General features: G+C 39.2%; 8 protein-coding genes and 1 non-coding gene across 13 annotated transcripts; 3 read left to right on the top strand and 6 right to left on the bottom strand.

Annotated features, from left to right (window-relative positions):
• The first annotated feature begins 14,756 nt into the window (after positions 1–14,756).
• Positions 14,757–19,791, top strand: LOC130717879 (receptor-like protein EIX1). Of its 3 annotated transcripts, none has more exons than XM_057568269.1 (3): positions 14,757–16,949; positions 17,751–18,313; positions 19,486–19,791. In XM_057568269.1, exons 1-2 carry the CDS (start codon positions 14,978–14,980, stop codon positions 18,308–18,310), a joined length of 2,532 nt encoding a protein of 843 aa, XP_057424252.1. In that variant the 5' UTR covers positions 14,757–14,977; the 3' UTR covers positions 18,311–18,313; positions 19,486–19,791. The 3 variants fall into 3 exon arrangements, with proteins under 3 accessions (XP_057424252.1, XP_057424251.1, XP_057424253.1); XM_057568270.1 differs by having other exon boundaries at positions 15,597–15,722; positions 15,859–18,313; XM_057568268.1 differs by having other exon boundaries at positions 14,759–18,313.
• Positions 19,792–22,158: 2,367 nt separating this feature from the next.
• Positions 22,159–25,176, bottom strand: LOC130720129 (probable NADH dehydrogenase [ubiquinone] 1 alpha subcomplex subunit 5, mitochondrial). Its single transcript, XM_057570747.1, has 2 exons — positions 24,800–25,176; positions 22,159–22,524 (listed from the first exon to the last, which is right to left on the bottom strand). The coding sequence occupies exons 1-2, from the start codon at positions 25,110–25,112 to the stop codon at positions 22,328–22,330; spliced, it is 510 nt and encodes a 169-aa protein (XP_057426730.1). The 5' UTR covers positions 25,113–25,176; the 3' UTR covers positions 22,159–22,327.
• Positions 25,177–39,216: 14,040 nt separating this feature from the next.
• On the bottom strand, positions 39,217–39,323 carry LOC130721644 (small nucleolar RNA R71). The gene has a single exon (XR_009013566.1). It is a non-coding gene; the product is annotated as a small nucleolar RNA R71 (small nucleolar RNA).
• Positions 39,324–48,306: 8,983 nt separating this feature from the next.
• Positions 48,307–65,198, bottom strand: LOC130716635 (uncharacterized). 2 transcript variants are annotated; one of them, XM_057566615.1, is made up of 8 exons: positions 64,685–65,194; positions 63,946–64,040; positions 62,932–63,011; positions 62,698–62,739; positions 62,490–62,617; positions 61,759–61,939; positions 61,237–61,415; positions 48,307–49,142 (listed from the first exon to the last, which is right to left on the bottom strand). In XM_057566615.1, the coding sequence occupies exons 1-8, from the start codon at positions 65,080–65,082 to the stop codon at positions 48,626–48,628; spliced, it is 1,620 nt and encodes a 539-aa protein (XP_057422598.1). In that variant the 5' UTR covers positions 65,083–65,194; the 3' UTR covers positions 48,307–48,625. The 2 variants fall into 2 exon arrangements, with proteins under 2 accessions (XP_057422598.1, XP_057422599.1); XM_057566616.1 differs by lacking the exon at positions 48,307–49,142 and adding an exon at positions 51,568–52,127 and having other exon boundaries at positions 64,685–65,198.
• Positions 65,199–67,238: 2,040 nt separating this feature from the next.
• On the top strand, positions 67,239–68,863 carry LOC130719348 (protein MAIN-LIKE 1-like). Its single transcript, XM_057569974.1, has 2 exons — positions 67,239–68,207; positions 68,291–68,863. Exons 1-2 carry the CDS (start codon positions 67,293–67,295, stop codon positions 68,861–68,863), a joined length of 1,488 nt encoding a protein of 495 aa, XP_057425957.1. The 5' UTR covers positions 67,239–67,292.
• A 615-nt stretch (positions 68,864–69,478) lies between these two features.
• On the bottom strand, positions 69,479–71,977 carry LOC130719349 (uncharacterized). The gene is made up of 4 exons (XM_057569975.1): positions 71,751–71,977; positions 70,855–71,653; positions 70,348–70,779; positions 69,479–70,266 (listed from the first exon to the last, which is right to left on the bottom strand). Exons 1-4 carry the CDS (start codon positions 71,975–71,977, stop codon positions 70,087–70,089), a joined length of 1,638 nt encoding a protein of 545 aa, XP_057425958.1. The 3' UTR covers positions 69,479–70,086.
• A 1,497-nt stretch (positions 71,978–73,474) lies between these two features.
• LOC130717397 (pentatricopeptide repeat-containing protein At4g21190) lies at positions 73,475–77,631 on the bottom strand. Of its 2 annotated transcripts, XM_057567617.1 has the most exons (7): positions 77,472–77,616; positions 76,893–77,051; positions 75,614–75,708; positions 75,380–75,478; positions 75,072–75,215; positions 74,724–74,936; positions 73,475–73,992 (listed from the first exon to the last, which is right to left on the bottom strand). In XM_057567617.1, exons 3-7 carry the CDS (start codon positions 75,695–75,697, stop codon positions 73,591–73,593), a joined length of 942 nt encoding a protein of 313 aa, XP_057423600.1. In that variant the 5' UTR covers positions 75,698–75,708; positions 76,893–77,051; positions 77,472–77,616; the 3' UTR covers positions 73,475–73,590. The 2 variants fall into 2 exon arrangements, with proteins under 2 accessions (XP_057423600.1, XP_057423599.1); XM_057567616.1 differs by lacking the exon at positions 76,893–77,051 and having other exon boundaries at positions 77,472–77,631.
• A 560-nt stretch (positions 77,632–78,191) lies between these two features.
• On the top strand, positions 78,192–85,301 carry LOC130717396 (uncharacterized protein At3g49140). The gene is made up of 11 exons (XM_057567615.1): positions 78,192–78,483; positions 78,697–78,799; positions 79,799–80,012; positions 81,137–81,239; positions 81,324–81,391; positions 81,951–82,142; positions 82,261–82,386; positions 82,520–82,855; positions 83,511–83,663; positions 84,468–84,563; positions 85,028–85,301. Exons 1-11 carry the CDS (start codon positions 78,198–78,200, stop codon positions 85,130–85,132), a joined length of 1,782 nt encoding a protein of 593 aa, XP_057423598.1. The 5' UTR covers positions 78,192–78,197; the 3' UTR covers positions 85,133–85,301.
• A 2,118-nt stretch (positions 85,302–87,419) lies between these two features.
• LOC130720319 (uncharacterized) lies at positions 87,420–100,252 on the bottom strand. Its single transcript, XM_057570948.1, has 14 exons — positions 99,877–100,252; positions 99,528–99,691; positions 97,890–98,053; positions 97,638–97,784; positions 97,478–97,529; positions 97,182–97,356; positions 95,342–95,424; positions 94,798–95,010; positions 94,180–94,296; positions 92,866–93,022; positions 91,874–91,981; positions 91,535–91,600; positions 91,181–91,446; positions 87,420–87,872 (listed from the first exon to the last, which is right to left on the bottom strand). The coding sequence occupies exons 1-14, from the start codon at positions 100,235–100,237 to the stop codon at positions 87,789–87,791; spliced, it is 2,157 nt and encodes a 718-aa protein (XP_057426931.1). The 5' UTR covers positions 100,238–100,252; the 3' UTR covers positions 87,420–87,788.
• Between the last annotated feature and the right edge of the window lie 43,927 nt (positions 100,253–144,179).

Raw genomic sequence — 144,179 nt, forward strand, 5'->3', positions numbered from 1 at the left:
TAACAAAAGGAAAACAATGTTAACGAAAAAGAAGAAAAAGAAGAGATCCTAAAACTAAGGTTTGTCAGTGCGTCGCAGAAGTTCCATCATCATGTGCTTCATCTCAATCAGCATGGATTCATGAGTGTCAAGACGTTGTTCCATGATGTCGAGTCTGGATGAGCTTGGCTGAGTAGAACTGGAAGGAACATTCTGAGCAGCTTGAGGATTTGAATGTGCTGATGATCGAGTCACTCTGGCAGGAGGTTCAGTCCTTCTGACCACTTCAGCAGCTGGTTCCACCCGAGTAGGCTTCACCACGATTCTGACTTTCTTCTTCTTCTTCTTGGGAGGACCATCCTCACTATCACTATCATCACCATCATCAGGCTTTCTCTTCGTCTTCTTGACCAGAGGGACATCAGATTCCTCAGAAGATTCGTCCAGAACCATCTTCCTCTGAGCTTTCCTCTTGGGAGGAGAAGGAAACTCTGGAGCTGGCGGCAGTCTGCTGACGAAATCATCAAGGTCAATTTCGAAACCTTGAGCCCTGAGGTCTTCAACATAGCATCTGATGGCGTCAGGATTGTCCGCTTGTGTCCACAGAGGGTAGTCATTCAGAGGCATTCTTCTTCCTCTGATTTCAGAAGATGTGTCTTCATGAGCAGGAGCAATCTTCTTCTGGACCAAACCCATCTTCTTCAGGGAGTTTGCAGTGAAGACATCACTGACAATTGTGCTCAAATCCTCTGTGCAACCAGCATTGATCAGATCTTGAATGAGGCCACTCTCAATCAAGAGATCAGACAACAGTCTCCCAAAAGGGATATACTTGATTGCTGACTTGATGGAGGCAGTTGTCCTAGACTTCCGGATACATTCCTTCAAGTAGGAGAACAGGAAGTAGGGAAGGCAGATCTTCTCCTGATTTTGGATGAAGAACAACATCGCCTTCTGGTTGAAGTTGATGTAGTCTGGGGAACTGCCCTTCGGTCTCTGGTTTATGCAGTTGAGCAGGATCTTGTGCCAGATCCTTAGTTTGGGATGAAGATCCATCACCTTGTAACTCGTCTTGCCCGGTTTGAAGGTGGTGTACAGAGCCTGGTTGACTGTGTCCTTGGTGCTGGGTTTCAGCTTCGATTCCGTCAGTTGGAACCGATACCCATAAGCAGTTTCTGCACCTAGCAGATTCACGAATGACTTCTCAGTGATGATGATCTTCCTTCCAAGAATGTGAGAGACCACCTGAGTATCATCGCAGTCGGCGTGCTTCCAGAATTCCTTTACCAATCTATCATACACCGGTCCTCGAAGTCTGTCGAAGTAATTTCCCCAACCTTGAGCTTGGACTTCAGGACGAAGATCAAACCCATTTGCAGCCAAGTTGTCGAGGTTGAATCTCCATTCTGCCAGGACTTGGAGTTCCTCAGGAGGATAAACACAGTGAACGGCACAGCCCCGTTCTGCAATTGGAACACTCTGTTCTTGAGCTTGAACTTGTTCTTGAGTTGGATTCTCAGAGCCCCTCTGACCCGTTGCTAGACCAACTACCATGTGAGGGAACTGAGGTGCATCTGCAGTAGATCTTCTGGTTTGTCTCACCATTTTGAAGAGGTTGAAGGTTTGAGGTAGAAGATGAAGGTTGAAAGATGAAGAGAGATCGAGAGAGAAATCGAGAAAAAGGCGGTTTTGAAAAGCAGAGAGAGCGAGAGTGAAAACCGGAAGTGAAAGAGAACGTGTGTGTATAATGGGTTTTATCAAATAACCGTTGTTGATTCAAAAAGCACTTTAAGATCAACGGCTGAAAATTAAAGATAGATAGTAACAGTAAAATACACAATCACACACAGGAGATAAGCATATCTACACGCAATCATAACAGACTGTCACAAGGGCACAAGGAACTATGCATCAGAAATTCTGACGCACGTGTTGTTGTCTCAGCTTCAGAGTCAGTACCAGTGGGCACACACACTCTGATTGAGTTACCTTCTGGACTAGACATCTTCTGATCAAGAAGTATCATAGTCAGAGGTTCTGATCCATCTTCACTCTGAACAAAAGTCCATGTTTAGATTTTTCAGAATAAAATTAAATCTATCCTCTGCTAAGGGCTTTGTAAAGATATCTGCCCATTGATGGTCAGTATCAACAAACTTCAGAAGAAGTATGCCCTTCTGTACATAATCTCTAATAAAGTGATACTTTACCTCAATGTGCTTTGCCCTTGAATGTAGGATAGGATTCTTACTCAATGAGATTGCAGCAGTGTTATCACAATAGATTGGGATATTGCTCTCAAGGATCTGATAATCCTCCAGCTGATGTTTCATCCAGAGCATCTGAGTGCTGCATATTGCTGCTGAGATATATTCTGCCTCTGCAGTTGATAGTGCAATGGTTGATTGCCTCTTGCTTGCCCATGAGACTAGATTGCTTCCCAGAAATTGACAATTTCCGGAAGTACTTTTTCTCTCTGTTCTATCTCCAGCATAATCAGCATCACAATAACCTGAAAGCTTATACTCTGATGTTTTCTTATACATCAAGCCAAGGTTAGTGGTGCCTTTCAGATACCTTAGGATCCTCTTAACAGCAGTTAAGTGGGTTTCCCTTGGATCTGATTGGAATCGAGCACATAAATGAACACTAAATAATATGTCTGGCCTAGATGCAGTTAAGTATAGAAGTGAACCTATCATGCCACGATAGAGCTTCTGACATACTTTACCACTTTTATCTTCTTTCTCCAGAATGCATGTAGGATGCATTGGAGTCTTGGCCACTGTAGATTCCAGCATATTGAACTTCTTCAGAAGTTCTTTAGTGTACTTGCTCTGATGGATATATGTTCCTTCTGGTGTTTGATCAACTTGTATTCCCAGAAAGTACTTTAATTCTCCCATCATACTCATCTCAAATTCAGCCTGCATCATCTCAGAAAATTCTTTGCATAGAGATTGATTAGCAGAACCAAATATAATATCATCAACATAAATTTGCACAATTAAGATATCATCTTTATAAGTCTTGCAAAAAAGAGTTGTATCTACTTTACCCCTTACAAACTCATTCTCCAGAAGGAATGAGCTAAGTCTCTCATACCATGCTCTGGGAGCTTGCTTCAGACCGTAGAGTGATTTCTTCAATTTGAACACATGGTCTGGTTTCTTTTCATCTTCAAAACCTGGGGGTTGATGAAAATAGACTTCCTCTGAGATATAACCATTTAGGAAGGCACTCTTTACGTCCATCTGATGTAGAACTATGTTGTGATTTACTGAGAAAGAGATCAACAGTCTGATTGCTTCCAGTCTTGCTACTGGAGCAAATGTTTCAGTGTAGTCTATTCCTTCCTGCTGGCTGTAGCCTTGAGCAACTAGCCTTGCCTTGTTTCTGACTACATCTCCTTTCTCATTCAGCTTGTTTCTGAATACCCATTTCGTTCCAATAACATGGACACTCTCAGGCTTCTTCACTAAGCTCCAAACATCGTTCTTGGAAAATTGATTCAATTCTTCTTCCATGGCCAGAATCCAATCCTTGTCCTGAAGAGCTTCATCTATGGACTTGGGTTCAATTAAGGACACCAATCCTTTCAGACTGAGCAAGGTCTCTTCAGAGGGTCTGAAGGCAGATCTGGTTCTGACTGGTTCGTCTTTGTTGCCCAGAATCAATTCCTTAGGGTGAGCTGCAGTGATTCTGCTCTTCTTCAGAGTTTGTGAGTTAGAGGGACCAGCTTCTTCCTCTGGTTCATCTTCCTCTTGCTCATCTTCCTCTGGAGCTTTGCCTTTGTCAGAAACATTAATGCTTAAATCTGCAAACTTTTCAACTAGCTTTGACTGGTCAGAGTCAAGCTTATCATCAAATCTAACATGAATAGATTCTTCAATAGTCTTAGCATCAGTATTATAAAATCTAAAACCTTTAGATCTCTCAGAGTAACCGAGTAATAGACACTTAGAAGACTTAGCATCAAATTTATGCAATCTATCCTTAGTATTGAGAACAGAACAAACACAGCCAAAAGGATGAAAATAAGAAATGTTGGGTTTTATGTTCTTCCACAATTCATAAGGAGTCTTATTCAGAATTGGTCTCACAGAGATTCTGTTCTGAATGTAACATGCTGTATTTACTGCCTCTGCCCAAAAATGCTTAGCCATGCCAGTTTCTTGGAGCATGGTTCTAGCCATCTCCTGAAGAGTTCTGTTCTTCCTCTCAACAACACCATTTTGTTGAGGAGTTCTGGGACAAGAGAAATCATGTGCAATTCCATAGGAATCAAACAGACTCTCAAACTTGTCATTCTCAAACTCTCCACCATGGTCACTTCTGACACGCACAATCCTACAAGCCTTCTCGTTTTGCACTTGAGCAATGAAGGTAGAGAACACAGCATGAGACTCATCCTTGCGGGTTAGAAACTTTACCCATGTCCAGCGGCTATAGTCATCAACGATAACCATCCCATATCTCTTGCCACCTATAGACTCAGTTTTCACTGGTCCAAAAAGGTCGATATGCAGAAGTTCCAACGGCCTTGAGGTTGAGACAACATTCTTTGCCTTGAAAGGGACTTTTGTGAATTTGCCTTTCTGACATGCTTCACAAAGAGCGTCTGAAGCGAACTTCAGATTGGGTAAGCCCCTGACAAGGTTTAGCTTGCTCAGCTGAGAAATCTTTCTCATACTGGCATGCCCTAACCGTCTATGCCATACCCACTGCTCTTCATTAACAGACAGAAGGCACTTCACATTCTGAGCCTCCAACTCAGATAATCTGATCTTATAGATGTTGTTCTTCCTCTTGCTGTTAAATAGAACAGAGCCATCGATCTGACTTACAGCCCGGCAGGACTTTTGATTGAATATAACATCATAACCCTTGTCAGCTAATTGACTTATAGACAATAAGTTATGTGTTAAGCCGTCTACCAATAAAACATTATCAATGCATGGGCTACTATCTACACAAATAGTACCAGTACCAACAATTTTACCCTTTTCATTTCCTCCGAAGCCAACTTCGCCTCCAGGCTTAAGTTTCAGCTCTCGGAACATACGCTTTTCTCCCGTCATGTGACGCGAGCATCCACTGTCCAGATACCATGATTGGTGTTTCAGTGGAGCTATCAAGGATATCTGCAACATAGATAATCTTGTCCTTAGGTACCCACTTTCTGGGTCCTCTTTTGTTAGTTACCCCAGAGGTTCTGATCACCTTGGGTGTCTCAACATAATATTTTAAAGGAATATTTGCATGATATTTAGTCATAGAGAAAGATCCCTTTTTAAGAGGATGTTTAGCAACTTTAGCAGGTACAGGATCAGGCAATATGGTACCAGAGGGAACAAAGCATTCATACAAGGATTTAGCTTTAGACACAGAAGGCTCATTTCTAATTGGTTTAGAATAGCCAATGCCATGCATTCCATTTCTGCTTACGCCATAGATCATTGAAGCCATTAAGCTTCTATCCACGCTTTTAGCTAGGAATCTTTGAAAAGACTTTTCATACTTAGATTCATTCCTACAATCAGAGGCATCACAGGCAACAATTTCTTCTAACTTAGCAATCTGGTTCTTAAGCACAGAGTTAGAATTTACCAAAGCATGATTTTCATTTTTCAAATCAGAAATAATTTTCTCATGTTCAGAAGGAGTCTTGGAGACAGCAGATAAGTTCTTTTTCAACTTTTTATGCTTAGACAATAAAGAGTTATACTTATCCATGATATCAGACAAAGCATGTTTCAGTTCAGAGGTAGAGAAAGAAGCAAATACCTCATTTTCATCGTCTGAGTTAGGATCTCCTTCTGATTCTGAGTCAGAGTCAACAGCTTCCTTTGACTCTGCTCCTTTGTCTTTGACAATGGCCATGAGTCCTTGGACTTCACCATCAGAGTCAACATCCTCTAACTCTGATTCATCGAATGTCACCATCAGACTCTTCTTGGTCTTGAAGTGCTTCTTTGGCTTCTTGTCTTTCTTCAACTTTGGACAATCACTTTTGTAGTGCCCAGATTCTTTGCACTCAAAACATGTGACTTCCTTGATTGAAGACTTCTTCTGGCCTGAGGACTCATACTTTCCTTTTGCCTTTCCAGAGCCTTTGAACTTGCTCTGCCTGTGCTTCCAGATGCGGTTGAGTCTCTTGGAGATCAGAGTCAGCTCATCTTCATCAGAATCTTCTGATGCTTCTTCAGATTCTTCTTCTTCAGCTTGAAGAGCCTTTGACTTCTCAACCTTAGCCTTTTCAGATTTGGATTCCAAGGCTATGGACTTTTTCCTCAGATCTTGCATCTCTGAGCGCTTCAGCTCATGGCATTTCAAAATGCTGATGAGTTCTTCTAAACTCATATTCTCAACGTCTCTCGTGAGCTCTATTGAAGTCACCAAGGGCATCCAACTTTCAGGAAGACACCTGATGACCCTTATGACATGATCTTTTGTTGTGTAGCTCTTGTTGAGAGGTCGTATGCCAGCTACAAGCAATTGAAATCTGGAGAACATTTCTTCAATGGATTCATTTGGCTCCATGATGAAGGATTCATACTTTTGGATCAAAGACAATGCCTTTGATTCTTTGACTTTCTTGTTTCCTTCATGAGACATCTTCAGAGATTCAAAAATGCCTTTAGCAAACTCACGATCTGTAATCTTCTGGTACTCTTCATAGGAAATAGCACTTAGAAGAATTGCTCTTGCTTTGTGATGTTGTGAGTACAGCTTCTTTTGATCTGCAGTCATCTCTGACCTTGGGATCTTCTTGCCATCTGCATCAACTGGACGCTCGTAGCCATCCACAATAATATCCCAGAGATCTGCATCGAAACCCAGAAAGAAACTTTCCAGTCTATCTTTCCAATATTCGAACCTTTGACCGTCGAACATAGGAGGCTTTGCATTGTAACCATCTCTTTGAGTTTCACTGGTGGTGACAGCCATTGTTTTTCACACCGGCCCGGATCACTGAACACTGTTAGGTGTGGTAATCAGAACTTGCGCTCTGATACCAATTGAAGGTATGAAAAACGGTAGAAAGGGGGGGGTTTGAATAACGTTTTCAGTACAAAACTTCCACCTTAAAGATTTTGACAAATCTTTCGAGAACTTAAGTGCTAAAGATAAGAGATAGAGAAGCACACAAGGATTTTATCCTGGTTCACTTGATAAATCACTCAAGCTACTCCAGTCCACCCGTTAAGGTGATTTCTTCCTTCTTAGAATGAAGGCAATCCACTAATCAGGTAAGAGTTACAACTGCACTTGAAACCTACAAGTGACTAACAATTACACTGACTTAGCTCACACTAAGATTCACTCTCTTAGTCTTCTCTAGGATCCGATCAACCTTGATCTCCTAAAGGAACTAAACAAACTGTTTATCAAAGAAATGTTTACAAGAGATTTGCTTCTAAAAAGCTAATAGTAAACTCAATGAATTTCAGATGAAAGAAAGCTTAGAATATTTTGAATATGTCTTGCGTATGTGAATGCTTCTTCTAGCCGCTTCTTTCAATCTTCAGCCTCTATATATACTCCAAGGATTAGGGTTGAGCGTTGCATGGGAAATGCTACCGTTGGAGGGCAGTTCTGGAAAATCCAGCTTCTGCTGTGGCTGAGAACGTTAGGTAGGTCGTCAGGAAGGTACACTTGCTTTTGTACTTGGATAGCGACTTGACCTTTTAACCTAGGAGACTTCTGATCAGGGGAATACTTCATATTGGAACTTGTGAAGCCGGTTGATCAGAGTCAGAAGGAAAGCACAGATCCTCTGACCATTGTATCTTCTGATTCTGAATTCAGAGGGAAGAACATGGCCTTCAGAGTTTCTTGCTTCTGGACTTCAGAGTTTCCACTATTCAGCTTCTGGATCTTCAGAGTCTTCTACACCATCAGAACATCTGAACCTTCAGTGTTTCTTGGTTATCAGAACTTCTGGATCTTCAGAGCTTCTAGCGACTGAGTCCACATCAGAGTTTGTATAGCTTCAGAACTTCTGAAGCTTTTCCACTGTTCATACTGAACATGGTGAATGCGAAAGCGTTGCTTGGGTTACTCTTTATACACAGTGCTTCTGATTTGTGTGAGATTGAGTTGAGGTCAGAGCCTGTAAATAGCACACTCAGAAAAACACGTTAGAGTACCACAATTGTTCATATCAAAAGGTTAACTTGTAATCATCAAAACATAGAGTTGTACTACTAGATCAAAACTTGATCTTACAATATATATATATATATATATATATATATATATATATTAACAGTAGACAAAGAACATTATTTATGTTGGCTTACAAATAAATTAGACTAAATAATCGTATGAGTCGACCGAGAGAAATTAACATGATAATTCAATAATTAAGTGATTATTTAAGAAAGAGATTCTATTTCGCAATGCAAGTTCCTAAGACATTATACTCTTCATTTAAGTATGTGGTCCATAGTTCCATGTTTGGTCCTAATATGATTATTTTCATGGTTCATGGTTCATGGTTCATGGTTTCATGGAACCATGAAATATAAGGAGGGATATATTGACTCCAGGAGTCAATTAGAAAACCCACTCCCAATCTTAACCCTTGTTTTTATTATAATTTGGCTTAATTTCACTTTTGCTCCCTCATCTTTCACCGTTGTGCGAAGTTCCTCCCCCATATTTAAAAGGAGCAGATTCTCTCCCTCATGTATTAAAATGTGAAGATTCGCCCATTCCGTTAGTTAGTTGTCTGAAAACTAACAGATGTTTCTATTTTCACCCCCGTTTTATACTATCTCCACCACCTACATGATTTCTGGGAAAAAAAATTAATAAAAAACCCAAAACCAAGAAATCTATCATCTTCATCTCTTCCCTCATGATCTTCATCTTCTCCATGATATACAACAAAAAAATCAGAAAAAAAATCCAGTAGATTTTTTTTACCCCAAATTTAATCTCATACACACTTAGCCACACTCATTAACAAAAGATACTAATAAAATATGCCTAGCAAATTAACAATGTGCGTCCTCTCCCTGTAATCTTCTTCCTCCCTTCAACTTCTAAAAAATTAATAACCATTTAAACTTACCCATAATCATAGACCATCTTGAGCCATCCTTACCCGAATGCCCGTAAAACACAATCCTCAACAATCTCTTCCTTCTTGTTCTTCATTCTGACCATCTTGATTCAGAAAATAAACAAGCAAAATGAAGCCCTAAAACCAAAATCATAAAAAAATAAGAACCCATTTAATTTCAAAAAAATAAAAATAAAGAAGAACCTATTTACCAGATAGAACCAAATGCAGCAAAAAGGAAGAACAAGACCTCTGAACAGATCACCACCCAAAAACCACTCCTCCCTCTTTCCTTCAACCCACCTCACCACACCACCGTTGTTCTTCCTCTCTCATTCCACGCTCACGTCTCAATCTCAAATCTCTTTATCATCTTAAATCTGGATTTTCTGAGACCTCCATGGCCATCTTCAACCTCCATCTCCCATCTTCAACCAAACCCAGATCTCCAACAAGAGGAAAAGGTCGCACCTTGGGAAGGAGATGTTGGCCGGCAGCGAAGAGCAGATGACAGGCGTTCTCACGTAGGCCACCCCCATTACCGCACTACCAGATCTGGGCGAGAAACAAACCCAAAGGTCGCACCTTTTCAGCAAGGGCTCTGTTGGTTCAGTGGTTTTTGCTGCCAAATAGTTTGTGGGTAACGGGTAGAGGTTTTTAATGGTTTAGGATGAAGATGAAGATTATGGTTGATGTTAGATTTATTATTCACTCTGGATTTTTGGTTGTTTTCATGTTTTTTTTGTTGTTGTTGATGCGTATTGGAGATTAGGGATTTTTATTTCTACAAAGAGGGAGATTCGATGACAGTGGGCTTTATGGTTACCTGGGTTTTTTTTCAGTGACAGTGAGATTTATGGTGAGATTCAAATTCGATTTTCTAGTGGTTGGATGAGAGAAGAAGAAGAATGGAGTGGTAGTGGTGATGCTGTGGTGGAGGGTTGCTGGGTTGGTGCTGTTTAATGGAGAGACATGAATGAGTTTTTTTTTCTTTTATAATTTTTTTTTTCTGTTTTAAACTTATTTCATTTATTTTTTCCTTTATTTTATATTTCTGATTGAAGGGTGTGGTTAGTAAAAGGAGGAGGTGAAAATAGCAGTCCCGTTAGCAATTGGATGGAAAGTTAACGATAGCACAAATTGAAACATGAGGAAGTGAATCTGCTCCTTTTAAACATGGGAGAGAGACTTCGCACATCGATGAAAGATGAGGGAGCATATGTGCAATTAAGCCTTATAATTTAACGATTGAGATTAATTTTTAAAATGTCTCAGGTGACCCCTCTAACTCCCTGTTTCTTCCTTGTTTTCCATTTTCCTAAAACACTTCGTAAACAAATTTGGAGGTGTCTTGATAAAACGAAAACAGCAGCTGTCCTTCAATGATGTCTCGAAAGAATGCAAAGGCTTCCACTTCTACGAGACTACGAGTAATCTAAGTACTGATCTGGTATGCCAAAGAAAATACCACTTTTCCATATTAATTAATCACAAGGTCTCAAGTTAATAGAATTGCAGAAATTCAGTTCTGCTATCAGATCTCCTTCTCCTTCTATGCATGTCATGCATGTTCTTCAAGGATGCTACCAAATTGCCAAGCGCTCACGTTCCATAAGTATCTGGTCTTCTATTTGTGAAAAAAAAGGGAACATGTCATTAGGGGAGATAGAAAGTGGTGTCTATACACCACATCAGAAAAAAAGTGTCCCAAAGTTGCCATTGCTGCCGCTCCTGGACGACACAGTGGAGGGTTGATTGTGTGGCTTAAGTTGCGTCGTTTCCTGTTTTAGGTTTAAGTGTTTGGGAAAAAGGAAAACAAGGAAGAAACAAAGAGTTAGAGGTAGGGGTGGGAATATAACAGACCGTTCGTAGGGGCCTATGGCCTAGCCTACCACAGGTCCAGGCCAGGTCAGACCAAATCGATAAATAGGCAAGGCTTAGACTTTTTGAAAAGTCTATTTAGTTAAAAAGGTCAGGCTCAAGCCATTCAAAAAGCTTTTTAAGCCTTATAGGCTAGCTTATTTAAGTAAAAATGATTAGTATTTTGTGGTACATTGTAAATATGATTAGTATAAATATATTTTACCATTGATGATATCTATATATTAGAAATTTATTATAATATCTTAATATTATATACTTATTGACATTTTTATATATTTAAGCAAATTGACTTATATAATGACTTAAAGTTATAAGTCTATTTATAAATATATCATATAACACATTTAAATACCTTAATATGAAGTGTGATTTTAAATTGGCTCTCCGACTCTAAGAAACCAACATAATCTCGTTTAGTTTCATCTATACCTAGTAGCTTATAATATTATGAGTCTGATTGTTGAAAAAAATTATTTTAGTATAATTTAACTCGTAAGCTTATAAGTTTGATAGCTTTTGTACAAATAAGTTTGTTAGTAAACGTAAAACTCTTGTTGTGAAACGGGCATTCAAATAGGCTATCAGGCAAAGTCAGACTTTCGAGAATGCCAGGCCAGACCTGAAAAAAAGCTTTTGACAGGCCACAGGTCAGACTTAGGCCTTAAGATTTTTAAACAGGTCAGACCTATTTACGCAAAGCCTACCTAGGCCCAGACTATTCCCACCCCTAGTTAGAGGGATCACGTGAGACATTGTAAAAATTAATCTCAATCGTTAAATTATAATAAAAATAAGGGTCAAGATTGGGAGTGAGTTTTTTATTTGACTCCTAGAGTCAGTGTTATTAAACTCAGACCGGACCGGCCGGTTTAACCGGTCAGACCGGGACCCGGCCATGTAGCCGGTTCGAATCAATGATTGGATCGGGGGTGCAATTGAACCGGAAGAAACCGTTAGACTCGGCCGATTTTCTGTAAAAATCGGCGACTCGGCCGGTAATGATTAGACCGGTTGTGTTTGAAAGGTGAAAAATCTCAGATCTGTAGAGCAAAACTCATCTTTTACTGAGCATCCGTCGCTCACTACCTTTATAGAAGCTTTGAATCTCACTATTTCTCACCTCCTACGCAGTTACACAAAGAGAAGAAGTAGGAATTTATGAAAAAAAAAATGAAGATTCTAGCATTGCATGAAGGCCAGCGCAGTAAATGAAGAAGAAAGAAACTGTAAAGTCAGTGTGCGGCGCACTATAAGAACCTATAAGAAAGAAGATGAGAAAATAGGGTTTATGATGATGGGTCATTTTATGCTAGGCCCATGTAAAGTTGGGTTCATTATGGTGGCTTTTTTTTTTTACTCTTTCTCTACTTAATGCTTTGCTGCTACGTAGGCCACCAGCTTTTTTTTTATAGGCTTAATTCCAGTTTGGGTCCCTGATGTTTCACAAATGTGCGGTCTGCACCCCCTGTGTTTAAAATGTGCGGTCAAGGTCCCTCATCTATCTAAAACGTGATAACGAAGCCCTTCCGTTAACTTTCTACTAGTTCCGTCTGTTGACCAAACGGAAGTGTCACTTATTTAATTGGTGACGGAAATAATCCGTCACAAAACCCGTCAACCAACTCATTCGTTCACTCACATCTCTCCCTCTCAATCTCGTGTTTTTCTCCTCTCCCTCACAATATCATCTTCTTCATTATATTTTACCCTTTCCTATGCAACCCAACACACCATGGCAGCACCCTTCTCCTCTATTCATCACCCTCATCATACTACTTCTCCTTCCTTCATTGGCTGAACCACGACCTCCACGCACGCAACAACCACTGTTGGCCACAACCATGAAGCTCTGCCCCTGCAAATGGTCCAACGACCACCACCGGAGCCGCGACCACCACCTGTCAATCGCGTGCTCCTCCCCCTGTCCCAGCGAACACCGACCTCCAACACCACCTCCCGATTCGAAGAAAATCGACACAAAACAGAGGAGATGAAACCCTAGCCGCCGCCACCTTCTCGTCCCAATTCCGGCGCCGTCCGACCTTCAATGGCAAAATCAACACCACGGTTAGACTCCCTTTGAAGCCAGCTTCAAAACCCCTCAACCAATTTGATGATCTGCCGCCGTCACTCCAACGACCGTCGTCGGCGCCGCCACCGGCGTCTTCTCCGGCGACCATCATTATGAAAATCAAGGGCAGGTTCTGGAAGCTTTCGACCTCCTCTTCCTAAATCCAAAGTCAGATCATTGTTTAGAGGTGATTCTCTTTGTCAATTTTGAATTCCCCTTTCAAAACCCTAAATTTCTCCTCTTGTCCACCTCCAAATTTCATACTCGTTATGTGCTTGTAATGAAGAAGATGGCATTGTGAAGTAGAGGAGAAAAACACGAGAGTGAGAGGGAGATTTCTGTGCTTAAATGAAGAAACAAACTAGTCTATGACACAAGCAGGGAGATGACACTGAATATGAAATAGTCAAAAGATGAATAGAAGAAGTTGAAGGAGCTGTTGGGAAATTAGTTGATACCAACGATCAACTGACAAAGGATGTCAATGAGATTGCCCCATGTTGAACAGACTTCAGTTGAGATGTAAAAGAGTATACACTTCCAAAGAAAAAGAGTGACGGAGCAGGTGTCAAAAGGTTTCGAACATATAGGAAGATTGTAGTTTAAAGTGCAGTGCATCCAATATGTTATGTTGAAATTGGCTGACGAAAAGAAGACTGCTGAAGTTGGCTGACGAAATAGGGGAAAAGTAGAATGTTTGGACACTGAGAGGTGTTGCTGAGGGACTTCATTCACCATGGTAGGAGAAGTGGGAAAAAGCACAGTAAAAGGTGTTTTTGTGGATGCTCAAGGCCTTCAACTAAGAAAGTCTAGAGTCTTCTTGGAAAAAAATAATCTAGAGTCAGTATGTTGTAAGTACTCTCTTGGGATGTTTCTGATCTAGCATATCAATTTTCTATTTTAGTTGTTAAGAGGTTAGGCTTTATGGGTCATAGTAAACTTATTTCAGATCTATATGCATTAGTTTTCAAAAGACTTTGTACTGTGCCATTTTAGCTTATGAGGGTTTTGTGACGGATTATGTGCTTGTAGTAATGAAGAAGAAGGGTTTTGTGAAGGATTATTTATGTCACCAATTAGTAGCCTATATTTTATGAATTAAATAAGTGACACGTCAACATTTCCGTTTGGTCAACTGACAGAGATGGACGGAAGGGCTTCAATCGCCCGTTTTAGATAGATGAGGGACCTTGACCGCTCGTTTTAAACACAGGGGGTGCATACCGCACATTTGTGAAACATCAGGGGCCCAAACTGGAATTAAGCCTTTTTTATAAATTCTGTTTCTTAACATGCTAACAGCTGCTATTGTTTTTTAACTTTTTTTTTAATAATCTTAATTTTTCCATTCTAATCCTAACGTATAAATATATACAAATATAAAAGAAATTAATATAGAATTATTCTTTCAAAAAAAATATAATTATTAATAAATAGAAGTAATTGACAAGATAAAATATTAAAGGTATTTTTATTTCGTTGTTATTTAAATAATTGTGATATTAATTTTAATTTTATGTTATATTATACTTAGTATTATTAATTTTTTAATGTAAACCGAGTCAAGCAATTCAACCAGTGACTCAGTTGTCAGACCAGTAACCCATTGACCCAGTGCCCTGACCGAGTCGATCAACGGGCCGAGTATAATAACACTGCCTAGAGTCAATATATCCCTCCTCATAATTCTAATGAAAACAGCCGTGGAATTCACGTTAGAAATCTAGCTTCTCACTTATGCTTCTTTTCAGCAGATACTACTTTTAAATAATTAATTAATAAGACAAAATACATACTAACATTTTATATTATAATCAGCTGGAATGGAAAATTGAAAAGATAAGTAATATGTGGATCACAGTTCTCAGTAGAGACTAGAGACTTTTCCAAGTCGTTGTTCCTTGTCTTCTTTGTAAGTTTTTCCCCCCAATTTCTGTTTGTATAGCTATAAATATTGCTAGCAGTAGGAAATGCAAATTCATACCACAATCAGTCATAGTGTGTTCACCACAATGTCAGTGATGAATCCAATCTCTTTGAAACTGATTAAAGCCATATTAATGGTGTGTTTGGTGTTGCAGGTTGAACTTGTTTATGCACAAGAGGCTATTAGGTGCATACAAAAGGAGAGGCAAGCACTCCTTCTCTTTAAGGCTGACCTCATTGATTCCTTTGGCATGCTCTCATCTTGGACCACTGCAGATTGTTGCCAATGGAAGGGAATTCGCTGCAGCAACCTCACTGGCCATATCCTGATGCTCGACCTTCACGGTCATGTGGGGGAATCTGAATTTGATGACTCAAGATCTTATCTCAGTGGTAAGATTCACAAGTCACTGACGGAGTTGCAGCAATTGCAGTATTTGAACCTCAGTCAGAATGAGTTTGATGGCAGCCACATTCCAGATTTCTTTGGTTCTCTCAATAACTTGAGATACCTTGATCTGCCTTGCTCTGATTTTGGCGGAAAAATTCCATGTGAATTTGGTGCTCTTTCACATTTGAAATACTTAAATCTTAAGAGGAATTTTCAAATGGAGGGGTCAATCCCTTCTCAACTTGGAAATCTCTCCAACTTGCAGTTTCTTAATCTCAGGTACAATTCTTTTGAAGGAACTATTCCATCTCAACTTGGAAAACTTTCAAAGTTGCAAGAGCTTTATCTTAGTGGATATAGTGATAGTCTGAAAATTAAAGATGGGAATCATGACGGAGGTCAGTGGTTATCTAATCTCACTTCTTTAACCCATCTTTACTTGGACTCAATATCTGATCTTAACACTTCTCGTAACTGGTTGCAAATGATTGGTAAGCTTCCAAAACTAAAAGAACTAAGTTTGTCTGATTGTAGCCTTTCCGATCAGTTCATCCTTCCATTGCACCATTCCAACTTCAAATTTCCATCTACTTCCCTTTTGCTCCTTGATCTCTCTGGAAATAGCTTCTCATCCATGATATTCCAATTGGTCTCAAACATCAGCTCCAACCTTGTTGAGCTTTACCTCGATGAGAACAACTTGGACGCTCCCCCACCAAATGACTTTGGCAGGGTGATGAATTCTCTGGAGCGACTTTACCTCTCTGATAATAGACTCAAGGGTGAGGTTATGAAATCCTTCAAGAATATATGCACCTTACGTACTTTATACATGGAAGAAAACAATTTGACTGAAGACCTTCCATCAATTCTTCATAATTTATCTGGTGGTTGTGTTCGATACTCTTTACAAGAGTTGAGTCTGAGTGCTAATCAAATCACTGGCTCCTTACCCGACCTTTCAATATTCTCATCATTGAAAACATTGGACATTACAATGAATCGGTTAAGTGGAAAGATACCTGAAGGTAGCAGATTGCCATCTCAGTTGGAGGTTTTGTCAATCAAATCAAACTCTTTAGAAGGGAGGATTCCGAAATCATTTTGGAATGCATGTACACTGCGCTATTTGGACCTAGGAAATAATAGTCTGAGTGGAGAGCTTTCGGTTCTAATCCATCACTTGTCTGGATGTGCTAGATACTCATTACAAGAATTATATCTAGTGATGAATCAAATAAATGGCACACTTCCTATTCTCTCACTATTCTCCTCATTAAGAAGCTTAAATCTTTTTAGAAATAGGCTTAGTGGGAGGGTTTCTGACTCTCATTTTGCTAATATGTCTAAGTTAGTGAGATTGCAGTTGTCGGACAACTCATTGGCTCTAACATTTACCAAAAATTGGGTCCCACCTTTTCAATTGCAACAAATACATTTGAGATCTAATAAGCTAGGTCCTACATTTCCCAAATGGTTGCGAACACAAACTGACATTCATACTCTTGATATTTCTAATGTTGGAGTATCAGGTATTGTTCCTAAGTGGTTTTGGGAGAAGCTACGGGGCTTTTCACAAATGTCACCATATCAGAAGATTGATATTTCAAACAACAATCTGAAAGGTATAATTCCAAATTTTCCAGTGATGAAGTATTATCGTCCTTTTCTATCTCTAGCTTCAAATCAATTTGAAGGTTCTATTCCACAGTTTCTACGGGGCTTTTCATATCTTGATGTGTCTCATAATAAATTTTCGGAGTCTCGATCATTTTTTTGTGCTTCTGGTACAGCTGAAAGTTTGTACCAGTTGGACCTTTCAGATAATAAGTTATTTGGACCAATTCCCAATTGTTGGTATAATTTCAAGTCAATAGCTTATTTAAACTTAAGTCACAACACTTTTTCTGGAAAGATTCCTTCATCAATGGGATCTCTTCTTGGACTTCAAGTATTGTCGTTAAGAAACAATAGCTTAACAGAGGAGATCCCTTCCTCCTTGAGGAATTGCACAAAATTGGTAATGCTAGATGTCGGAGAGAATAGATTATCAGGAACCATCCCTTCTTGGATTGGGAGCCACTTACAAGAGTTGCAAGTTTTAAGCTTAGGAAGGAATCACTTGTTTGGAAGTTTACCGTTAAAACTGTGTAATCTAAAAGAAATTCAAGTCTTGGATCTTTCATTGAATAACCTATCTGGGTCAATTCCTAAATGCTTCATAAAATTTACTTTGATGGCTCAAAAGATTTCTTCAAGAGATTATCCACTTCATGCGTACAATGCCAAATCTATTTTTGGATACTTGGTGGCAACACCATACGATTTAAATGCATTCTTAATGTGGAAAGGTGTTGAGCAAAATTTCCAGAAAGATCAGTTATTTCTTTTGAAAAGCATTGATCTTTCAAGTAATCACTTGTCAGGAGAAATTCCAACAGAAATCGGGGATCTATTTGAGTTGGTTTCATTAAATTTATCAAGAAACAACTTGACAGGGAAAATTCCTTCAAATATTGGAAAGCTTGCATCACTTGATTCTCTTGACCTGTCAAGAAACCAATTGCTTGGTTCAATTCCTTCTAGTCTTTCTCAAATTGACCGACTTGCTGCCTTAGATGTGTCACACAACCATCTATCTGGACAAATTCCTACTGGCACTCAATTACAGAGTTTCAATGCCTCAAATTATGAAGATAATCTTGATCTTTGTGGGCCACCACTTCAAAAGTTGTGCATTAAAGAGGAGCCAGCACAAGAGCCAATAAATAAACATCACAAGGATGAAGATTTGTTTTTCACTCATGGGTTTTACATCAGTATGGCATTTGGATTTGTTATTGGCTTCTGGGGGATCTTTGGCTCAATCATTATCAAGCGGTCCTGGCGACATGCTTATTTCAGGTTCTTGAACAACTTATCAGACAAAATTTATGTTGTGGCAACCTTGAATTTCGCAAAATGCAAGAGATGTCTCTCAAGCTAGCAGGTAATAAAACTTTACCACTCTTGTATTTACATGCTTTTTCTTTTCGAAGTGAATAATGATCACAACACTTAGCTTATGTATACAAGAAATAACTAATACTGAAAAAAACTTATCACTTCACATAAAACTTGCTTTTATAATTCCTTGATAATGAAAGACTTGTTTATAAATTACTAATTTGTAGAAAAATATTTAATAAATATTAAGATTGCATTACAAATTAGCATTTTGTGAACATGTTTTTAAATATTTTAAGAGTTACAAAATAAATTGAAAGAATTCAACTATTATGTGCGTATCGACTTAGGTGCGGTGAAGGCTACAGGTCTTCTCACGAGTGCGGCCCGTACGAATTAAACTTTCGATCTATGGGTTCAAACAATTAGTTTTTACCATTGCAATGACATCCGTTAACTAATACTGAGTTATTAGACATGTGTGTAAATTTTTTTAGACAATCAATATATGATTATTAAACTCTATTTGTTTTAAAGTAAAATAAAACTAATAAGTGTTGAAATGATTGTAAAATTTTTGGTAAATGTAATACTAAAATTTATTCTAACTGTTATTTCATATCGAATATTTTTTTTTACATTAGAAAGATAAATTACACCCTTCAGGGATTGAACCTTGGATCTTCCCCTCCTCAACCCATATATATGTCACTCAACTCTTACCACTTGAGTTATCTTTCGGGGACATTCCACATCAATTATGTGAGCATGCTTTACTTAATTTTTTATTGTAAAATGATAACTCTATAGCAACAAATATTTTATTTTATTTTTCCGTTTTTTTTTTATTTCCCCGGCCCCTCGTTGTTGGGTTAGCCTTTCCATTTCACTACCTTTCATGATTATTACTCAACCTCCAAATTAAGTGTTAAGTTTTACTTTTTCCACTTTCCGTAAACAACAAGGTTTTTTCCTTCATCAATATCACAATCTTCAATAAGTAAAACGAATTACTAAATAAGGGTTTTTGTTACGTCAAATACCTACTATGCTCGTTTAATTTGGTCTATTGAGTTGATTTTTGTAAGCTCAATTGTCAAGGCCTACAGTTGCCCTTGATGATGTTGTAAGTTTCTCTTTTACTACATGGTCTAGTATATTTTCGTAATCCATCCATGGTAATAATAAGCCTTTCTTTTGTTTTTCATATTGCAGCAATCTTCTGATTATGGTGGCACTTCTACTTAGTTCAGCACTGCTCAATCATAGCAACATTGTGAATGTGCTAATGTACTTCATATTTTAAGTAGTTAACTAGCTTTTGAAAACTATATTTAGCTTACTCTAGTGGACATTTTGTTTGGATTTTCTCGGTTTGTTTTATGTAATTTGCTACATTTGGTATGAATTAATTTTAAGACTACAGTTGGGTCCTATTTGTTGGTTTTTTGTAATTAACTACATTTCGATGGTATTTGTGAGTACTATGGAGCATGGTAATAAGCATACATGACTTTTTTTTTTTTTTAATTTAGAGGCTATGTTACTAAGGTGAGTACGATTACTTGTTCAGTTGTTCTAGTTGTCAAGGTAACTCACTCTCTCGAATCTTTTTGATCCTTTATTATCTTTCAAATTACAGCATTTGACTTGTTCCTATTCCTGTAGTTAATGATGCAAGTTTCATATCACATGGATGATTAATTGTTCGTGAATTGCTCTATAAAGAAAGAACCAAGAAGATTGGGGAGGAACTACCACCTTTTCTTTTGTATAGGCTTTCTTCTAATAAATAGTCTCATTATAAATATGAACTGGATACAGGGTTTTGGTGAGGTCTCTTTGTGTGCTGGATTTCAACTTCTTAGATATAACCTGGATACTTCCCAAAGATCAAGTGAAAAGTAAATTAACTCCTGCACTGAAGAGGAGACTATTACATTGAAAACTTCAAAGACTAAGACTATACAAGAACAAGGTGAGCTTCTGATTAATTAAGTTATTCAGAAATGTTAGTATATTGGCTAAGTTGAATTTTTTTTTGTTGCCAACCTAACTTGATATCACTCGAAATCTGGAATTGTCAAGTTTAGAGACATTGAACTGCAAGGAGCTTCTCCACCTCACCTCCTTCCAAGATTTTCCACATCCCCAATATTCAGGTCAATTGGAGATAGATTTCATGACTTGAGATTACAGGTAATTGTCATGATCATTACATCAATTTCATTCATCTGTTCATATCATGTGCTTGCTTTTAATGTCATTAGCTTCTTCTCACCAGTTCCAAGGGAAACTCAAAACGTATAAGCTGCAGACCAAGAGTTTTATTTTGGTGTATACAATTTGGGTTGGACAATTATTAAAATGTGCATGGGGAAGCCTCTTTGGTTGGCTCATGAACAAGTAAGCATCATTACAAAAACAAATTGTATCTTTTGTCATTGGATTTGTGCTCTGTTGATATGGATTACCTAAGATTAAATGATTTGATTAATATTAGGAACAGGAAGAATCCTTGAACATCAAGAGGCAATGCACAAGGTTTCAACTTGAGTGTTCTTAGAAAACTTTCTGATGTAAAAGGCACAGATGGGATAACCAATTTGCTTCACTAGAGGAATGGGATAACAAATTGTAAAAGGAGCAGAGAAGGATCGTGGAGAATCCAAATACAACACGCCGAACACCTTTCAACTGTTTGTTATTGAGGAAGATCTGGTTTTTTGGCAGAAGAGTGGTACAGCAAAAACGCTCATTTTTAGCTGATTTTTCAGTACGTGAATCATGTCACTGAGCTGGTCATTTCAGTACGTGAATTTGTTACGTTTATCTCTTTGTTATTCGAGAAGGACTTGTGGGGTGTTACCCATTAATTTCATTTGTGGAGAATTTTACTAGTTTGGTCCCGTGGATTTTTTCTCTTTAGAGTTTTTCCCCATGTAATTTTTTTTTGATGTCTCCGATTCTGTGTATATTATTATTGTCTAAGTTGTTTATCCAAAACCTATTTTAATTCAATATTAGGTTTATGAATTATTTTTAGGGGTGTCCCTAATATGCACCACTTTTAGAGTGGTGCAATTTGACACCACTTACTTTGACCGATTATAATAAGTCAACACATTATTTTTTTTAAGAAAAAATATCATTAAAAATTGGTTATATATTAAATTTCTTTAAAAAAAGATGTGTTGATCTGTTATAGCAGGTTAAAAAAAGTGGTGTAAAATTACACCACTCTAAAAGTGGTGCATAGTGGAGGTCACCTATTTTTGGGTTTTAGATAGAAAAATGAAAATTCTTAATTTTTTAACTTTGAGACTAATTTTTGTTTTATTTATTGTTATTCTATTTTTTTTTATCTCATTTACAATGTGACAGTAAAATAATAGTGTTGATAAATCCTGTAAATTAAACTCTTACTATATTTCGAATGTGTCAGATTTATAAGAAAAATGTGATGGAAAAATAATTGTGTTGATAAACCTCACTTATGAGTTGATACCAATTACTGTATGTATTTTTTTTAAATTATTTTTTATAACATTTTAAACATTTTCTAATCTAATTTATCAATTTTTTAGATTTTTTTATATTTATTTCACTAGCTGGCCAACTCGCGAGCTCGTAGCGAGCCGGGTTGAGTTCATAATTTCCTGACTCGTCAAGACCCAGGTTTGACATAACCTAACCCGTTTTCAACCCAACCCGTGATGGGCTGACCCGTATTGATAGCTCTACTTAGGGTTATGATCTAACAATGCAATTTTAACACACTATTGGAAAGATAGTTAATTTGGGAGTCATGTTAACCCAACTAGATAAATACACTAAAAACTCTTGTTATTGATCTATCAACCAAGTCATTTCATGCATAGTATAAAGTGAAACAAAAAATTCTTGTTATTTCATACAGTTCAAGTTATTTAGAAGCCAAGGTTTTACTCCCAGAAAGATTTTTGAGTCTGAAACTACTAAACACAAACAACTTACTGTGGAGAAAGGAAAAATACATTCAAATTGAGAAACAACAAAGCTCTAATGTGGCTGAAGATCATGCCTTTGAGGGAGAATCACTGGAGCTGACAGCAGGGGTATCTTTTCCTGATTTGGATATTAGTGCCTCAAGTGTATCATGGAATTCTTTAGGGAGAGGATGAGGTCGGTGGAGAGGGACATGCTTGGGAACTGGTGCATCATTTTCAATCACTTCACATTCATAATCGTCTGGTACACCCCATGGATCCCATTCTGCAACAAATAGATATCTATATATAAGTACAATGCATAATTGTTTGTAATCAGAATATGCAAAAACATTATAAGAGATGCATATAACAGCCTTTCATAAACATTAATATAAATTGGAGATGATAACAAAATTTTATATTAACACCAAAGTATGAAGAAAAATCAAAGTCACAAATTATTGTCATGAAATAACAAAAACAGGCTTGAGCAGTATTGCAGTAAGCTGCTCCAATAACAAATATGAAACCAATAGCAACCAAAATCATAAAGTGAAAAAAGCCAACACTGTAATCCAAAATTTCAAAATACCATTACCATAGCTGAAGAAAAATCCACATTCAAGCATATGCATGTAGACAAACAACCACAGATGTTAGACACCATCTGCTCCAAATTTAAGTGGTGATTCCAAGATCTAAACTACCATTTACAAAGACAGAAGTTACCTATCCTAACAACCACATGCAGGTAGTGGCTCATAATGAATGGATTGAAAGGGCAACGGGAACGTGTGTCATTCCCTCATTAGCCCATTAATTTCGGGGGATAAAACCTGGATGCTTTGAGTGGCAAGGAGTCCTTCCATTACCATTCTGATTCTTCCTTTTAAGTTTACCCATTCTATTCCTTCCCAGTACCTCCTCAGCCATCCTTCAAAACATAGCCTTACCGAAGTTGGCATTTCAACATAAAAAACTCAGGACATTTGAGCTTCAGGAAATTTTAAGTTTGGAGCTTCTAAAATTTGAAAATGTCTAATGAAGTGTAACATCTAAACTGAACTAGATTTCGGACCACCAACATATATGAGTCAATGCTCTGTGAACCACGTAATCAATTGGAACCAACATCTAAAACTGCTTCAAAATATGCAAAAGAAACAGCAATCAGGAGTCTGCAATGGAATGATTTCTTCATTTTTAAGTTTACCCATGTGTTGTAGAAAATCTTCGCAAAAAGTAACTAAGTATTTATTTGTTAAGCAGTAATGAAACTCAATGCAAATTCTAAGAAAATCATCTGCCAGAAGGTAAATGAGTTTCCTTCCCCACTTGCAACTGCCTCACCAATTCAGCAATGATATAAGGACCTCTTTCCCATCAATCTTTCAGTTACCATCACATGACAGATAAGACATTTATACTTGAAAAACACACTAATACTTAAACCTTATAATACAACTTTACTCCGTCGGTATTATGCAGTTAAGAACTATTCATGAATTTGCTAGTCTCCCCAAGGAGTAACTCTAGAATGGACTACAAATATGCTCCAGAAAGTCTAGAATCAGAAACCTCACAGATAGATTTACCAGTAATTCTAAAATGAACCCCACAGAAACATTTGGAAGGAGAAATCTCGCAATCAATGAGGGTTTCTCTACAGTGCGTACAATTCCATTGATTTCACAATCTTATGACCCCAATAGAATGAGTTCTGCACTGGGATCAGGCCTGTTCAACTTAAATATGGTCATTGAATCAAGCAATATTGTGGTTCAACTTCTGATCTTGACAATACAGGGTGTAGTAAATAAATAAATAGCTATTCCACTTAAACTGCTCTAGCTCTAAGAGAACTACACTATCGTGGCAGAATATTGGATCCGCTTTGATTAATACCAACATAAAGACTCATCACACATACCTTTAGTTGTTATACAAAGGAAGGCTGGAACTAACTTAACTTATGCTACAATTTAATGAGAAACAAATTGTTAAATTTCTAGACTTTGGAATTTTCCAACCATACAAAACCTTTTCAATTTTTACTAGAATAACACCACATAAGGCCTGAAAGGAGTCTGACTAGAAACTCGAACAATGATGAAATTTTAAAGTAGAAAGACAGGGGGAAAATTACATGCTTAAATCCTAAATCAAAAGGATTTCAGAAGTGAAGGCTTCCAACTCACATGCTAACATGTTCATAAGCTAATTTTGATCCTATTTCCATCATTGTGATTTTATGATGCTTTGCATTGTAGCCTATCATTCAAGTACCCCCAATTTTCCCCCATGTAAATTTGCCAACTTCCAAAACCCCTAGATACTCTAAAAAAGCAAAAAAAAGACACACAAACAAGTAACAAACATGCAAATTCACAACACCCTACAAAACAATCACATCCCTTTTCTTCTACTTTCACTCTCTGAATTCCTGAAACCCTTCAAATAACAAACAACAAAAACACAGACAACAAAGTAGAAAAGTAAAAAAGGAGAAATATAAAAAAAATAAAAATCCCCAATTTTCTCAGAATGATTGAAATTACCGATCATGTGGGAAATGAGTTTGAGCTCATCTTGAGCCTCCTCGATGAGCTCCTCGACCTGGCCACACCCAAGACGATTCTCGATTGCCTCCCAGTCCTCTTCCTCCTGGCACGCCTTCAGCCTGTGCCTCGTGAAACTCTCCACCGCCTTCCGGTACCCTTCGTCCTCCGGAACCTTCTGGATCTCGGTCAGCGTCTTGTTGTACAGCCCAATCAGCACCTCCCTCGCGTTCGGCACCACGTCCAGCCCCACTATCCCCGTCGTCTCCTTCATCTTCGCCATCAATGGCCGCGCCACCGCACGCAGAAACATCTTCGATCGACCCACAAACACACTCTCTCTCAGTGAAATGAAATGCGATGCTCTCAGAGTGATCGAAGATCGATATAGACATTTCAGTTTTTTGTTTTTGTGGGTAACTAGCAATGGGACTCATTGGGCTTCTGTTGCCTGGGCCTTCAATGTCTCGATGAGTAGTACTAGTACCGTTTTTTTATAAATGAAAAAATGTAGTATTTTATTTTTGGTTTAATTGCACATTTTGTTCCCTACCTATAATATTTTAACAATTTCGGTCCCCAATAAAAATCAATTCCATTTTGGATACCAACATTAGCCTTTGTTTCCAACTTTGTTTTCCGTACATCTTCTGTTAAAAAACTTAGTTTCTCTCTCCTAATGGCGACTCTTTCATGACTTGACACTCACGTGACCAATTCAACCCCCAACTTTCATCAAAATCCTTGAATGAAACCTTAGGGTCCAAATTAGCAACACTTGAAGAAACCAGAAGAAAGTGCGAGGGAGAGAGAAAGAGAGAGAGCTTGGTCGCGCCGACGAAGTGCAAATCGACGGCGAACGTGAGTGTTGTAAGATCAAGTTTTGATCGAGTAGTACAACTCTATGTTTTGATGATTACAAGTTAACATTTTAGTATGAACAATTTTGATACTCTAACGTGTTTTTCTGAGTGTGCTTTTTACAGGCTTTGACCTTAATCAAATCTCACACTAATCAGAAGCACTGTGCTTAAAAGAGTGTCCCAAGCAACGCTTTCGCAATCTCTATGTTCAGTCTGAACAGTAGAAAAGCTTCAGAAGATCTGAAGTCAATCAAGCTCTGATAAGGACTCAGCTCACTTGAAGTTCTGAAGGTCCAGACGTTCTAACAACCCAGACACTCTGAAGGTTCAGATGTTCTGATGGTGTAGAAGACTCTGAAGATCTAGAAGCTGAAAAGTGGTGACTCTGAAGTCCAGAAGCAAAATGGCTCTGAAGACCAAGTACTTCGCTCTGAGTTCAGAATCAGAAGATACAACGGTCAGAGGATCCATGCTTCCCTCTGACTCTGATCAACAAGCTTCACAAGTTCCAACTTGAAGTTTTCCTCTGATCAGAAGTCTACGAGGTTAAAGGTCAAGTCACTATCCAAAGTACAAAAGCAGATGTACTATCCTGACGACCTAACCTAACATTCTCAGCCACAGCAGAAGCTGGAAATTCCAGACCTGCCCTCCAACGATAGCATTTGTAAGACCCGGAGATTTATTTATGTTTTGTATTATTGAAGAATAATATAAAGTACGATGTTTTATTCAGTAAGGAGAAATTACTGATTAAATGTTACTATATCGGTTGTATAGTAATTTATTGCGTAATTAATTATTACGTAAGGCGCGGGTAGTCGATGTGCATGCATGCACATGCATGAAATTCGAGTAGTGCATAGAATATGCATAAAAGGGAATTTTCGAGACTTATATCTATTATATTGGAGGAGGAGATTTATTTATTTATTTGTTAAATAAATATAAAGTGTTTTGGAATTTTATTTAAATAAAATTTTAATTGGATTTAATGTTATTTGGGAAATAAGAAAAAAAAAGTTGAAGATATATTTTCTTCTATGGAGTGGCCGAAACTTTTGTTAGGATAATGGTTTTGTTTTTTTTTTTTTCAAATTTGAAAATTATTTCCATGTGTTTAGTGTTTTAATTAAAAGAAGAAAAAAAACAAATATCCTAACAAACTAGAGGGGGGGGGGGGCGGCCAAGATGTTGTTAGAGGGAATCTAGGGAAGTTGGTTACTTGCTTAGTGGAAAAGAAAGTAATTTGAATCAAAATTAATTAAAATTATATTTTTGCCCTTGGGCTTGGGCTAAAATTAAGGGTTTTATCGTATTTTTACCTCCACATCCTCCACTATAAATAGGAGTCTCAGGTGATGGGAAATCACAACTCAGAGCTCTCTAAATTTTCGTGAGTCTCTCTCTCCCTCTCTAGAGTTCTTCTTGACCTCTATAGGAAATAATTCCTATAGTAACTAAGCTCTGCTTCCTTCGGGAAGTAGTGAACTCAAGTACTCTTCTTCTTGTTTACAAGAAGAAGATGTAATATTGGTTGATTTTAGGGGATGGGGTTCGAATATTTGAAGGGGGGAAATGATGCTCCTTTTTCCTTCAAATTCTAACCCTAGTTTGTTGGTCCGTGCAGGTTCGCGCACGGAAAGGTTAGATCGAACGTACTCGATCTCGCGTGGAAAGCTTAGCAAAGGTGAGGGCACTTCCGTCTAGAGAAGTCTTACTGCTTTCCTGCATGTGAAAAGTTGTATGCGAGTGTGGTTGATAACATGCTTAGTATTAGTATTCAATATTATGCTAAGTGATGATATGATGTATGATTTATTATTAAGTTAGTATGATAAATTCATAGTATGCTATAGGACTAGTTAGTTGATGTATGCTAGTTCAAGTATGCCTTATTTGCTAAATGAAATTATGCATGATGTTATTTAATTTCAATAGCATGAGATAAAATGCCTGTCTATTTACTTGAAGTAGTAACATGAGACTAGGATTTTATGATGTTTACTCGCATGCAAGTAGAGATTATGATTAGTGGAACATAGGTCTGGTTAGGACTATGGACCATGAGAACAGTGGTTCCGTTAGAGACAAAACGGATAACTTGCACGCGAGGGTGAATGCGGTTTGAACCATGATGTTATGACTTGTGGGTGTCTGACCCATGGTGTGCTGTGGTCGTTCCAAGGAACGCCATGATGTTGTGAGCTTTGCTCATGGTGTTGTTCGTCTGCTGGACGAATGGTGTTGGATCCAAGGTGAAAGGTGGTAGTGTGAAAAGTGAGGACGCATAGACTGACTGAAACTTAGGCTATGTGATTAACCCTATCGATATAATTCCGTTGAATATATTTTTGGAATATCTAGTTGTTCATAACATGCTTAGACAGGAACTACTTGAGAGTCAGAAGTTGACCCTCGCTATTTGTTATTTGTTGTTTGGGCGCTTAACGCCAACAGATGGTGATTCTGGACGAGCTGGTCGATCAGGACTGGGAGATTTACCGCCAGGTGAGGAACATTTATGTCGGCGGCGCTATCATCTTCAAGCGTGACCCGAGTGGACAGGTTGTGGTGACTCAGCCCCTTAGAGGAAGGATTCGGTTTCCTCATGAACCTTCCCGATTTGGACTTCCTGTGGAGATCGCTAGCAGTACGGAGTCCGACCCAGAGGAGATTCCGATTAATGAACCAGGCGAGGGAAGCGAGCCTTCGGTGAACTCGGAGTATCGTAACCCTGCGGAGGGACTTCAGATACCAAAGGAGGAGCCTATGAGCCCAGTGGAACCACCTGAGTATGGACTCGATGAGGGACTCAAGGATCTTGCACCCGAGGTACCAGATGTACCGCCAGGTTTCAAATGGACCATAGAGGAGTTAAAGCAGTGGAATCTGGAAATGCAAGCGAAGATTCAACGGGGAGCAGAAACGCCAGATCCTTCGAATATGTGGGCTGGACACTATGCAGACTGTAATCAGGACCATGGGTGGAAATGAGAGCGTTGATTTATCTTTAAAGTTTAGTTTGCAAGTACTTTATTTGAATTCTTGATGTAATCAAATCGACGAGTATTACAATGTGGTTTATTTACACACCTGGGTGTGGCCACGGGTTTTATTTATTTATGAAGTTTTAATTTTGGACATGTCGATTATCTTTGTTACATGATTCCGCGCGTTTTGAAACTAATGGTTATTGAAGAGTTTTACGTAAAACGAACTTTTACCACTAAGTAAAGATTAACAAATTAATCGGCGAAAATTCTTTACGAAAATTATGTTATTTGGCTTTTCGTGACTTTCGAGAAATCGTGGCGTTACATTGTGGTATCAGAGCTCCGGTTGAGAAAACCAGAGCACTAGGGTTTTGGGCACACGAGTTGGTACTCGTTACTTCTTGTTTTAAGATGTTTTGAAAGTTTTCCGCAGTGAGGATGGGTAGAATTTTGTGTGCTAAGATGTTTGAAGTGTGATCTTATTTGGAGAGGAGTATCATTGCCATGATGCTTTAGTTGAAAGTTTTTACTGTTAGATGATCTCTCTGACTGAGGAACTGACGTTTGGTCGTGGTTTTATCAACAAGCAGGTTTGACATCATGCCTCCTAGACAGGACCCAACCAACGCTCAGCTCGCTCAGGCCATGGCTCAATTGGCCCAAGTGGTGGCTCAGCATGCCAATGCTAGTGTTACGATGGCTGCTGCACAAGCTCAGAGAGAGGCTGAAGAACATGCCAGGAGGGCGCAGAGGTTGGAACGGGAGCTGAACCAGGATCAGGTCAGGATGAGAACTGATTTCAATCGGCAGAACCCGCCAAAGTTTGAAGGGGAAGCTGAACCCGAGAAAGTGGATCTTTGGATCCAAGAGCTGGAAAAGATTTTTGAGGCTTTGCACACAACTGATGGAGAGAAGGTGAATCTTGCTACCTTCATGCTGAAAGGGGATGCAGAGTACTGGTGGAGGAGCACCAGGCTGTTGATGACGACTAACCAGGTGGCTATTACCTGGGATTCATTCAAAACAGCTTTTCTGAACAAGTACTTTCCAGAGACTGCAAGAGATGATATGGAGAACCGTTTCCTCAGACTAAAACAAGGAAGCATGACTGTTGGGGAATATGCAGCCAAGCTGGAGAGTCTGTCGAAGTACTTTCGCTTCTTCCGAGTACAAGTTGATGAAGGGTATCTCTGCAACCGTTTCATGATTGGTTTGAGGGATGAAATTGAGGAGTCCGTCAGACCTTTGGGAGTCAGAGTCTTTCAACAGCTGGTTGAGAAGTCTCGCGAGGTTGAGGTCATGAAGAATCGTCGGGGAAACCGACAGGAAAGTGGAGGGCCGATCAGGTCTGGTCAGAAACAAGCTGGGAAGACTGAAAAGGGTAGGGCTGGTCAGAAGAAGCCTTATCATAATGCTACTGGCAGGACATCATCTACCAAAGTCGGAGCAAAAACTCCGAGAGAAGATGTTACTTGTTTCAAGTGTAATGAGAAAGGGCACTATGCCAATGAATGTGGGAAAGAGGTTACTTGCTGGAAGTGCCAGAAGACGGGGCACATCTCGACAAACTGTCCTGATGCGCCAAAAGCTGAACCTGTGTTGAATACGGCAAGGGGGAGACATCCAGTTGCTAAGGGACGTGTCTTTGCTGTTACTAGCAAGCAAGCTGAGGGTTTTGAAGATCTTATTCAGGGTACGTGTACTATTGCTGGTATCTCCTTGATGGTTTTGTTTGATTCGGGTGCTACGCACTTCCTCAACTGCGACACGTGAAAGACATCGTGAATGTTGGAAAGAAACGGTGGTAACGCAATCTGATACGCAACTGGCCCAACACGACGAGTGATCTGGTAAGGTCCAATGAACTTTGGCGTGAGCTTCCTTGACTTAATAGCCCGGCCAACTCCGGTAGTCTGAGTAACTCGTAGAAACACATGGTCGCCCTCTTCAAACTCTAGGGTTATGCGCTGCTGATCGGCATAACTCTTCTGTCTGCTCTGCGAAGCTCTCATCTTTTCCCTGATTTGTTTAACCTTCTCAGTCGTTTGTTGCAGAAGTTCTGGCCCAATCAACAAACTCTCCCCATCTTAATACCAACACAACGGTGTCCTACACTTTTGACCATACAAAGCTTCATACGGTGCCATCCCGATGCTCGCATGAAAGCTGTTGTTGTATGTGAATTCGATCAATGGCAGGAGATCATCCCAGCTTCCTCTGTTGTCTAATACACAAGCACGCAGGAGATCCTCTAGCGACTGAATAGTTCTCTCTGTTTGCCCGTCAGTTTGTGGATGATATGCCGAACTCAATCTCAGCTTGGTTCCTAACGCCTCATAAAGAGCTCCCCAAAAGTGCGATGTAAACTTCGGATCACAGTCGGACACAATACTCGTCGGAACTCTGTGTAGTCGCACAATCTCAGCCACATAAATCTCAGCCAACTTCTCCACGTTGTAAGTAGTTCTCACTGGTAGAAAATGTGCTGACTTGGTCAAACGGTCCACGATTACCCAAATCGAATCGTGTCTCTTCTGTCTTCTTGGCAAGGCCACCACAAAATCCATGGAGATGCTATCCCATTTCCATTCTGGCACGTCTAAACTCTGTAACATACCGGCAGGTCTCTGATGCCTTCTGGCAAGTCAAGCATGCAGCTACATACTCGGCCACTTGTTTCTTCATTCCCGGCCACCAGAAGTTCAGTTTCAAGTCTTGATACATCTTTGTCATTCCAGGATGAATGCTCCACTTGCTCTTGTGTCCTTCATCCATGATCAGCCTTCTCAATTCTGGGTTGTTGGGTACACAAACTCTGTCCTTGCATCGTAGGATGTTGTCAGTCCCTATCCCTTGAATCACTAAGTTTCTCTTCTCTAGCATAAACGCATCTTGCAACTGTTGCTCTCTAATCTCTTCCATCAGTCCACTGGCGATTCTGATCATACCAAACTTCAACATTCCCTCAGACGGTGTCACACCCAAACTCATATCTCGAAATTGTTCCAGCAACTCCAGCTCTTTAACCATCATTGACGAGACATGCATCTTCCTACTCAAAGCATCAGCAACTACATTTGCCTTCCCAGGGTGATATTGCAGCGTAAACTCATAGTCCTTGATGAACTCCATCCATCTTCGTTGTCTCATGTTCAGCTCCTTCTGATCGAACAAGTATTTAAGACTCTTGTGATCGCTAAATATCGTGAAAGTACAACCATAGAGGTAATGCCTCCAGATTTTGAGCGAAAACACAATGGCAGCTAACTCCAAATCGTGCGTCGGGTAGTTCTTCTCGTGAGTCTTCAACTGTCTCGAAGCATAAGCCACCACTTTCCGATGTTGCATCCGTACACATCCCAAGCCTTGATATGAAGCATCACAGTAGACCTCATAAGGTTCCTCCGGTTGTGGCAAAATAAGCACATGTGACGTCGTCAAACGTTCCTTCATGGTCTGAAAACTTGTCTCACACGCTTTAGTCCATGCAAAAGGTTGATCCTTCCTCGTAAGTTGAGTCAAAGGTCCAACAATCTTGGCAAATCCCTCAATGAAGCATCTATAATATCCAGCTAAACCCACGAAACTTCTGATTTCTGTCACTGTCTTCGGTTGTTCCCAAGCCAAAACAGTCTCCACCTTCGCTGGATCCACAGCTATGCCTTCCTTTGAGATAACATGGCCTAAGAAGTTGACTTCCTCAAGCCAGAATTCACACTTGGAAGGGTTCGCATACAACTTTTTCTCTCGCAGCACTTGTAAAACTTGGCGCAGATGTTCTTCGTGTTCCTTAGCGTCCTTCGAATAGATCAGAATGTCGTCAATAAACACCACTACAAACCGATCCAAGAACTCATGAAAGATGCGGTTCATGTAGTCCATGAAAACAGCAGGTGCATTCGTCACCCCAAACGGCATCACTAGGTACTCGTAATGTCCGTAGCGAGTTCTGAAAGCAGTCTTCTGTATATGCTCAGTCTTCACTCTGATCTGATGATAGCCCGACTTCAAGTCTATCTTGGAGAATACGGCAGCCCCTCGTAGTTGGTCCATCAAATCATTTATCCTCGGTAACGGGTATCTGTTCTTGACCGTCGCCTTGTTGAGTTGTCGATAGTCCACACACAATCTAGACTTTCCGTTTTTCTTCTTGACTAAAAGCACTGGCGCTCCTCACGGTGAGACACTTGGTCGAATGAATCCTTTTGCCGAAAGATCCTCTAACTGAGACTTCAACTCCACTAGCTCTGCAGGTGCCATACGGTAAGGTGCGATCGAAATCGGTCCGGTTCCGGGTACAATGTCGGTCACGAACTCTACGTCGCGTACTGGAGGTAGTCTAGGTACGTCTCTAGGAAAAATATCAGCGAAATCTCGAACCACTGGAATGCCATGAACATCTGAGTCCTTCCTTCCCTCCAAGCTTAGCAATGAAGAGTACTTCTGAGTGCCCTCGCTCAACGATGCACTAATGTGGTTAGTAGAAAAGTACTCGAAAAGATCAGAGTCGGGGAACACCACTTTCTTTCGACTACAGTCCAAAAGACAATGGTAGTGGGATAACCAATCCATCCCTAGGATTACATCTAGGTTTTTAAGGGGTAAGCATACTAGGTTGGCATGAAAAGTTCTATCTCGATATACTACTGAACAGTGCATGCATGCAGCATTAGCAAGTAGGGTCTTAGCAGGTGTAGTCACCATAAGATCAAAACTCAAAGCAGTAATAGGCAGATTCAGTCTTGATACGCAATCCTTAGAGACAAAAGAATGAGTTGCACCAGAATCAAAGAGTACAGTTAGAAGGTTACCGTCGATTTCACACTCTCCTCTGATCAAGCCATCCACTCCTTCAGCATCTTCGCCATCCATTGTGTAAACTCTCCTCCTAGCAGCTGGGCGCTTTCCTCTAGCAGTATTCATACACGGTTCAGCCTTAGGTGCCTTGCAGTCCACAGCCAGATGCCCCGGTCGATTGCAGTTGAAGCATCTTGGTGGTGTTATGCAACTGCTTGCATAGTGCCCAACAGCTCCACACCTGTAGCAGGTCACGTCATTGTTTGGGGTACGGTTTCCTGACCCTCCAGAAGCAGCAGCAACAGCCATCGGCTTGTAACGTCCCGGGGTAAACCCTCTCCCCGCAGGACGTTGATAAGGTTTCTTCGCCTGAAGTCTTCCTCTTCCCTGAAAGCTCTGGGGTGCCGACCTCATTGGTCCTCCAACTCCAGCCTTGTTCAATCTCTTGTTCTTCATCAGCTCTACCTCTGTAGCCTTCTCAACCAATGCCTGAAACCGCACAATCCCTAACGGTCTCACTGGGTCCTCAATATCAGCCCGCAGCCCATTCACAAAGCGCTTGCAAATGTAGGGTTCGTCAACCTGATCACGGAAAAATCGGAAGTGTTTGGCCAAGGATTCCAGCTTAGCATCATATTCCGGAATAGACATGCTCCCTTGATGAAGAGTCATAAACTGTGCCTCACGCTCGTCACGAGCACTAGCAGGAAAGTACTTTTCCAGAAAAGCAGCACGAAACGAAACCCAGTTCACCACCACATGGTTAGCCTCCATAATCCCTCTGGCGCCCCTCCACCAGTACTCAGTATCACCCAACAACAGAAAGGTTGCCATGCCCACCTTGGCTCCTCAGCAGTCTGCAGCACACCGAAGATCTTCTCTATTTCCTCGATCCAAAGATCCGCTTTGTCCGGGTCAGTACCACCCGAGAACTTAGGTGGATCCTGTCTCCTGAAGTCATTCAGCCCCTTGTTCTGATCCAAAGTCACCTCCCTCTGACGTTGGTATTGATCACGCGCTTCCTCTGTAGCACGCCTCTGAGCGTTGTCGTTCGCCTGATTAGTCATTGCCTGAGCCATAGTGGCCATCATCTCAGCTAGTTGATTCGTGTTCACCATCGTCTGTTACCCCATGGAAACTGTTAGTCCTAATCGTATGATAGCACTAAAAGTCTATCCCACATGATCAAGTAACAATGCAATCAATTAGAGCGAAGATCGCTCTGCAGACAATCAATTTTTCACTCTTTGCAGAGTCACACAACCTAGCACAGAAGACCTATTCCCCAAAGACTCCCAAAAGACTCGACTAAGCTCTGATACCACAATGTAACACCCCGATTTCCGGGTGTCACTTTAGAAACTCAAAATAAACTTTAAGCGGAAAAGCAGGTATTTTTTTTTCATTTGATTCTTTTTCTCTTTTTGATTAGAGTGATAGAAAATAAAGACATAAACCCAGCAAACTAAAACTAACCGATGTACATCATATAAACAGGTACAGCCTCAGCTGCACTCCAGCGTCACGCGCACTCGTAGTGACTCCCAAGTAGTGTGCCCGTATGCAAATATATACAGATCCAGAAATGTGAGTGAGAAAGTTATAATTACAATCCACTAGGAGAAAGTCGGCCTCAAAATGGCCTAAGAAAAGACCCCTACAGTCCGACTGACTCTCTGTGATCCTCCAGCAAGAGAACCATACAAAAAGCCATGCGTCGGGAACCTACCCTGTCCCAAAACAAACGAATTAGAGCTCTACACAAAATATGGTGCCCACCTAACCTACCCTCCAGAACTGCTCACATATCCTCCTCCTCCCCCTCGTCGCTCGGCGAGTAGCTGTCAACGTCGGTGTCGGAGTCAGAGTCCGAGTCCACAGCGAACTGAAGGCGGCAAGTTGAAGCTCAGCTCCATGCGTCGTAGAACTCCCTTCGTTAGACGTCCACGCTCGTCAGTACGGTCCTCCATGACCCTTCCCCGGTACGTCGCCCGATGATCCACAGGATCGATCACCTAAGAGTGGGGGTACGTCGGTCAACCAGCTCAAACCTGATCCCCCCCGAGGGAGAGACCATCGAAAACCAATCTGCCATCGACATCTGGCAGTAGGCCGACCGCCCAAATACAAACATGAAACCAAAGCCAAGGCGCTAGGGTCAACTCACGGAATAGAATAATTATACAAACAACATGTGATTGGGGGTATAGATATATATATATATGTTTATATATATATAAATATATTCCTAGCATGTTATCGGCTCTAACAATAATTCTATAATGCAACCAGCATACAATTCCAGTCAGGGTGAATGTATGCGTGAAATGCAATTCAAAATGATCCGGATAGTTGTTTGGGATGGGCACCATCGAGTCTGCCCTACACCGGCCTAGTGTCGACAACTCTGCTCGGGTGTCGCTTACAAACCCATGCATAGTCAGATCAGTCACAACCACCCTAGGTTGTACCACTCTGCCCGCTATGCCGAAGATACACCCAGGTGTTCTTCGATGAAGGCCGTCCCAACCTTCGTGAAGTCGTCCCAACTTCACCGAGGCCCAATCTTTCGACCGTCCCAACCTCGAATGTATGCATGATGCAGTATGGTTAGCCAAACATCGAATCGTCCTCACAACGCACGTGTTTAGCTTAAATCTCAATTTCAAAACTCAAGGGTTTAATGTCGACCCTACGACATAAACTCCAACAAAAAGTACCAATGTACTCGGTGACCTCCTCTCGTCACCGTGGCTCACCCCCGTGGTGCCCACCAATTCCCAGTAACTTCAAGACTTGTCGACATTTCCCCGTCTTTCGCAATCATTTTCCCCTTTAGGTTCCCTATGGTTTATTCGTTAATGAAAATGTTTCAAGTTGAATTATTCAAGTTATGGGTTTTATTCTTGAAGACTAAGTTCCCTAAGGTCTCTAGTTCCAAGATTCTATTCATTCTAAGCTTGCCAAAAATCCCACCAAATGTAACCCCGTGGAAAGTCTAAGTATACAAACGATGGCTAGGTCTCAAACCTCGGGTTTGGACTTGCCTAGGGTTGTTCATCCAACCCGAAAGATCAAATGGAATCAGTTCAGTGATTCTTCGCTCCGAAATCGCGTCAAGGCGCAGAATTTAATACAACATCAACATCATAAGTTATGAAAACAACATAGCAATAATTCATCATCATATCCAATATCAAAGTAATATACAAGTCGAATTTATCGACGCCTATCATGCAATCTTAGCTAATAGGTAAGTTGCCCTAACCTCGAGTTGCTCCAGCCTCGCAGCGTAGGTTTTCCTCACCTGTTAGCTCGGTACCACCCCAAGTTCCTTCAACTGAACCTTGGAGTAAACAAAGCGAAAATCAAATCAAACACAATCAATTCGAACATAACGAAGTTAACTAACGATAGACAAAGCGTATGAAGCTTCGGAGTACAACAAACGAGCACGAGAGGACGAGTTATCACGAAAACGAAATTCTCCTCCCTCCTAAACATGCTCTCGGCCACTCTCTAGAAATAGGGGTTCCAGCGCTTTTTCTTCGATCTAATTTAATTGCTAGGTAGTTTTAGGGTAAAACTAGGGTAAAGAAACTGTCGGAAAAATTTTAGAACGAACGGTTGGAATTACGACTAGTTAGGGGCACTAATGACCCTATTTTAGTAGTGTTTTTAGGGTCATTTCTGTGATAGTTTTGAGTCTTTTTGTTGAGTCTCATGTAGTGTTTCATGCATTATAATGCATTTTTATCTTTTCTTTGAGTCTTTACTTGGTTTTGGTAATTTTGTAGTTTTATAGGGACTTTTCTTGCATTTTAAGTAAGTTTAGGACTTGCATGATTTTCTTTTGTTTTATGAAGGACCTCTTGTGCTAATAAGCTCTTTGAGCTTCTGGAATTTTCCTTGTCTTGTTGGTTAAGGTTGCAAATCAGAAACTAAAGGAAAAAGAAAGCCAAAAAGCATGGAATTGAAGGAGGACTTAAAGAGGACTTAAAGAGGCTTGAAAGGGGAGTTACAAGAAGCTGAAAAGGCTGTTCTAGCGAAGCTTGAGCGCCTAGGCGCTGGGAATTGGCGCCTAGGCGCTAGTGCATTTTCCTGAGGGTCAAGGAATTGGCGCCCAGGCGCTGGGAATTGGCGCCTCGGCGCCAATTAGCTCCATAGAGCATGTTTTGGGCATGCAATTGGCGCTCAGGCGCTCTGAATTGGCGCCTGAGCGCCCAAACTCGTATTTTGTGGCTATAAATAAGGCTTAGGCCAATTTCTTTTGGACACTTAGTCATTTTACTCATTTTAGATCAAGTTTGAGAGCTGAGGAGAATTTTGGGGCTGTAGGAAGGCTTCCAACTTGTATTTTTCTCAGGTTTTCATTACATTTTCTGCATGAATTCACTAGCCATGAGTGGCTAGTTTCCTTTTTTGCTTTGGGTTAAGATATTCTATGAAGTTTTAGTTTGTTAAATCCTATCTCTATGCATGAGTTTTTGATTTAATCTTGTATTTCAATTCCTTTATGCATGTTTAGCTTTGGTGCACCTTTGCTATAGGCTAGATTATAATCAAATGGAAGTTTGTTATGATTTAGGGACATGAATTGAAATAGATCCTTCTATACTTGCTTCAAGGCATAGAGTGAGGGGAGGGTTTTGTTGGCCTGAATATACATGCTTTTAAACCTCTTATGAATGTTTAAGTACACAAGAAATTGGGCTTAACTTTCAGTTTGAGAGAATTACTTTTGTGAGGAATCAACTAGTAAGTACATAGGCTATAGCAACAAGAGATAAATCAAGGTGTCACATGCATAGGATAGGTGGACTAAAGTGGATTAGATGATCAACAACCCAAGGCAATTTTCTATCAATTGTTATTTACAACATTATCAACATTGCTCTTGTGCAAAACTTTTGTCACAAACAACCAAAACCAATTTCTGAATTTTATTGCTTTAGAAACTTGCAAACTTTAGGCTTAAATCAACAATTCTCACTCACAATCACTGTGGTTCGATATTTTAAAACTCGGAGGTATTCGTACACTTGCGAATTGACCAACAAGTTTTTGGCGCCGTTACCGGGGATTGTTTGTGGTTTTTGGTTTAAGTTGAAAAATTTGTTTGTTTGTGTTACTAAGCATTGCATTGAATAGGTGTTACTAACCTTTTCTCTGGTTTTTGTGATTTCAGTTTATGCAAGGTAGACTTGGCACGGATCCATTGTTGTTTGATCCGGAGCCAGAACGCACTCTCCATCGTCGTCGAGCTCAGCAAAGAGCTGCATAGATAGCCGCCATGGCTGCCCATATGACGGAGGAGGAATTGCAAGCCCACATTGAAGAAAGAGTGAATGAGGCTATTGCTCAAAGACTTCAAGAGCAAGAAACGGAGAATGCCAATCGTTCTCTTAGAGACCTCACCTCAGCTGCCATGAGCTACGATTATCCGGGCAGCATAGTTTCCCCTGATGGCACGGGAAATTTTGAGCTGAGGCCGGCATTCATTAATTTGGTGAGCCAAAATCAGTATGGTGGAGGTGCTCTTGAAGATCCTCATGCACACATGGAGCGGTTTATCCGCAATTGCAACACTTATCGAGTTCAGAATGTTTCAGCGGACACCATCCGCTTGAGTTTGTTCCCTTTTTCTTTGAGGGACACTGCTGAAGAATGGTTGAATTCACAGCCCCAAGGTAGCATCACATCTTGGGAAGACTTGGCTGAGAAATTCACCACAAGGTTTGTTCCAAGAGCCCTCTTGAGAAAGCTCAAGAACGACATCATGACTTTTGCTCAATCCACCGATGAAAATCTCTATGAAGCTTGGGAGAGGTTCAAAAAGCTCTTGAGGAGGTGTCCTCAACACAACCTCACCCAAGCTGAACAAGTAGCAAAGTTCTATGATGGTCTCCAATATTCTTCGAGGTTTGGCTTGGATGCGGCTTCAAACGGTGAGTTCGATGCCTTACTTCCACAAGTGGGGTACGAGTTGATTGAAAAAATGGCTATAAGAGCTATGAACTCAAGTAATGAACGCCTAGCCCGAAGAGGAGTCCTAGAGGTTGAGGCTTATGATCAGCTCATGGCCTCCAACAAGCAACTCTCCAAGCAAATGAATGAGATTCAAAATCAAATGAAGACTACCAAGATTGGTGGTCGAGTTGCCAAATTGGAGTGTGTGACTTGTGGAGGGCCACATGACAGCGAAGAATGCACAGAGACTAGACCGGAGGAGGAAGTGAAGGCCATGGGTCAAGCTTGGAATGACCCATTTTCAAATACTTACAATCCAGGATGGAGGAATCACCCTAATTTTTCTTGGAGGCAAGGTAATAGTGGGCAAGGAAATGGCTTTCAAAGGCAATTTCCTAGCCAAGGATTCCAAGGCCAGGCGGGATAACCTTCGTACCAGGGAAAGATCTGTCAACGGGATCACCTCGGGCGTTGGGCGAAGAAACTAAAGTCACCTTGGGGTGATTCGACAGTAACGAGGTGCGGTTTCTTGGGGGAAGGGCGAGGGGTCTCCTCGCCGGGAAGCCGTTTCCCACTCGCCTGGACCTTCGACAAGGACGTCTTGTCGCCCTTCAGATTAACCTGAGGAGGAAATGAGACTTTTCTTTTCTTCCCAAAGGCGTCCCGAAGACCTTCACTGGCGTGGCGCATTTTTCCTGAAGCAAAGAACAGCAAGGGTGAGTTAGCAGAGAATATGAAATACGAAGTAAACAAGGGAAACATTTACCAATCACATGAGCGCAGTCTAAAACCCGGAGTCTAGCCAGGAAGCTGATGACAACTTTGTCCTCGGGGGTTAGGGAATCCTCAGGTGGGTCAACTACCTGGAGCACTTCTTGGGTCCAGTAGAAGGAGAATCGGGCGGTGCCGTCCCTCTGGGTAAAAACCTCGGGGTACTTATGGGACACCACGACCCTGAAGTACTTTCGGGCCAGATCAACGGTGATGTTGGACCAAAAAGGGTTGAAGCGCTGACGTCCGGGTCTAGCATCCAGGGAAACCCAGCTGCGTGGCGGCGATAGCTGGGCAGACACGCGATAGAAATAGAAGAAGTGGGAGGGTTCAGGCTCTTGTTGGATCGCGTCGCAGATGATTTCGAAGCATCGCAGAAAGGCCCAACTGTTGGGGTGAAGTTGACTGGGAGCGACATTGATACTATGGAGCACGGAGCAAACAAAGGGAGAAAAGGGAAACCTGATTCCCAAACTTGTGAACATGTACCCATACACATAGAAGAAGTGGGAATCATCCACGTGATTGTCTTGAGGACGGAGCCAAGGGCGCTCAAAGGCTGAGCAAACTCCGTAGTACATAAGGTTGTCAAGGGGTTTCTCGTGACAAAACCCACCGGATTCCGAAGAAATTTCACAAATGGATGACCACTCCTCCAAACTAGACGGTTGGTTAGGCATCGTCCCGGCAGGAAGGGCTCTTACTGCGGGAACTGGCAAGGACTCCCAGGTCCTCGTTCGGAAGGGAACAATGTCTTTTTCCTCGAGCGGAGCTCCCCCGGGGGGGGCGGGTCAACAGGAGGAACACACCGTAAAGAGGTGGCGACGGTGACGTTGCGATTGGAGGTTTTGGTTTGGCGTCTCGATGTCATTTCGAAAAGGGGATAGGAAGTAGAGGTTATTTTGACGCTGGGAAAGCTCATCGAAAAAGAGGGCGGCGCGTGGGAAGCTGTGAAGGCAGAGGCAATGATCTATGAAAGGGGGCTCGCGCGTGAAAAAGGAGGCAAGAGGTCGTGGTCATGAAAGGATTAAAGGGTGAGGGGAGCAGCGTCTTTATAAGCAGGAAGTGATGATTGAGAGGAAACGTGTGAAGGGAAGCTGGGGCAGTTGTTGGGAAATGCGGAGGAAAGGTGGGAGATCGTGTCCCATAACGGAGGAAAATGATTGCAGTTGCGAGATTTCGGGAAGTGGGAATGACACAGTAAGTAGAAATTGCAGCGGTTGAAGATAATTGGTCCAGTATCCAAACTGACAGGCTTTATGGGGATTCGAGGGGACGCTTTGGTAGGACAGTTGAGATTTTGCAGACCTCAACTACTACGTGTCATAGGCCCTATGCGCATCAGAATATCACAAGTCAGGGTGCGCACGTAACTGTGACAAGGCAGGCAAACCAAGCGCCATCGCCACAAGCCCACTTGTGGACTCGAGCCGCCAGGGGAACATAGCAAGAAGTTCAAAGTGTTAATTTTTAAAGCTTTAATTACCAAGCCATGTTGGCAGTTGTTCTCTATTGTTAGACCTTAATTTTTAGCATTAATTAGCTTCTCATGGCCGTCGCCTTAGTTTTTCTACTTAAAGACACACTTAGCTCTCATGCTTCGAGCTCGGTGTCTTGTGGACTTGTGGACTGGGCGAGGCCCCAGGGTCCCTCGCCCAGGAGCGCCAGCTTAGGGCGACGAGCAGACCAGGGATTTGGGCCTCCTCCCAGAGGCCCAACCGGCCCATTAGAAAGGGTTAGAGGCGCCAAGCCCAACTCCACATCTATAAATAGGGGATGAATACCAATTGTAAAGGACTCTGAGCTCATTTGAGAAATAATAAGACTGAAATTCAGTTACTTTCTCTCTCTAAAGCGGTTACGCTCTCATTCTCTCTAGGAATCTCACATCACGTTCCTTACACTCTAGGTACTATACCTCATCTCAATGTTCTTGGATAGAACACTTCCAAACACCAACAATTTTCTGTGATAACCTGAGCACCGTAGTCTTGACTCTTAATCCGGTCCTTCACACTAGAACTAAGCATATGGAAATGGATCTTTTCTTTGTGAGAGAGAAGGTTCTCAATAAGACTCTTATTGTTCAGCATGTTCCTTCTCTTCTGCAGAAAGCAGATATCTTTACTAAAGCCCTCTCTTCAGAAAGGTTTCATGAGCTTAAGGACAAACTCAATGTGGTTGACAAATTTTCATTTGTCAAACCACCTTGAGTTTGAGGGGGTATGTTAGAGTATATTGTGTTTGTAATTACTATGCTGTTGCATCAGCCTTTGAGTAGTTATGACAGCTAACATATGCAGCTGTTTGTATTCTCCTATTTATGTCAGTTGTTGGTATTCTCCTATTTATTTCAGCTGTATGTTACAGATGTTGACATTCTCCTATTCTTCTATATAAGGATATCACATCTTCTGTAATCACTCAGATTATCAATAATACATTTTCTGTTACATTTCTCTTTCTCTCTTCTCTCTCTCATTGCTTCTCTTATTTTAACACTAAGGTTCGTCTTGAGTTGCTGGCCTCTCGTTGGATCGGTTGGAACGATGAAAGATATTTCGGTTGTGTTTCAATCGTCATCTTCTTAGGTCTTCGAGTTCTCCTTTTATACCACTTAATCTTCAGTGAGAGTGAGTATAGTCGTTGGAGCTTGCTCTTCATGTTGATTGTAGCTGTTGGATCCACTGATGCTCTTGAGTACCCTTGTCAGGTGCATTAAATGCATTGTACTGTTTGATGAAGACTTTTTGCTCAAAAATGTGTATGACAGTCGGTAGGTAGCTTTGAGTCTTGGTTTCTATCCGTTGGAGATCAAAAATAGCAGCTTGATATTGACAACGTTGTACTTGAGCTTTGGTTGTTGAGCTTTGTCAGATCACGTGCTCTCCTTTTCTTGAGACTTCTTCTCCAAGCTTATTTGCGATCTTTTTTAGCTTTACAGCTGTTGCACGCGATCTTCAAACGGTCTCCTCTTCATGGACGATCAAAGTCTTCTGCCTTGAGTAGATCGTTTATGCTTGACCAGCGCTTCCTTAGACGATAGTGATGAGTGTACCTGAAGTATGAAGATTTTTAGTGTAGCACTTATATCCTTCAAATTGTTATCGTACAAAACATGACAGACGATATGATTAAGCGTTTGAACTTAACAGGGTGAACTTTTTGTTTCAACAATTTTGGTGAAGGATAAACAGAAAGTGTGTGTTTTTGTTTTCTGGAAAGGAAAATTTGGAGTGGGAATCACAAAAATATTTCATCTAGCAAATGGGTTCATGAAGATTTTGACAGTGTGATTGAAGTTTGAATTTTTAGCATCATTTCCAAATTATGTCCTTTCTAATTTCAGTGGAGAATTGTATATAGATCCCCATCTCCTCTTGGTAGAACAGCAATACGAATACAGATCAGAGTAGAGAGAAACACACAAAAACTTTGTTCAAGCAGTTCGGTCAAATTGTCTACCTCTGCGACTATAGAGCAGCTATACTTCCGTTTATTGACTCACTTCTGAATACAATCACTCAGCAATTGCAATTTCTCTCAATTGCACTAGTGCCTCTTGTGTCTCTTGTGTTTTAGGGTTACATTGTTATCCTATGAAGATTTGCTGCCTTAGTTTCCTGATTCTGATTTCTGGAATTGTGAGCCTCCTATGCTTAACATTGGAGAACATGCAACAAGTTCAAGCAATGCTTAAACTTGTCATTGGTGACTGGCTTGGTCAACATGTCCGCTGCATTCTCTGATGTGTGAACCTTCTGAAGTAATATCTGTATGGACGCCAACAACTCCCTGATCTTGTGGAACCTCACATCAATATGCTTGGTTCTAGCATGATACACATGATTGTTCGCCAAATAGATAGCACTCTGACTATCACAATGCAACTGAATTCCACCTTGCTCAACACCCAGCTCTTTCACTAACCCTGTAAGCCACAATGCTTCCTTGGCAGCTTCAGCTACTGCCATGTATTCTGCCCCAGTTGTAGACATAGCTACTATGGATAGAACTGATGACTTCCAACATATAGGTCCCCCTGCAAGATTAAAGACATATCCTGTTGTAGACCTTCTAAAATTCAAATCACCTGCATAGTCAGAGTCCACATATCCCACAACTGATGGAACAACACCTTGCTCCCTGCTGAACATGATACCGCGATCCGTTGTACCCTTCAAGTACCTTAGGATCCACTTGACTGCTTCCCAATGATGCTTCCCTGGCTTGGACATGAACTTGCACACTTGACTAACTGCTTGTGCCAAATCCAATCTAGTGCAAATCATAGCATACATCAAACAACCAACTGCACTAGCATAAGGAATCTTTGACATACCTTCAATCTCTGAGTCTGTCTTCGGACATTGTTCCAAAGAAAGCTTAAAATGATTCGCCAATGGAGTACTCACAGGATTTGCCTTGCTCATGTCAAATCTGCTCAAAACACCTTCAACATAGTTCTTCTGAGACAACCATAATTTCTTAGCTCCTCTGTCCCTGTGAATTTCCATCCCAAGAATCTTCTTTGCAGCACCTAGATCCTTCATGTCAAACTCCTTACCCAACTTGGTCTTCAACGCATTTACATCATGTAAATGGTTGGCAGCAATCAGCATATCATCAACATAAAGTAACACAAAAATAAAAGAGTCCTCATCAAGGCTCCTCACATAAACACAACAATCATAGTCACACCTTTTATAGCCAATTCGGAACATGTATGAATCAAAGCGCTTGTACCACTACCTTGGAGACTGCTTCAAGCCATACAAAGACCTCTTCAATTTGCAAACAAGTCTGTCATCTCCAGTTTCACTGAATCTCTCTGGCTACTCCATGTAGATTTGCTCCTCTAGATTACATGGAGGAAAGCTGTTTTCACATCCATCTGCTCTAAGTGCATATCCCTGCTGGCTACCAAAGCTAATACTGCCCTGATAGAAGTGTGTCTAACCACCGGACTGAAAATCTCATCATAATCAATCCCCTTCTGCTGTGAGTACCCCTTTGCAACTAGGCGAGCCTTGAACTTTTCCCCTTCTTTTTCTGTTACTGCTGGCTTTTTCTTGTACACGAACTTGCAACCAATAGCTCTCTTTCCATGTGGCAATTGAACAAGATCCCATGTCTCATTCTTTTTCAAGGACTCCATCTCCTCCACCATTGCACCCATCCACTTATCTTTCTCCTGGCTAGCCATAGCCTCATGATAAGTAGAGGGGTCTCCTGAGCTGGTAAGAAGGGCATATGCTGCTAAGTCTTCAAACCCATATCTCACTGGAGGTGTAATACGACGGGGCTCTCTATCACGCACAAATGTATAGTCTTGTACTCCACCTGAATATGAGCCTGGTTCACTCTGTTGTTGGGCTACAATCTGCCTAGGACTCACTGGTGTCTCCTCAATGTCCACCTGAATCTTTTCCTGACTTGAATTTTCTACCTCCGTATCGGGCACAAATGTCACATCTGACTGTTTCAACATTGACTGCTCATCAAATACAACATCTCTGCTGACAACCACTTTCTTCTTGACTGGATCCCACAACTTGTACCCCTTCACACCTTTATTATAGCCAATAAAGGTGCATTGTTTTGACTTTGGGTCAAGTTTAGACCGATCCTCACTGGAAATATGCACATATGCTGGACACCAAAAAATCCTCAAATTACTGAGATCAATGGGGTTACCTGTCCACGCCTCCTTTGCAACTTTTCCATCTAAAGAAGCTCGTGGTGACCTGTTGACTAGATAGCACGCCATATTAATTGATGTTGCCCAGAAACCTTTTGAAAGACCAGCATTCAACCGAAGGCACCTTGCCTTCTCTGTCAGAGTCTTGTTCATCCTCTCTGCAACACCATTCTGCTGTGGTGTTTTCCTCACAGAAAAGTGCCTTTGAATTCCATTCTCCTCACATAAATGCATGAAGTTCTTGTCAGTGTATTAAGTTCCATTATCAGACCTCAAATACTTTAATTTTCTCCCTATCTGGTTCTCAACCTTTGCCTTCCACAATTTGAACTTGGCAAAGACCTCAGATTTAAATTTCATAAAATAAACTCAGACCTTACGAGAAAAATCATCAGTAAATGTCACAAAGTACCTGAAACCTCCAACGGAGGGCTCTTTTGTAGGCCCCCAGACATCAGAATGGACATAGTCTAAGATTCCCTTGGTCTTGTGCTGCCCGGTCTTGGAACGAACTCTACACTGTTTCCCAAGAACACAATACTTGCACAATCCAATTGTGCAACTGCGAACACCCTTCAGCAGATTCCTCTTGTGTAGTTCCATCATCCCACGTTCACTGAGATGACCCAAGCGCATGTGCCACAATTTGGTTGCATCATCATCAGTTTCAACAGATGCCACATCACCCATAACTGTGCCCCCCAACAACTTATAAATGTTGCATGCAGTCCTCTTTGCTCTCATCACTGTCATTGCACCCTTGCTAACCCTTAAGATGTCTCTATTTTCCTCAGACTTGAATGAATACCCATTTTCATGAAGAGTTCCTAGAGAAATCAAGTTCTTCGTCACCTAAATAGACATAACCAAAATCACCTGATTTAAATGAGTTGAACCACTCCCGGTGCGGCATCATATGATAGGAGCATCCAGAATCAAGAACCCATGCATCAGTGCACTTTACAGATGAAACACAAAGCAAATCCTCCTCACTGCAAGAACCATCAGACTGGACTACATTTGCTGAACTACTGATGTTGCCCGACTTGCCTGACCTGTTTGGACAGTCCCTCTTCCAATGCCCAATTTTCTTGCAACTATAACATTCTGCTGTTTTTCTGTCCTCGGACTTGGATCTCTTCTTCTTTCCAGAATCCACTGCTTTACCCTTGCCTCTTCCGCGATCTTGACCTCCCTTCACAAACAGACCTTCACCTGAACTTCCTCCACCTTCTTCGACACTCTGGCGACGTTGGGTGTGTTGCAAAAGTGTAGAAGAAATAGAATCCAACGTGACTGAGTTCTTCCCGTAGGTGAGAGTGGTCACCAAGTGATCATAAGAGCCTGGTAAAGAGCACATCAAAATATTAGCCTTATCCTCATCTTCTACCTTCACACCAAGCCGTGTCAGATTGGCGAGGATGTTGTTGAAAGCGTAGACATGAGCCTGCAAATCGCCTCCTTCCTGCATCTTCAGGCTATAGAGACGCTGCTTCGTAAACAACTTGTTCATGAGTGTCTTGGACATGTACAAACTTTCCAATTTATCTCAGACATCCTTCGGAGTTGTGAGATCCAGGATATGATTCATCACGTCATCAGAAACGCAAAGTCTTATCAAACCAACAGCCTTTTCCTTCATCTCGTTCCAATCAAGAGTTGTGATGTCCGCCGGTTTCTCATCGTGCAACGCTTTCTGTAAACTTTGTCAGGGGAGGGGGATTGGTGGTTTTTCCAGCGACGGGTTTCGAACCCGGGACTTGCAAGACTTGCAAGTGTCTTCTCCATGTTTTTTATTGCTAAAGTTTGATTGTTGGAACTCTGTTGTTGTTTTGGGCCTTAGGCTCCCAAGCTTCATGCTTGGCTTTTTAATGATAACAGACATTCATGAGAGCTGGATTTGGCACCCCAACCCTTAGATTTCACACCCCCAATTTTTGGATTTTCAGGTTCCGAATTATTTCGAAATCTTATATTCCGAAATTAATTCATGATTTGTAGTACAAAATACATGTAACACCCTACTTTTGAGTGAAAAATACTTCGGAAACCTTATTTCCGAAATATTTCGGAAACTAAGTTTCCGAAAGTGGGGTGACATTTCTAATGAGTGGGGTGTCAAATCTAGCTCTCGACATTCATTGACCAAGAAAAAAGATTAGACCATATATATCATAGACATAGAACCTATATTTAAAAAAAATCAGGACCAAAAGCTATTCAAACATTAGTCTGATCCCTTGTAATAGAAAACTAAATTCAGATTCTTTGAATGGCTTAATTTAAAATTTATACTCATTTTTAAGTACTTTACCTGGCTTGGGATCGCAACAGCTTTTTTTTAAATAATTTATATTCATGTCAATATATAATATGCCTCAAGTGATAATCCAAAATTCTAGAGTAGTATGTGTAATTCAGTTTTATTTATCACAGCCTAGTATATATACATAGCTCCCAGTTTTTATGTAACAAGTTTTATTCAACTTCCCAGAAGTCAACAAAATGGTCAACAAAGATGAATTACATAATCATTTACAAAACTGATCAGACATATTCTCAAGCTAGCTGCATCCACTTACCACTTTCTATAGTATACACCCCAAATGAGGTTATTTCCAGTTTCCAACATTTTAACATATTAATGTTAACACGGTCTTCTCAATCTTATTTGGAGACCAATGTCCACAACTACCTGGAAATGAAATATTGTTGGGAAAAAAAGGTTTCAGTTGGATCCTCCTCGAATCCAACGAGCTGATCCTGTTCTTCCCACACTAGAATAGTAATCACCGACATTTGCTACAAATAGTGGATCCCTATCTTCTACTTTGCACTCATTACTACCAACACCAGCCACATTATATTGCTCTGTCTTCTCCAACTCTTTTGTCAAATCCTCCATTGTTTTTTTCAAACTAGCTTTACTCATCTGGCCTGTTTCCTCTGTTGACAGACCAACCATTGTAATTTTTGGAAGAAAGGGATCCGGCTTTGAATCTTCTTTATTTGGACCATTAGCTGATAAGCCTTCTTTTTCATGCTTTTGTTGTGGCCTTAGGTGATGAAACCAATCACCAAAAGGTAGCCTTAATTTGGGACGGGGGTCTTTGATTCCTTCAGTATTATCACCCAAATTGTAATCAGAGCTATCTTTGGCTTCAGATTGTCGCCCATCATCTACAACTTTAGGGTTATTAAGGCAGCTGCTTGACTCCGTAAGTCTCAGAAAAGAAGCTTCACTTCTGCAGGATGATGGAAACAATGTTAAACATAGAAACAATCCGAAGAAAAATAGCATATCTATCTTTATCGATATATAATTGTTTGCATAATTCATCATCACTGGAAATATGGATATACGAAAATCATGCTTTGCAGTTGACACACGAAATATATTCAGACATGGTGCCCAACAACACAAAGATAGAAGTTTATCAAAATTTGAACCCATGTACACCTTTCAAAGTGCAGTGATAATGTGGATTTAAGTTGTTGCCAGAGAGAGAAAAGGGAGGCATGTCCTGAAAACTGTCTCAATATTATAACTGAATGTTATCTCAATTTGACATTTGACAATGAATACATAAGTCCTAATTTCCGTAATTAACATATATACAATGAACCTAGACGGCTAGACCTAACTAATCATAGGTGAAATCAAGGTAGGTGTATAAATGAAATTCTACCTAAAATTGGAGAGGAGAGCTAGAATCATAGATTGTTAAATTGTAACACGAACTCTGAAGATTATATACACAATCATTTATGTGTGTGCGCGCTCACATATATCCATCTATATAGCATAAATGAGAAGAATAAAACTTTGAAACACAACAAACAATTAATTAAAGGCTTAAATACTCTCTTGGTCCCTGAAATTGTAAAGGGAATCAAATCTGATCCTTGTAAAATTTTCGCATCAAATTGGGTCCCTAAAATTATTTTTTTAATCTAATTAGGTCCAAAGTGTGTCAAGGTCTGATGTGGCTTGATTTTAATCTCACTCAGCTTTTCCACGTGGCTTTTTCTTTTTTTTAAATATTATTAATTCCAACTCAGATTTAATCTAAACCTAAAAATCTAAAATCCTTGATTCCTCACATTCCAGAAATCCAAATCTCAGTTCAAGTAAATGGCAGATTGAAACCCGTTGAGCTTCCATGGCAAACCCGTTGAGATTCCTCAAAACCCTTGATTCCTCCACTCCCCATCTCCAATTCCCTCCCCCCTCCAAGACTCCAAATTTCACTACCCAAAGGCCAAAACCCCACTCAAATTGAAACTCCCAATCCCAAATCTCAATGGCGGAGTTTCTTCTGCTTCACCTCTGAACAGTGTGAAGGACATGTCGTCGGAGGTGAAGCAGCTGGAGGAGCAGGCGAACGCGATGTTGAAGACGGCGCATGCGGAGATATCGGCGGCGCTGAGTAAGGTTTTTGTGTGGGTCTCACGATTTGGGAATCTCCGCCTGTTACCACCGTGTGTTCGCCCACTTCAGTAACCACCACCATCCAAACTCAATCCCATAACCACTGATCTGCTGCACAAGATAGGCTTCATGGTTCTGTGGGCTTTTCTTCTGGGCATTTTCCATAACTGGGTATCTGTGTTTTCAGGGTGTGTTTTGATAATTAATCAAATGAAATTGAAAAGAAATAAAAGAAGGAAGGAAGGAAGGAAAGTAGTCTAGCAAGCAATACGATCGATTTTTTTTTTGTTTACACAATAGGATTGATTTAGATCTTTCGGTTTTTTTCTTTGAAATTTGTTGCTAGTTTTGAAACTCTATCTGGTAGTTGTTGTTGTTCTTGTTGGAGATGAAGATTAATGATTTAAATAAGATTAAAGTTTTTTTTAACATTAATCATTAAATAAATTAAGATTTTTTATTTTCTGAATTTTAATTTTTTTAGTTTTTATTTTTTAGGTTTAGATTAAATCTGGGTTGGAATTAAAAAAAAAACTTTTTTTTTAATGTTATGAGTTGGAATTAAAAAGGAATTAATTATTTTTAAAAAAGTCATGTGGAAAAGCTGAATGGGATTAAAATCAAGCCACATCAGACCCAAACACACTTTGAACCCAATTAGATTAAAAAAATAATTTTAGGGACCCAATTTGATGCGAAAATTTTACAAGGATCAGGTTTGATTCCCTTTACAATTTCAGGGACCAAGAGAGTATTTAAGCCTTAATTAAATTCATAGTCCATAATAAGGTCATACATAACTCATATGTCACAAATGAACAACATAAGCTAAAGCAGTAACAAAAAAATACTTCTAATTCAAAAGAGAAGAGATGAGGCTAGAAATATAGGGGTTTAGGGGGCAAGACTGAAGAACAGTGCAGAATACGACAGCAGAATAGAGTACAGAACAGAGAAGCAGAGGGACTTGGGGTTCTGACACTCACCACTCATAATTGCAGAAGAGCAAGGAAAGTAATGGTGTCGTTTCAGTTGTCGAATGAATGGAAGGGATTGATAGCAAGGTAGTCAAAAGCGGGACTTAGAAGTTAGAAGTAAAGCGGAGAGGGGTTGTAAAGCGTAAAGCACTAAAGCGGAACCTAAAGCGGAAGCTTTAATAGCCTTTGATATTTATGGATATATTAATTCTTATATGCACATAAAATAGTATAAATGAACGAAAATTCTTAGGAATGTCATACATAAATCATAAAGTTTCATAAAACATAAGTACATAAATCATAATTCCTAGGAATGTCTTACATAAGTCATAATGTACTAATCCAAAACACCAAAACATAATTCATAATTCATAGGAATGTCATACACTAGGGGTGAGCATCGGTCGGATTTGGTCAGTTTCGGGCCCAAAATGTCAAAATTGATCAAAACCGAACATGTCATATTGTGAACCTCTTCCATCCGCACAAGACCTCGGGTTGGGCGGTCGCGGGTTGAGCAGGTATATGGGTTAGTAGGGTGGTTCGTTCAGATCTTATGTCCGATATTTAACCATAAAATTCCAAAAACTAAAAAGAAGAAAGGGAGGAGATAATGGCAGATTGGACAACACCGTTGTGCAATGGTGCAAGATCTCGAACGTTTCAGCCCTTTCTAGTGCCTACTTTGGCGGCGAAGCCATGGTTTGTCTCTGTTGAACGGAGGAACGACGCAGCTGAACAAAGGTTTGTTCATGGAGGGATGGTGAAGATGCATATAGCTACTGGCAGCGGAGTAGACGAGACGGTGACTTTCTTGGCTAAAAATATGAGAAGAAATAAGATGAACTACCAAAAATATTAGTTTCATGCTTTCAGCACAGGTGAAGTTCGTATAGATAACCATTTGAAATTTTCTAATTATTTTTGGTATTAATATATTGACAAGACAAAGTACTGAAGCCTTGCCTATGCTGCAAAATCTGCCATGCCTATTGTGTAAGCTAATAAGCAACATCTGTAACAAAAATAAAAGCTACAATGCAACGTGGAAGAAAAGTCACACTTTCAATATTTGAATTTTCTACAATACAAACTTCGGTCAGTTTCGGACACCGCTGGAAGAAAAATTCACAAACCGCACCCGCCCGTGTTTAACCGTCCCTAACTTTTTTTTTTGTAACTGTGCAGCCTGAAGCTCGTTTCTACTCGACCGAAAGCCTTCAATTGACTTCGGTTTTCAGGTTGCGGTCGGTCTGGCTCTTATGCTCACCCCTATCATACACTGTCTTCGGGCAGTAGACGCACCTTTTTCACTCTCTTCTCTCTCCTTCTACTTCTCTCACACACAGACACCATGGCGTTGCTGCCTATGTTGATGGCATCGCAACCTTCATGCAAATGACCAGAGAAACTGAGTTCGTCGCTGCTGGGCAGTAGATGACGGCACACAGGGACAGTGCCTAAACGGGTCAAATTAACGGTTCCATTAAAGATCTCCCTAGAGCGCTGAAGCTCCTAAATCACTTGAAGTGGCTATGGTACCTGAATTACTAACGCTTTAAAGCTAGCTTTTGACTACCATGATTGAAAGTCTCAATCCTTTTCATTAGGGTTCAAAGGAGTGTTTGACATAGAGGCATGGTGATTCATTTAGGGTTAAGCAACCGTGGGTGTCAGGTTAAAACAATTGGATCACGGGTTCAGTTTTGGAAATCTGGATTTTTCCCGGCACGGTGAACTCGTACGATTCCACAAATTTAAAGATCTGCCAAGTCGATTTATGCAATTTATGCAATTTTAGCAGATCATAAATCCAGCTGTGATCTAAATCAGTCAGACCAGCAAAACCCGCAAAATCGTGCAATTGTAAGCTGAAGCACAATTTTAACTTTCATGGGTAAAATGAACCTGCACACTAAACTTGGATATAATTTATACGAGGATCTCTCCAGTGTTTTCATGAAGAGATTTGCTAGTAGATCACTGCTTTCCAGAACCAAGATAGAGTGTCCTTTCTAGAGATGGTTGGAGAACCCAAAATCTGATCAAACTTTGGTTTAATGCTTCAGAGGCAAACCATACAAGGCCAACAGCATAAAAAATTATAATGCATTATTTAAGTTCCTTCGTGAGAGTCTTTGGAGTTCATTTAAATCATGCAAAGCTCTTGAAACTTTGCCAAATAAGCAGGCATATAGGGCCATCAAACTTTTGACGGACAATGAAACTCATAAGCTCATGTTAGGATGGAAGGAAGGGGGAGAACTAGAAAAGTTAGTTTAGATAAATTAATAAGTTAGAATACATGGCAGTTAGGAAAAGTTAGAGAAGTTAGGCAGTTATAAGGGACATCAGCTTAGATAAATAAGGAAAATAAGGATGAAATGATCATTCAAAGAATCTGACACTCAAAGGGGAACCCTTCATGAGGAGGCGACCCTATGAGAAGAATTCTCTCTTTTATGATTAGATTTCATTTACCAGTAAGAAGTTCATTCTTGTCCATTCTATATTGCATTCTACTCCCCAACTCTCAATTGTGGGTTTATGACAATTGGTCTGACCTGTGAAGCACGGGCATCTCAGAGATATGGAGTGTCCCGGTATCGAAGAAGAAAATATAGACTTCTTCGAAATTCACAGGTATCCCACTGTACTACAGTAGAACAGCAAAAAAAAATGCAACAAATAAGTAGCCAAGAGCCTCAAATACCAAATGATAGAAATGCAAAATTTGTTAAGAGTCCGTTGCTTGACCAAGGGCCAGAGTGGCCCACTGTCTGGAAGGTACATTCTAGGAAGAAAAAGAAATCTGCCAGCATGGCAATTAGTAAGAAAAGGAGAAGATTCTATTAGCAGGAGAGTATATAGAGGAGAGTGAGGAGAGAGGAAGGTGTGAAGTATCATAGCAAGAGTTGAGGTTTTTCTGCAGACGAGGAAGGTCTATAGTAGGAGCTGAGGCTCCGGGGAGGTGCAAATCATATTTCCCTCCAATTAGCTCATGCCAGCTGGCCTGGCTGTTACTAAGGGAGTATATAGGCGAAAGTGAGGAGAGAGGAAGGTGTGAAGTATCATAGCAAGAGTTGAGGTTTTTCTGCAGACGAGGAACATCTGTAGTAGGAGCTGAGGCTCCGGGGAGGAGCAAATCATATTTCCCTCCAATTAGCTCATGCCAGCTGGCCTGGCTGTTACTAACCTCAAAGCCTTTTCCTTTGTCTCTTAATATCCTGTGTCTCATCATCTATTAGGATGTTATTTGATGTTCAATGTTAATGGGCCTGATTTGGCCTGGTAGTTAGGGCTGCTTTAGTTAGTAGTAAGCAGTGTTTATAAATAGGGGATGCAGGGAGTATAAGGGGTCATTCAGTATCATTGTTAGTTTGAGAATGAAACCAGAAACCCTTTGTAAAGGCGAAACCCTTGGGGAGAATTCATTCTCTATTTTCTTGTTCAATTTTCAGTAATATAATTCCATGCATTTAGTTCTTTCCCTCAATATGTCGTCATTATTTTCTAGTTCCTAACAATTTGATCTAACCAGCTGGACCCGAATCGAAACCAGCGTGAAATCGTTGGAAGACAAGAGTTACACGAATTGAGAGAACAATGAGGGAGCATGGAGCTGATTTACCAAAGCTAAAAAGTGCCATGGGGCGAATGGAGGCTATTCGTCTTACCACTCTGACACAGAATCAAGACAGGGGAAAGAGAACGACACGTCAGACCAACAAAGAAGATCATGCGGAGGATGGAAGAACAGTGGAGCCCCATTTCTGAGTCCAAAACTATGAAGCACGGCCACCTCTAACCAGATAGCCAGAAAGGGAACAAAACTCATGCTGACGTATGGTGGGTCAGCACTGATAGCAACTAGAACCCCAAAAACAAAGATACGAACAAAAAATGAGTACCTTGAAAAACCAAATCGACATAATTTCCTGTTAGGGACAAAATGGAAATATTATAGAAGAGTTTCAAACTTTGGGGAACTCAGCCCTGGAAAACTGATAGGACAAGTCACTAAGAAAAGTAAGCAATGACAGGAAAGGGAGGCCCGAGAACCGCAGTGAAAACATGGTTGGCCAGGGGAAAAACAGCGTAGTGAGTTAGCCAGGTATGCCGGTTTTAGGTTATCTCTCTTTAGGCTTTAGAATTAGATACTATGATGACATAAAAAGAAACAAAGAAGCATATGCTGAAAACCGTGCGACAACTAGAACTACGAAAAAACTAAGGTACGTTTGCAAGAGCTTATAGCATAAGCACTTGGAGGTGTTTGGTTAAGCTTATGAAAATATCTTACAGCTTACCGATAAGCTCCTTTGAGCTTGTTTTGATAAGCTTTTCATATTAGCTTATGATTAAGCTCCTATACCTATCAATGACCTTCTCAAACAAGCTTATGAATAAGTGGTTATGTAATAAACACTTAATTAGGCTGTTTTCCAAATGCACCTTAAATAGATATTAATCTAATAATGAATACGCAGGTACTGATTTCAATAATTAATATGTACAGAAATGAACCTGGACCTAACGAACCATACTACAAGGAACCTGGACATTAAACTAGCTAAGATTAATTAAATATCCAACACCACTAATGTGAATTAGTATAAATGTTATGTAATCTGGGGCAACACCGCAACAATAGTGAATACTTGTTCGTTTATTATTGGAAATGTTGAACTGAATTTTATTGATTGTAAAACTTAAGAGTACAATTGATGATCTCTCTATTTATAGAGAGTTACAAGCTTGCATAAGAAGCTAACTAATTCTGTTATGCCAGCTCAGCTTTGACAGCTAAGATAACTAACTACTAGAGTAACTAACTCCATAGCATATACTCTAATATACCCCCTCAAACTCAAGGTGGGTGAGAAACAAGTTTCTCAGCCACATTGAGTTTGGTTCTAAGTGCTTCAAACCGAGTAGGAGAGAGGGCTTTGGTGAATATATCTGCAAGCTGATCAACAGAAGGTACATGATGGACAAAAAGAGACTGATTCAGAACCTTTTCCCTAACAAAGAAAATGTCTAGTTCCATGTGCTTTGTCCTAGTGTGAAGCACTGGATTATGGGTCAAAGCAACTGCCCCCATATTATCACATAAGATTCTTGGAGTCATGAATGGAACATGAAGCTCATGAAGCAGTGATTGAATCCATAGCAACTCAGCAGAAGTATTGGCCAGACTTCTGTACTCAGCTTCAGTACTGGATCTGGCAACCAGTGTTTGCTTTTTAGATGACCAGGAGACAAGATTTGGGCCAAAGAAAACACAGGAACCTGAGGTTGACCTTCTGTCATCAGGGTCAGAGCCCCAATCTGCATCACAATATGCAGTCAATGGCACTGGAGTATGCAAAGAACAAGGCTTAATTAGCAGGCCATAATGAATAGTTCCCTTTAGATACCTAAGTATCCTTTTGACAGCCTTCCAATGATCTTGTAGAGGTTGGCTAAGAAATTGGCACACTTTATTGACAGCAAAACTAATTTCAGGTCTAGTGAGAGTTGCATATTGCAAAGTCCCCACAATGGACCTGTAGAGTGTAGGATCTTCAAAGTAGTCTCCCCCATGTTTGCTCAATTTTGAATTACTAACCATAGGTGTAGAAATTCCCTTAGCCTCAGCCATATCAGCCCTCTCAAGTAGATCTCCTATGTATTTGGACTGAGTTAAGAGGAGTGATCTGTCTTGCAAGTGGTGTACTTGAACCCCTAGAAAGTAGTCCAATTGTCCCAACTGCTTCAAAGCAAACTCGGAATTAAGTTTCTGAACTACCTCTTGAATAAAGGGTAAGAAATTTCCTGTGATGATTATGTCATCAACATAGACAAGAATATAGATCACATTGGACTTGTTGTGAAAGGTAAATAAGGAAGGATCACAGCAACTAGCCTTAAAACCATACTTAACCAAAGCTGCCTTCAATCTATCAAACCAAGCTCGAGGAGCCTGCTTGAGTCCATATAAAGCTTTATTAAGCTTGCACACAAGAGACTTGTCTGAATTCTGAAAACCAGTGGGCTGTTGCATGTACACCTCTTCTTGCAAAGCACCATGAAGAAATGCATTGTTCACATCTAGCTGATGTATATGCCACTGTTTAGAGACAGCCAAACTAAGGATCAACCTAATAGTGATTGGTTTTACCACAGGGGAAAAAGTTTCAGCATAATCAAACCCCTTTACTTGATGATATCCTTTAGCCACAAGACGAGCTTTGTATCTATTGACTGATCCATCAGGATTTTCCTTAATCCTAAACACCCATTTACACCCTATAGGATGTCTCCCTTTTGGAAGAGAAACTAGAGTCCAAGTATTGTTGGCCATGAGTGCTTCATATTCTGACTTCATTGCTGCTAACCACTTAGGATCCTTTAAAGCATTCCTTGTAGTTGTAGGCTCAGTTTGTGCAAGTAATAGAGTTGGAAAAAGTCTTGGCATAACAATACCAGACTTAGACCTAGTCTGCATTGGATGAGCATTAATTACTGGAGGCACAGCAGAGGAATCAGATGCTGGAGGAGAAGCATTAGGTGTAACTGCTTCATTAGGAGAATGAGGAACTGAAGATCCTTCATGCTCAAGAGAAGATCCAGTAGCTGCAACTGCTTCTGCAGAAGCCTCTTGTAGAGGGTGAGAAGAACCAGTAGCTGCAGGAGATGCAGGAGCTGCTGCAAAGAGGGGTTGCTGCTCAAGAGGAACTGAAGCAATAACAGGAATAGTAGAAGAGATTCCTGAACAGCTAGACATCACAGCATCAGAACTAAACAAAGTGGAATATGGAAATTTAAACTCATTAAACCTCACATCTTTGGAGATGTAGATTTTACCATCACTAGATAGACACTTGTAACCTTGATGAGAGGAAGAATAGCCAAGAAAAACACACTCTCTAGACCTGAAGGACAATTTAGATGAATTGTAAGGTCTGAGATGGGGATAGCATGCACTTCCAAACACCCTAAGGATACTATAATCTGCTGGAACTTTGAAGAGTTTGTGATAAGGACTAATGTTATCAAGAACTGGAGTGGGAAGCCTGTTTATGAGAAAAACAGCAGTAAGAAAAGCATGGTCCCAATAAGAATTAGGCATGTTAGCATAGGCCAAGAGAGACAAACCAGTTTCAACTATATGGCGATGTTTCCTCTCAACACTACCATTTTGATGGTGTGTGTGAGGACAAGTCAGTCTATGGTCTATACCTAGCTTAGTAAAATAAGGAACTAGAGGTTTGAATTCTGTGCCACCATCAGTTTGAACTGATTTTATTTTAAGACCAAATTTCAATTCAGCCATTGCTTGAAATTGAAGAAACACAAAACAAGTATCAGATTTTCTTTTAATAGGATAAATCCAGGTGAACCTGGAGAAGGCATCAACACAAGTAAGAAAATAAAAATAACCAGCAGAAGATTCAATGGAGGCAGGACCCCATAAATCTGCAAATATTAATTCTAAAGGAGAAGTATAAACTGTAGTAGAAGAAGAGGAAGGTAATCTATGAGATTTAGCAACACAACAAGCTTGACAAACTGAAAACTTTGATTTATGTGGTATTGGTATTTTACATATGGAAAGAGCAGATTGCAGAGCCTCATGATGAGGATGCCCTAGTCTAGAATGCCACAATTCATATGATGTGTGGCTAGGTACATTATGTAAAACAGAAACTGTATTATTAACATCAGCAAGAGAGGACTTGGTCACTGAAAAGGTGGAGGGAACAGAAGCAGAAGAAAGTCCCTTGAGGAATGTTGAGGAGTGCATGCCATCAAAGGTGTATAAGCCATCTTGACCAAGAGAGCCACGAAGGAGAGTCCTAGAATTGTCCTGAGATTTAACAGTGCAATGGTAAGGATGAAACTCAAAGAAAACACCATTATCCCTGGCAAATTTACTAACACTGACAAGATTTTTAGTAATATTAGGAACTAACAAAAGATTGTGAAGTTTCAGAGTGGTGTGTGTGTGTAATGGAGAAGAAAAAGAGGCTGAACCAATAGATTTGATAGGCAAACCTTGTCCATTACCCATGAACACTTGATCATTGCCAGTAACTGACATGCTATCTGAAAGAACTGAGGCATCATGAGTAACATGATGTGTAGCTCCTGAGTCAGGGAACCAACTGCCAAGAGTGGAAGGAGCAGAAGCTACCATAGCCTGTGGTGCAGAAGCAATCATAGCCTGAGGTGCACGAGGATGCTGTGCTGGAGCTCGAGGAAATAAACCAAATCCAAAACCAGAAGGTGCAGGAGCAGTGTAACCATAGCCAGGAGACGCAAACATAGCACCTTGTTGCAAAGGAAGGTTAGGACCATAGCCTGATCCAGCAAAAGGCACACCAAATTGTGCAGGAGAACCGAAAGGCTGAAATCCACGAAATGGCGTGTAACCAAACTGTGGAAGCAAGCCAAGAAGAGAAGAAACAGCAGCTTGTGATGACATAGTAGGTTGACTCTGAGAACCAGAGGAAGAAGAATTTCCTCGATGATAGCAGATGCTAGCATCATGACCAAATTTGTGACAGATTTGGCACTGAACAGAGCCACGACCACCGCGATTCGACCTACCACCGCGTGCACCATAATTGTTGTAGCCACCGCGATCACCAGAGCCGCGAGAATCGCCAGATCTACCACGATCATCAGATGCTGATGAGGAGTCAACGTTGCTCGAGGCATAGTTGACTTCAGTGTGTACCGGTAACGGAGGCGCGACGATCACCGGAGACGGTGCAGTAGGTGTCGCCGGAGACGGAGAAACCACCGGCGACGGCGGTGGTGCAGTCGCATGAGCGAGAAGTGCCGCCGGTGCAGAAACTTGAAGTTGTCGAGCGCGCGATCGATCCAAACGCGCTTCATGCGCGATGATCATCGCCTCAACATGCGAGATCGAGCACTGCTCACTACGATTGTAAACAATCGTCATCAGAGAACTATAGTCATCAGGAAGACCATCGAAGATCGCTTCCAGATGTTCACGATAAGAGATCGGATCACCAATCGTGATGAGTGCATTCACGATCGACTTCACACGCTTGAGAAAATCCGAAGTACTCTTCGATCCTTTGGTGATGGTTCGAAGCTCAGATCGCAATTGTGTAGATTGCGCGAGTGACTGAGCTTGAAAGAAATCAAGAACAGCTTGCCAAACCTCCCACGCGTACTTGCAATTCACGACGGTAGGAAGCACAGAAGGCGATAGAGAAGAAAGAAGCCATGTGAACAAGGCAGAATCCTGTTGCTCCCAGAGTTGATATGCAGGATTCTCAATGGCATTGATACGATCCTGTTCACTGAGAAAACGCGGTGGAATCTCTGGATCTACAAGAAAACTCTGCAAGCGATGAGTCCTGACAATTCCTTCAACATGTTGCTTCCATGAGAGGAAATTGGAATCATCAAGCTTCAGCGTGAGCTTGTGAACCAGTGTAGATGCACTCGATTGTGACAGAGCCACTGAAACTGGTGCTGGAGTGGGTATAGGAGTTGCAGGAGCAGAAGCTTCATCAGCCATGGTGATGAAGAAGAAGAAAAACCTAAGAAAAATCAGAGAGAGAAAGGCCTCAAGGACCGTACCCTGCTCTTGATACCATATTGGAAATGTTGAACTGAATTTTATTGATTGTAAAACTGAAGAGTACAATTGATGATCTCTCTATTTATAGAGAGTTACAAGCTTGCATAAGAAGCTAACTAATTCTGTTATGCCAGCTCAGCTTTGACAGCTAAGCTTGACAGCTAAGATAACTAACTACTAGAGTAACTAACTCCATAGCATATACTCTAATATTTATGCATGAAAAACTTGACTTCGAACCCACTAAGAAAGGAAAGACTTGAAATGCCAAGAGTTCAACATTTAAGGCAGTTTCAAAAGGCGGAAAACAGCATATAACGTACCTTCTTTCAAATGAGTCAACCATATACGGAAACTTTGGTTGTATTCTTGTTGCTTTCCGCAACCACCTATTACCCAGGAGTACTTTGTCAACCGTATAATGGAACTGAAGCTCTGCAGCCTTAGATATAACACTTAGGGGTATACTAGGATGGCCCATTTCGTCAAGCAATTCTTGAACCTGTTCGGAAAAGGCAACATAAAATTATCCAATTTTTTGAGATATATAGGAAAAGGTGTCAATCTTTAATGTAAACCTTGAGTAATCCCTTAATAAATATATCAAAATGAAACACAAAATTTCATTTTCAAGAACAAGTTATATTAGGTACTGCCAAGCTTTTATCAAATATATTATTGTCTTCAATATCACACATCATTATCACTTAGAACTTCAAATTGTTCACAAAAAAATCAGATTAAAAACCAGATGCATCATCATATTCTTACCACAGCTAATGAAAAAATTCTTTCACTGTCTAGAACTTGATTAAACAATTAAATGTTTACAATATTAATCATACCTCTGGAGGATCTCCTAAGCTATCTCCCATTTCCTCAATTACTTCTGCAGCTAGGTTGTCATCGACCACATCCCGCCGCCGATGCATGTTACGAGTTTGGATTAAAGTATGGAAATGTTGATCAACAGCTTCTTCAAGAATGTTATCGAGCATCTTTTTATCAAAGAAGTAAGGAGTATACCTAGTGGAACAAAAGAGCAATAATGAAAGCTGTAAGCATAATAGTGTTTTGTGATGTCCTTCGGTAGAAAAACACTATTGATTCTACAGAGTCAATATATCAGCTAAACATTTTATCAATTTTACCCTTTGGTAAAAAACAAAAGCAGGCCCAAAACCTCAAAGAAAAAATAGCATATTATCAATAAATGTTTCTACTTTGCTACTATTAATGATGAAAAACTGCCCAAAAATGCATAGAAAACTCATACTAAAGGCAAAAATAAGGAGGCAAGTCTAAAGAATTCATTAATTTTTAAGGCCTGAAGCATTTTCTATTCATTCAGCTTTAAAGAAAACAAATTGAATTAAAATTACCACAATTGCAAAAGAAACACAAGACATATATTCCTGTTGAATTACTGCTCTAATGGGGAAAGAAGGAGAGGTATCCATCCTTTGACAATGCACAATAATATGATTTGACTGGAACTGAGTCTCAGATCAACATAATATGAGCAAGTTCTATGAGGAGACCATTCATGCACATAAGGAAGATAAGCAACATGCACCATTTAACCCCATCTGTAGTTGCGATTGCAATATCTAAGTTCTGTGCACTAAACACAGGCACACCATCGACTTTTCTCCTGACACCATTGTGCGGGTTTGTCTTCAGAATTTTATTGGCTTCCTTGACCTGGAGGGAAAGTATTTAAAATAAATATAGATGCAGTCAAAAGAAAACTAAAGAATGTAACAGAGAATGAAAAATAATACCTGCTTCTCATTTGGAACAAATTGGAACAAATGAGGTTTTTCCTGCATGGCATGTAGTGAACGTCATACACTAAACTAAAACCAAAACAAAATAAGAAATTTCACATATCAAATTCAATAATATTGTACGCCCATCTGCATGAATTACTGCATCTAAACAAAAAATTATAAATCTGTACTAACTGAAATCAGCGCAACTACATATCGAATGGCAATTGAAAAAGTAGTCAGTACCTTGAAATGTTCATATGCTAGATCAAGACGGCAAGCACCCACCACACCACTGGGAATATTCAGCTTTTTGACATATGAAACTAAGACCATTAGAAAGGTAATTAGACATCAACCAAAATGTATAATGATGGGAGATGAATACATGGACAAGCAGGGAACTGATTCATATAAACAGGCACACAGGCCACTTAGCATTTTAACATCTACTTGTGTTTGGAACGATCCTTATGGGATTCTTGGTGCATTGGATCTAGGGTTTCTCTCCAATATGAAACATTTTATCTGTGTTAGAAAAAGTTTGGTCAAAGAAAGTAAAATTTTATCTGTCTCTCTCTCCACCACTTTCTACACATGGCTGCTATAATGGAGTTACCAATACAGATATACAGAGACTGGGCAGCTTGACGTATTCTTTATTTTTTTCACCTATACATCATTTTATCTAGTTTTCCAGAGTGGGGAAGATCTCTCATTTTCCTTATGTGCTTACTTTCCTCCTTCCTTACTAATGAATTCTTCATCTATTTATAAATTTAATGTCTAATACCCTCCCCACCAAATGCCAAACAAATGAGAAAAGAGCGACCAACAAGGAAAACTGCACGCCAGTCACCAATAAAAATCTCTGATTTCAACAAATGAAACTGAACAAAAGTATATTTTTTCACTTCAAAGAAACAAATAAGCATTCAACAGGTGCTTAGCCAGACACTTAATATAATAGAACTAATTAATTAAACATCTTTATAAACATAAAATGATCAGTAAAGCCAAAAGTGTATACATTGAGAGGAAGCAAGAGTTAACAGGAAATTAGTCAGCCTTGGCAAAAGATTAAGGATACAGTGATATTTAGATACCACAACAATCATAGATTTCATCAAGTTATAAAGAAAAACTAGAGGAATTTTGAGCAAAGTAACCTCAAAGCATATGATAATATAGAAATGAATTGGTAAACTTACAAGCATATAAAAGGACTAATAATAAGAGGGAAATACTTATAGAGCTAACCTGCATCTCCTAGATCAATAAAAAACCGAAACACAGGGCCATTCCTCTCGCTCTTGGTGATTGCTGCAAAAACTTTTTTCAGCCACTCAGGGGTTCTGCAGATAATAGATAACAGATGAAAAAAAATTAAAAAAAAATATGGATGATAGCCGCTTAACCTATAACTGGATGAGGTTTTGAACTAATGCTAGCAACAAACTCAATCAAATATCTTAGCCATAAATTCCTTTCAATGTTCCCCAATCTATAATAAGTATTAAGCACCTTCCAGCATCTTGCAGACCAAAGCGATGCCCTCCGATGTTTGGTACATGCATTGATATCAGATTACCTTACTCTTAGCATCTGAATTCGACACTATTGCTAAGTGAAAACTGTCACCAATTATCCCCAAAGCTTAAGTTGTAAGGTAAGAGGCACATGAATGGTTTTGTATTATTACTTCTAACACGACCCCTCACGCAAGAGCTTGTTTGAGCTTGAAGCGTGAACAATGCACAGGCTCACCTAATGCACAATGCATAAGGATCGAACTCTAGACCGCTTCGCCATAGGCTCTGATACCATGTCAAAGAACGAATTATCCCCAAAGCTTAAGTTGTTGACTTAAGTTGTTAGGTAAGAGGCACATGAATGATTTTGTATAATATAATTATTTCTAACAAAAAAAAAACCTGCATATGCTTGAATTTAATTGAACATAAGGAATAGAAGAACAGAGAGGTGAGATAAGAGAAACCTTTTGGAGATGAAGGGAATGTCAAAGTGGGTGGAAACAGCCATGAGGCCGGTTCCAGAGAGGTCGCACATGCTGAAGACCTGCCCCACGAAGGCGGGCCCACCACCCTTCCCATTCGTACTGAGCCTCGTGACCCTCACCGATTTGGCGGCTGGGCGAGAGTGCTCTGCGGCGGCGGCGGAGGAGGAATCAACCGTCGGGGTGGAGAGGGGCGGCGCGAAGAAGAGAGGGAGGGAGATAGAGGAGGGTGGGTGCGGTTGTGATTTCGTGAGGGTTAAAGGGGAAGAAGGGATTTGAGGATTGAAGAGAGAGGCGAAGTTGGAAGCGGTGGTTTCGAGGAATGAAGAGATGGGGTTGTTGCTGCGGCGGCGACGGTGAGGTTCGGACGGCAGAGCCATGCAGAGAGCATGGACGACGGGTTCCGGTTCGGGACTTTGAGGAAGGAATTCACAGAGTTTGCGTGGCTCGGTTCGGGACTTTGAATAAGTGATGATAGATCGATATAGCAACTAGTAAAATGATCTCACGATGTTATTTCAAAGGTGAAGTAAAGTTTTTAATAAAAAAAAAAATTGGTACATTTTCCTCGCAATTTTTTATTTATTTATATGGATATGTAGTAATAAAAGGTGAAATTTTTGTGGATTAGCTAAAATAATTGTGCGTAGTAACCATTTTACGAGGATAAAATTATCTTCAATTTTATTTTTTTATTTTCTTCTCCGATGAAGACCATAGCTAGTGGTCACTGTTAGCTCATCTATTTTAATTTTTTACCAGAAAACTCTTATACTTTTCTATCATTGGAGAAACAGATGACACCAATAGTAAAGATGACAATGAAGTGCACCGACTCGAACCACTACAGCACCACCACAAATCAGAGTGGGTTTATATGAGAAGGTTTGATCTGAGATTGTGAGGAAGAGCTGCAGATGGGGACGACGGAGATGAATTTGTTGGAAGCGAGAGAGGAACGCAGAGTCGTCGAGCGGCGGGGCTAGTCATACATGGTGGTCGTTGTGAAGCTGTGAATTGTGGTCGTGGGGATGTCTTCGTGAGGCTAGGTTCGAGGAGGATATCGGGCTAAGGAGAAATGCAAAGCCTAGTGGTTATCTTGCGCAGTGGAGGTGTTGATCGACGGTTCGTGGAAATGGCTGAGGAGACATAAGTTGCTCATCTTGTAATTGCCTATCCTTAATATCTTCCGTCAAATCACAGGAGATGGTGACCATTCCGAAACTTACTTTCCCCAGAGATACTCTCACATCTAAGCTGAGATCTCTGAACTCCTCCAGTGATTCCAACTCTTTCACCCCCATTGAAGAAACGTGCATCGTTTTCCTGCTCAAAGCGTTCGCAACAACATTCGCCTTTCCCAGATTATACTGCAGAGGGAAGTCGTATCCCTTGACGAAGTCTATCCATCGATGTTGCCTCATATTGAGCTCCTTCTATCAAATAAGTATTTCATACTTTTGTGGTCGTTAAAGATAATGAGAGTGCATCCACAAAGATAGTGTCTCCATATCTTTAGTAAAAAAATCACCGTAGTTAATTCCAATTCATACCTTGAGTAGTTCCGTTTATGCGTCTTAAGTTGCCTAGAGGCATAACATTTAATAAATATTTATTACATTAATAATAGGCAGAGACTATTTGCGCCCCCTTTTTTGCTAAGTCCGCCATCCCCAAACACGCGAAAAGACTAAAATACCCTTCAGTAATTTAAATTTAAAAAAAAAAAACTACCTTATCTCTACAAACCCTCCCCCCTCTTTCAACCGTATACCATCTTCCTCTCCCACCCAATTTCAAAAGTTTCAACCCTCACAAAATCAAGTCTCTCAAACCCACAACCAAGTCAAGAAGAGGAAGAGAAAGGAGGACAACCAGTAAGAAGAAGAAGTAAGAAGAAGAAGTTGAAGTAGAAGAGGAAGAAGGAGACCAAGTCAAGAAGGAGTAACCCACAAAATACAACAACAACCCATAACCCACAAGAAGAACAACAATGTAAGTTATTTCTTACAAGTTTTCGAGGCTTAGGTTGTATTTCGTGTTAAATTTCAGTCCCTCGATTTGATTCTGCAATGGGAGGAGGTTTCGTGACTTTCCCGCACTCTAAACCGCGGACAGGTTTTATGGCTACCGCATGTTTAAGTGCGGTACGCCTGTCAAATCTTTTATACCTACCGCATGTTTAAGTGCGGTACGCCTGTCAAATCTTTTATACCTACCGCAAGTTTAAGTGCGGTTAGCCTGTCAAATCTTTTATACCTACCGCAAGTTTAAGTGCGGTTAGCCTGTCAATTTTTTTTTTAATTCTCTCTGAATTTTCTCTGAATGTTTATAAATTATTTTTTATGTTAGCAAACTGTTGTTTATGTTAATAAATTGTTGTGCATGAGTATTAATTTTTGTATTTTTAATTTTCAGGCCTCCTAGGAAAACTGCCCGTGTTGTTGGTCCTTCTACTGAACCTACTGCTCCACGGGATCGTAGCTCCACTCATGCTTCTAACCGCAAACGGTCAGAAGAGGCTAATAGAGGAAGGGGTAGGAATGCTGAACAAGAGCCTGCTGTACAGGATCAGCAGGATGATGAGATTATGGCTGATCAGCCGGATGATGACACTGAGGCGGAGGAGGAGACTAGTGGTGAGGAGGAGACTAGTGGTGAGGAGGAGGCTGAGGAGGATGTCGGTGCTGACCTCGAGGCGGAGTTTGATGAGGAGTCTGGTGATGAGGACGATGAGAACAGGTTGTGGTATGAGGGAGGTCCGTTTGACCTTTGCTTGTTGACTAAGTATGGCGAACATATAGCTCGTGACATATGGAGGTCATACAAGCGGCCAAATTATGAGACTAGAGGTGTGCTCAAGACCTATAATCATGGGAGGATGTGTCATCCTGTAGTCCATCATGCTCGGTACATAAGGGGTGCGGTGCATAATGCAGGTTTGCGGTGGGTGATGAAATGCACAAGCCCGAGTGTTGACCAGAGCATTATTTCTGCTTTTGTTGAGCGATGGCATCCTGAGACGTCATCTTTCCACTTACCCTGGGGGGAAATGACGATCACACTTGAAGATGTCTCAGCATTACTCCACTTGCCCGTAGAGGGTGAGTTCTTCTCCTTTGGTAACCCGACTAGGGAAGAGGCGGCTCCTGCGGTTGCTCAGTTACTTGATGTGGACATTGAGCTTGTGATGGAGGAGTTTGATGCTTGTAGGGGTCCATCTCTTCGCTTTAGCTTTCTCCAAGCTATTGTGGAGAAACACGTAGAGGCCAACAATGAAGTTCCTGCATGCCGAGCTTATATGCTGCGGTTGATTGGCATGACCCTTTTCTGTGACAAGAGCAACACATATATTGGTGCTGTGTATTTGTCTCTGTTTGAAGATGTTGAGAATGCATCAAGGTGGAATTGGGGAGCTGCCACTTTGGCTTACTTGTATGGTCAGCTCGGGGAGGCCAGTAGGAATGGTGCTAAGTCTGTTGCTGGTTATTTATCTCTTCTGCAGGTATTGTTATTTCTTTCTAATTATTGTTAAAACGTTTGTTGTTAAATAATTAGCATCATACTTTGGCATTTTCTCTTTTGCAGTCATGGGTGTTTGCCCACTTCCCCGGATCATTGTTTGAGCGCAGGGACAACCCTGCCTACACACCAGACAGGCCTGTTGCACTAACTTGGGAGGCGCTTCGAGGGACTACTGAGGTTGCGCAGAAGAGGATGAACCTGGATACGTTTCCGGCCAGTTCTGTGATTTGGAGACCTTATGTAGAGCACTATGATCACTGGCCCTTCCCTCAGGTTGCCTTGTATAGGGGATTTATCAGGCATGCCGAGATGATATTCCCATACCTCCCAGATCGAGTCATCAGGCAGTTTGGCCGGATCCAGTATGTGCCAGATCCCCCACCATCGTCAGTTACGTGCCGGGAGTGTGATCGTCGATTTGCGCACTGGAATGATCACATTTGCCATCTGTCGGAAGAAGCTGCTTTCCCTTTTCAGACCACTGGCGAATACACTCCTTGGTATATCAAGGTCTCACACCCTTACATGGTCCCAGATGAGTACAAAGGCGACCGCTTCGCATTTCTAGAGGTACTGACACTTGTTTTTGCCATGTGGCTTACATTACGATTATGTGTATGCCTATGTGTATATTGACCTTATTTATTGTCATTTCAGAGCCAGTTTGCGGAGCTTGTGTTGTACTCTGGCATTGCGGTTGATCCGACGACAGATGGATCGCCCCCGCCGGGTTCACCGATGTGGGATGTGGTGCACAATATGCATACCATCATCGAGGGAGCAGTGCACGGGAGGGGAAGAAAGATTAGGGGACGGGACTCGGGAGCTGGGCCTTCAAATTCTGGGCGTTAGATTTAGGGACCTTTGTACTTTTATTTTGTTGGATAATGATGTTGTTTAATGTTGTTTAATTTCGGGTCTTTTGTTATGTGTTTTGTTGGATAAAGCATCTATGTGTGTTTGTTGGATAATTTCGGATCTTCTGTTATGTTTAGTTGGATAGTGCAACTATGTGTTTGTTGGATAATTTCAGATATTTTGTTATGTGTTGTTGGATAATTTGTTTAGCATCATACATTCATGTTATCACTGACCCAAAAGTTATGGTTAGAAATATAGTGAGATACATTGGTTCTATTAATGGGGAATGGTTATATGAACCAAAATTGGGAATGGTTATATGAACCAAAAGTTTTCTGCCAAATTATCACGCGGACAGGGTGAAAATATAAACACCTCCGCAGTTATAACCACGGGAAATTGGTTCTATTAATGAGGCTTACAGTACCTCTTACAGATGCGTCATGACCTACCGCAGTTATAAGTGCGGACAGGATGAAAATAAAAACACCTCCGCAGTTATAACCACGGGAAATTGGTTCTATTAATGAGGCTTACAGTACCTCTTACAGATGCGTCATGACCTACCGCAGTTATAAGTGCGGACAGGATGAAAATAAAAACACCTCCGCAGTTATAACCACGGGAAATTGGTTCTATTAATGAGGCTTACAGTACCTCTTACAGATGCGTCATGACCTACCGCAGTTATAAGTGCGGACAGGATGAAAATAAAAACACCTCCGCAGTTATAACCACGGGAAATTGGTTCTATTAATGAGGCTTACAGTACCTCTTACAGATGCGTCATGACCTACCGCAGTTATAAGTGCGGACAGGATGAAAATTAATGACAGTTATAACAGAGGCATGCACAGACTGATTTCCTGACAGTTATAACAATCCAGAGGCATCACAAGCTTTTTAAGGAGACAGTTATAAAGTTCAAAGTAATCATCCGTTACACGCATATAAATTACAAGCAATTCGTTACAAAACAACTTAATGATCCAACATAATTAATCATCACTAAGGTCAATAATATCATCACTACATCCTCCATTTTTTTGTTTCAGATAAGCCGCGTATTCTTCAATGCGCTCTTTGTAAGGCTCTTCCCATTTTCTTGCATCCGGGTGACAGTTGTATGCCCACAAGTGAGCTGTGGTCGGCATTGGATGGCCTTCACGAAGAGTAACCTACAAGCAAAGAAGAGTATAAGTATAAAAGTATAAGGTTTTACATATACGTATTATGAAGGATAAAGGATAAGGATTTACCCCAACGAAATGATCTTTATTGACAAGCACAATCGGCATGAATTTGTGTTCTTCCACTAGGTCCGCCTTTCCCTTTAACGGATAAAAAGTGTTGCATCCGGTATTAGCAATAGTCAACACTATGAACTTATATGTTGTGGAAATAAGGTAGGCCATATTTGGTATCATCATCCACTTGTCTTCACCTACGGGCTTAGTATCCTTAACTGTTAGAGCTAAACGCATTTGGTTAACCTCGCTGGCTCCAAACATGTTGATGTACATATTAGCATCCGAATCAATCTCCGTCAGAAGTTCCCTACGTATAAGTGGCCAATCGTCTTCTGCAAGACCCTTCAACGATGCAACACATCTATATCCACAGTGGCCATCTCCCTTTACATTTATAAAGTCAACAACGAATGGATGAAACTCATCAGGGATTTGTTTAAGCTAGCGCCGACGTAGGTAACTACTCACAGGCTTCTTATTCTTTGTACACACCATCCGGATCAGAGGACTTTGTACCTTAGAAGCCTTAGAAGCCGTAGAAACCTTAGAAGCCTTAGAAGCCTTCGAAGCCTTAGAAGCCTTTTGAGACCTAACCTTTGGAGAAGGTTCCTGTAATGGTGTCGTGTTGCTATCACGCCATGAGCCCGGATACTCCTTGTCAATAGTCTCCCATCTACAAGGAATGCGCTTTGTAGAGGTCTCACCACATCCCTTGGCAAACTTCTTGGGCTTGTTAGTGGATCCCATTGGCCTACCCCTTGTTTTCTTCTTTGTTGGAGCGCACATAGAAGTCGTTTCTGGATAAGTAATCATTCTAAGGCTCTCAATGATCGACATTCTAACTCCGTGAGAAGACTCCTCGAACTTGGTTCGTAATTTATCAAATTCAGACTCAAAACTCAAACCCAATGTTGGATCCATGTCACGGTCCGAAGAATCCCAAGTCAATTTCCTCCAATGTGGATGAATTGCAAGTAATGGGACAGATTCAAACTTCATGAGCTCACAAGCACATGGTAGTCCATGGGTTCTCCTAAGTACACATTCACAGTATATACCACCAACCCCAATCATGCCAATTTGAGTCTTCTCTTTAACAATAATGTGCAATGCGGCTCTAGATACAAACCCGCGCAAATGCTTATAGAACGGGTCATTCAAATAATGCTCTGTGACAAATATGCTGAGCTGGAAGGACTCCTTTATCTTGTCATGCTGCATGATAATAAGCTTGTTCATCGCAGTCCACGCAATGACCAAGTCACCCTTACTGTCGGACAATAGTTTCTTCAGCTTTGAGTGTGCCCCCTCAACTCTGCGCATGGTATAAACATGAAATAAAAAAAACAGAAAACATTTTGCCAAACATTTTACAGTTGAAGTAAAAAAAGTGAAGGATAGCAACAAATTACCTGTTTGTTGTCGTGCACCCCATGTGCATACAAGTATCAATCTCAAACTTCACAAACTTGCTTCTCAAAGGCAACCAGTTAGCCTCAATGTAAGTCCAGAGCTCACCGGTATTCGACATAGCACCCACAGCTTTATCATACTCAACCTCGTTGGCAACATACATCAATCGATTCCATCTATCAGTAATGTCTTCACGTGTCTCAATGTCTTTCACAAGTTTCTTCATCTCGCCAGTTACACTCTTAAGTACATGAAACTGACATAGAAGACAGCGAGCTGCGGGAAAAACAGTTTCCAATGCTTCCAAAAACAGTTTCCAATACTTCCTCAGGTATCATTATGCTGCAATCAACAAAATAAGCTCAATCAATCTAAAAAACTTTGTTCTGTCCGCACTTTAATATGCGGCAGCACATATTTGCCTTCCGCAGTTTAACTGGCGGACCTATTATTCCAACATATCACTTTCCGCACGTATGTTAACGGGAAAATCAATTTTATTTAGATAGTAGCAGTACCAGAACTTAAGACGATTGAAATGACTAAGTTTTTTTGACTTCCGCTAACAAGTTAGCGGAAGGTATAAATTTAACACGTCCGCACGTATGTTAACGGGAGCGTGTAATTTGTTTCATTCCCGCAGTTTTAAGGGCGGGACTATCCAGTTACGTCAGAAAGTCGCGAAATCGCGATGGAAGCTAAAAAAAGCTGAAAAAAAGCTCGGAAAAAGGTAAAAACTTACATGGGTAAGCTTCTATTCTTGACTTGAGATCACCCAAAAGAGCTTGGGGGTGGAGGAGTGGAGGAGTGGAGGATTAAGAGGAGAGTGAGGAGGAGGGTGAGGAGGAAGAAGGAGATGGTGTGTGGGAAGTAAAAATTAAATATTACCTTTTTATGTTTTTTTTACTAAGGGCATTGTTGGAATTTTTAAAAAAGGAGATGGCGGACTTAGCAAAACAGGGCGGCGCAAATAGTCTCTGCCTTAATAATAAGGCTTGACCTCCTCCCGCAACATCGAGGGAGCTTATGTTGTTGCTGGAAGGTTTCTTTTGGTACCAATCTTGGGTTGTAAAAGGGTCTTGCCATCGATGAGGCGGAAGAAAGAGTTATCAACTTATCATCGACAAAGACAGGGGTGATACAACAACTCATAGTGGCAAATCGAGGTAGTAGGAGGTGGGGATAATGCTGCTTCAGGTGGCTAAGGGAAACATGCAAACCATTTAAATTGAAGGGAGTCAGGTGATCATTTTGTAGGATTGGATGGTGATGCGGTGGCCCGAAGGTGGAGGCTAGAGAGATTGTGGTCATTGGAGACAACACACAATACAACATGAAGAGAAAGAGAGGTGAAATAATGTCATTTTTGTTAAACTTAAAATATACCATGTCCTCATTTTTTATTAGACAAAAATGACATATTAGCGATTTAAATTAGTAATAGGACCGAAAATTGGCGGAATGATCCAATTTTCACATGTTTTAAAAAAATTCAGAGACCAAAATCGCTTGTTTTAAGCAGAAACCCAATCTAGCACCAGCCTGCATAACTGGATATTAATCAAAGCCTATATGCATTAAAAGTTACCCCAATCTCCTTACAAAGTTATGCGTTGAGGAAACTTTCAACCCAAAGTACCCCCCCCCCCCCCCCCCACACCTTTAATCCAATATTACACCTTAAAGAGAACATTACACCTTACCATCACACCTGAAGAGAACATTACACCTTATCATCTTGGGCTTGCAGATTGCATTGATATTATATTAACTGTAACTAACAATAATAACTACTAATAGAACCTTATCAGCCAGTGATATTACATTATCTTCCTCCCATTATGCATCTACAACTGGTTCTATTTCGATACTCTCAAATGAATCATCTGAAATTTGTTCAGGTTCCATGCATATTACATTGGCATCCTGTTCGAATTGCTCATCATCAATTACCTCAGAACTCGTCTCTTCATCTTCAGACCAATCATCCTCCTTTAAGTCTGAATTAGGTTCAACATTATCATGCTTTCTTGTGTATTTATTGACTTGGTTGGACTGATCTTCGAATCTGATTTTCACACGCTTTCCTTTGATGTACCTATATTCCCATTTAGGCGGTGGGTATTTAATATGTAACTTCTCGTATTTGTCCAGCATACCCAGCTCCTTGAAGGCATCTCCAATCATTGACACAACCGAAATACTAGGTCGAAGACCAAGCTCCTCCATGTCTGCAAATATCTAAGGGAGAAATTAACAAGTAAATATCCTTTATGTATTGAGCCTGCAGTCAATTCATACAAAGTATCATATAATCTCATTAACTGATTAAGACCTTCTGTCCCAATTCGGTCTCCTCTTACCGGTCTCGCCAATAAAATTGTTTTATGTCAATAAAAAAAATACATTGATATGACAGATATAACCTTACATGGGGTTTTTCAAATGACATGTCACAAGTTTATTGGTGGGACAAAGAATGAGACACCAAATGCAGACAGAGGATTTTGATCCCTTATTAATACAAGGGCATGTGAAGTTGACAGACACTAACAGTAATGTTATTAAAAGGAAATTCAGTACAATTGACACTTAACGTTATAGTTGAACTTGAATACTTAAGAAATTCTATGTACTGAAATAGTTAATATGTTAGTTTATTGTTTTAGTTCCTTTCCCCAGCAGGAATTATACCAGGTTCTGGAAGCATCTTTTGCATTCCAATATAGCATGCACTAAGAAAAGTAAAATAACAAACTATCTTTTATCACTAATAATTATTCTTTTTTGAAATATAAATTTCAGCAGATGAACTTTAAAATCCAAGAATTTGAAAATTTCATTCAATTATATAGTATGCACTAAGAAAAGTAAAACAACAAACTAATTCAAAAAAAAATGGTATATCGAATGTACATTATTATAAAAAGAATTAATAATTTAAACTAACACACAAACACAAATCATAATACCTCAAACATCTTCTCATGCAAGCCCCTCTTACGGTAGATAGATATCATTTTATCAAAGAATCTGCGAGGCAAGCTTTCCATGTACTGCATTAATAACTTGGTCCAAAGCTCTTCAGCTTCATCAAGTCGGTCATCCTCAGCTAACGCATTGAGTAATGTGAAATAGCTTCCCATTGTCTTTCCTTGACCTTTGCTTAGCATCCATTTTGTTATCTATAGTGCCATATGTAATTTGCATAAACAGATACCAAAGCACTGGGTCACTACATTTTAAAAGAAAGACAAATGTATAGAAAACAGCATCTTAAATTCACAAGGATACAGTTCTTTTTTAAAAATTAGAAGTACCTGTATTATCCGCTTCCATTCTTGTTCGTATTCTAGAGTCTTGAGTGCCTTTTTTACAGTAATTAAAGGGAACTCTAATTCCCAGGCAACATATGAATCGAGAGCACCATAAACTTCCTCTTTGACATTTGATAGTTCCTTAATCTGTATAATACATCAGAAAATTATTTTTCCAAAAAAGCAGAGCAATAAAGAAAAAATCAATCTGAAAGCTTCTATATAAAATGAGAGCACCACCATCACAGTGGGAAAACAAAGCAGAAGCTTAAATTACCAGAGTAACCACAGAAATGCAAGGAAGAACTTACAGACTGAACAAGTTTAGCAGCCTTGGAAATGGTCCCAATTTTTTTCTGGGTCTTCCAAACTCGTGGATATCTAGGTCTTTTACCTTTTGCAGCACATACCTGATATTAAAAAAGAAATTCATACAAATTTATTCACCTGTCATTTCCTAAAGCAAAAATATTTGGTGTAAAAAAAATTTACATCAGAGAAATTTGGTTTCCATCCATTAATAACCATAAACCTAAGGATCTTACCACAGTGCTTCGTATACTTGTTGGTATTTTAATTTCTTCAAATGGTTTAGCAATAAGTAGTGGAAAATCTGTCAGTGCAAGCATCCTGACGAACTCTACAATAGAAAACAAAAACATGATTAGGACATAAGAAATCAGTAGGACCTTGCAAATTTTCCCAGGGTACGAAATTCACAAATTATTAAAAGCCTATTTGGTTGTGGTGGGAATTTTCTGCCATAACAGCAATTACTCACGTGAAAATTGTTCTCATAACAGCCATCACTAAAGTCAATTTAGCTAATTTCTCATAACCAATTTTGCTTTTAGCATGTTCAATATTCCAGCTTCTGCACCACAACATAAGGATAAAATATGGCGCCAACATGACACGTAATTGTTACCGATTTAGAGAAAACCAGAAAACACCTTTAATCCTTTCATTTATTTACTTATTTTAAGCTGTATAGTAGCTAGGCCAAACAGGTCAGTAATCAGTTCCAGTCTGAAATAAATCAGGCCCAAAAAATGGCCATAGTAGTAAGTAACTAATAGAAAACAGTGTTATCAATGACAGATGGCGGAAAGCCAAAATACCGCCATATAATTATGGCGGATGCCACGGCAGTGCCATGGCGGCCTCAATAAAAAAGTTATAAATAAATAAATATATATATATATATATATATATATATATAATCAATTATACATACACACATTAAAAACCTGCATAATGCAATTATACAATACAACAAATAAAAAATTCTGCTAACTAATAACAACTTATATCATCAAATATAGGCTCAACATATATATAATAGCAAATATCATAACAAAGGTTCAATGGATATTAGATACTACTAGATAGATATTAAGTCTCATACTCTCATTGAGAGTATTACATACCAATTACCAAAACATCATGACAAATTCAAGACTTCATATTCTAATTGACATGAAAAATGAAGTCTAAAGAGTAAAATTTAATCTAAACAACTAATCATCCAATCCCAATGTAGTGTAGTCAAGTTGAGTGTCAATGCCACTTGCCATTGCAAAACAGAGGAACACGCACCAGCACTAAAAAGGGGAAAGAAAACAAAGATTTAAGCAAACAGTGACAGAGGAGAAAGGAGAAGGAACAGAAGGTTGTAAGTTGTAATAGAGGAGAGGAATCAAAAGTAAGTCAGTAACAACTGAGGAGAAGAAACAAGCCTTCGGGAGATTAGAGAGAGGGAAGCTGAGGTGAGAGGACGCAGAAACAGAGTGGAAAAACGAAAAAATTGCAGAGAAAAATTACCTAAGAGCTAGGATGGAGCAGAGACGCGGTGGCCGGAGACCGGAGTGGTTGCCGGTGGCCGCGAGGGTGGTCACGCGGCCGCAGGTAACCGGGAATGGGCCGAGCGGTGGTCGGAGGTGGATGGGGCAGCAGCACTATTCTGAATTTGGGGTTTAGAAACTGAAATATAGACTTGGTTAGGTTAGGTTAGGCTGGGTCACCAGACTTTAGAAGAAAAAAAATCACAAAAAATTGTAAAAAGTACCATAAATAAGAACAATGTGAGAAAAAAAAAACCAGCTTCCCTTTTCAAAGACGACGACAGTCACCTTATCAGTAATCCACAAAGTAGTTCAAATCAAATTTGAACAACAGAGCTTCAGCAACTTAACATGAAAAACTACGTCATTATATATATTAAAAGCTAACAGGGAAAACTAAACAAATTCAAAAACCCACATAACAAGTTAAACTATTCATCTTTTTTCACCAAAAATCATGCTTCAAGACAAGTACAACCACTCAACTATCATCATTACAGTATACAAATGCACTAAAACTTGAATTAAATGAATCCTAAAAGGAAAACGAAAAACTCACCTCTGCCAACCGTGTTGACGAACTCAAAAACCTCAACGTTTTGGACTCTTACACTTTTCCAACATTTCAGAGAGATAAGGGGCTATATGGGGCCTTCTAAGCATCGAACGGGAACGTGAAATACCGCTACAGAGAAGTTTGGAACTTCGGATAGATATTTCAGGACACAAAAAGAAACGACAGCGTATTGCTTACAAGTGAGACCCACCCGCCCCATCAACAATCTTGTGGGCTCTTCAATTGGTTTTTTTTGTTCAATTGATTAAAATTCATTTATGTCTCACCAAATTGAGGTGAAACTCCTACAAATTACTGTACTTAACTCTATCTAGATTTGAGCTAATTAAAAATACATTATAAAGAAAAGAGTAATGATATATTTACATTTCCATTCTCTTTCATCTTTTTTTCACTAATTTTTTTAATCTTTTTTTTTACATTTTCGGCCACATCATATAATATCACTCATTTCTCTTCACATTTTTAAGAGGTGAAAATGAAAATGATAAGGAACCAAACATTACTCATAAAAGTAAAAGAGAGTCACTATTGCTAGCATTTTTCCATGAGCTTTAGTAATACTCTTTTATCATTTTCTGTTTGGTTAAAAATTCATATAGGCAGTACTAAATTGTGAGTAAATCCTATATAACTAATTGAACCTAGATGAAAAGAAAGTGTCAAAAGAGTGTTCAGTGTGTGCTACATTGAAAAAATAAGATTGTGATGACAGTAATGCCCTTAACCTTTGAGCCACGTGTCCATACGCAGAAGCTTTACAATGCTCCCGACCGCACCCTATCACGACGTGCAAAGAAGCCAGAGCCAAAATCCAATAGGCAAATCCAATACGAAAGAAGCACCTCATCCTCTTCTATCTCATCCCTACTACAACTATATTCTCTGATAACGGAACAAACCTCACCAACCATGATGATCCTCGAGCCTCCCATCGCCGTCAGATTCCACGTCGCCGCCACCGCCACTCGCTCTTCCGCCGCCGCCGCATCTCGTACTTTCACTCTTCCTCTCTCTAAACTATTTCCTTGCTCATTTCAACTGCTCAGTTCGTTTTCCGAGCTCATAGAATGTGATACCTCAAGAAGTTTCAACGATTGCCGAAAAACACTAAAACAGCATCGTTTTTTGGAGTTCGAATGGTGTGATAATGGTAACTGAAACTCTTGCTTTCCCTCATTGACACACGCGTTTGTTTTTTTGGCAGATAATAGTAACCGTTCAATGTGGAGCACGGAAGAAGTGAACGGTGGTGTGGGTTATGTGGCTTCGTGCAGGCTCGCTTGCAGTTGCGGTTTCGACGCGCCTTGGTGCGTTGTTTTCTCTGTCTTACTGTGATTCTTCGCAATCTAGCTAGGGACATGTTTTTGATGATTTAGGAGTGAAATTTCTGAAATTAGTAAAGTTTCAATTGCTAATTCGGTTGCGAAAATTGTAGATAATCGGAGAAAGTTTGCGTCGATGTGACTACCATTGCCTGAAACTATGATATTGCGTTTTCTTAGAACATATTTCTAATGCTGCAATAGCATTAAATACTGAGTATTTCTCTGCACATGAACTGTCTTCATTTTACAGTTTTCTTTCCTTTTTTATCCCTAAATGGTTTTAAATAAGAAAAAGATTAACTATGCAGCTAGATGTTTTAAGGAAATGAGTACATTAAATTTTAATTTGTTTTCTTGAGGTTCTGGTTTAATATGGAATATGAATGACTGTTGATCCAACGTGCCTGTGACTATAGTATTAAATAATGCTTGAATGGGGTTTGGTGTAGTGAAATTTCTTGGTTAGGATTAGGTACCATTGAACTTATGTACTCAAATTAACGATTAACATATGAATTCTGTGTGAACTGTAAAAGGCAAAAGCCTTTACAAATTTCAATTTTTAAGTGTTTTAATGGTTGACTTAAGTCATGTGCCAAATACCAATATGTCGGTTGAATGCCCAATTGATACATTAATGTTATTTAAGATAAAGTATATTTTTCATTTCTGGAGAGAGGTAAATGGTAGGAGTGTGGGAGAGACCAGTGAGCTTCATGAATAAACTGTTGTGATTGTGCTGATTTGTAGAGAACTGATGGTTGCATGTTTCTATTCCGTGTAAGATGCAGTTCCCTGAAAACAGCATTATGTCGAAACATGAAGTTTTTCTTTAACCTTAAAAATTAGTTCACAAAATGCAAATTTTGTGATGTCTTGTTCCACCTGTAATGTTTATGTTGAAAGCTTTGGCTACCTTTCATGTCTGGGAATACTAAATGTTATGCGAGGAATTTATAATGAATGAATATAATTATGTAGGTTAAGAAGTAAAAAATATACCAGCACTCCTTTGACGAGACGGAACAAACTTGTAAAGAATAAAATTCGAGCATCATCAGAGCATCCGGGTTCAGCTCAAAATAAAAATGAGAAGGCATCCTATCATCCATCTGAGGATATTGCTGCGTCAACATCAGAGAATAGTGGAGATGCTAGGCTTACTGCTGCAGAAACAAGTAGAACAATCATTGAGGTGCTAATTTATTTTTCTTGTTAACGAAGCAACCTAACACAAGGAGAAAATGAAATTTAGTAAACATTTTGGTTTTCTAATTTGATTGCTATATTTGTAGAACCGCTAAAAAGAAGAAGCATACATTTTGGATTAAATGATGGCTAGACATTTGTCATATTCTACAAAACCTTAATATTCTTTTATGAAAAAGACTTAATGATGATAATTCAGATGCTAGAACCACTGCCAGTGTCTCTATAGGTGTTTACTAAACATTGTTCTATTCTCTGTTCATTAAGAATTGATTTAGCATAACCTATAGTCCTAGACTCTAAATGTGTTAGAATTGAAAAAGAAAAAAATCAAGAAAGCATCTTATTTCTAGGTTTAAGTTGGGTCTGTAGAAAAATACTAGATACATAAGAGAATGAGTGATCTTTAAAGGTATCATTCTATGTTATTGAGTCCATGTTTTAATTCAACTTTCAAAACAAACTGCTCCATAATTTAACTTTCTGAAGCCTATATCTGATTTATTGAAAATGAAGAATTTTACATGCTTCATTGTAATCCTAATTCAGAACATCTGGAGAGTCTAGTTGTGAAAAAACATTGAAAATTTGTTGGGATTTACCAAGTAGAGTTCACAGTAACCCACTAAGTTCTTTTAAACAAAATTACTACAATTGTGGCTAACTTCATTAGCTGAATTTTAATTGACATGACTTTTCGGTCATTTATCTTGATAAGGTCAATCCGAGCTCAACTCATGTAATATAAAGGCTTAACTCAAGGGGACCAGTTGCTTATATTCTCATTATTATCACAGCTACGAATGTATAGCAAATGATGATTGTGGTATATCATTTTTAGGTTAACAGCAAAGCAGCACTGATGTTCTCAAGTATTATTAGTGTTGAATTTCACTAAGTGCTTTTAAACAAAATTACTAAAATTGTGGCTAACTTCATTAGCTGAATTTTAATTGACATGGCTTTCCGGTCATTTATTTTGATATGGTCAATCCGAGCTCAATTCATGTAATATAAAGGCTTAACTCAAGGGAACCAGTTGCTTATATTCTCATTATTATCACAGCTACGAATGTATAACAATTGATGATTGTGGTATATCATTTTTAGGTTAACAGCAAAGCAACACTGATGTTCTCAAGTATTATTAGTGATGAATTTCATGAAAATATTGTTTGGCCAGATATGCCGTATTTGACTGATGAGCATGGAAGTAAGTGAAGGCCATATGATTGTCATTTACTATGTATTAATATTTTTGTTCTTGGGAAAATCACCTAAACTCTAAGCATTGCAGATATATACTTTCAAGTAAAGAACAGTGAAGATGTTTTGCAGTCCCTAACTTCAGAAAATAATTTTGTGGTATGACCATATCTCTAACATTTTATATTATGCCTTGGAATTTCTTTTGATATACTTACAATCAATGCACATAAAGTCTTCTAACACAACTGAAATTTTTTTGTGCCTTCCTTTCACTCGTGGACATGTATTTTGAGGAGAAATCACCAGTTAGATTTGATGGCCTGATTTTTTAAAAATGGAATTAAATGAACAAGAAATTATAAATTTTCCTTCATATCTTGGTGTTCGTTAGGTTGACATCAAGAAGATCTTTGACAATCATTCTATTTATATCCTCACTAGTTGGCTGGTAATATATCATTGTGCTATTTGAAGAATAAAAAATTAAGCCTTACCATCAATATTTTTTTTGGTTACATGGCGGGGCTATGCCGATGCCCCGCTTACCATCATTTGTTTACTGCAAATTACTAAACCCACTCTTTCATCTTGCATTTTTTATTTTTTAAATATTTTTCTTACTAATCTCAAATGCAGTTGCACTTAGCTAAGTTAACATCTCTTAACGTGTGATAATGTTTGGGTTATGGATTATGTGTTTGATACCTTGTTGTAGCAAGTCATTGTTGGTGTGGATACCATGGAAATGATCTCCGAGATGGACTTATCAGGTCCTTCAGAAATTGACTTCGGGATTGAAGAAATTGATGATCAAGATGCTGATGATTTAGATGATGATGATGAAGAAGATGAAGATGAAGATGAAGATGATGATGAAGATGAAGATGAGAATGAGGATTATGATTCGGTCTGAATTTTTCTTGTTTTCATGTAATTATGAGGCTTATTTTCATTTCTGAAGTCTGAACTGTAAACATACATCATCGGTGCATAAGATTATCCATTCTTATTTATATTATTTGCAGGAATGGGTAGCTGTTCTTTCAGATGACGATGAGCAAGAGGATTCTGATGAATCACTTGCAGACTGGGCCAAATTGGAGACTATGCGATTTTCTCATCCAATGCATTTTGCCAACAAGTTGGCGGAGGTAGATACCTTTATATGAAGGAGTTTGGAAGTAACTAATACTAATAGACCTCATTGTAACATCTTTTCAATTTAATTATACTAAGGTTTATTTATTGATATTATTAACTTTTCTATCATTATTCCACTTCTAGGTTGCTTCAGATGATCCAATTGATTGGATGGAGCAGCCTCCAGCTTGTGTAGCTATTCAAGGGATTATAAGACCTGCTTTTGTTGAAGATCATTCTACAATACAGAACCACATATCTGCCAAACAATCCAGCAATATTGAAATAAGTAAATCCATAGAAAATAAAGGGGAAAATGTTAGTGCGATTAATGGTCACGTGGATAATTCAGTGTCATCTAGAGATAATCCAGGACAACAGTTGGAAAATAACAGGAACAGTGATATCCCTTTTAATGAGACTTCATTTTACAGATTGGAGATGATTAAGATTCAAGTGTTTTCTGCACAAGGAGATCCTGTAAGTATGCTGACTTGTATATGTTTTGTGTATATAGACAACTTCTATAAACTCATATAGTTGATCATGCACTTTGCTCATGTTCACTGATAATGATGTTTAACTCTGGGATTATCTGACTTCTTTAATTGATAGTTGTACTGAGTTAGTAAACAATCATGAATATATTTCATTGGAAAAGGTAAAACAAAGCAAAAACCCATTACATCTCTTCCATAATAATTCATAAATATTGACCTGAGTATTCGGATTTGACACGAGTGGTATTTTTCCGGGCTGTTTCATCAGAAATGAGTAATTTGTACATCTATTATCCTTCCAGTGACTACATAGCACAGTAACTGTAATGCTGGCTTCAAAATAACAGATATCATAGTTTGTCGCCCCATGTTTGTGTTATGAAATAGTAATTTCTCTAATTCATATCTGTTGGTTAGAATCGATAAACAAATAGTGGTACTGTTGACTGAAATTGCATTAAATGGAGGGAAATAATGAATCCCGTGTGCTGACTTATTGTAAGAAATAAGACATAAAACGGCATATCCCAGAGTTACATGCATAATCTGAGAACATTGCTCTATAAGTGTTGAATCATATGTTATTTTGACTCACTTTTGTTTGAAACTAATATTTTTATCCTGATTCTTTGCAGACTATACTTGAATTAGAAGACTACATGAAAGCTCAACCCGATGCTATTGCAAAGTCAGCTGCCAAAATTATATCTCGTTTGAAAGCTGGTGGAGAAAAGACCTTACAAGCCCTTAAGTCTCTCTGTTGGAGATGTAAAGGTGTTCAAGTGGAGGTAATATATTTTATCGAAATATCCTACCTGTCTGTTTCCACAGTTAAATGTTCTTTTAAACAATTTTAGTGAATTTAGTTTAGAAATTTTAGAATTTGGGTTAGGCCTAACTCTTTCCCAAATGCTAGCTCAGGGATGAGAAATGCTCTACCCTTTATAAGGACTATTTTGGCTATACCCTTAGTTATGCCTAGGGTTGAACATCTTGAGCGTGAAATTTGCTGGACTGAACACGTGTAGGTGACCCACTTATGGATTACTCAATAAACGAAACTAGGATAAACTCTTAAGCTATGTCATTAACCAACTATTCCAAAAGTTTACGTTGTTGGGTGAAGACAAATGAATGATTTTATCATATTATACTTCTAACATGCCCACTCATGTAGGAATCCATTGCGTTTAAAGCGTGGTCAATGGTCAATGCATAGGTTCACCTACTCATAGATGCTTTGGCACCATATTAGAATTTGGGTTAGACCTAACTCTAGTCCAAAAGACTGGTGGGTTAGACCTAAATAGAAGTCATTGATGATGTTCTCATTTAGTTCAACCAAAACATAATGCAAGATTTAATCTGACTGGACTGCTCTGCTATAAAAGTCTAGAGAAGTTAGTACCAGAATCTTTCTGAATAAGGAACAGAAAATTATTAAAGGACATCTTTGTTGAAAATCGAAATGATTATATAATATATATATATATATATATATATATATTTATATTCCATTTAGAAAATTTATTACACTAACATACAAGAATATACACATTCACGCATGCTATGGTCATTGTGATTTATTGCAGGAGGCAAAACTTATCTGCGTAGACTCCCTTGGGTTTGATCTCAGGGTTTGTTCGGGAACTCAAATCCAAACACTGAGAATCACATTCAAGAAAAGGGTACATTAGTTGTTTTTCTTTTTTCTTTTTGAAAGCAACTACATTAGTTGTTTTTCATATCTACAAATTTTAATGTCTTTTTTACATGTCTTAAGTTACAGATCAGCAGCATTTCACAAAATTACATAAATTTGTATACATGGCTCCATGGTATTTAGATCTTGGGTAGTCGACTTTTCTAGTTTGGCAAACACCATCTTGATATACCTGATTTTAGAAGATAGCTTTTGCGCATAGATCTTCCCACTGGTGTCTTCCACAGCCAGTTGAAATTTTTATTTCGAATACTGTTTAGCTTTGTCTCGTGTCCATCACCATGTCTTCTCATTATAAAGAATATACAGCCTTTCTGGCACCATCACCATGCCTCCTTAGTGTAAAGACAGTCCTATTTTATTTTCATTTTTCTGTTTTTCGTGTAGTTTTATTCCTAATTATTTCCACGTATTAAATTTCATTTGCAGGCGACGTCAGAATACAGTGCTGAGAGACAACTCAATGATTTACTATTTCCCAGAACTCACCCAAAGCACCAAAAATCGAAGCAAGCACATCAAAATGAATGCTAAATCGTCCGAATGTCCGCGTGAATGTTGTATGGCTTGTGTGCCTTTGGCCAATGATTATGTACAGATGTGAAAGGCAGGGAAAAAGATCCCACAAAAGCCAATCAGGTTGTGTAATTTTTGTTGCATTTTTATTCAATAATTGGAAGTAATGTTTTCCTCTATTGCTTCATAGCTTAACCTTTATTAGAATTTAGGTCACACCAAACTCTACCGCAAATGGTAGCTTATCGAGTTAGGTCTTGTTTAAATTCTAATAAGGTATCAAAGTTAATCCTAGATCTATTGTTAGGGTTACCCATTGAAATTTTGAAATTAAAGAATTGACATAACCGCCTTGTAGATCTCAGGGATAAGGACATGTCAATCAATATAAACTTTGGAGTTCAACGCTCCAAATTTCCAGTTCTAAGCGTGAGGGTGTGAAGTCTCAAATTAACTAGTGATACGACTAATGAATGACTTATAAATGGGAGGACAATTATCACCCTAAGCTAACTTATAAGGTAGAGTTATGTGTAGCTTAAATTCTAATATGATAATGTCAATCCTGGATCCATTGCTCGGTTACCTGTTAAAATTTGAACATAAAGAGATTCACTTGATCACCCTATAGACATTTAATAATGAGGATATGGGCACGTGCAGACCAGGAAAAATAGTGACGGGGGCGGGAATTTAAAATATGTTAAACAAATTTTAAAATGACTGTTTCTAGAATAACTATAAAACTTGATTCAATGAAATATTTTTGATGACTTTTTGCTTAAAGAACCACAATGAACACTGAATATGTGAAAAATAGCCAATACTTACGAGAAAATTTGTTTTTCTTTAACAAGAAAATAAGAGTTAGTACTCCCAAACGAACCATTTATAGTACGAAATAGAAAATCAGGGGAAGATGCAAACTCATGAGCCCGATGTCTAGTTAAATGAAAACCACCTACCTTTGTTCAACGTGCAAGCACATTAAGGCCCTACTCCGAAGCATAAGCCTCTGATGCACGTGACACCTCAAAGTCCCCCTCATCCTATGCAGCACCATTAAAATATTTACTTATTTGCTGGTTCATGTTGTTTTGACTTTTGACACTTACATATGACATTATATAATGATGGCTTAATTGCAACTTTGGTCCCTGACGTTTACTAATTCCACGATTTTAGTCCCTTACCTAATTTAATTACACGGATGGTCCCTGACTTTGCTGGTCGTCTGCAGCGTTGGTCCTAGCGTTTATATGTTATGGAGGAGGTTTACGTGGATGGTCACTTAGCTGACATAGAAGTCGAATTGGAGAGAGAAAGAGACCAGCAACTGATTCAACCTTCTTCCTTGTCTCCAGGGACTCGTTCGTTCTTTATCTCTTCCTTTTTCGCTCAATCTCAAGCTTCGAGACATCTTCCTCACGGTGCTCTGTTTTTTAAGGAGGAAGAGGGTAGAAGATGACCGTTGCAGATCTCACGTGCAACTCACATGCTTCCCTCTCTCTTTAGTCCTTCTTTCTCTTTCCAATTGGACATCCACGTAAGCCTCCTCCGTTAAAAAATAAACAGTAGGACCAATGTTGCAAACGACCAATAAATTCAGGGACCATCCGTGTAATTAAATTAGGTGGGGGGACTAAAATCGTGAAATTGGTAAACATCAGGGACCAAAGTTGCAATTAAGCCTATAATGATACTGAAGCTAACGCGTAACGCCATATATGCACTGCATTGTGGGGGGAACTTAGAGCACTTGTTTTCTTTCCATTGTCATAAAATTACCAAGGTGATGTTTTGAAGTGAAACCATGTCAAGCAAGGATCGAACTCTAAACCGCTAAGTCACACCGCTAAGTCATAGATACGCTGATACCGTGTCAAGAATGTACTGCTGGAAATCTTCATAATTTATTTTATAAAAAAGGAAAGACTTTTCACAAAGAGAGAAAAAAGGTACATGCTTCACCCTTCCAACCTATCAAATTTTAAGGATAAGCCACAACAACTAATTAAAAAAAAAATGATTTCCCTACATATTTGAATTTTGATTGGTCAACTATATTGGACTATACTCCTCTAAAACTCTTTTTTTTTTTATTTTAAACTCTCTAAGACTCATTTTAGAAGGTAAAGTAAATCATCTTTATCGTTGATTGAGTTGTTTTATTGACTTTTCAAAGAAGATCACCACTATCAATGGTTGTGATGACTTACTTTACCTTCTTCTACAATTTGACTTTAGAGAAGCTAAATCCCTTGAAAAATTATGTTAATAGGAATGATGATATAAACTACACAGAGAAAAAAAAAGCTCATTTATTCATGGATGGCAACGGCAAAAAGATCAGACTTGGAATCCCCAGCAAAAGCAAATATTACGAAGCTCTTTTGTAGAATCTGTTGTGAAATTAACTTGGAATCTTCTGCAAAAGAAGTTTCAACAATTTAATTGAACCAATTCACAACAACCTCATGTCCATTTCTGTGGGTAAGTGCGAAGCCGACAAGCCCCTTCTTTCGTTTTGGTTATGATGTCCCTGGAGCTATTTGTTGATCCCACAAGTAGAAAGCCACAGAAAATCCTTTATCCCACAATAATGAGTAGAGCATCTTATATTTACAAGGCACAATAATATTGGCCAGCAGAATTGCGCTTCTAAGATCCTGAATTAATTGATGCAGGACAGTTCAGCCTGGGATGCAGTAATTTCTGCAGCCTGCCACCACTCCTCATCTCCATCATCAATTGCCTCCTGTTGTAAGCACATAAGATAAATAAAACACCTTCAGCACAATCATGCACTAGAGATCCAAGGTTTCCTGTATCAACCTAAATATGATTTGCGACATATATAAGGATCTATCAATATTTCATTCACAATGAAGGTCTAATGCGATACATGTGTTGTAGAATTAACATGAAACGTCCAAACTACTCCATGATATAGTCACTTTTTGCCATAGATGTTAAAACTGGATAGGACCGGCCAGTCCTAAAATCAGGAATAACTAATAAGTGAAGTGACTGGTCCATTTTAATGAAAAACCATCTAATTTCAGAACTGAGTCAAAACTCAATGGTATTCAATCGATCAAATTTCATTTTGTTGAATTTTTTGTTATTTATTTACCAAAAATGTCTTTTATTGGCCTCATGGTGTTTCGGGAGAATAATATTAAGCATGGTTACTGTGTTGGATCGTCTAGAGATAGTGGACACTCTTCAGAGTAAGAGATTACAATATCACTCTCATGCTAGTGACTTCATGGACTTGCATATTCTTCTCTCGCAGAACTGGGAAGTGAGACTCCGGCATATTCCTAGAGAGGCTAATGGCCCAGCAGACTGTCTAGCAAGTATTGGTGCTCACCTGCAGTGTGGTGTTACCCATCTTGCAGTCCCCCCGGATAGGGTTGTTCCTTTGCTTCTTAAGGATGTCTTAGCGGTGTAGTTTTCGTTTAATTTTCCCAAGCACCAAAAAAAAAGCCTAATGTTAATTTAGAAAAGACTCACCTACATGGATGATTTTATCTTTTTCCATTTGAGGTTTCACCTTATAAGACATATAATAGGATTATTTTATACTAATTAAAAATTCGGTTTGGCTTAATTTCTTTACATTTTATTGTAATATATTATTTACTATTATATATAATATTAAAATATATATTTAATCAGTGTTATCAAATCGCGATCGCGGAATATCGCGGCGAGGCCAAAATCCGCTACTTCATTTAGCGGATAGCGTCGCGGGCAAATAGCGGTATCCGCATAGCGGTTAAAATAAGTAAAAAAAAAAAATATAGAAAAACAGCTTGTTGTGCTGTTTGTGCTAGTAAAAAACAGTTGCAAAAAATAAATAAAATTAAGACATCTAATGAAATGCATAAAATGATCATGATAGAACAAATTTTAGAAACAAAACAGGGGAAAAAAAAAGAAAATAAAAAAACATTGTATGTAATGACAAAAATAAACAAAAGATGATGTGAAGAAAGAACAAATATTAGAAACATAGGTTCACATTCACAATGGAAGAAGAAAAACAGAACAGATCATGATGGGAGAGGAGAAAAAGGAAGAACAGATATTAGAAACAAAACAGGACGGTAAAAAACAGAAAACAGAGTGTGAAAAAAAAAAAAAAAGAGAGTCTGAAAATGTGCAGAAAGAAGGAAGGGAAAAAGAAAAGTAAAGAAAACAGGGTATGAAAAAAGTAAACAGAGGCTAAAAACATAAAACGGAAGAGTACGTAAAAGAAAAAGAAAGAAATAAAAAAAAAACAAAAAAACAGAGCATGGCAGAGTGAAGAGATGGGAGCCAGAAACTCGCCGGAAAAGTCATCAGAAAAGCTATTGGGGTTGCCGGAGATGAGGGTCAGAAGCTTGATGTAGAAGGAGGAAGAGAGAAGGGAAAACTCCGAAAGGTTTTGAGGCTTTTATAGAGTGAAGATTTTAAGTTATAAAACTTTTCTTCCATTAATTGGGTACAATTAATTCAGTCGGTGGCTGATTCCCACCTCCCAAGCGGTGCCTTTTTGAAAAAAAGTCCTAAAATCACACGTGATCTTCTCTTCCACCGCTATTTTCGCTTTGCCCGTCGCGGCGCTATTCAGTTTTGCGGCGCTATTGCGTTTATCGCGTTTGCCGCTACGTCGCGGCGACGCGATCGCGGCACGGCGAATTTCCGCTACGTTATAGCGGCATAGCGGCGCTATAACCGCTATTTAACAACACTGTATTTAATTACCATTGGTTCAAGTGTTCAACTATAGTCCGATCATGGTTGAACCAATGACCAATGAACAGTTAACAAGTGCCTTCACTGGTTCAATGACCGATTCAAAACACTAGTTTTTGCAAGTTTACAATAACTTCAATAAGTAATTATTGCAGAAACAGGATTTGGTAAAATACAAGATTATAAACTGATCAAGTACAACAGAACTAAATAGTTACATGACAATTACTGTAAGCATGTTGGTTGTTCTAACTCATAAGTATAATGATCTTGTCAGACAACCACTTAATCCCAAAAGCTTAAGCTGTTGGGTAAGGGCCACTTTAATGGTTTTATATTATACTCTAACACGCCCCCTCACGCAAGAGCCCTTTGGGCTTGAAGCGTGGATAAATGCACAGGCCCACCTACCATGTGCTTAATTAAATTCCACTTTTTAATTAGAAAGTGAGGGGAGCAAGGATCGAACTCTAGACCTTTCGGTCATAGAGGCTCTGATACCATGTCAGACAACCACTTAATCCCAAAAAAGCTTAAGCTGTTGGGTAAGGGCCATTTTAATGGTTTTATATTATACTCTAACAATACCCCACAAGCTGGAGAGTGTTTGGAGAGAACCCAATTGAAGGGTGAAGAGTCCCATGGTTTGGTGAAAATGTCAACCAACTAATTAGAGGAGGAGATTGGTAAGAGATGGAAACCCGAGATTGAAGCTTTTCTTTGAATATATGACATTCAATCTCAATGTGTTTCGCTCAAAACTAGGAATGGTAGCTATTAGAATTTGGGTTAGGCCTAACTCTACCCTAAAAGGTAGCTCAAGGGTAAGGATTGTTTTACCATTTATAAGGATTTACTTGACCATATCTCTGATCAATGTGAGACACTGTCACACCCCTCACGCAAAGGGTTGGACATATGGAGCGTGAAGTTTGCAAGATTACACATGTGCAGGTGGGCCAATAAACGGATCTAGGATAGACTTTGATACCATGATGAAATTTTAACGTTTAGATTTTTAAAAGTAGAAATGGATAAAGGACTTTGCCAATTGAGCTTATCGACATCTCTTAAATCACTCATTTTAGCCTTATACTTTCACTTCAAATTCAATTCAGCCCTATAGTTCAAAAACAACTAAAAAAATCCCCATAGTTCTCTAACAAAGCAAATGATTTGAAAACAATACTTACTCTGCCAATGTCTAAATAAAGAGATGGAGATAGGGTTTAGTTCTATTGTGGAACAAGATAATGAGGGAGTCTTATGGCGATTTTAATTTAAATGGCAGGGAGGGAAGCAAGATTTAGATGGACTAACCATAGAGCTTAGCTGTGTTATTTGTTGCTTATTTTCCTTCTCCATATCCTCAGCAACTTGTATGGCTTCTAGCCACCAAGAGTCATTGGAGTTGTCCTCAATAGAGCCTTCATATTGCAGACAACTTTGCTTGCCATTATCATCAAGTTGATGTCTCCACTCATCATCCACTGGCTGTTTATCACCTATCATCCCAGATGAACCAAAATCAACTGAAGGATTGGAGAACACGTGAACTGGGATTTCTCGCAATGGAGATCGGTAACCTGGTACCATTAATAAATATGTTAAAAGAGTGAAGGATTGTCCATCCAAAGGGTTTTCAAACAGTTCACCGTAAATAAATATAATAACCTCTGCAGTCTGGATCATGACATTTCTGATAATACACTGCCCTTCTTAGATCAACAACATATATCACTGGACCAGTAAATCATCAAAAGTATTAGTAAGTTGCTATCACATAATAGAGAGCGTAATAAAATGAAAGACAAGGCGAACTATAATTGCTACAGAAAGATGAGAAACGTCCCTGAATTTGCTAAATTTACTATCATAATGCAAGCAATCTCTACCCTAAAAGTCAAAAGCTCAATAAGCGTGCAGATCATTTAAGATTCAGGCATGGCCAATAAGCAGTTCCAGGAAAAATAAAACTACACATTTAAAAGAAGGGACTTATGGAAGAGTTACCATTATTGCTTTTATGATGTCTGCCAATTCGCTCACAATATCTATTTTTTGTCATGCTGTAGACTATAAGTCCAAATTCCGAGAAAAAATACCAGCTATGTATATTTCCTACAATAACAGCAAAACAGTGAGTAACGTTTAACACAACTCTCAAGGTTATAAATTTAGTTATGGCATGGAACCAAACATCTAGAAGTTCATATGAAAGAGAGTACAGACAAACCAATATACAATGGAACAGACAACAAACCAGACACCATGATAAAAATTTAAAAATGAAGCCAAGATGTAGATTGTCATTGGATTTGAAAGAGCAGTCAAGTAATCATCTAAAACCTCTCTTGAACTAGGGTTTGGACCTAACTCAACCCCAAAAGTTACCTCACGAGGTTAAGATTGCATAAGCCATTATAATACTTTGATCACATCTTAAATCGATGTGGGATCTCAACACACTACACCCAAGACTGGATATTTGTAGCGTAGAGAGTGTAAGAACTATTTCTTTTTACTGTACTAGGCCTAATTCAGCAGGCAAACTTGAGATTAAAGAGATAATAAGATGCAGTCCGAATATGTGGAGTGGAGGTAAGAAATTTAAGTAATAAAAATCAATGCAATTGTCACAAGCTGTCAAGCACCTACTCAAATGATTTCTTCAAAGCATACTCTTTCGCTCAAATATGCCAGAGAACTAAAGTTTTATGTTGAGAAAGACAGAAAAATTCACAGATTAATGAAATTTGCATGGACTATATTCTCACACCTCAGACTCCAAGGTTTCGACCTTTAAAAATATATATGAAGTGGGACCAAGCTAATGGATGGGATACGTGTCTTTGAGGTTTGTGTGAACAAAGTACATGCAAGACTGCAAGTATTATTACTATTATTGAAAATGGTAAAACAACGTTCAAACAAAATAAAAATCCTTAAGTTATTTATACAAAAACATGCTTAAAGCCAATATTACATGTTTTGACAAGTATCACCTGGTATATTCCCAACAGAAGCAACAGATAGTATAAATTTGTCCAGAAATGGGAACGGTGACTTTCCCATTAAGTATGTTGTTGAAACATCACTTGTACAAGTATTCCATGTAAATTCTGGAGGAATTTGGGAGGAATTTTCAAGATTACCATTTACCTGTGAAAGTCAAATAAGTGAAAACTTAAACTTCAATTACCATATTGTGCAGTCATGGCTTTTTACCTATTTGAATATAAAAAACTTATTTCAATATTAGAAGATTTAGTGACCAACAGATCAGATCAGTTTTCAATACGAAGGTAATATGCTAACCCAATGTTAGCAAAGTCTTAAAATGCCTGTTCCTATTTACGATTTACGACCTGAATCTTAGAAGATTTACTATTTTACGCTTCCGCACCCCTGTTCCAAGCTGAAGGGCTGCATAATCTCTTTCTCATGGGATCTGGTCGGAGCTTCAGACAGGGGCTGGAAGTTTTCCCTCTGTTGGTGAAAACTCGGTCACTCACTCACTCTTATTGGAAATTTAGGGCCTGTTTGTTTCCTGTTTTCAAAACAGTTTTCAGTTTTTAAAAACTGAAATCCTGTTTGGTAAAAACAGTTCTCATTTTCAGTTTTTAAAACTAAAAAACCAAAACAGCTAGAAGATGTTTTCAGTTTCTGTTTTTAGTTTTCAGATATCAGTTTTCTAAATGTTGGAAAACATGTCATTCAACCTGTTTTCTTCTTCTGAAAACTGTTTTTAAAAATTGTTTCTTAAAATTGTTTTTAAAAACTGAAAACAAAACTGCAACCAAACAAGCCCTTAATGTTTTCTTTTCTTCTTTTGTGTTTTACTTTTATATTAGTGTACACTTGTGGTTATGGATTTAGTTTATGACTTATTTGGGTGTAATCTAATGAATTTTTATTTCAACTTTAGTTTAATGAAAGGATTTGCATGATATTTTCCCTATCAATGCTATTTTTTTTTATCAATATGTATATGTTATATTTTTACATTTATGGTAGAATCTTACGATCCAATTTTTGATCTTGCACCCCTTCTCCGATCCCACATAGAATCTCGATTTTCACAACATTGTGCTAACCTATGATCAGGAATCATATTACAGACTTTAATATAACAACACATTGTATTCTGGTAAGTAAATAAACTTTATAATGTGGAAAGATTTAACCTTCGTATTCTGAGTAGCAAAAAACTTAAAAGTAAATTTAGTGCAATGGATGATTTATAAATTTCCCCACCCAGTGGGAAAAGGCTTTGGTTGTTGTTGTTGAAAGATTATAAATTTAAAGTCCAAAGCTACCTCTGTATCGAAATGCAAAGTCTTCACACAATCTAAGTCAGTTTTGCAGACCAGAAGTTTTTCACAACCAGCATCGATCTTGCAGATCAAGGAAGCCATGAACACGTCTTCTTCACCCTGTCACTTAAAAGACAACAAAATTGGAAAATAACTAAGTGACAAAAAAAGATTTGCATTGAAACAGTAAAAGGCAGATTGCAGTCATAAATACACTAGTTTGCTCGTGATAATGCTTGTTATTGGCTCACCCAATTATCTGTCTTCAACAGGAAATCTTAGGTGATGAACTGACAAAATTACATGCTACTATCCTTTCTACCTGGCAAAGAAGTAAATATATAAAATCATAGGATCTAAAGCCTCAAATAGTGACTGATTCTCCCGGAATATCAGTGTCCAATAAAATATGTATTCCCCATATTTGATGTTCCTATCCAGGACTATTCTATTAAAATAAAAAGTAGTTTATGATACTAAAAGAAGATATTCCAAAATACATTAGTATACTATATGTATGTGCTTGTCTGAGAGTTGAGGAAAACCAGAATACCATTTCGGATAAAGCTAATATTGATGGCACAATTTAAAATAGTAATATTATATAGAAAAGGATCATACCAAGTTCTTGCACTTAAATCGTTTTGTTGGTAGTAGAACTGAACGTTTTCCTGCCTTTGACGATAGATGAAGACGGAAACAACGATTCCGAGTATATACAGCTGTATCCACAAATAGTTGGCTAGCAGATTCGTTGCAGCTTGATTCTTTCACAACAAACAATTTTTCAAAACTTCTATCTTTGCCTCGAGCGGTTAAGATTCTTGAGCATATCTGGTAAACAGCAATATATCATTAAGTGAGAATAGTTGATAGTCGATATACTACCATAAAAGAAATACAACACAGAAGGTTGTGTAAGTACAGTAAAAATTTCCTTTCTATCAGATGCATTAATGTTTTTGTATGAAGTAATTCCCATTGAATCTTTGATAATTACCAAATTTGAATTATTTATAATGGCTTTTTATGCAAGTGTGTTTGTAAGTGTAACCAAGTATAGAGAGACGAGCAGAGATCAGAATGAAATATCAAGAACTGATAGAAAGAAATCCTAATTCTATCTCTACCTTACGTGGAAAACTATTAGTAAACTCAGACTTACTTCTGAAACAAATGCACCTGCATGAGTGTTATCCTTAAAAGAAGCCTTTGGTATGCGAATTATAAGATGACGAGAGAACTTATCTACAAGTGCAATTATAAGAGATAATAAGAATCACAATATGGGAAAGTAGAATTGATGACAAAAGCACTCAACAATAGCTTCATTAAAATGCCAAAAACCCGGAGAACATCTAAAGTTCAAATGTAAATCTTCTCTAAAAAATTAATGAAGAAATCATTGCAGAAAAAATTAGACAGGGTAGTATTAGAATTCCGGTTAGGTCCAACTCGATCGCAAAAACTAGCTTAGAGGTGAGGATTGTTGTTCCCTATATAAGGACTTATTTAGCCATATCTCTAGTCAACGTGGGACCTTAACATCCGCCTCACGCCAAAGGCTGGACATTTGGAGCGGGGAATTTGTAAGAATGGACATCTGCAAGTGGCTCATATATATATGTGTGATCTCCAATAACCGGATCTAGGATATGCTCTAATACCATATGAAAATTGGGTTAGGGCTAAGTCTACCCCAAAAGCTAGCATAAGGGGAGGATTGCTATATTTGATATAAGGAATTATTTAATCATATCTCTAGTCAATGTGTGACCTCACATCTTAGAATTTGTGCTAGACCTAACTACACCAAAACCTAACTCGTAAGGTGAGGATTGCCAAAGCCATTATAAGCTTTGTGGTAGCCTTATCTCTAGTCAGTGTGGAATCTCAACAACCCCCCCCCCCCTCTCATGCTCAGGAGTGGACGTCTGAAGCATGGAGATCATATGACTCTTTTTATTGAACTGGAAATCTGTGGGGCCAAGTTGATTGCACTTAGAAAGCCATAGGCCAGGTAAGTTGCAATAAGAAAGCCACGAGCTGCTTACCTAAAAAAAAGAAAAAAAGAAAGCCACGAACCCAGGTTGATTTTTTAAACAGCGGTGGGTGACTCAATATCACGTATAGGATAGACTCTGATGCTAGCCTAACTCCACTCCAAAAACTAGCTCGTAAGATGAGGATTGCCAAAGCCTTTATATGCTCTATGTTGACCTTATCTCTAGTTGATCTGGGATCTCAACAGTTAGCATTACCTCATTTGTGTAAGTGTACCCACAACAATCCACTACAAATAAAAGGAATTAGAAAGTACAGTAGAGACAAATAAATACAACTAAAGTGCTTTAGTGTCCACAAGCAAGACATACAATCTTTCTATTCCATAAGTTCCAACATTCAGGTTGTCAAAGAGCACGACTAAAAAAGATGGAAGGCTTCTAATATTGAAGACATGAACACTGAGTCATGTGTGGTTATCAAAATGTGCCAATGTCAAACTGTCAATGTTAATACAAATTCACTACCATATATTCTTCCTTAAATGACATTGACCATTAAGCAAAGAGATAGAATAAAAATGTAGACGTAGAGGAAAGCAGAAGAAAACTCCAGAACCAAGTATCCATGTCAAGTGTGTTGGAGAAAATAGAGAGATAACGTGAAAGAGTAGAGAGAGAGATTGAGGGAAAATATATTATTGACTTAATTAAAACTGAAAGCAATACATGTCTTATATAAAAGACCTAACTTACTAGAAGATAACTAAAAGATAACTTCTTATCATAATAACTAAATCAGTTATTATCTTTTATTCTAGCCTCTATCTAATAGCACTATATCACTATCTATTAGCTAGATTTAATATTTGAATTAATATCCACAATAAAGTGTACACCATTTAAAGAAAAGGTATATAAGCAAGAAGAAAAGTACATTGATGATACGGTTAAACTGCTACCGAACATAACATATGCAATAGACCTGAAGAAAAGTCAAACCTTCAGTTGAAGAATCAAGTTCTACTATCCAATCATGATCTCCATGGATTGCATATTTTTCATGTAAGGCTTCTAAAACAACAGATATCAAGAGATCAACCATTTCATCTCCATTCCTTCCTATGTTGACTCTCTTATTAAACTCCAAATCAAAATAAAGGTGGCATGGTAAACCCTGGGAACAAAGAAACTTTAAGACTGGAAAAAATAAACACGAAGAGGAGCTAAAATAGTTCAAAGTGTAACTACGCCATTTCTCCCGCTAAATCAGTGAACATAAAACACAAGATTATTACCTCCTGAATCACTTCATAATGATGGCGGAATTTGGAATCCATACTTTTGTACCTGAGAGTACAGCCATAGCAATGGGAAAATACAGAAACAAGGATCTTTGAAATTATTCATATTAACAAATAATGAATCACATGAGAAAGAAAGATATTTGAAGGAAACCTTCGCCAGAATTCGGTATATGTAGACACAAGGAACCTTCTTTTGCCAGTAAAGTGATCTTGATAACTGAAAACATGGACATCTTCTTGTCCTTTGGCGAACTTCATTGCTTCATCCTGCCTTGGGAATGTAGTCCAAACTTCCTTCCTAGATAAACATAAAGCAGGATTCAAATCATATTCTGAAATATAGAATACAAGAAGAATAAACATATGGAAGAAGAAAAAGTTAGAACCAGCATCTCACAAACACCTTAAATTCAATTTATTTGGCTGAGAGAGGTCAAGACGTATCTCACGTAACAATCGCCACAAGAAACGGGTTGGCTTTTTGGGAGGCACACCTTGAGGGGATCCATAAAACACAACAGGAGAGATATGCTTTCCACGTTTAGTTTTGGTTACTGCTGATTTAAACTGAAATGATAACGTGAGTAAATTTAGTTGAGGCAAACAGAGTAAATTACGAACATCATCGATGCAAGAGAATGTACTATATAAAAGAACAAATAGGCAATTATACTAAAAGATAATACAAATCATGTAACATTCTAATGCCGATTCCAACAAAATTTCATAAATTATATCATGCAAGTAAAACACCTAAAGAGGATACAGGATTTGAAGTGGTGAAGTAGCGGATATTAGTAAGCAAAACAAATTGGTAACATAATAAAAATAATATATACTCTCTCTCTGGGTGTATGGTTGGGTAGTGTTAGAAACTCTCCCCGACAGATGGAAAAGTGAGAATAAAAAAATCATTTTTTTCCATAAAGATGTTTATGCCCTTTTGGATTCCCTCCGAAATTGTTTTCCAACTTCGGTCCAACTCATCTCCTGAAACAAATAATCTATTACAGTTCATACCAAATCAATTACATTGCAAATCTAAATACAAAATAATGAATTAACTGAAATGTAACAAATGATTATATAAAAAAGTAGTCACCCACAACTTGTTACCAAACAAGACAACAATTGACTAATTAAAAAACAATCAATTAGTTTGTATCTACAAGCACACTTAATTGATTACAGTGGCTTCCAGAAACCTTATATCAATATCAACAGAATAATCAACAATAAAGTGTTGATTATTGATTTTCTCAACAAGTAGTGTCCTCATATCGTATGATCATTGATGTGATGATGAGTCATTGATTAGTCTCATACAATAATTGATAAAGCAATAACCAAAAAAAGTTGTGTACAGTTACCATGCTAAAACCACAATTAAATGAAGTCTTTATTGTTAGGTGAAGGTACATTTTATATTATATCTCTAACACGCCCCCTCACGCAAGACACATTGGTCTTAATCTATTGGGAAACCATGATACACACTTCCTCATTGGATGCCTAATTGGCTCTTACGTGAACATGTATAATAAGCGCACCTACCTTGTGTTGAAACTAAACTTATTATTAGAATAATAGGGAAACAAGGATGGAACTTCTGAGTTCTGACTACTTGGCCATAGAGGTTCCGATACCATGTTGAGAATTTGATCCATGCCTAGCTCTACCACAAAAGTTAGCCAAGAGGATTAACATATCTATTATAAGAACTACGTCATATATCTAGTCAATGTGGATTTTCGAACCTTAACGCACCTTTTCAGGCCCATCAAGGACATTTAAAACGTGAGGTTTACAAGACTGGACATTTGCAGGTGACCCAATAAGGCAACTAGGATATCTATGAACATTAAATCTCAACTCAACTTTAGTTTACACGAAAATGTTTTTTTTTTACTTACTTGTACATATCTCACCAAAACTCATGGTCTCAAACTTAATTCTACCAAAATAACCAAACTTTAAAAGAAAGGAACCCTAAATCTCTAGATAAAATCATTAAAACTGGTAGAACTACTAGGTACATTACCTTTTCAACGGAAGACTCCGCGTTTGTTGTATTGCTGGATACTAAGGAGGTTTTCCGTTCTCTTCCAACTGATCCTGAATCTGGAGATTCTAATGACAACTCATGTTTTGAACTTCCCTGCTCCAATTTCCTTTTACTCCTTTTTCTTTCCTTCAAAGCGGATTCTGAAGCAACAACAACACACACAAAATTCAACTATTAATTTCAAACTCACCAATTTGAAGATAATCAACAGTATTTACGAGAAAATTAAATTTAACGTTTTCTAGGGTTTGGTTGATTTCAATTTTTCTACAAACAAACAGGTTGAGAGAGTGAGAGAGAGGGAAATGGAAATGGAAGGGCTTACTGGGAGGGGTTAAACCGCACTTGAAGCATGCGAACAAGCGATCAACATCGTCCATGTGATTGATGATGAGATTTCTTTGTACTTTTTCTATTCTGTTTTCTCTGAGAATGAATAGAAGGTTTATGAGATTTTCTTTCCCACTTTGGGGGCGGGAATTTGAATTTCGAGAGGAAAAACCGAAAAAGGAAATGAAAGGTGAGAGAAAAGAAAATAAGAAGAAGAAATATAGAGGAAAATGACTTGTTTGGATCAGAAGTAAAAGAATACAAAACTGATGAAAAAGAAAATGAGTGTTTTTTTTTTTTGAAAATGAAAATGAGTGGTTTTTTTTTTTTGAAGCTGAAAATGAGTGGTTGAACATTAGATTTTTTTTGAAACCAAACATTAGAAATTTTTTGGTACATCGGAAAAACCAAACATTAGAAATTAACCCTTATATATATGTATTATTTGAATATTTTCATTATTTTTTTATGGAAGATTATTTTCAATATTAAAAACGGTATTGGATTTTGTTTACGTTAGGATATTATGATATAATATATTTATTCTATTTAATATTAATGAATCAGATATTTTATTTGACATGTTTTTAGGTATTAATCATTTATAGTTATGATTTTATCAAAAAAAAATTGAAATGATGATTTTAAACCTCTGTACTAAAGTCTTGTGGAAGAGATCACAGCAAAAAGAACTTGCTTGCACCGTAGAAGCAAACCATGGATACATAAAAAGGGCACTTTTGTATTTTCTCACTGTCAGTTTTCTTCGGAAAATGTTTTCTTCACACCTCATTTTGAGGTGGAAGGAGGTGGAGAAGAAGAGAGATAAGAAGAAAAGGAAAAGTAAGAGAGAGAAAGTAAAATATGTGATAGATAATAAAAGGAGAGAGATAGAAATAAAAATAAGAGGAAATGAAATGTTTAAAAGATGAGGTGTGTATATATCATTACTCAAACTCGTTTTCTTCTCATCCATTGAAGGAAATAAAATAATCACGTGAGAGTGAGACCCATGTTCACTTTTTCATGCCCCACATTTTAAACACAACCACACAACAGAAGACTCCATTTTCCTACTCCTTTCTCTCCCCCCTTCTTCCTTCCTCTCACTTTACACCAAACCAAGCAAAGTAGAAATGTTTCAGAACTTGATTGTACAATCTGGTTTTTCGGTACAGTCAAACATATTGGGTAATTATAACTTCCACCCCAGACATCTAGTTCTACCTCTCGGGCAGTGACGGATCCAGAAATTTAATGTGGTGAGGGCAATATGTACATGTAAATTCGCAAAAAAAATTAACATAGACTATTAGAAGTTATGGATTTTTTTACTAAAGCGAACACAAGTGAAAGCATTTTTCACCAAAGAGGTAATAAAAAACCAGACTTTTACTACTCAAGTGAGGGCATTTAACAATGTGAGACACAAGTGAGGGCATTATTTACCAAATAAACCATAAAAAACCACGTACTTTTCGTACTTAAATTTTTTTCTAATGATTTTTTCAAAAGCCAAGTGAGGGCATATGCCCTCATGCACTCCAACATGCATCCGTCCCTGCTCTCGAGAACACGTAAAATCCGAAAAACACTGTTGAAGATATTTTAGCTTGCACTTTAAACTGGGTTAACTATCAGTATGTTGTGCGTGAACTAGCACCTAATCATGCACTTTAAAGTGTGTCAACTACGTACGTCAAAGTATGTTACGTACGCAATTCAAAGTGCGTGAACTACGCAGTTTAAAGTGCGTGACGTAGTTCACGCATTTTAAAGTGCGAAAAAACAGAAACAGGAGGAGAAACAGAAACATAAATATAGGCAGGAACATATAAAACATGAACAACTTCATGAACAGAATTATAATCGTTTAAAATATCATATTACAAGGTCACAATCATTGTTTAACATATCATATTACGACACATTATAACACATTAGCCTAAACTCAGTCATCAGTTAGATCTGCTATTTCTTTGCTCTTATGTGAGTTTTGTTGTTGAATGATTCGTTGAAATTTAGTGATGCGGTCTATGTGTGGTAACTCCCAATGTAGAGCTTCCCGCGGGACAATGATGATGCCACTGAGGATTACGAGTAGGCATAGGAAATGGACTCCTTAAGTGTACCTACAAGCCGATTACAAGCTTCGTTAATAACAAACTAATTAACACACCAATTAACACACTTTAAAGTGTATATTACTTAAGTTATACCTGCGCCCAATGATTGTTGTTGACATGTAATATACATATAACTTTGTGGTCCATGATGTGTGGCACTGGACTAGTAAGAGGAAAAAATGTACATCATCCTTTATGCGACAGTGTCACAAACACAACCTGAAACACCATAGCAATGATGTGGCCCAAATCCTGAATGCTCAACCACTTCTCCTCTGTCGCAAACTCCTTTGGAGCAACAATCATGGATGTAGGATGTGTTGGTACAATTTGTTGGTGCCATACAATCTCAGGTAGGTAGAATTGCGTATGGTGAGCTCATGTTTCATTGCTCGCCGCACTTTAGGTCATCCATCTTGCTATTCTCCCATCAAGGCAACAATACTCCTATATCTGCAATTCTCATCATCATCAACATCCACAATGTTAATCAGACAATCACGAAAGACTTTGGGAACTTCATGAAGCAAAGTGACTGGGAAGAATTTGGGCACTTCATCAACCGGCTGATAGGGTATCACCTTGCCCTTCTTGTTGGTTGCGGATCCTGTGTGGGTAGGGGTTAGTCTCTTTCTTTTTCCCTGTCTTGCTGTAGAGACCTTTCCCTTGGCCATTTCAGAAGATGGAAGGGTAGAGTTGCTAGCTTATAGTGACTCCACATGCGCATCAGCATGCTCCCAATGTGAGGGATTGCGTTCAATCGATCCTTTGGGTTCTTTTTTGTTCTGCCACTTTGTTTTAAGTTTATCAGAAGGAGGGCACATGAAGGTTTGATCTGGGTAGGCAATCTCTCAAAGCTTTTCTTTTATAATCTGCCTTCTTGGAACATTTTCTTCCTCAAACATTTTGTATATCATCTCCATCTTAGTGATAATGATAAAACCCAAAACAGGTTCAGATTCATCCAGTGCAGTTGTTGTTGTAAGCCTCCTCCAATGAAGATCTACCGATAGAAGTGAAATGGACTCACACCTAACAATCTCACATGCACAAGGAAGGTCGTGTGTTCTCCTGATAGAACAATTGCATTGACCAACGCACATTTTCTCATTTGCAATCAACTATAGTTCTTTCCTTGACCCCAAGGCTTCGTAAGTTGTCATACAACTTCTGTTTGAATCTATGTTCTCTTATGAATATGCTGCTCTGAAAATTACCATTGACCTTTGTGTGCTGCAGGAGTGTGCAGAACGCCGTTGAATCACCTTTATTATCTCTGAGGCATACTTTCAACGTTGAATGTGCACCTTCAACCCTGTTGAATGTTAAAGAAGGCATAAATAACACTTGAAGGTATGAAAAACGATAGAAAAGGGGGGGGGGGTTTGAATAGCGTTTTCAATCTAAAACTTTTCCCACTTGAGATTTTAACAAATCTCTTCAAACACAAGGATAAAGGTGCTAAGATAAGAGTTGAGGAAAGCACACAAGGATTTTATCCTGGTTCACTTGATAAATCTCTCAAGCTAATCCAGTCCACTCGTTAAGGTGATTTCTTCCTTCTTAGAATGAAGGCAATCCACTAATCAGAGTTTGGTACAACTGCACTTGCAACCTGCAAAGTGACTAACAATACAATGACTTAGCTATCACTAAGATTCACTCTCTTAGTCTTCTCAAGGATCCGACCAACCTTGGTCTCCTTAAGGAAAAGAAAACAACTGTTTGAAAGTTTGGGTTTACAAAGAATTGCTTCTCAAAAAGCTAAAGTAAACACAATAAGTACAGTTTGAAGAAATATTGCTAAGAGAATATTTGATTATTGCGTGAGCTTGAACAAAGTTTCTTAGGCGGCATCTTTCATCTTCAGCCTCTTTATATACTCCAAGGATTATGGTTTGGACGTTTGCATGGAATGCTACCATTGGAGGGCAGATCTGGGTTTTCTAGGTTCTGTTGTGGCTAAATAAGTTAGGTAAGGTCGTCAGGAATAGTACAATTGCTTTTGTACTTTGGATAGCGACTTGACCTTTAACCTAGATGACTTCTGATCAGAGCGACGCTTTATGTTGGAACTTGTGAAGCTTGGTGATCAGAGTCAGAGGGAAGCTTGGATCCTCTGACCTTTGTACCTTCTGCTTCTGGACTCAGAGGAGAAGTACTTGGTCTTCAGAGCCAGCTTACTCATGGACTTCAGAGTCTTCACTTCTCAGCTTCTGGACCTTCAGAGCCTCTGGACCTTCAGAGCTTCTAGTCTTCAGAACTTCAAGTGATCTGAATCCATATTAGAGCTTAACTATCTTCAGATCTTCTGAAGCTTATTCTACTGTTCAGATTGAACATAGTGAGTGCGAAAGCGTTGCGGAGGTTACTCTTTGAGCATAGTGCTTCTGATTTATGTGTAATTAGATCAGAGTCAGAGCCTGTCATTAAAACACTCAGAAAACAATGTTAGAGTACCATAATTGTTCATACACAATAGTTAACATGTAATCATCAAAACATAGAGTTGTACTACTTGATCAAAACTTGATCTTACAATCTCCCCCTTTTTGATGATGACAAAACCAAGTATTTTGATGAACAATTCTTAAACAATAAACTGAATTCACTCATAGTTTCGAGAATAGAGATAACTTATCCTGAGGTGAATGGTTTATGTTGCTCATTCTGAATCCAAGTCACAGCTTGATTCTGAGCTTAGTCCCCCCTGAATCTAAGACTTAATGAAAACATTAGTAATATCTAGATTCTGAGCTAAATAATGAAAGAGTTCAGAGTGAGAATTTATGACATAGATAATATGTGAATATCAGAGCGCATAAATATTCAGAGTCAAGGGCAATGTAGAAGTATCAGAGTCAACCGATTTAGCATACGATCACTTCAGAAGAAGTGAAAATGTATTCCTTGCAAATGCCCACGGACAGATCTATGGTCATAAAGAGTGGAACTCTTAAATTCTCCAAAAGAAAAAGAAATCACACTAACACAGCTTACACATCAAAAACTGGTTGTACTCCCCCTTTTTGTCATAAGCAAAAAACATGGGGTGTGAAAAACTTAGCTTGAAGTACAAGTACAAGGTACTCCCCCTTAGAGAAGGTCTAAGTTTAAAAAGATGGAGAAAATAAATAAAAATATTAAAGAAAACGTATTTAATTAATGCATATGCAGAAGATTAAATGAAAGAGTGGAACGTTTACCACCGGCCAAGGAGTTAAAGGTAAGCATCTGTTACCAATAAATAATCCTCGAGAAACTGCTTCAACATTAACTTCTGGAGACTGAACTGAGCTTATAAATAGCGGTTAAAGCATAACAGTCTTCACATCTCATTTGCACTTGAAATCAACATTGCAATGGCATCCTTCATAGCATGCATCGAAGAATTAAGGAAGAAAGCCTTTGATGAAGATCTCTTCGTCAACGTGCGCCATCCAGAGGAGCCGAGTGTCTATAGTCTGACAAACCAGCTACTAGGCATGGGCCTAAGTCCAGAAATGGACAGCATCCTCAGAGGCTTCCTTGCGTTTGTAGAGGAGCTTCAAGATCTCTTCCAGCGGGAGATGGATAACTCTACCAAAAGACAAGCGGCAGAGACTGCACTGGAGACAATGGCGGAGGGTCCTGAGAGGCAGGAAGTGCGCAAGAGCTTGATCCGACTAGAGTATAGGCAGCATCGTCTGGAGCTTGAGAAAGCAGCGATGCGTAGGCAGTGTAGATCATTGAAGAAAAATCCTCCTTTTTAAATGTATGAATGCAAATGTATGAATGATATTATTAATAAAAGAAGCTTGTTTGTTGATTAATGTGTATGAGTAAAAACTAAGTAATAATGAACAAGTAATTATGCAAGCACATAGGAAAGAAAAACAATAATCTGATAAAAGAAACAGAGTTAAAAACGAAAACAAAGTAACAAAAGAATAAAAACAGAAGAAAAAGAGAGTTCCTAAAAACTAAGGCTTGGGTGTCCTCTTCAGAAGTTCTGTGCACATCTCTTGAAGACTCTGGAGAAGAGCCTCTTGAGAATCAAGTCTTCGTTCAATGAGATCAAGTCTTGAGTCTGACTGAGCTTGAGCAGACTGAGCAGCTTGATCAGAGTGAGGAGCTTGAGCAGAGGTGGAGGCTATATCAGTAAATGGAGTGATTACAAGTGCCTGATTCCTAAGAGCATCAACTTCAGCTTGTTCCAGAGCTTCCAACCTTGCAGCTTCACGTTGTTCAGCTTCAAACCTTGCTTCCGCTTCTTCTTGTTCTTTCTTCTTCCTTGCTTCTTCAATTGCAGCATAGAGCTGGTCTCTTAACTTTTGTTCATTCAGTGCTTCTTTTCTTCTGAAACCCTGGCTAGCAGCTTCAAATCTTTGATCCATTTCAGCAGTAAGGAAACCCATCATCAGTGCAACTTGGTCCAGCATCCAAGTGCATAGACGATCCCAGTCTTCAGCAACTATGTCTGGTTTCTCACTGAGGTCAGTGCGACCATGCACATTGCGAACCCTTATAGATGCTTCATGATTAAATAAGTTGATGCAGTCTTGATTTTCTGATTTTCTGATGCAGTCCTTGAGATAGGAAAACAGAAAGTAAGGGAGACAGACTTTGGTGTGTTCCTTGATGAAGTACAACAACACCTTCTGAGTGAAGTTGATGTAGTCTGGAGAACTTCCCTTTGGCCTTTGATTGATACAGTTCAGTATGATCTTGTGCCAAATCCTCAGATCAGGGTGAAGATCCTTTGTTTTGCAGTCATTTTTACCTGGTTTCTAGGTAGAGTATAGAGCCTTGTTAACCATTTCTTTGGTCTTCTTCTTGACCTTTGATTCCTGTAATTGAAACCTTTAACCATTACTGGTTTCTGCACCTAGAAGTCTGGCAATAGATTTCTCAGTGATGATGATCCTCTTGCCAAGAACATAGGAAACCACTTGAAGCTCATCACAATCCGCATGCTTCCAGAATTCCTTCACCAGCTTCTCATAGACTGGACCAGGTAGTCTATGGAAGTACCTTTCCCAGCCTTGAGCCTGCACTTCAGGACGAAGATCAACCCCATTTGCAGCAATGTTGTTGAGATCAAAACGCCATTCTGCAAGAACTTGAAGTTCTTCTCGAGGAAAGACACAGGTGACTGCACAACCTCGTTGAGCTATATGAATAACATCCCTTGTTTCTTGATTTTCTGCTTGAGTTGCCTCTGCGAAACTGGGACGGTGAACTGGACCAACTTGACCCGTTGCGAGACCTACTACCAGATTAGGGCACACTCTTCCATCAGTGGAATCAGCCCTTTCTGCGGAATCGGCCCTTTCTGATCTTGCCATAATGAAGAGGATTGAAGGTTGAAGGTTGGAGGTTAGGGTAGAAGAAGGATGAACGAGAGAGAGAATTTTACAAGAAGATAAGGGTTTTGCAATAAGAGAGAGAAGCGAAAATAGAGAGTGGTGGAGAACGTGTGTGCGTAGTGGTTTAGAAAGTAACCGTTGTTGGTTGTAAAGCAAAAGTAAAATCAACGACTAGAAATTAAAGACATGATTATAAGCAGTTAATACACAAAACACACGGTAGAGAATAAGCACATCTACACTCATTACAACAGATTTTCCGGAGGGCATCAGGAACGAGGTATCAGAATAAACTGACACACGTTTGCTGTCATGTTTCAGAGTAAGCACCAATGGGTACTTAGCATCTGACAAAGTTACCTTCTGAACTAGACATCTTCTGATGAGGAAGCATCATAGTCAGAGGTTCTGATCCATCTTTATACTGGACAAAAGTCCATATTCAGATATTTCAGTATAAAATTAAATCTATCATCTGCTAAGGGCTTTGTAAAGATATCTGCCCATTGATGGTCAGTATCAACAAACTTCAGAAAAAGTACGCCCTTCTGAATATAGTCTCTAATAAAGTGATACTTTACCTCAATGTGTTTTTCCCTTGAATGTAAGATTGGATTCTTACTGAGTGAGATTGCTGCAGTATTGTCACAATAGATTGGGATATTGCTCTCAAGGATTTGATAATCTTCTAATTGATGTTTCATCCAGAGCATCTGAGTGCTGCAAATAGCTGCTGAGATAAATTCTGCCTCTGCAATAGATAGTGCAATAGTAGACTGCCTCTTGCTTGCCCATGAGACTAAATTACTTCCCAGAAATTGACAATTTCCAGAAGTACTCTTTCTTTCAATTCTATCTCCAGCATAATCAGCATCACAGTAACCTGAAAGCTTATACTCTGATGTTTTCTTATACATCAAGCCAAGGTTAGTGGTACCTTTCAGATATCTGAGAATTCTCTTAACAGCATTTAAGTGAGTTTCTCTTAGATCTGATTGGAATCGAGCACATAAATGTACACTAAACAGAATATCTGGCCTAGATGCAGTTAAGTATAGAAGTGAACCTATCATACCACGATAGAGCTTCTGACATACTTTTCCACTGGCATCTTCTTTCTCCAGAATGCATGTAGGATGCATAGGAGTCTTAACAATCGTTGATTATGTCATATTGAACTTCTTCAGAAGTTCCTTTGTGTACTTGCTCTGATGGATGTAAGTTGCTTCTGGTTTTTTTTCAACTTGTATTCCCAGAAAGTACTTAAGTTCTCCCATCATACTCATTTCAAATTCAGCCTGCATCATCTCAGAAAATTCCTTGCAGAGAGATGGATTAGCAGATCCAAATATAATATCATCAACATAAATTTACTCAATTAAGATATCATCTTTGTAAGTTTTGCAAAAGAGAGTTGTATCTACTTTACTCTTTACAAACTCATTTTCCAGAAGGAATGAGCTAAGTCTCTCATACTATGCTATGGGAGCTTGCTTCAGACCATAGAGAGATTTCTTCAATTTGAAAACATGGTCAGGGTTCTTCTCATCTTCAAAACCAGGAGGTTGGTGCACATACACTTCCTCTGAGATGTATCCATTCAGGAAGGCCCTCTTAACATCCATCTGATGAAGAATTATGTTGTGATTCACTGAGAATGAGATCAGCAGTATGATAGCTTCCAATCTTGCTACTGGAGCAAATGTTTCAGTATTAGTCTTGAGCAACTAGCCTTGCTTTGTTTCTAACTACATCTCCTTTTTCATTCAGCTTGTTTCTGAAGACCCATTTGGTTCCAATGATGTGAGCACCTTGAGGTTTCTTGACAAGGTTCCAAACATCATTCTTGGAAAACTGATTCAGTTCTTCTTCCATTGCCAGAATCCAGTCTTTGTCTTGAAGAGCTTCATCAATTGACTTTGGTTCAATTAAGGATACCAATCCTTTCAGACTAAGCAGAGTCTCTTAAGAGGGTCTGAATGCTGATATGGTTCATCTTTGTTTCCCAGAATCAACTCCTTAGGGTGAGAGGCAACAATTATGCTCTTCTTCTGAGGTTGTGAATCAGAGGGACTGTCACGACCCACTCTAGTACGTGACCGGCGCACAGGCTAGCAACAACCAAACCCTCAGCTAGCCTGGCAAGCCTAGAGATAAAATCACTCTATCGACACTTAAATTATAGTATCAAGTTCTACTAAAATTTCGACAGAGTTTCCTTTGTATTTTCAACATCATCATCATCAATATGATAAATACCTGTCATAACATACATCTAGATATCCAACAACCAGATTTTACATCATAATAAAATAGCTTCTGTCATAGGGTTTTAAGAGTACAAACCCAACAAAGTGCTAACTTAGTGAGTTTAATAATTACAACTCAAAGTAAGTAAACGACTCTCTATCCCTATGGCTGCATCATACCGGAGCCGTCCAAAAAGAATATACTAGCCACCGCACAATGGAGGCATACCAAAACAACAGCAACGCCCAGAAATCTGCTACTCAGCTGCTTGTGAATCTAAAAAAAAATGAAAATAATAAGGGGGTAAGTCACAAAGACTTAGTGAGGCATAATAAATAAAGTGCGCGGAAAGGAGAAGCACTTAAGGCACGATCATTAAAATCAGATCTTAGGCAAACCGTATATATACATATATATAAGAGACTTTAAGTCAACATTCTCATGTACATTTTTATATTTCTGAAAGTTTCGTACGCTTTCACACAAGCTTTTAATCGAAAAATGGAATAATGAAAATTGGGAAAAACAACTTCAACTTTCTCCATTCAACAACAATCACTTCCATAAACTATATGCATATAGGCCGCATTGTCTCTTCGTTGCGACAAACGGTGTTCTACTATAAAGCACGAATCGCATAGGCCACATTATCTCTTCGTTGTGACGAACGATATCATACTATGTCATGCAATGCATGGGTCGCATTATCTCTTCGTTGCGACGAACGGTACATATGTCGCATTATCTCTTCGTTGCGACGAACGGTACATATGTCGCATTATCTCTTCGTTGCGACGAATGGTATTATACTATGCCATACAATGCATAGGTCGCATTATCTCTTCGTTGCGACGATCGGTACATATGTCGCATTATCTCTTCGTTGCGACTAACGACACCAAAATATAACTCATCACATATATTTGCCAAACATAAGATTTGATAGAATCTAGTTTTAGATTTATCTCAAATACAAATATATTTATATATATATCATGTACTAACGTTTCAAATCTCATTGAGCTTCATTTCCCTCCTCATGAATTTAACTTCTAAAATCATTAAAAGCGTAAAGCTTAAAAATCATAGCACATAGAGTCTAAAAAAAACATCACAAATGGTCAAAAGTCAAGAGTTTGCATATAGAGGGAAAATGGCAGCAACAACAAAACTGAGTTTAGGCACCAATTAATTCATATGCTTCCAACATAGAATAAAACTCATGGACTTAAGATAATATCTATTAAGAGCTGAATATATGGTTTTTACTTCTCCCATTAACAATTTAATGTAAAAACTTGCCACTTTATAAACTATGCACTCACAACTATGGAGAGCTAGCTCAATCTCTTTCTACACCCTCAGCTTGACCAACAGAAGCGCTTCCCGAAAGATCTGGTGGTAGAGCTAAGCGGTAAGCCACATGCCCGATCCTCTCTAGAATCTCAAAGGGACCAATGAATCGTGGACTTAGCTTGCCCTTCCTACTAAACCTTAGAATACCCTTCATTGGAGACACACGCAGAAACACATGTTCTCCAACACTAAACTCCAAAGGTCGACGCCTCCGATCTGAATATGACTTTTGTCTACTCTGAGCAGTTATCATGTGATCTCGAATCATCTTAACTTTCTCAATAGCCTCCTGAATTAGATCTGGACCTACGAGCTTAGACTCTCCTACTTCAAACCATCCAATTGGCGATCTACAACGTCTTCCATACAAGGCCTCAAATGGTGCCATGCAAATACTAGATTGGTAGCTATTATTATAAGCAAATTCCATCAACGGCAAATATTGATCCCAACTACCTCCAAAGTCTAACACACAAGCTCGAAGCATATCCTCTAGAATTTGTATCGTCCTCTCCGATTGGCCATCCGTCTGAGGGTGGAAAGCAGTGCTCAAATCCAACCTAGTCCCTAAGGCCGCTTGAAAGGACCTCCAAAACTGAGCTGTAAACTGAGGTCCTCGATCTGATACTATAGACAAAGGAACTCCATGCAATGAAACTATCCTCTCTATATAAAGTTTTGCATACTGAGCCGCTATGTAGGACTGTAGGTAGTTTTCACAGGTAAGTGATGACCCGGGATTTAGAGCTATTTTCCTAGTTTATTTTTATTTAGTTTAAATATTTTTTAGGATATTTTAGTCATTTTAGGACACATTAGAAGTAATTCATGCATTTTAATATTTTAAATATGTTTTAATTATTTTTATAGTTTATATATTATTTTTATGGATTTATTAGGATTATAAATATTTTTATCTTTTATTTATTTTCTGTTATTATCTTCTAATGATTTAATTTATGTTTATTGTTGTTTTAGGGGAAGATTTGGAAAAGATAGAGAAAATTCGGAATTAAAAAAGAATTCTGGAGGCTGGAATTATGTGCCGCGCGACCGCGCGAAGTTACCGTGTACTTCTGGTGCGATCGCGCCACTTGTCAGTGTTCTGGAATTAAACGCACCAGATTTCATGCCGTTTTGGCTTACAGCGTGCGCAACCGCACCGGATCACTTCCTCAGGAGAAAAGGACAAAAACGTGGCTCTGATTCCCTGCTGCGCGCACATGCTGTTACGGTGCACTAGCACCCATTGCACCACCAGATCCGCATCTGACGTCAGGAATTGCGAGGGTTCATGTTCTTACGCCGCATCCTGCCACACTGGATCTCAGCCCCACCAGAACGTGAAACACACTATAAATAGCGTTTTAAACCTAATTTTTTGGATGGGAAGCCCCTAGTGACGAATTGGAGCAACCCAGAGACATAATTTTGGTTCTTGAAAGTACTTTTCCAGGTTTTCTTGGATCTTTTATGTTTTCCTTCTTAGATATTGAATTGTTTCTCATGTCTATGAGGAACTAATCCTCTCTTTAGCACTTGAGATGTGAATCCTTTTTATTTTTATGTCTTGATATTTCAGTTCTTTGTATGACTATTGGGTTTTTAATCTATGTCTTCGTTTCAGTTAATTTGTGCTTGAATCGATGCGAGCTTTTTACTAATTCTTATAGGAACGAGAGTTATATTAAGAATTAGGGAATCACGGGAGCGAATTTATTAGACCTTCTCTACTGCTTAAGAATAAGAGTAGAATCTAATAGTGGTGGCTAGTATATGAAATTTTAATCTTCAATTCAAGGGTCTAGGTGCTCGTAACACAGACGTAGTAATTGAATTGAAAGTCTTGCTTAGCTATTAATTTAGTAAGTAAGAATATAGGCTAAATCACCATAGAGATGACTCTCAATTTCATACAAACACTCTTTTGTTTAAGACATAGATTAAATTGGTGAAACTATACTCAGGTGCTATCTTTCCCATATAAATTAAAAAATCTTGTTAATTGCTTTATTTTATTGCTGTGAAATTGAACAATTGAATCACCCCCAACTTGTTTACTTTTATTCTCTAAATCATAAAATTAGTCTGAATCAATAATTGAACACAATCCCTTGGGTACGATATCTTTTATATTACTTCGGGCAAATTTGTATACTTGCAAATTGGCTTATCAAGTTTTTGGCGCCGTTGCCGGGGATTGTCTTTATTTTATTGATTTAAGCTAGTTTTTATTCTTTAGAGCTTTGCTTTTAATTTATTTTATTCAAAAAAAAATAAAAAATATTTGTTTGATTTTAAATTGGTGCTCTTAATTTGTTTGCTCAAGTGTATGCGAGGTACTGTAGATCCAAATTCTCTACTTTTTGATCCTGAGATCGAGAAGACTGCTCGCAAGAACAGATCCCAACGAAGAAGAGAAAAAGCAAGAGAAAAGGTTGCAAGTACCATGGCTACAGAGTCACCAGCTGAGATGGAGGCACGACTTCGTGCTCAATTAAATGCAGAATTTAATGAGCGTATGGAAGCTGAACTACAGGCTCGTTTGATTCAGAATCAAGAGAATGAGGCTGCATTGGAGGCTGGGAGATCCCTGAAAGACCTTAATGCACCTCAAATCAGTTTCAGATTTGAGGGAAGCATTGTCAAACCAACAGGCCTACCAAGAGGTTTCAAAATTCCACCGCACATAATGCATTCAATAGCACAGAATCAATTCGGAGGAAGCGTACTGGAGGATCCATATGCTCACATGGATCGTTTCACTATGCAGGTGTCCCCTGTGGTATCTGATCAAGTAAGTCTGGATGATGTCAGACTAACACTCTTCCCCTACTCTTTGAGGGATGCTGCTGAAGAGTGGTTGAGGGCTCAACCTCGACAGAGCATAACTTCTTGGGATGATCTAGCCAAGAAGTTCTCAGAAAAGTTTTTCCCTAGCTCTCGCATGAGGCAACTGAAGCATGACATCAATACTTTCTATCAAATGGAGTCTGAGAATCTTTATGATGTATGGGAAAGGTTTAAGGGACTTCTTAGAAAGTGTCCATGCCACAATTTGAAAGAATCAGCACAGGTAGATAGGTTCTATGCAGCTCTCAAAAGTAATACAAGAGTCATGTTGGACCTTGCAGGCAAGAATGGAGCTTTTGATCATCTGTCAACTAAGGTTTCTCTAGAAATCATCAACAATCTGGCTGAAAGGGAAGCTCACTCTAATAATGATAGACGCAACAGGGGCAGTGTCAATGAAATTCAGGCATATGATAATGTAATGGCGTCTAACAAGGCACTTTCAGATAAAATGGATGCCATGTTCAAGAGGATGGATGATCGCAAGATGAACACTGAGAAGGAGGCAATGGATGAAGAGATCAAGTATCTGAGAAGCTCTAGGCATGATCCTCCTACTGGTACATACAACCCCAGTTGGGCGAATCATCCTAGTTTGTCTTACAGAAATCAAGATGGATATGAACAACAAGGAAATTCTAAGCAGTGCTCCAATCAACAAAGGAACCAATATCAGGATCAGAGGCAACAACCTCAACAGGATCAGAACTCTGGGAGGAGGAGCTTGGAAGACATTGTGGGGCAACTATCTCAAACCACTGAATCTTTCATGACTGAAACCAGAAATACCAACAAAAATCATGAGGCTTCCCTCAGGAATTTGGAGAATCAAATGGGTCAGATTGCAAAACAGCTTTCAGAAAGGAGTCCAGGTAAGTTACCCTCTGACACTATTGAGAATCAAGCTAATATTTCTGCTATAACTACTAGGAGTGGTAAAATTTTGAAAGATGCTGAAAGAAAGATAGTAGAAAAGAGGGGTGAGGAAGTAGAAAAATCTAAGGAAGAGAGTAGGGAAGTGAGTGCGAAGAAAACAAATAATGATAAATTCAAAGAAAAGAAAGATAAAGAGAGCCCCACTTTCCCCAATGACAAGAGTTGTTGCAAGGTACCTTTTCCAAAAGCTTTAGTGAAAAAGAATTTAGAAAAGCAATTTTCTAAATTTCTTGAGGTTTTCAAAAAGTTACAAATAAATATTCCATTTTATGAAGCCTTGGAACAGATGCCTGCATATTCTAAATTCATGAAAGAAATACTCTCTAGGAAAATAAAGCTGAGTGAGGTAAATGAGACCATAATGATGAGTGAGGAGTGTAGTGCTATCTTGCAGAGGAAACTTCCACAAAAAATGAAAGATCCTGGAAGCTTCACACTTCCTGTGGAAATTGAAGGTCTTCCTACTGCTAAGGCTCTATGTGATTTAGGAGCAAGCATTAATTTGATGCCTCTCACAATGTTTAAGAGGTTGGGTTTAGGAGAGGTCACTAACACCATGATCAACCTACAACTAGCTGATAGGTCACTCAAAACTCCTTACGGGATTGTAGAGGATGTTCTAGTTAAGGTAGATAAATTTATTTTTCCTGTGGATTTTGTCATATTAGATATGGAAGAAGATGCTAGAATACCTCTCATCCTAGGAAGACCCTTTCTAGCAACAGGTAATGCAAAAATCAATGTAAGGAAGGGAATTCTCTCTTTGAAAGTAGGAGAAGAGAAAGTGAGGTTTAATGTCTTTGAGTCATTGAAACATAAGAATGATGAGAGTGTCTTTAGTGTTGAGGTAGTGGATGAGTTTGGTTGTGAGGAATTTAAGAGGATTTCTATGAAAGACTCTTTGGAAGCTGTGATCATGGAAGGACTTGAGCCTGTTGTCCTCCCTAAATGTGATACTGGAACGATAATTGAAACTGTGAATCAACTGGAGTTAGTCTCATCTCTCTCGCTTAAGAATGTTTGCAGAGGAGAATTAAAAAGAGATGAGGAAATTCCGATTAAATCTGAAAAATTGGAACTGAAACCTCTTCCTCCTACCCTCAAATATGCTTATCTTGAGGAGGGAGAGGTACAACCAGTGATCTTAAGTAGTTCTCTTTCTCCTCTACAGAAAGAGAAATCATTAGGAATTTTGAGAAAGTTTAAATTTGCCTTATGTTGGACCGAGCGAGAGTTTGAGCCTGGGGAACAAGTGTTATTGTATAACTCCAGGTTAAGATGGTTCCCTGGTAAGTTCAAGCCCCGCTGGTCAGGACCGTATGTGGTTACTAAGATCTCTCCCCATGGTGTTGTTGAGATTAAGAACCCAACCTCAAAGTATAATTTCACTGTCAATGGAAAGAGGTTGAAACTCTACCATGGGGGAGAGATATTCAAAGGGAAGGAAATTCTGCAGCCTGACCCTCCCAACTGAATAGGGAGGAGAGTCTAACAAAGACTATAAAATTGTGCTTTTTGGGAGACAACCCAAGTATAAAAAACAAAAAAGATTTCCCTTTTAGTTTGAGTATTTATTTTATGTTGAGTTATAGTGTCTCATCGAATTAATTGAGTTATGTTGTGGTATTTTGATATGTGTGCTCATTTTTGCAAGGACTAAGTGATTTTACAGGAATTAAGTGAGCTGGAGGGCCTAGCTGACAGTGTCCTGGTGCTATCACTTTTTGCACCTAACCTGAGTCCAGGGAGTTTTACTAAACCACTCATATTTCATTTAATTTTATGAACATGCATTTAGAATTTAGTTATTTAGTTGCACACACTAGTATGCACATGCCTTGGATTCCTGGTACTCACACTTTTATGCTTGAATAATGCTTGTTGGTATTTTTAATATTTATTCTTGGTTTGATGCTAGTTGTTTTAATGAAAAGTGTTTGATGCATGAGTGTGAGTGAAACTTGAGGAACATGTGGAGAGTTAGGTGATAAAGACTTAAGTGAGTTTTGGAAAAGTGCAGTGAGGTTATTAAGATGTCAGGTTAGTGGGAATAATGCATAAGATGTAGTTTTCCTTTTAATCTTTATATTGAGTCTACACTCTTTTTGGCTGTGAGGTTAAAAAAAAAAGGGGCACACATGTGAGAGTAGAGCTGAAGTGCTAAAAGTGGGAAAGGATGTGAGTAAGGGAATGGGAAGTATTTGCACCACTAAGCATACCCTCAATCATATCCTGACCTTGCCAAAAAAGAAGAGAAAGGAATTACACCCTGAGTTGGTAATAACTGTGACGGGTAGAGAAAGAAAAAAATTGAAAAGAAAGAAAAGAACATGTGCGTGTTCTGAATAAAATAAAACTGGTGGCCATCATTAGTGGATTCTCAATATGGGGTTGGGGAATTAGGAATAAAATGTAAAACCCCACATCTTGGCATTTTCTATATTTTTTGTTAGCACTTACTAAAGGTCACTCGATTTTTAAAGCTTCATTCTCTGCATGAACTTTTAAGGAACTCATCTCATGTATCTCTTGTGAAAATGTGTATACTAGCATCTTACTTGGAATTGTGTTCTTGAGCTTGAGGACAAGCAACTTTAAGTTTACGCTTGAGGACAAGGTGTCGTTGGGTATAGTGGTGTGATGACCCGGGATTTAGAGCTATTTTCCTAGTTTATTTTTATTTAGTTTAAATATTTTTTAGGATATTTTAGTCATTTTAGGACACATTAGAAGTAATTCATGCATTTTAATATTTTAAATATGTTTTAATTATTTTTATAGTTTATATATTATTTTTATGGATTTATTAGGATTATAAGTATTTTTATCTTTTATTTATTTTCTGTTATTATCTTCTAATGATTTAATTTATGTTTATTGTTGTTTTAGGGGAAGATTTGGAAAAGATAGAGAAAATTCGGAATTAAAAAAGAATTCTGGAGGCTGGAATTATGTGCCGCGCGACCGGGCGAAGTTACCGTGTACTTCTGGTGCGATCGCGCCACTTGTCAGTGTTCTGGAATTAAACGCACCAGATTTCGTGCCGTTTTTGCTTACAGCGTGCGCAACCGCACCGGATCACTTCCTCAGGAGAAAGGTGACCTCTTCGGTATTGTCTCAATTGAGACAGTTTTAAAACAGTCCCAAATGCAACCAATAAACTCATGACACTTGTTAATTATGTTTTTTATTTTTATTTTTTTAACAGTCACCAAATATTTGATTTTTCAAAATCAACATTTTACTAAACTAAATTTTAGTCTCAATTAATCTACATCATTATACTTTCTTCTCAAGACTACAATTTAACCCATAACATTTAACACATTTTATTTTTTAATCTTCATCATTTAATATTTTATATTCTATTCCAAAAACTATCACAAATTATTATTTAAATCCAAACTCATAAATCTTAATCAACATTTAACTTTATCACCGTATAAATTTAGTGGTTCATTTATCATTTTTATGGAATTTATGAAATAAAATATAAGGATGCAGATTAACTAGGATTAAAATATATATTTTGAAAAATATTAACTTCAAAATATCTAATAACACGTGTCATATTTGTATTGGTTAAGTATGAGACTGTTTTGAAACTGTCTCAATTGGAACAATACTCAAAAATTACCCCAGGAGAAAAGGACAAAAACGTGGCTCTGATTCCCTGCTGCGCGCACATGCTGTTACGGTGCACCAGCACCCATGTGCACCACCAGATCCGCATCAGACGTCAGGAATTGCGAGGGTTCATGTTCTTACGCTGCACCCTGCCACACTGGATCTCAGCCCCACCAGAACGTGAAACACACTATAAATAGCGTTTTAAACCTAATTTTTTGGATGGGAAGCCCCTAGTGACGAATTGGAGCAACCCAGAGACATAATTTTGGTTCTTGAAAGTACTTTTCCAGGTTTTCTTGGATCTTTTATGTTTTCCTTCTTAGATATTGAATTGTTTCTCATGTCTATGAGGAACTAATCCTCTCTTTAGCACTTGAGATGTGAATCCTTTTTATTTTTATGTCTTGATATTTCAGTTCTTTGTATGACTATTGGGTTTTTAATCTATGTCTTCGTTTCAGTTAATTTGTGCTTGAATCGATGCGAGCTTTTTACTAATTTTATAGGAACGAGAGTTATATTAAGAATTAGGGAATCACGGGAGCGAATTTATTAGACCTTCTCTACTGCTTAGGAATAAGAGTAGAATCTAATAGTGGTGGCTAATATATGAAATTTTAATCTTCAATTCAAGGGTCTAGGTGCTCGTAACACAGACGTAGTAATTGAATTGAAAGTCTTGCTTAGCTATTAATTTAGTAAGTAAGAATATAGGCTAAATCACCATAGAGAGGACTCTCAATTTCATACAAACACTCTTTTGTTTAAGACATAGATTAAATTGGTGAAACTATACTCAGGTGCTATCTTTCCCATATAAATTAAAAAATCTTGTTAATTGCTTTATTTTATTGCTGTGAAATTGAACAATTGAATCACCCCCAACTTGTTTACTTTTTTCTCTAAATCATAAAATTAGTCTGAATCAATAATTGAACACAATCCCTTGGGTACGATATCTTTTATATTACTTCGGGCAAATTTGTATACTTGCAAATTGGCTTATCAGTAAGAAATGTGCGGTTTTTGTCAGCCGATCTACAATTACCCAAGCTGTATCATATCCTCGTGAGGTTTTAGGAAATCCTACCACAAAATCCATGGTGATCCTTTCCCACTTCCATTCAGGTATCTCAAGCCTTTGAAATAAACCTCCAGGCTTTTGGTGCTCTGCTTTAACTTGCTGACATATCAAGCATCTAGATACAAACTCAGCCACATCTTTCTTCATCCCTTCCCACCAATATAATTGTCTCAAGTCTTGGTACATCTTTATAGAACCTGGGTGAATGGTATAAGAGGAATGATGGGCTTCTTCTAAAAGTTTCTTTCTCAAATCTCCAACATCAGGAACACATAACCGAGTACCAAAACGTAGAACACCCTCAGAATCAATCACAAACTCTAAAACCTTCCCTGTTTGATCCTCCTCCATAATCTTTCTTAAGTTGGGATCTTCTCCTTGAGATTCTTTAATATTGTCTACCAAAGAAGAATGAGCTTGCACGTGGGCTAGAAGTGAGTTTATGCCCGCAATTTCAAATCTTACACCACCTGTCACCAGATCTTGAAACTCCTTCACTATTGGTTTCCTAATTTCAACTATGTGTGCAAGACTTCCCATTGACTTTCTACTCAAAGCATCAGCAACTACATTTGCCTTTCCCGGATGATATAAATTCGTGCAATCATAGTCTTTCAAAAGCTCCATCCACCTTCTTTGTCTCAAGTTCAAATCTCTTTGCTGAAAAATATACTTAAGGCTTTTATGATCAGTATATATTTCACAAGTCTCACCGTACAAGTAGGGCCTCCAAATTTTAAGAGCAAATATCACTGCTGCCATCTCCAAATCATGCATAGGGTAGTTCTGCTCATGTCTCTTAAGTTGCCTAGAGGCATAAGCAATCACTTTCCCATGCTGCATTTACACACAACCAAGACCAACTCTGGAAGCATCACAATAGACCACATAACCACCACCACCTGATGGTAAGGATAGAACTGGAGCGGACGTCAAACGATCCTTTAGCTCTTGAAAACTTTGCTCACATGTATCCGTCCACTGAAACGAAACCTTCTTCTGCGTCAACTTAGTCATAGGAGCTGCAAGTTTAGAAAAATCCTTAATGAATCGACGGTAGTACCCGACGAGTCCAAGGAAACTACGAATTTCTGTCACTGAGGTAGGCCTTGGCCAGTTCTGAACTGCTTCCACCTTCTTTGGATCCACACTTATTCCTTCCTTAGACACCACATGGCCTAAGAAAGCCACACTATCCATCCAGAACTCACATTTAGAAAACTTTGCATACAACTTGTGTTCTCGTAATGTTTGTAAGGTTGCCTTCAAGTGTTGCTCGTGCTCCTCCTTATTCTTAGAATAGACTAAGATGTCGTCAATAAAGACTATCACGAATTGATCCAAGAATGGCTTGAAGACTCGATTCATCATGTCCATGAAAGCTGCAGGGGCGTTAGTGAGTCCAAAAGACATAAATAAGAACTCATAATGCCCATAGCGAGTGCGAAAAGCTGTTTTAGGAATGTCTTCCCCCTTTATCTTCAATTGGTGGTATCCAGATTGCAAATCAATCTTGGAAAAACATTGAGATCCTTGAAGCTGGTCAAATAAATCATCAATATGAGGAAGAGGATACTTGTTCTTCATCGTCACTTTGTTCAACAGTCGATAATCAATGCATAATCGAAATGAACCGTCTTTCTTCTTAACAAACAACACCGATGCGCCCCAAGGAGAACAACTAGGCCGAATGAAACCTTTATCAAGGAGGTCTTTCAACTTCTCTTTCAACTCCTTAAGCTCGGCCGGAGCCATACGATACGGGGGTATGGATATTAGTTGAGTACCCGGCAACAAGTCAATACAGAATCCTGTCTCCCTACTAGGGGGTAAACCAGGCAGCTCTTTAGGGAAGACATCAGGGTATTCACATGCTACTGGAACTTGCTTTAACTCCACCACGGGCGTGCTAACATCTTTCACCATAGAAATGTAGCCATGACAACCCTTCCTTAACAATTTATGAGCTATTGTTGCTGATATCAAGTTCCTTGATGACCAATTTTGATCACCTTGAAACAAGAAGGTCGGCTCTCCTGGGATATCAAATCTGACTGCCTTATTACGACAATCCAAGGTAGCATGACAAGAAGCCAACCAATCCATGCCTAATATCACCTCAAAGTCTGACACATTAAGCTCTACTAAGTCTGCCATCAATGATCTTCCTTCCACCAGAACCTCACATGACTTATACACTGAATTAGCTAACAAGGAACCACCCACAGGCATAGCCACTATTAAGGGCTCACCTAAAGGTGATGGGTCTCTACCCAAACATGAAGAAAAAGAAGGAGATACAAAGGGATGTGTAGCTCCAGGGTCAAATAAAACAAGAGCATCTTGAGAGCAAATTGGAACTATACCTGTCACAACTACATTGGATGCCTGAGCATCCTGACGAGTCAAAGCAGAAACACGGGCCTGACCTCCACTTGCTTGTCCCTGACCTCTGCCCCCTGATCCTCTGCCACCTCGATGAGAGCTATGTGCCCCTCGTGACCCTGAAGTGGAAAGTGATATGTAAATAAGTAACACAAGAAAGGGGGGGTTTGAATTGTGTTCTTAAAAATTACTTGTTAAAACTTTAGTTTATGAAAAGAATATAAGTTCTTAAGAAAACTGTTCTGGTGACTTTCCAAAAACCGTTTAGTGCAGCGGAAGTAAGTAAATAAAGCAGAACGATCAGCACACAGGAATTTATACTGGTTCACCCTAAACGATTGGGCTACGTCCAGTACTTGGCCACCACCAAGATTTTCACTAGCAAGTATCAAGGACTTCTCCAATACAAGTATTAGACAGGACTTCTCCAAGTATTATCACGGACTTCTCCAAGTATTGTACAGGACTCCTCTCAGTATTATCACGGACTTCTCCAAGTATTGTACAGGACTCCTCCTACAATCAACAAGATTGTTTGGCTCTACAAGAAATCTCTTCTCAAAAGAGTTAGTGTAGACAATTTATGGCACTGGAACTCTCAAGTGTTTTGGGTTCTGAAAGAACGTTGGAACGCACAAGAGTTCAGAATCTAAGAGAGAACTAAATGAAGAGGTTTGACTCTTTTAAGGTTTGGTATTCTCTCTTGATTTAGCAAAGGTATGAGATCGGATTTGACTCTTAGGAAATCTGCTGTGAGCTTTTAATGCTTTGAAGAATGTTTGGAGTAACTGCTCTGAGTTCTTTCTTTGCTTGCAATAAATTTTTCTCTTCTCTCTTTTCTTCAATCTTCAGATATGTCCTTTATATATGATCTTGCTAGTTGTGTAGCCGTTGAGACACAAAATCTGGCCGTTGTTTGTAGCCGTTGTGAGTGTCATCTAACCGTTGATTCAAATCTCCGGTTGGTAGCTTCATTAAATGCATGCTGCTGTTCAAAGCTATCCTTTAGCCAAAAAGGTGTACTTTGTCAGCTAGTAGGTGGCGATAGCTTTGGGCTACTTTGCAGAAGAGAGACATTTTGGAAATGTGATGTTGACGTGTTGTCCTTTTTCCTTTTCATTGGTCACCGAGACTTCTCTCTTCAAAGGTAAATCAGTTTGCACGTGACCGGATTAGTTTCCTTCTGACTAAAGCATGGGACAAATGGTTGAGATATAATTTTGACTTTCCCGCTCAAAAGCTTCTTCTGAAATTTTGAGGTATGACGTGGCATGAAACGATCCAGAATAAGTGTCTTCCTCGTTTACTGGACGATGCGGTCATATCTTGCGTAAACTTCTTTTTCCTTATAAGGCTTAGACATATTCGTTGAAGCATGTGACCTTATAATATATATTTCCTGAAAAATGTCATTAACATCTGGAATTAGATTTTAGTATAGAGAAGTATTTATAAAAATTGTTAGGATCAAAATAAGATTGAAACACGTTGTAACACGTTTGAACTTAACAGAAAGCTGTCGCCCGGGAACCGCCGGTGTCGAAGCTCCACTAGAAGAAGGCTGAGAAGACGACATAGGGCAATTTCTTGCAAAATGTTCAGCCAGCCCACACCGATAACACCCTGATAAGCCTTGCCTGCACTGCCCAGTATGCGCCTTCCCACAAGTGGCACAGGTGTTGGAAACCCAACTAGAAGACGTATGATAATGTGGAGTGACTCGACCATGAGGTGCACTAGCTGTATGGCTAGCTTGAGTGCTCCGTGTCTGTCTGCTTCCTAGCTGGTCTTGACGACCCTGATCAATCTCACTTCTGGTACCTCTACCACTGTAGCCCTGATGATGACCACCACGAGATGCATCTGATCGAGACCTCTTATGTGAGTCACGAGAAGTCTCACCCCTATCTCTGTTCCCTCGCTCAATAGTCAATGCCCTATCTAGAGCTTGGTCATATGTCATGTCTCCATGCCCTGCAATCGCCCTGAACAAGTAACTCTTCAAACCATCAACAAACCTTTGAACTCGTAGATGCTCGATGGCTACCACCAAATGTCGCGCATATCTGGACAACCTCATGAACTGAATGTTATACTCCATCACTGACATTTGATCTGTTTGCACAAGCGCCTCAAACTCGCGTGCTCTACTATCTCGAACGCTTTGTGGTAAGAAATGAGCCAAGAACAAACGGGAAAATTCATCCCACACTAGAAGAGGAGACCCAGCTGGCCTCGCATAAAGCATAGTCTCATACCACCCCCTCGCTACATCACGAAGGCGAAAAGCAGCTAACTCTACCATCCGAGTGGGAGAACACCCCAAACCTCGGCAAATCCAAGACACCTCATCCAAGAAGCCTTGAGGATCCTCCTGTACGTCTGAGCCACTAAATGTCGGAGGGTTCAGTTTAGTGAAAGCTGTTAGTGAAACCTCTGAAGGTATGAAAAACGGTAGAAAGGGGGGGTTTGAATAACGTTTTCAGTATAAAACTTCCACCTTAAAGATTTTGACAAATCTTTCGAGAACTTAAGTGCTAAAGATAAGAGATAGAAAAGCACACAAGGATTTTATCCTGGTTCACTTGATAAATCACTCAAGCTACTCCAGTCCACCCGTTAAGGTGATTTCTTCCTTCTTAGAATGAAGGCAATCCACTAATCAGGTAAGAGTTACAACTGCACTTGAAACCTACAAGTGACTAACAATTACACTGACTTAGCTCACACTAAGATTCACTCTCTTAGTCTTCTCTAGGATCCGATCAACCTTGATCTCCTAAAGGAACTAAACAAACTGTTTATCAAGGAATTGTTTACAAGAGATTTGCTTCTAAAAAGCTAATAGTAAACTCAATGAATTTCAGATGAAAGAAAACTTAGAAGATTTTGAATATGTCTTGCGTATGTGAATGCTTCTAGCCGTTTCTTTCAGTCTTCAGCCTCTTTATATACTCCAAGGATTAGGGTTGAGCGATGCATGGGAAATGCTACCGTTGGAGGGCAGTTCTGGAAAATCCAGCTTCTGCTGTGGCTGAGAACGTTAGGTAGGTCGTCAGGAAGGTACATTAGCTTTTGTACTTGGATAGCGACTTGACCTTTAAACCTAGGAGACTTCTGATCAGGGGATGCTTCATATTGGAACTTGTGAAGCCGGTTGATCAGAGTCAGAGGGAAAGCCCAGATCCTCTGACCATTGTTTCTTCTGATTCTGAACTCAGAGGGAAGGACATGGTCTTCAGAGTATCTTGCTTCTGGACATCAGAACTTCACTAATCAGCTTCTGGATCTTCAGAGTCTTCTACACCATCAGAATATCTGAGCCTTCAGTGTTTCTTGGTTATCAGACTTTCTGGATCTTCAGAGCTTCTAGTGACTGAGTCCTCATCAGAGTTTGTATAACTTCAGAACTTCTGAAGCTTTTCCACTGTTCATACTGAACATGGTGAATGCGAAAGCGTTGCTTGGGTTGCTCTTTATACACAGTGCTTCTGATTTGTGTGAGATTGAGTTGAGGTCAGAGCCTGTAAATAGCACACTCAGAAAAACACGTTAGAGTACCACAATTGTTCATATCAAAAGGTTAACTTGTAATCATCAAAACATAGAGTTGTACTACTAGATCAAAACTTGATCTTACAATCTCCCCCTTTTTGATGATGACAAAACTAAGATTTTTGATGAACAATTCTTAAACATTAAACTGAATTCACTCAGAGTTTAGAGATATAGAATAAGACTTATCCTGATGTGAATAGTTTATCTTGCTCATTCTGAATTCAAGTCACTACTTGATTCTGAGCTTAGCTCCCCCTGAATCTAATACTTGATGAAAACGTTAGTAAAGTCTAGATTCTGAGCTAAATGATATAAGAGTTCAGAGTGAAAAACTTATGACATAGATGAAAATCGAGTAATCAGAGCGCATAAGTAATCATAGTCACGGACAAGGTATCAGAGTCTTGGGTATCAGAGTCAACTAGAATCACTTCAGAAGAAGTGAAATGTATTCCTTGTATTTGCCCAGTGACACATCTATGGTCATGAAGGTGGAACTCTTAAATTCTCCAAAAGAAAAATAAATCACACTAACACATCTTACACATCAAAAACTGGGTTTACTCCCCCTTTTTGTCATAAGCAAAAAGCTTGGGGTGTGAAAAACTTAGCGTGAAGTACAAGGAACTCCCCCTTAGAGAAGGTCTAAGTTTAAAGAAAATGAAAATGATGCAAGAATCAGAGTTAGGCGAAATAAATAGAAGAGTTAATGCAAGAGAAGAACGTTTACCACCGGTCAAGTGAGTAAAGAGAAGGGTCAGTTACCAAGAACTTAACCTCGAGAAACCGTAGGAGCATTAACTTTCAGAGAGAAAGTGAAGCCTATATAAAGCGTTGGAGAGAAAGGTAAGCTTCACACCTCGAACAACTTTCAGTAAGGAAAAAAAATGGCATCATACATCATAGCACTAGAAGAGCTGAGGAAGAAGGCCTTTGAGGAGGACTTGTTCCTTAACATCAGGCATCCAGAGGGTACAACGACCATCTCGGAGCTAACACGGACACTGCTGGAGGAGGACCTGCGTCCAGAGTTGGAGAGAGACCTGAGGGAATTTCTTGCCTTCGTTGAGGAGGTGCAAGAACTCAGCCGGCTTGAACTCAAGCTGCTGGAAGAAAAAGAAAGTTTGGAAGAGAAGCTCAAGACTTCAGAAGAGATTCTGGAGAGGGATGAGCTAAAGAACAGGCTCAACAACATCCAGCATGTACTGGAGCGTCTGGAGAAGGATAGGTCAGAGCAGCGCCAGGAGTGCAGAAGAATGAGGAGAGATCCTCCATTCTAGACTTTTAGGGAAAGAATGTATGATGTAAACATAAAGATATTATGAATAAAAAGATTTTTGCAAACATATGTGACACAAATATATATAGATATGCATAGATAATCACAAACGAACAAAGTAGAATAAGTAAATAAAAAGAAACAGAGTTTAACAAAAATAAAACAACGTTAAAGAAAAAGAAAAACGAAGAGATCCTAAAACTAAGGTTTATCAGTTCGTCGCAGAAGTTCCATCATCATGTGCTTCATTTCAATTAGCATGGATTCATGAATGTCAAGACGCTGTTCCATGATGTCGAGTCTGGACGAGCTTGACTGAGTAGAACTGGAAGGAACATTCTGAGCAGCTTGAGGATCTGGAATGGAAGCAGAAGCAGCAGGAGAAAACACTACTGGTGCAAGTGCTTGGCATCTAAGAGCTTCAGCCTCAACTTCAAGTCGTGCTGCCTCTAGTCTGGCTTGTTCAGCTTGAGCTGCTGCTAGACGTGCAGCTTCTTCTGCTTGAGCTTTCTTTCTCTTGGCTTCTTCAATAGCTTCAAGAAGCTTATTTCTCTGTTCTTGTTCATGAAGAGCCACCCTTCGAGCAAACCTTTGCTTGGCAGCCTCAATCCTCTGACTTCCCTCTGCATGCAGGAGCTGCATCATAATTGGAACTTGAGCCACTAGCCAAGTGCCCAGATTGTTCCACTCATCAGCCACACGTTCAGCATTCTCACTGAGGTCAGTCTGACCGTGCACATTGCGTAGCATCAAGGAGGCTTCATGATAGAAAATATTGATGCACTCAGAGAGAGATGTGGGTCGGAGGGGAGTATAAGGAATGATGGAGAGGTTGGTTTCAGAAGAGGCTGGGTGATTGCTGCTGTGAGCTTCAGAGGCACCTTGTGGAGAACCAATGTTAAACATTTGAGCATTGGGTTCAGAGGTTCCAAGGTGAGGTTCTGAAGTTTCAACCAGAGGATGGGGTGATCTAACCGAGGATTGGTTAGACACTGATTGTTCGGGTTCAGGTTCTGGTTGAATAGGCTCTTGTTGGTCTGGGGCAGGGTGAGCTTGTTGAGCCAAAGGGTCTGCCTCTTGTAAAGGATTGGCCAAGATAGGTTCATCTGGGTCAACTAGACGTTCAGGTCTAGGGCCAGGATATCTCCTAGGGCTTGGACAAGTGAGGTAATATTCTTCTAAGGTAGACACCTTTTCTTTTCTGACCTCCATGAATTTTCTAATGGATTCAGAGTTATTGGAGGGAGAAGAATCAGCAACATTGGTTGGGAAGGATACAGGTGTATAGGCTGTGGAAGAGTCTGTATCAGTAGTTCTGGGAGCCAGACGTTCTGATGCTCTTGGGACAGAGTGATCAGAGGTTCTGGGTCCAGGTTGTGTGTGGGTAGGCTCTGGTTGTTCAAGTGGGTTGTATGGAATGGTAATGGGAGAGGTAGGTTCTTCTGACCTAGAGGGTTGGTTCTGAAGCAAATTCCAGAGAAGTGCTTCAGTAGGGGAAGGTTGAAAGAATGAAGATCTTGGGGAATGTGGTGGAGAGGTGGTTTGTGCAGTTGGTTGGGATTCAGGAATATGAGTGAGGGGATTTGAGGAGTGTTTGAGCATGGCAGATATGGGGAGTGCATCAAATAAATTCAAATCATCATCAGAAGCAAGTGCAGACTTACTTGAATGTGCTGATGATCTAGTCACTCTGGCAGGAGGTTCAGTCCTTCTGAGCACTTCAGCAGCTGGTTCCACCCGAGTAGGCTTCACCACGATTCTGACCTGCTTCTTCTTCTTCTTAGGAGGACCATCCTCATTATCATTATCATCACCATCATCAGGCTTTCTCTTCTTCTTTTTGATCAGAGGGACATCTGATTCCTCAGAGGATTCTTCCAGGACCATCTTCCTCTGAACTTTCTTCTTGGGAGGAGAAGGAAACTCTGGAGCTGGCGGCAGTCTGCTGAAGAAGTCGTCAAGATCAATTTCGAATCCTTGAGCCCTTAGGTCTTCAACATAGCACCTAATGGCGTCAGGATTGTCTGCCTGCGTCCACAGAGGGTAGTCATTCAGAGGCATCCTTCTGCTTCTGATCTCAGAAGATGTGTCTTCATGGGCAGGAGCAATCTTCTTCTTGATTAGGCCCATCTTCTTTAGAGAGTTTGCCGTGAAGACATCACTGACAATGGTGCTCAGATCCTCTGTGCATCCAGCATTTATCAGATCTTGAACGAGGCCACTCTCAATGAAGAGATTAGACAAGAGTCTCCCGAAGGGAATATACTTGATCGCTGACTTGATGGAGGCAGTGGTACGAGACTTCCGGATGCATTCCTTCAAGTAGGAGAACAGGAAGTAGGGAAGGCAGATCTTCTTCTGGTCTTGGATGAAGAACAACATCACCTTCTGGTTGAAGTTGATGTAGTCAGGGGAACTGCCCTTTGGTCTCTGGTTTATGCAGTGGAGCAAAATTTTGTGCCAGATCCTGAGCTTGGGATGAAGGTCCATCACCTTGTAAGTCGTCTTGCCCGGTTTGTAAGTGGTGTACAGGGCCTGGTTGATTGTATCCTTGGTGCTGGGTTTCAGCTTCGATTCCGTGAGTTGGAAACGATACCCAAAAGCAGTGTCTGCACCCAGCAAATTCACGAAAGACTTCTCAGTGATGATGATCTTTCTTCCAAGAATGTGAGATACCACCTGAGTATCATCGCAGTCAGCGTGCTTCCAGAATTCCTTTACCAGTTTCTCATACACCGGTCCTCGAAGTCTGTTGAAGTAATTTCCCCAACCTTGAACTTGGACTTCAGGACGAAGATCATACCCATTTGTAGCCAGGTTGTCGAGGTCGAATCTCCATTCTGCCAGGACTTGAAGTTCCTCAGGAGCAAATACGCAGTGAACGGCACAGCCCCGTTCTGCAATTGGAAGAATCTGCTCTTGAGCTTGACCTTGATCTGGTGTCGGATTCTCAGGGCCCCTTTGACCCGTTGCTAGACCAACTACCATGTGAGGGAACTGGGGTGCATCTGCAGTAGATCTTCTGGTTTGACTCACCATTTTTGAAGCGGTTGAAGGTTTGAGGTAGAAGATGAAGGTTGAAAGATGAAGAGAGATCGAGAGAGAAATCGAGAATAAGCGGTTTTGAAAATACAGAGAGAGAGAGAGTAAAAACCGGAAGTGAACGAGATCGTGTGTGTATGGTGGGTTTTAACAAATAACCGTTGTTGATTCAAAAAGCACTTTAAGATCAACGGTTGAAAATTAAAGATAGATAGTAACAGTAAATACACAAATCACACACAGGAGAGAAGCACATCTACACGCAATCATAACAGACTGTCACACGGGCACAAGGAACTATGCATCAGAAATACTGACGCACGTGTTGCTGTCTCAGCTTCAGAGTCAGTACCAGTGGGTACACACACTCTGATTGAGTTACCTTCTGGACTAGACATCTTCTGATCAAGAAGTATCATAGTCAGAGGTTCTGATCCATCTTCACTCTGGACAAAAGTCCATGTTTAGATTTTTCAGAATAAAATTAAATCTATCCTCTGCTAAGGGCTTTGTAAAGATATCTGCCCATTGATGGTCAGTATCAACAAACTTCAGAAGAAGTACGCCCTTCTGTACATAATCTCTAATAAAGTGATACTTTACCTCAATGTGCTTTGCCCTTGAATGCAAGGTAGGATTCTTACTTAATGAGATTGCAGCAGTGTTATCACAATAGATTGGGATATTGCTCTCAAGGATCTGATAATCCTCCAGCTGATGTTTCATCCAGAGCATCTGAGTGCTGCATATTGCTGCTGAGATATATTCTGCCTCTGCAGTTGATAATGCAATGGTTGATTGCCTCTTGCTTGCCCATGAGACTAGATTGCTTCCCAGAAATTGACAATTTCCAGAAGTACTTTTTCTCTCTGTTCTATCTCCAGCATAATCAGCATCACAGTAACCTGAAAGCTTATACTCTGATGTTTTCTTATACATCAAGCCAAGGTTAGTGGTGCCTTTCAGATACCTTAGGATCCTCTTAACAGCAGTTAAGTGGGTTTCCCTTGGATCTGATTGGAAACGAGCACATAAATGAACACTAAATAGTATGTCTGGCCTAGATGCAGTTAAGTATAGAAGTGAACCTATCATGCCACGATAGAGCTTCTGACATACTTTACCACTTTTATCTTCTTTCTCCAGAATGCATGTAGGATGCATTGGAGTCTTGGCCACTGTAGATTCCAGCATATTGAACTTCTTCAGAAGTTCTTTAGTGTACTTGCTCTGATGGATATATGTTCCTTCTGGTGTTTGATCAACTTGTATTCCCAGAAAGTACTTTAATTCTCCCATCATACTCATCTCAAATTCAGCCTGCATCATCTCAGAAAATTCTTTGCATAGAGATTGATTAGCAGAACCAAATATAATATCATCAACATAAATTTGCACAATTAAGATATCATCTTTATAAGTCTTGCAAAAAAGAGTTGTATCTACTTTACCCCTTACAAACTCATTCTCCAGAAGGAATGAGCTAAGTCTCTCATACCATGCTCTGGGAGCTTGCTTCAGACCATAGAGTGATTTCTTCAATTTGAACACATGGTCTGGTTTCTTCTCATCTTCAAAACCTGGGGGTTGATGAACATAGACTTCCTCTGAGATATAACCATTTAGGAAGGCACTCTTCACGTCCATCTGATGTAGAACTATGTTGTGATTTACTGAGAAAGAGATCAACAGTCTGATTGCCTCCAGTCTTGCTACTGGAGCAAATGTTTCAGTGTAGTCTATTCCTTCCTGCTGGCTGTAGCCTTGAGCAACTAGCCTTGCCTTGTTTCTGACTACATCTCCTTTCTCATTCAGCTTGTTTCTGAATACCCATTTCGTTCCAATAACATGGACACTCTCAGGCTTCTTCACTAAGCTCCAAACATCGTTCTTGGAGAATTGATTCAATTCTTCTTCCATGGCCAGAATCCAATCCTTGTCCTGAAGAGCTTCATCTATGGACTTGGGTTCAATTAAGGACACCAATCCTTTCAGACTGAGCAAGGTCTCTTCAGAGGGTCTGAAGGCAGATCTGTTTCTGACTGGTTCGTCTTTGTTGCCCAGAATCAATTCCTTAGGGTGAGCTGCAGTGATTCTGCTCTTCTTCAGAGTTTGTGAGTTAGAGGGACCAGCTTCTTCCTCTGGTTCATCTTCCTCTGGCTCAGCTTCCTCTGGAGCTTTGCCTTTGTCAGAAACATTAATGCTTAAATCTGCAAACTTTTCAACTAGCTTTGACTGGTCAGAGTCAAGCTTATCGTCAAATCTAACATGAATAGATTCTTCAATAGTCTTAGCATCAGTATTATAAAATCTAAAACCTTTAGATCTCTCAGAGTAACCGAGTAATAGACACTTAGAAGACTTAGCATCAAATTTATGCAATCTATCCTTAGTATTGAGAACATAACAAACACAGCCAAAAGGATGAAAATAAGAAATGTTGGGTTTTATGTTCTTCCACAATTCATAAGGAGTCTTATTCAGAATTGGTCTCACAGAGATTCTGTTCTGAATGTAACATGCTGTATTTACTGCCTCTGCCCAAAAGTGCTTAGCCATGCCAGTTTCTTGGAGCATGGTTCTAGCCATCTCCTGAAGAGTTCTGTTCTTCCTCTCAACAACACCATTTTGTTGAGGAGTTCTGGGACAAGAGAAATCATGTGCAATTCCATAGGAATCAAACAGACTCTCAAACTTGTCATTCTCAAACTCTCCACCATGGTCACTTCTGACACGCACAATCCTACAAGCCTTCTCGTTTTGCACTTGAGCAATGAAGGTAGAGAACACAACATGAGACTCATCCTTGCGGGTTAGAAACTTTACCCATGTCCAGCGGCTATAGTCATCAACGATAACCATCCCATATCTCTTGCCACCTATAGACTCAGTTTTCACTGGTCCAAAAAGGTCGATATGCAGAAGTTCCAACGACCTTGAGGTTGAGACAACATTCTTTGCCTTGAAAGGGACTTTTGTGAATTTGCCTTTCTGACATGCTTCACAAAGAGCGTCTGAAGCGAACTTCAGATTGGGTAAGCCCCTGACAAGGTTTAGCTTGCTCAGCTGAGAAATCTTTCTCATACTGGCATGCCCTAACCGTCTATGCCATACCCACTGCTCTTCATTAACAGACAGAAGGCACTTCACATTCTGAGCCTCCAACTCAGATAATCTGATCTTATAAATGTTGTTCTTCCTCTTGCTGTTAAACAGAACAGAGCCATCGATTTGACTTACAGCCCGGCAGGACTTTTGATTGAATATAACATCATAACCCTTGTCAGCTAATTGACTTATAGACAATAAGTTATGTGTTAAGCCGTCTACCAATAACACATTATCAATGCATGGACTACTATCTACACAAATAGTACCAGTACCAACAATTTTACCCTTTTCATTTCCTCCAAAGCCAACTTCGCCTCCAGGCTTAAGTTTCAGCTCTCGGAACATACGCCTTTCTCCCGTCATGTGACGCGAGCATCCACTGTCCAGATACCATGATTGGTGTTTCAGTGGAGCTATCAAGGATATCTCATTTTCATCGTCTGAGTTAGGATCTCCTTCTGATTCTGAGTCAGAGTCAACAGCTCCCTTTGACTCTGCTTCCTTGTCTTTGACAATAGCCATGAGTCCTTGGACTTCACCATCAGAGTCAACATCCTCTGACTCTGATTCATCAAATGTCACCATCAGACTCTTCTTCGTCTTGAAGTGCTTCTTTGGCTTCTTGTCCTTCTTCAATCTTGGACAGTCACTTTTGTAGTGCCCTGATTCTTTGCACTCAAAGCATGTGACTTCCTTAAGCGAGGACTTCTTCTGACCTGAGGATTCAGACTTTCCTCTTGCCTTTCCAGAGCCTTTGTATTTGCTCTGCCTGTGCTTCCAGATGCGATTGAGTCTCTTGGAGATCAGAGTCAGCTCATCTTCATCAGAATCTTCTGATGCTTCTTCAGATTCCTCTTCTTCAGCTTGAAGAGCTTTTGACTTCTCAACCTTAGCCTTTTCAGATTTAGATTTCAAGGCTATGGACTTTTTCCTTAGATCTTGCATCTCTGAGCGCTTCAGCTCATGGCATTTCAAAATGCTGATGAGTTCTTCTAAACTCATATTCTCAACGTCTCTCGTGAGCTCTATTGAAGTCACCAAAGGCATCCAACTTTCAGGAAGACACCTGATGACCCTTATGACATGATCTTTTGTTGTGTAGCTCTTGTTGAGAGGTCGTATGCCAGCTACAAGCAACTGAAATCTGGAGAACATTTCTTCAATGGACTCATTTGGCTCCATGATGAAGGATTCATACTTTTGGATCAAAGACAATGCCTTTGATTCTTTGACTTTCTTGTTTCCTTCATGAGACATCTTCAGAGATTCGAAAATGCCTTTTGCAAACTCACGATCTGTAATCTTCTGGTACTCTTCATAGGAAATAGCACTTAGAAGAATTGCTCTTGCTTTGTGATGTTGTGAGTACAGCTTCTTTTGATCTGCAGTCATCTCTGACCTTGGGATCTTCTTGCCATCTGCATCAACTGGACGCTCGTAGCCATCCACAATAATATCCCAGAGATCTGCATCGAAACCCAGAAAGAAACTTTCCAGTCTATCTTTCCAATATTCGAACCTTTGACCGTCGAACATAGGAGGCTTTGCATTGTAACCATCTCTTTGAGTTTCACTGGTGGTGGCAGCCATTGTTTTTCACACCGGCCCGGATCACTGAACACTGTTAGGTGTGGTAATCAGAACTTGCGCTCTGATACCAATTGAAGGTATGAAAAACGGTAGAAAGGGGGGGTTTGAATAACGTTTTCAGTATAAAACTTCCACCTTAAAGATTTTGACAAATCTTTCGAGAACTTAAGTGCTAAAGATAAGAGATAGAAAAGCACACAAGGATTTTATCCTGGTTCACTTGATAAATCACTCAAGCTACTCCAGTCCACCCGTTAAGGTGATTTCTTCCTTCTTAGAATGAAGGCAATCCACTAATCAGGTAAGAGTTACAACTGCACTTGAAACCTACAAGTGACTAACAATTACACTGACTTAGCTCACACTAAGATTCACTCTCTTAGTCTTCTCTAGGATCCGATCAACCTTGATCTCCTAAAGGAACTAAACAAGCTGTTTATCAAGGAATTGTTTACAAGAGATTTGCTTCTAAAAAGCTAATAGTAAACTCAATGAATTTCAGATGAAAGAAAACTTAGAAGATTTTGAATATGTCTTGCGTATGTGAATGCTTCTAGCCGTTTCTTTCAGTCTTCAGCCTCTTTATATACTCCAAGGATTAGGGTTGAGCGATGCATGGGAAATGCTACCGTTGGAGGGCAGTTCTGGAAAATCCAGCTTCTGCTGTGGCTGAGAACGTTAGGTAGGTCGTCAGGAAGGTACAGTAGCTTTTGTACTTGGATAGCGACTTGACCTTTAAACCTAGGAGACTTCTGATCAGGGGATGCTTCATATTGGAACTTGTGAAGCCGGTTGATCAGAGTCAGAGGGAAAGCCCAGATCCTCTGACCATTGTTTCTTCTGATTCTGAACTCAGAGGGAAGGACATGGTCTTCAGAGTATCTTGCTTCTGGACATCAGAACTTGACTAATCAGCTTCTGGATCTTCAGAGTCTTCTACACCATCAGAATATCTGAGCCTTCAGTGTTTCTTGGTTATCAGACTTTCTGGATCTTCAGAGCTTCTAGTGACTGAGTCCTCATCAGAGTTTGTATAACTTCAGAACTTCTGAAGCTTTTCCACTGTTCATACTGAACATGGTGAATGCGAAAGCGTTGCTTGGGTTGCTCTTTATACACAATGCTTCTGATTTGTGTGAGATTGAGTTGAGGTCAGAGCCTGTAAATAGCACACTCAGAAAAACACGTTAGAGTACCACAATTGTTCATATCAAAAGGTTAACTTGTAATCATCAAAACATAGAGTTGTACTACTAGATCAAAACTTGATCTTACAACCTCCGCCACTCTAGACTGAACAGGTGGCTGCCCATGTTGAGCCACTTCCTGACTAGCTTCAGATCCAACGTCAACTTGTTCCCCTTGCGGTTGACGCTGCTCCTCAACCACATTGGCTAAGCGTTGAAGTTCTTGTTGGAAATTTTGCATGTTAGCCATTATTTGGGCCAAGGTTCGGTCGCCACGCCTAGCTCGAGGAATCTGAGCTTCAGGCATCCGACCCGCTACTCCACCTCTACGTCTGGGACCACGACCACCACCCCTTGAGGTTTGGCCTTGGGGTTCAGCATCTACATTCGGGATTGGTTGTCTAACGGGTTTCTTCTTAGCAGACATCTTGATCTATGATAAGAATGAGTGTTAGACAAAAATAAAAACAATCATGGAGAGGGAAAGCCTATAGCCAAGCCTAGAATAGAATACAAAGACTTGAACAAAAGACTCCAGTGTAAAAATGAACAATTATAGCACCTTGCGTGTAATTTGTGCCCGGGTACACAAGCTACATACAAAATTCTATAACTACTCAAGTAATGCAGCCATAAGACCTATTAACCAAAGCTCTGATACCAACTTTGTCACGACCCACTCTAGTACGTGACCGGCGCACAGGCTAGCAACAACCAAACCCTCAGCTAGCCTGGCAAGCCTAGAGATAAAATCACTCTATGGACACTTAAATTATAGTATCAAGTTATACTAAAATTTCGACAGAGTTTCCTTTGTATTTTCAACATCATCATCATCAATATGATAAATACCTGTCATAACATACATCTAGATATCCAACAACCAGATTTTACATCATAACAAAATAGCTTCTGTCATAGGGTTTTAAGAGTACAAACCCAACAAAGTGCTAACTTAGTGAGTTTAATAATTACAACTCAAAGTAAGTAAACGACTCTCTATCCCTATGGCTGCATCATACGGGAGCCGTCCAAAAAGAATATACTAGCCACCGCACAATGGAGGCATGCCAATGAAGGTGCGAAAAACACTAGAAAGGGGGGGGGGGTTTGAATAGAGTTTTTGAATAAAAGACATACTTTTGAACTTTTTCCAAACTCAAAGATAAGAACTAGGTGCTGAGGGATAAGAAATGAAGCACGCAAGTATTTTATCCTGGTTCACTTGAGATAAAAGCTCAAGCTAATCCAGTCCAAAAGTGAAGGTGATTTCTTCCTTCTTCTGATGAAGGCAATTAACTAAAATCAATGAGTGTTACAACTGCACTTTGCTACCTGCTAAGTGACTAACAATACACTGATTTTCTCACTAGTATCCTCTTAAGAAGCTGATCTACCGATCCTCTTAAGACTAGCTAAACACTGAATCAACCTTGATTCAGTCCTCTCAAGATCCGACCAACCTTGGTCTCTTAAGGAACTTTACAAAGTAATGTAAAAGGTTTCGGGTTTACAGGCAATGCTTCTAAAAAGCTAATAGTAAACTCAGATGTTTAAGAAAAGTGAAGAAATAAAGCTAAGAAATTGGTTCGAATAAGTTGAATGATTTCAGCAAAGTTTCTTAGCTTCTTTCTTCTATCTTCAGCCTTTAAATACTCCAAGGCATATGATGTAGCCGTTGCTAGGGTTTTGTCCGTTGGAGTGGCAATCTTGTAATATCAGACTGCTAGGTTGCACGAGGTAGGTGGCGGACAGACTGAGGCTTGTACGATTTGTACTATGACAGCGACCTGCCCTTTCACCCGCTGACTGAGATCTGGAGCGCTTCATATGAACGTTGGTGAAGCTTCTGATCATAGTCAGACGGAAGCTAGGATCCTCTGACCTGCAACTTCTGCTTCTGAACAAGTTCCTCAGAACTTCTGAACGTCAGAGCTAGAAAAGCTTGGGTCTTCAGATGCCAACTTCTTTCAAATCAACAGAACTTGAGTATTCTACTTCTGGACCGTTCCACTGGAACATCTGGTCTTCAGAACTTCTGACTTTGGTTCTTCAGTACCTCTTGAGAGCTTGCATCTTCAGAACTTCTGAAGGATTTGCCACCGTTCTGAGCGAACATGGTAAGATAGAGAGCTCTCTTTTTAGTAAGCCTTGGTTCTTCTTCCTCTGAATGAATAGGCTTGTGTCAGATTCAGAACCTGTTTGTCACAACTAAAGGAGACAAACGTTAGGGTACCACAATTGTTCATCATCACAAACCTTAATTGTAATCATCAAAATATAGAGATGCAACCACTGATCAAACCTTGATCTTACAACCAAAACAACAGCAACGCCCAGAAATCTGCTACTCAGCTGCTTGTGAATCTAAAAAAAATGGAAATAATAAGGGGATAAGTCACAAAGACTTAATGAGGCATAATAAATAAAGTGCGTGGAAAGGAGAAGCACTTAAGGCACGATCATTAAAATCATATCTTAGGCAAACCGTATATATACATATATATAAGAGACTTTAAGTCAACATTCTCATGTACATTTTTATATTTCTGAAAGTTTCGTACGCTTTCACACAAGCTTTTAATCGAAAAATGGAATAATGAAAATTGGGAAAAACAACTTCAACTTTCTCCATTCAACAACAATCACTTCCATAAACTATATGCATATAGGCCGCATTGTCTCTTCGTTGCGACAAACGGTGTTCTACTATAAAGCACGAATCGCATAGGCCACATTATCTCTTCGTTGTGACGAACGATATCATACTATGTCATGCAATGCATGGGTCGCATTATCTCTTCGTTGCGACGAACGGTACATATGTCGCATTATCTCTTCGTTGCGACGAACGGTATTATACTATGCCATACAATGCATAGGTCGCATTATCTCTTCGTTGCGACGAACGGTACATATGTCGCATTATCTCTTCGTTGCGACTAACGGCACCAAAATATAACTCATCACACATATTTGCCAAACATAAGATTTGATAGAATCTAGTTTTAGATTTAGCTCAAATACAAATATATTTATATATATCATGTACTAACGTTTCAAATCTCATTGAGCTTCATTTCCCTCCTCATGAATTTAACTTCTAAAATCATTAAAAGCGTAAAGCTTAAAAATCATAGCACATAGAGTCTAAAAAAAAACATCACAAATGGTCAAAAGTCAAGAGTTTGCATATAGAGGGAAAATGGCAGCAACAACAAAACTGAGTTTAGGCACCAATTAATTCATATGCTTCCAACATAGAATAAAACTCATGGACTTAAGATAATATCTATTAAGAGCTGAATATATGGTTTTTACTTCTCCCATTAACAATTTAATGTAAAAACTTGCCACTTTATAAACTATGCACTCACAACTATGGAGAGCTAGCTCAATCTCTTTCTGCACCCTCAGTTTGACCAACAGAAGCGCCTCCTTGAGAATCTGAGCATCAATAATGGGCAGCAAAGAGATTAGATAAAAGCCCCAATTTATGAGACTTAGGGTTTTAGAGAATTCATGAAAAAAATCAAACTCTTGATTTCTCTATACTATGACAGTGCCCACTACCCATACATGCTGTAAAAATAGGATTATGAGCTTTTGGGTTGTAGACTTTACCTCAAAGTACCCTAAAGAACCCAACTCAGAAAATGAGTAACCTTCAAATCACTCAATTTCCAAACTTAATCTACAATGGGTATCCACGTTTTTGAGTTGATGATAGCACATAAATTATGAGGATGAAAGTATTAAAGGAGAAGAATGAGAATTTTGAGGTGAAGAAGAATGGAATCAGAAGGGGGAAGTGAGGTTTCGGGTACCAGAGGAAGAAAGTAATGGGTATTCAACCCATTTCTCCTCCTTTACGTTGCTGTCTTCTTTTTATTTTATTTATTTATTATTATTTTTTTTTACCCTTATTTACTGAAACGGTGCGTTTCAGGGACCAACTTCCTCTGGAGAGTCTTCCTCTGGCTCAGCTTCCTCTAGAGCTTTGCCTTTATCAGAAACATTTATACTCATATCTGCAAACTTTTCAACTAGCTTTGACTGATCAGAGTCAAGCTTATCATCAAATCTAACTTGAACAGATTCTTCAATAGTTTTAGCATCAGTATTATAAATTCTAAAGCCTTTAGAACGAGCAGAGTAACCAAGTAGTAGACATTTAGAAGATTTAGAATCAAACTTGTGCAATCTATCCTTAGTATTTAGAACATAGCAAACACAACCAAAAGGATGAAAGTAAGAAATGTTGGACTTTATTTTCTTCCACAATTCATAAGGAGTCTTATTCAGAATTGGTCTGATAGAGATCCTATTCTGAATGTAACATGTTGTGTTTACTGCCTCAGCCCAGAAGTGCTTTGCTATGTCAGTTTCTTGAAGCATGGCTCTAGCCATCTCTTGAAGAGTTCTATTCTTCCTCTCAACAACACTGTTCTGTTGAAGAGTTCTAGGACAAGAGAAATCATGTGCAATTCCATAGGAATCAAACAGACTCTCAAACTTGTCATTCTCAAACTCTCCACCATGATCACTTCTGACACGCACAATCCTGCAAGCTTTCTCGTTTTGCACTTGGGCAATAAAGGTAGAGAACACAGAATGAGACTCATCCTTGCGGGATAGAAATTTTACTCATGTCCAGCGGCTATAGTCGTCAACAATGACCATCCCATATCTCTTGCTACCTATAGACTCAGTTTTCACTAGTCCAAAAAGGTCGATATGCAGAAGTTCCAACGGCCTTGAGGTGGAAACAACATTCTTTGCCTTAAAAGGGACTTTTGTAAATTTGCCTTTCTGACATGCTTCACAAAGAGCGTCTGAAGAGAACTTCAGAGTGGGTAAGCCCCTGACAAGGTCAAGCTTACTCAGCTGAGAAATCTTTCTCATACTGGCATGCCCTAATCGTCTATGCCATACCCATTGCTCCTCATTAACAGAAAGAAGACACTTTACTTTCTGAGTTTCCAACTCAGATAATCTGATCTTATAAGTGTTGTTCCTCATCTTGCTGTTAAACAGAACAGAGCCATCGATCTGACTTACCGTCCTGCAAGACTTTTGATTAAAAATAATATCATAACCCTTGTCAGCTAATTGACTTATTAACAATAAGTTATGATTTAAGCCATCTACCAACAGAACATGATCAATGCATGGACTATTATCAACACCAATAGTACCAGAATCAACAATTTTACCCTTCTCATTGCCACCAAAGCCAACTTCGCCTCCAAGCTTAAGTTTTAGCTCTTGGAACATACACCTTTCTCCCGTCATGTGACGCGAGCATCCACTGTTCAGATACCATGATTGGTGTTTCAGTGGAGCGATCAAGGATATCTGCAACATAGATAATCTTACCCTTAGGTACCCATTTTCTGGGTCCTTTCTTGTTAGTTACCTCAGAGGTTCTGACAACCTTGGGTTTCTCAACATGATAATGTAAGGGAATTTGAGCATGATATTTAAGCATAGAGAAAGTTCCCTTTTTGAGAGGGGGGTCAGCAACTTTAACAGGCAATGGTTCAGGCAATATAGTACTAGAGGGTACAAAATGTTCATACAGAGGTTTAGCCTTAGGCATAAGAGGCTCATTTCTACTGGGTCTAGAATAGCCAATGCCACACATTCCATTTCTGCTTACGCCATAGATCATTGAAGCCATCAAGCTTCTGTCTACGCTTTTAGCTAGGAATCTTTGAAAAGATTTTTCATATTTAGATTCATTCTTAACATTAGAGGCATCACAATTAACAACTTCTTCTAACTTAATAATCTGGTTTTTGAGCACAGAGTTAGAGTTTACTAAAGCATGGTTATTCTCTTTTAACTCAGAAATAATTTTCCCATGTTCAGTAGAAGTCTTAGAAACAGCAGAGAAATCCTTTTTCAACTTTTTATGCTTAGTCAGGAGAGAGTTATATTTATCCATGATATCAGACAAAGCACATTTAAGTTCAGAGGTTGAGAAAGAAGCGAATACCTCATTTTCATCGTCAGAGTCTGGATCTTCCTCTGATGCAGATTCAGAGTTAGTTGCTTCTTTTGACTCTGCTTCCTTGTTCTTGACAATAGCCATGAGTCCTTCAATAACTTTTCCATCAGAGTCAACATCCTCTGACTCTGATTCATCAAAAGTCACCATTGAAGGTGCGAAAAAACACTAGAAATTGGGGGTTTGAATAGAGTTTTTAAACAAAAGTTTTCCCCTTTTTAATTTTTGACAAACTTAAGGATAAGAACTAGGTGCTAAAGAATATGAAGTAGAGCACACAAGTATTTTATCCTAGTTCACTTGAGATAAAAGCTCAAGTTAATCCAGTCCACCCGTGAAGGTGATTTCTTCCTTCTTCTGATGAAGGCAATTCACTAAAATCAATGAATGTTACAACTGCACTTGCAACCTGCTAAGTGACTAACAGTACACTGATTTTCTCACTAGTATACTCTCAAGAAGCTGATCAACCGATCCTCTCAAGACTAGCTAAACACTGAACCAAACTTAATTCAGTCCTCTCAAGATCCGACCAAACTTGGTCTCTTAAGGAACTTTACAAAGTGTTTGTAAAAGGTTTTGGGTTTACAAGAAATGCTTCTGAAAAGCTAATAGTAAACTCAGATGTTCAAGAACAATGAAGAAATATTGCTAAGAGATCGGTTAGAATAGATTCAAGAATATCAGCAAAGTTTCTTGGCTTCTTTCTTCTATGTTCAGCTCTTATATACTCCAAGGCATATGGTGTAGCCGTTGCTAGGGTTTTGTCCGTTGGAGTGGCAATCTTGTAATATCAGACTGCTAGGCTGAACGAGGTATGTGGCGGACATGCTATGACAGTATGATGTGTACTATGACAGCGACCTGTCATTTCACCAGCTGACTTATGATCTGGAGTGCTTCAGATGGACGTTGGTGAAGCTTCTGATCAGAGTCAGACGGAAGATTGGATTCTCTGACCTTGCAACTTCTGCTTCTGGGCATGTTCCTCAGAACTTCTGAATGCCAGAGCTAGAATAGCTTGGGTCTTCAGAGCAAACTTCTTGCAGGTCTTCAGAACTTGAGTCTTCTACTTCATGACCGTTCCTTCTGGAACATCTGGTCTTCAGAACTTCTGACTCCGGTCAGTACCTCTTGAGAGCTTCTATCTTCAGAACTTCTGAAGGATTTGCCACTATTCTGAACGAACATGGTAAGCTTTAGAACTCTATTTTGGTTAGCCTTGGGTCTTCTTCTTCTGATGGAATCGGCTTGGGTCAGAATCAGAATCTGTTTGTCACAACTCAAAAGGACAAACGTTAGAGTACCATAATTGTTCATCCTCAAAAACCTTAATTGTAATCATCAAAATATAGAGATGCAACCACTGATCAAATCTTGATCTTACAATCTCCCCCTTTTCGATGATGACAAAACAAGTATTTTGATGAACAATTCTTAGTCAATAAACTGAATACACAAGAGAGAAGAGATCAGAGCTAAAACTTATCCTTGTGTAACGGTTTATGTTGCTCCTTCTGAATCTAGGATTGCACCTGATTCTGAGTTGGGGTCTCCCCCTGACTCCCCTTGACTCCCCCTGAATCTATGACTTGATGAGATGATGAAGAGTCTAGATTCGGAGTCTTGTGAGGTGATCAGAGGATACGCATAGAAGAGTGTATACTCATCAGAACTTAATGGTTCAGAACTTGCGTAGATCACTTGGAAACATAGAGTATTGTCCAGATTGATTGTGATAAGGCGTCAGAGGCATGTTTGTTCAGAGGATTGAACAAAATGTATTCCTTGTTTAGGACGCTTGGCAATATCTATGTGCTATAAGTATTTGATACTTATTCTCCTCAACTGGTTTGTTTTTATCAAAAAAAATATTAAAAGTTTATCAAAAACCATTTTATGTACTCCCCCTTTTTGTCATAAGCAAAAAGAGTGAAAAACAAAAACATTAACAACAAAGAATTAAGTCAGATAAAACGCATTAAATAAGTTGTAGCAGAAACACATAAGGAAATAAAGCATAGTCAAACATAAAATAAGTTCACAGACAGACAAGATGAATAAATATGCATGAAAGATAGATGAGAGGGGTTCAAGGCTAAGATGAAGATGGTAGATTCTCGATAAGATACTTCATCATATTCTCCATTCTGCTTGTAGATTCCCGAATTTGCCGACCTTGTTCATTCTGAATGATGCCTTGATGCTCAACCATCTGAAACAGCCTCTGCTGATCATCTTGTATTTTATCAATTCTGGCAGCCAGGAGAGCAACTTCCGGATGTGGAGCTGGTTCTGGAGCTTGAACAGGAATAGGAACTTCTGCAGATGCTTGAACTTCTGCCTCTGATTGAACTTTAGCAGCAACTTGAATAGGTACTTCCATCTGAACTTCATCAACCTCTGCAGCCTCATGAATGATGATCTCTTCAGCATTGTCCTCTGCAACCTCTGCTGGAATCATCTCAGCATCTTCTGAGGTACGTTCAGAGACAATATATGTTCTTGTCGCCATTGCTCTTCTCATAGGTTCACAAACCCTGTGTAACA

This window comes from Lotus japonicus, chromosome 5 (genome assembly GCF_012489685.1).
Source record: "Lotus japonicus ecotype B-129 chromosome 5, LjGifu_v1.2".
NCBI lineage: Eukaryota > Viridiplantae > Streptophyta > Magnoliopsida > Fabales > Fabaceae > Lotus > Lotus japonicus.

Excerpts from the sequence above, each read along its gene's own strand:
- LOC130719348 (XM_057569974.1), top strand. The coding sequence starts at position 67,293 with ATGGCTGATCAGCCGGATGATGACACTGAGGCGGAGGAGGAGACTAGT. Across the intron at positions 68,208-68,290 it reads GTTATTTATCTCTTCTGCAG|TCATGGGTGTTTGCCCACTT; the intron begins GTATTGTTATTT and ends TCTCTTTTGCAG.
- LOC130720319 (XM_057570948.1), bottom strand. The coding sequence starts at position 100,237 with ATGTTCAACCACTCATTTTCAGCTTCAAAAAAAAAAAACCACTCATTT. Across the intron at positions 97,530-97,637 it reads TATACCGAATTCTGGCGAAG|GTACAAAAGTATGGATTCCA; the intron begins GTTTCCTTCAAA and ends CTGTACTCTCAG. Across the intron at positions 97,357-97,477 it reads ATTATGAAGTGATTCAGGAG|GGTTTACCATGCCACCTTTA; the intron begins GTAATAATCTTG and ends CTTTGTTCCCAG.
- LOC130719349 (XM_057569975.1), bottom strand. The coding sequence starts at position 71,977 with ATGAAGAAACTTGTGAAAGACATTGAGACACGTGAAGACATTACTGAT. Across the intron at positions 70,780-70,854 it reads CGGCTTCTAAGGCTTCTAAG|CTTAAACAAATCCCTGATGA; the intron begins GTACAAAGTCCT and ends CGTCGGCGCTAG. Across the intron at positions 70,267-70,347 it reads ATAAAGATCATTTCGTTGGG|GTTACTCTTCGTGAAGGCCA; the intron begins GTAAATCCTTAT and ends CTTTGCTTGTAG.
- LOC130720129 (XM_057570747.1), bottom strand. The coding sequence starts at position 25,112 with ATGTTTCTGCGTGCGGTGGCGCGGCCATTGATGGCGAAGATGAAGGAG. Across the intron at positions 22,525-24,799 it reads ACTCATTTCCCACATGATCG|AATGGGATCCATGGGGTGTA; the intron begins GTAATTTCAATC and ends TATTTGTTGCAG.
- LOC130717396 (XM_057567615.1), top strand. The coding sequence starts at position 78,198 with ATGACAGTAATGCCCTTAACCTTTGAGCCACGTGTCCATACGCAGAAG. Across the intron at positions 78,484-78,696 it reads TTCCGCCGCCGCCGCATCTC|ATAATAGTAACCGTTCAATG; the intron begins GTACTTTCACTC and ends TTTTTTTGGCAG. Across the intron at positions 80,013-81,136 it reads CAAGTAGAACAATCATTGAG|GTTAACAGCAAAGCAACACT; the intron begins GTGCTAATTTAT and ends TATCATTTTTAG.
- LOC130717397 (XM_057567616.1), bottom strand. The coding sequence starts at position 75,697 with ATGCTTGCACTGACAGATTTTCCACTACTTATTGCTAAACCATTTGAA. Across the intron at positions 75,216-75,379 it reads CTGCTAAACTTGTTCAGTCT|ATTAAGGAACTATCAAATGT; the intron begins GTAAGTTCTTCC and ends TGTATTATACAG. Across the intron at positions 74,937-75,071 it reads AATGGAAGCGGATAATACAG|ATAACAAAATGGATGCTAAG; the intron begins GTACTTCTAATT and ends ATGGCACTATAG.
- LOC130717879 (XM_057568268.1), top strand. The coding sequence starts at position 14,978 with ATGCAAATTCATACCACAATCAGTCATAGTGTGTTCACCACAATGTCA.
- LOC130716635 (XM_057566615.1), bottom strand. The coding sequence starts at position 65,082 with ATGGCTCTGCCGTCCGAACCTCACCGTCGCCGCCGCAGCAACAACCCC. Across the intron at positions 63,012-63,945 it reads TATTGATCTAGGAGATGCAG|TTTCATATGTCAAAAAGCTG; the intron begins GTTAGCTCTATA and ends TAATGGTCTTAG. Across the intron at positions 62,740-62,931 it reads TAGCATATGAACATTTCAAG|GAAAAACCTCATTTGTTCCA; the intron begins GTACTGACTACT and ends CATGCCATGCAG.